Source organism: Myxocyprinus asiaticus, chromosome 50, assembly GCF_019703515.2.
Source record: "Myxocyprinus asiaticus isolate MX2 ecotype Aquarium Trade chromosome 50, UBuf_Myxa_2, whole genome shotgun sequence".
NCBI classification, from domain to species: domain Eukaryota; kingdom Metazoa; phylum Chordata; class Actinopteri; order Cypriniformes; family Catostomidae; genus Myxocyprinus; species Myxocyprinus asiaticus.
Window position 1 is genome coordinate 23,423,865 of NC_059393.1, and position 116,138 is coordinate 23,540,002.

The 116,138-nt window shown below is 39.7% G+C and overlaps 9 protein-coding genes and 1 pseudogene across 19 annotated transcripts; 2 read left to right on the forward strand and 8 right to left on the reverse strand.

The window, feature by feature from the left end:
- Window positions 1-9,964: 9,964 nt before the first annotated feature.
- LOC127438820 (kelch-like protein 23) lies at window positions 9,965-14,049 on the reverse strand. Its single transcript, XM_051694697.1, has 3 exons — window positions 12,121-14,049; window positions 10,733-11,141; window positions 9,965-10,606 (listed from the first exon to the last, which is right to left on the reverse strand). Exons 1-3 carry the CDS (start codon window positions 13,088-13,090, stop codon window positions 10,300-10,302), a joined length of 1,686 nt encoding a protein of 561 aa, XP_051550657.1. The 5' UTR covers window positions 13,091-14,049; the 3' UTR covers window positions 9,965-10,299.
- A 477-nt stretch (window positions 14,050-14,526) lies between these two features.
- rad23ab (RAD23 homolog A, nucleotide excision repair protein b) lies at window positions 14,527-24,275 on the reverse strand. The gene is made up of 10 exons (XM_051694704.1): window positions 24,080-24,275; window positions 23,127-23,208; window positions 22,849-22,928; window positions 22,342-22,664; window positions 21,533-21,579; window positions 21,317-21,444; window positions 21,048-21,162; window positions 17,925-18,082; window positions 17,288-17,434; window positions 14,527-16,875 (listed from the first exon to the last, which is right to left on the reverse strand). Exons 1-10 carry the CDS (start codon window positions 24,146-24,148, stop codon window positions 16,762-16,764), a joined length of 1,263 nt encoding a protein of 420 aa, XP_051550664.1. The 5' UTR covers window positions 24,149-24,275; the 3' UTR covers window positions 14,527-16,761.
- A 1,160-nt stretch (window positions 24,276-25,435) lies between these two features.
- calr3a (calreticulin 3a) lies at window positions 25,436-31,623 on the reverse strand. The gene is made up of 9 exons (XM_051694705.1): window positions 31,432-31,623; window positions 30,753-30,854; window positions 30,390-30,593; window positions 29,277-29,371; window positions 28,941-29,150; window positions 27,745-27,858; window positions 26,966-27,109; window positions 26,676-26,768; window positions 25,436-25,951 (listed from the first exon to the last, which is right to left on the reverse strand). The coding sequence occupies exons 1-9, from the start codon at window positions 31,520-31,522 to the stop codon at window positions 25,754-25,756; spliced, it is 1,251 nt and encodes a 416-aa protein (XP_051550665.1). The 5' UTR covers window positions 31,523-31,623; the 3' UTR covers window positions 25,436-25,753.
- Window positions 31,624-34,085: 2,462 nt separating this feature from the next.
- Window positions 34,086-36,517, forward strand: LOC127438852 (zinc finger and SCAN domain-containing protein 16-like). The gene is made up of 2 exons (XM_051694764.1): window positions 34,086-35,059; window positions 35,280-36,517. The coding sequence occupies exons 1-2, from the start codon at window positions 34,781-34,783 to the stop codon at window positions 35,439-35,441; spliced, it is 441 nt and encodes a 146-aa protein (XP_051550724.1). The 5' UTR covers window positions 34,086-34,780; the 3' UTR covers window positions 35,442-36,517.
- A 143-nt stretch (window positions 36,518-36,660) lies between these two features.
- Window positions 36,661-75,087, reverse strand: LOC127438918 (uncharacterized; annotated as a pseudogene).
- On the reverse strand, window positions 41,480-44,381 carry LOC127438845 (uncharacterized). Its single transcript, XM_051694755.1, has 4 exons — window positions 44,225-44,381; window positions 43,488-43,817; window positions 42,299-42,595; window positions 41,480-42,135 (listed from the first exon to the last, which is right to left on the reverse strand). Exons 1-4 carry the CDS (start codon window positions 44,268-44,270, stop codon window positions 42,077-42,079), a joined length of 732 nt encoding a protein of 243 aa, XP_051550715.1. The 5' UTR covers window positions 44,271-44,381; the 3' UTR covers window positions 41,480-42,076.
- On the reverse strand, window positions 55,323-62,105 carry LOC127438840 (uncharacterized). Its single transcript, XM_051694750.1, has 4 exons — window positions 61,964-62,105; window positions 57,397-57,726; window positions 56,200-56,505; window positions 55,323-56,062 (listed from the first exon to the last, which is right to left on the reverse strand). The coding sequence occupies exons 1-4, from the start codon at window positions 62,088-62,090 to the stop codon at window positions 55,935-55,937; spliced, it is 891 nt and encodes a 296-aa protein (XP_051550710.1). The 5' UTR covers window positions 62,091-62,105; the 3' UTR covers window positions 55,323-55,934.
- A 2,236-nt stretch (window positions 75,088-77,323) lies between the features above and the next one.
- Window positions 77,324-82,591, forward strand: c50h19orf44 (chromosome 50 C19orf44 homolog). 3 transcript variants are annotated; one of them, XM_051694693.1, is made up of 9 exons: window positions 77,324-77,398; window positions 77,663-77,770; window positions 79,197-79,802; window positions 79,895-80,174; window positions 80,752-80,828; window positions 80,905-81,322; window positions 81,473-81,565; window positions 81,768-81,934; window positions 82,167-82,591. In XM_051694693.1, the coding sequence occupies exons 2-9, from the start codon at window positions 77,663-77,665 to the stop codon at window positions 82,254-82,256; spliced, it is 1,839 nt and encodes a 612-aa protein (XP_051550653.1). In that variant the 5' UTR covers window positions 77,324-77,398; the 3' UTR covers window positions 82,257-82,591. The 3 variants fall into 3 exon arrangements, with proteins under 3 accessions (XP_051550653.1, XP_051550655.1, XP_051550654.1); XM_051694695.1 differs by having other exon boundaries at window positions 81,476-81,565; XM_051694694.1 differs by having other exon boundaries at window positions 77,343-77,384.
- LOC127438814 (calcium homeostasis endoplasmic reticulum protein-like) lies at window positions 82,442-97,082 on the reverse strand. 9 transcript variants are annotated; one of them, XM_051694683.1, is made up of 19 exons: window positions 96,914-97,082; window positions 96,156-96,329; window positions 95,892-95,927; window positions 93,690-93,856; window positions 92,111-92,248; window positions 91,857-92,008; window positions 91,489-91,600; window positions 88,166-88,255; window positions 87,843-88,056; window positions 86,799-86,956; window positions 86,268-86,703; window positions 85,005-85,246; window positions 84,690-84,823; window positions 84,511-84,597; window positions 84,071-84,205; window positions 83,653-83,769; window positions 83,458-83,552; window positions 82,908-83,093; window positions 82,442-82,699 (listed from the first exon to the last, which is right to left on the reverse strand). In XM_051694683.1, the coding sequence occupies exons 1-19, from the start codon at window positions 96,936-96,938 to the stop codon at window positions 82,662-82,664; spliced, it is 2,736 nt and encodes a 911-aa protein (XP_051550643.1). In that variant the 5' UTR covers window positions 96,939-97,082; the 3' UTR covers window positions 82,442-82,661. The 9 variants fall into 9 exon arrangements, with proteins under 9 accessions (XP_051550643.1, XP_051550642.1, XP_051550645.1 ...); XM_051694682.1 differs by having other exon boundaries at window positions 93,690-93,859; XM_051694685.1 differs by lacking the exon at window positions 95,892-95,927.
- An 8,854-nt stretch (window positions 97,083-105,936) lies between these two features.
- rx1 (retinal homeobox gene 1) lies at window positions 105,937-113,330 on the reverse strand. Its single transcript, XM_051694723.1, has 4 exons — window positions 113,150-113,330; window positions 111,720-112,091; window positions 109,091-109,338; window positions 105,937-107,679 (listed from the first exon to the last, which is right to left on the reverse strand). Exons 2-4 carry the CDS (start codon window positions 112,012-112,014, stop codon window positions 107,233-107,235), a joined length of 990 nt encoding a protein of 329 aa, XP_051550683.1. The 5' UTR covers window positions 112,015-112,091; window positions 113,150-113,330; the 3' UTR covers window positions 105,937-107,232.
- Between the last annotated feature and the right edge of the window lie 2,808 nt (window positions 113,331-116,138).

Sequence of the window (116,138 nt, forward strand, 5' to 3'; positions counted from 1 at the left end):
CACTTTCAGCTTTGGCCACTGGGGGCAGTGATTCGAATTTCGGTAAGCACAGACCGATTTCAGCTGCAAAAATTTCGGCCTACTGTTGCCAAATTCACAGTGTGATCAGCCTGGCTAACCAACCAAACCCTGACCCCTTGATCAAACCCTTGAGTTGAATTGATGTGAAAGTCTCTTGTGCTTTGTACCATTAATCTAAGTGGTATCAGGGTTAAACAGTTTATTTTTGTAAGCTTGCAAGACATTGTTTCCACAATACACAGAATTGCAGTGTTTCAACACAGAGTTTTACCCTTTGGCTCCGATATAATCAGCCAAATAAAAATGAGAACAAATAAATAACTAAACATTCAAAACCTGTTTTTTGTCAGGAAACAGGTCAATGTAGTCCATTAACACAAGTCATCACTTTCCAGCAGTGTAGATTTAGATGTCAGTTTGGGAGTGGCTATGAACTAAATTTTACTCTCGGGAAAATTTTATGTTGTGTTTATGGCTGTGGTTGAACTCCGCGTTGGCCAATGAGACAGTTATTGGTCCTGAATTTCACTGGAAAGTGAACGCTTATGGTTGAGACAGGGTTTAAAATTTTTGTCTATTATTTATAGTGTTTGTTGACATTATGCCATATCATATAAAGCACTATTGTGATATACAGTACATCTCCACATATTAAAGCGAACATACTTAAAGGCCAACGTATCTGTATAAAAATGGCTTTCAAGATGGAGGGTTTGTTTAAATCAATCAATCAATCAGTCAATCAATCAGTTATTTAATCAGTTAGACATTTTCCAAGAGGCAAAAGAGGGTGGACCAAGCAGTCTCACATTATGATGCCAAATAAGGATGGCATCATAGAAATTCATATACAGTAAATATATTACAGATGACATTACAGCCTCCCTCCACTTTAGTCATGTTTACATTGGCTTTAGGCCACATATATTTTGGATTGAATGCCCTGCAGTTGGGGAAAACCTGCATGCTAAACGCCAAGTCAAACACATGCAGTGCATTTTAAAGGACCGTCATTAGATTGGAACAAGGGTCAGAAATTAACCAGGGCTTGTGGCAAAAATGTCAGAGAAAGTGACAAAAATGCTCCATTTATTTAAAATATTGCACATTTATCTGTTTATGTTATCTAACATTTAATGTTTTATATAGTCTTAAAAGCCATCTGGTCATTGTAAAAACTATTACAAAAATTTACATTCTAAAAATATTGGAAATTTAAAGTTATTTTCTGACACTCAATGGGACATGGACAAGTTGGCAAGTGACCCATGGGGTTAAATGTGTGCTATTCCCAAAATGCTAAAGATACGATGCAGCCATAGCATTTATTTTCAAGAAATGTCCAACAATAATGACAAAATGTTTACTACTAATATAAAAACTACATTGTTGTAGTGTTTTTGTTGCTTTTTGTCCCTGTTTCTGGGGCTACAGACAGTATAGAGTTGGGAAGTCAGAATAATTTTAGCGCATTGGTTCATTCGAATGGTTCGTTCCATTAACTCAGTTCAAAACACGATTCACAACCGTGTCTCAAAAATGAAAGTCCCCGCGCAACATTTTTGAGTTTAATTTCGCTGTTCATCGTAATAATTTTCACTAGGTTAACCCATATAAATCGGTCAAATGTTGTTTATAGTTCCAGCATCATTGAACACGATAACAATAACGTTAATTATTGGGCTAATAATATTGTTCACAACATTGTTCCCATCTCACAGTTTTTTCTCAACAAGTTATCCCTCAGTCTTGGGTAATCTACCAACGGCTTGCGAATCGGTTCGCTCAAGTCATTACAAAGAATCGGTTCAGATTCGTTTGCGAGTCAAACATAATGCATTATGTGAGCCCAATTTCTCTTGCAAGTCATGTATTTCCACGTCTCAAGGATAATTTGATGAATCCAGGAGTGTAGAATCCAGAGGGGATGTGAGGGAGGTAACCCCTCAATAATCAAACAAGCAAGTACAACACCCCCCCCCCCCCCCAGTATTTATACCATGATCAAAGGAAGCATGTAAATGCAACCCCCCCAATGTTCAAGCCAAATCTACGCCCTTGGATGAATGTATGATCTATTTAACTATTGGAAGCCGGAATAAACATATTAAACGGAGACTGTTGTGGTGGATGTGTGTTGATTTCGACATTAACGGAGAGTCGAGCGAATTCTATCAAATTTTAGTCCAGAAGAAACTGCATGAGGGTTTGTTTTTATTTGGATTTAATTCGAGCATGATGTTGGATTCTGTTTATAACGAAGAAGGGAAATAAAAAAGGGAAATATCCCCATAGAAGAGGCCCGTGTCCTGTCGCTATAGATGTCCATCATTGTCTCTCCATCCTTGACGCATGAACTGGTAATTAAATAATAATTTAAATATCAGTGTTTAAATTATCGTTACATATATATTCTTCATAGCAAAGTGATATTATTTAGAGGTGGCCTTGTTCTAATGGGAGATTTAATTGTAATTTTTTCTTACAACTTCACTTATTATTGGACTAACATATAAAAAATTACGCGAATTACAAATAACTAGCGAGTTTGTCGATTATTGGCATTATTTTTATATTATTAAGCCCTATTCACTGACATATTGTTTGATGGATACTGTGTGAGATGTATTGACATTTGAAGAACACTTTACTGAGATTTAGCCTCATTTTATGTAAATAAGCCATGTTAGGTTGATTAATCGCTATGGAGTCACGACGTCACTGAGGGTCGGTTACTTAACTCCAAAACGGGCCTAAACTAACTAAGTAGGTTATAAAGGACAATTACAATGAGACATGGATTTATTATATATTTTCTATTAGTGGTCGACTGATTTGGGTTTTTGAATGGCCTATGCTGAAACCGATATCTAGAGAGCTGATAGCTGATATAAATGCTGATAAACATAATACAATTTAACAACAGAAAATCGGATGAAAACATAAAGTGTTGACAATCCATTGACAAATCTATTGGTAGATTTTGGAACCGACACAAAATAGAGAAATCGGCCAAGCCAACACGGTTATCGGCCGATGCAGATAATCATAAACTGGCCAAATATCGGCAGATTAATTGGCCCGGCCGATATAGCGGTTTATCACTATGTTATATGATTTAACTGAAGCTAAACAAAGAGAAGTGCTGTATTTCTCACACACAGACGTTCTAAAATTGAAAAGTAAAGGAAAGTGTCAACCGTTAATTACAAATCTGCCATTATTTACTCTCATTTATCTGCAACTATTTTATTTTTTTCTAGGGGAATACAAAGGAGAATATATATATATATATATATATCCCCTTCACTCCCCAATTTGGAATGCCCAATTCCCACTACTTAGTAGGTCCTCGTGGTGGCGCGGTTACTCACCTCAATCCGGGTGGCAGAGGACAAATCTCAGTTGCCTCCGCTTCTGAGACCGTCAATCCGTGCATCTTATCACGTGGCTTGTTGTGCATGACACCACGGAGACTCACAGCATGTGGAGGCTCATGCTACTCTCCACAATCCACTCACAACTTACCACACACCACTAATCACGACCACGAGGAGGTTACCCCATGTGACTCTACCCTCCCTAGCAACCGGGCCAATTTGGTTGCTTAGGAGACCTGACTGGAGTCACTCAGCACACCCTGGATTCAAACTCGCGACTCCAGAGGTGGTAGTCATCGTCAATACTCCTGAGCTGCCCAGGCCCCCAAAGGAGAATATTTAAAGAATATTCACACAGCTCTTTCCTGTTGATCACTATGAACAATTATTTTATGATAAAAAGCTTCGGAAAAAAAAAAGCGCAAGAATTCTTCTTTTGTGTGTCAAAGCAAACAACAACAACAAGTAAATAATGACTGAATATGAATTTTTGACTGAACTATTCCTTTAAGATATATATTACATTTACCCAGATGGGTATGTACAATACATAAAGGTTGCAAAAGCTTCGCTAACACACTGTGTTGCTACATCTTGCTACGATGCCAACTTCCAGATACATTGTGAATACAGACACAATTTGTGGCATTGTACCAGCTACAGCTGACCATTAATATTATTTGCATTATTAGTAGATAGTTACCTGGTGCTCTCTGACTATGTTCCTCCTTGTGTCTATAGGGCGGAGAATCTTGTAAATCAGTGGATTTTGTGGCAGGATTTCTGGCTTCCTCCTGGCGTCACATGGCATGACATTGCTGAAGGGATGGCATCCTGCCCCCTGCGACCTGCTCATCTTGCTGCCGTTGGCCCTGGGTTTTATCGCCCTCTGGTTTGTTTTTGAAAAGTCAATGCAGTATTCGAACTCACGACTCCAGGTGTGGTAGCCAGCATCAATACTCGCTGAACTACCCAGGCCCCTTCATTTCCTACTGTATAATTATTAAAGAAGCAGGCTGCCTAAATTAGCAGAAACTCTCAATAGGGACATATGTAAATATAGAAATTGTACTGTACCTTTAATGTTTAATTTATAATGAAAACATGCAAACTTTGCACACTTTTTGCCCTCTTGTCCCAATGAACAAAATATAAAAATTTAGACTTACTGTCTCATAAAGGGCCATTAAGATTTTTTGCAGTTTAATAATATTTTCAAGAAAATTAAGCACATTTTCAACTCAAATTGCCGTAAATGTCATGAAAAAAGTCTAATTTTTCATTACTGTAATAATTATCTTGTCTGGATTTGTTTTATTAAAATAATTGTAAACTAAAGGGATAGTTCACCCAAAAATGAAAATTCTCTAATCATTTACTCACCCTCATGCCATCCCAGATGTGTATGACTTTCTTTCATCTGCAGAACACAACTGAATATTTTTAGAAGAATGCAATCCAAGTGAATGGGTACCAAAACTTTGAAGCGCCAAAAATCACATAAAGTCAGCATAGAATTAATCCATAAGACTCCAGTGGTTTAATCCATGTCTTCTGAAGCGATATGATAGGTGTGGGTGAGATACAGATCATTGGCTACGTTTACGTGCACCCTCATAATGCGATTAAGGTAATACTGCGATTAAACTATTGCTCATGTAAACAGAATACTGCGATTATTTTATTTTTACTTCAGATGGGTGATGCTTAAGCACAGGTTCATAAACATCACGAAACAGAAGAAACTGCAATAACTTACTGCTCGGCTTCACACAAAAAGACAGTTCTTTGCACCATTTTCCACGCTGCAGAATCTACAGTCCCACGGCAAAAGAAAACATATTTTCCCGAGCTGCGAATGTCCGTTTGCAGTTTGAATTGATTATTGCAAGAATGTATTTCTATTAAGTTTGTCCTTGCGGGCGAAACACAGCAAAATCAAGCGCGTGTATTCTGATTCACAATCAAATGACTCTTATGAACCGATTCTTTTTAGTGAATCAAAACAGACAGAACTACGAGTGTAGTCCAACAAGACTCACAAAATGACTGACTAATTTTCCTTAGGTTTGCAATCTTCGTGCATATTGCCACTTACTGGGCTGTTGGGCATTTATGATTTATTTATTCTTTTCCTTTCCTTCATCCCTCCCTTCTTTCTTTATTTTCTCCTTCCTGCCCAGTAGGTGGCGATATGCACGAAGAATGCAAATCGGCAAAAACAAAAGAAGAACTTTTGTGATCGTGCATAGCAGGGCTGGTCGAATGTGCAGATTTACAGTAGAAAAGGACTTAAAAATGTATCCCACACCTATCATATCACTTCTGAAGACATGGATTTAACCACTGGAGTCATATGGATTACTTCTATGCTGCCTTTATGTACTTTTTGGAGCTTCAAAGTTTTGACCACAATTCACTTGCATTGTATGAACCTACAGAGCTGAGATTTTCTGCTAAAAATCTTCATTTGTGTTCTGCAGAAGAAAGAAAGTCATGAGGTGAGTAACTATTCCTTAAATGACACATGCATCTTAATGATACTAAAGTACACTGTGCAAAATAGTATTTCTTATTTTAGTTTAAACAAAATTTAGACATTTTTTGTTTTGTGAGATTCACTTTTACATTACAGGTTGATTTGTTAGTACAGTGGGACTGTAAGTCTTGTATAGGGAGTAAAGTGTAGACCTGCTGGTTAACGGGTTTATGGTGAGATCGCCTCTGGGTTGCAACGACAGCTGTTTCGTACGCTTGCTCTTGAAACTAGATCTCAGCCTTTCCTGACCTTGTGTTACAGAATCATCCACAACACCCTCATTTACATGACCTCAGAATTGAGGATCTTCAGTTACAAACAGCATCAGGTGTCCGTTCAACCATATTAGCTTTGCACCAAACTGTCACAACAAAAGCACATGGAATTTACCTTCGTAAACATTGAAAAATTTTGTTTTCCATACTGTTAAGGAGACCAGTATAAATTATACCATTTAGGTCTTGTTTTACTGATGTCTAAAACAGCTTGTTTTGGACGTGTAGCCTAAACAAAGATTATAAAAATATGACTTGCAGTTGCCCCGCACAAAATAAGTATTTTATTGTAAATTCTATAAACCGAAGTTAGTTGCAATTACAATATCTAGGGAAATAATCGACATATCATAATCGTACAGCCCTAGATGTTAAACTATGAGATGGGGAGCTCTCTGAGCTCAAAAGGTATTGTGCACACATATGGCGAGTGCCAACATGTTGAGTCAAATAATATAAAGCATTGTCTATGTCTCACAGGGTTGTCGTGCTGCCTCTCAGCCGACAGTTGGGAGAGCATTTGAATTCTGGTCACGCCCATCCCAAAGCTGGAGGTGTTTTACCTGCAGAAAAAGAAGCAGCCCTCACCGGCTAGTGAGCCACATGTGCACCTGTGCCAGTCGTGATACACCTGTTTTATTAAATGTGTGCCAAGATGTAAGATATCTAATACTGTATATCAACGATCACACCATTGATCAAAACCTAGAGTGTTTTCTTGCTGTCTAAATAGGTAGCTGCTTTCAAAGCTAGCATCCTAACTGCAATGGAAGGTCGTAAGGGGCTGTTCAGAATGAATGCGTTATTGTGCTAAAAAAATGCTAGAACACAGAAACACGACAATTTAAATAAAAACACATACGTCTCATGGTTTTTAAAAGCTGAAGTTCTTTTAAACTAGACATGGCATCTAAAAAACGAAGGGACAGTGAGACGGACGCAAAAACGCCTTAATTCTGATTCATTCAGAATGCTCTAGTCTACATAGTTAGTAACTCCATGTGCCGCTCTTCGCGTGAAGCGCACAGCAGACACACAACTCCAGTAGAGTTTAATGTTAGCATATTGCTAAGCTAATGATGTCAACTAAGCTTAACAGTACATGGCACACACAAATTCAGGTAAAACAGTCAATTTATTATTAATTCTAATTTGGCTAATTTTATCCATACATTTATCTAGAGTTTATTACGGAAGCCCTGAACCGCATTGTGAAAAAAAAATTCACTAAAAGGGGGTCTGGGGAGCTCAGCGAGTATTGATGCTGACTACTACCCCTGGAGTCGTGAGTTTGAATCCAGGGCGTGCTGAGTGACTCCAGTCAGGCTTCCTAAGCAACCAAATTGGCCCGGTTGCTAGGGAGGGTAGAGTCACATGGGGTAACCTCCTCGTGGTCACTATAAGGTGGTTCTCACTCTCGGTGGGGCGCGCGGTGAGTTTTGCGTGGATGCCGTGGAGAATAGCGTCGGCTCCACACGCGCTATGTCTCCGCGGTAACGCGCTCAACAAGTCATGTGATAAGAATTTTTTTTTTCTCCTCAAGAGGCAACACATGAAAAGTTTTTTTTGTTTGTTTTTTTTTTTTACTTGCTAGCTAACAATTAGCATGCGCTACCAGCCTTGGCCACCAGGTGCCACTATCAATAAGTACGAAATCTTGTGCTTAAGGTGACAGATGACAGCTGTGGTACTTGATCTGTTTATTTTTATTGTTGTAAAATAAAAAAGGAATGTTTTGCCAATCTTAATCAAGGAAAGAAACATACTACATATACTGTTTGAGAGTCTACTAGTACATGAGATCCCACAATTAAATGAATATACCTCAGGTTACTATGTTTCATATGGCATTCATTGTGAAGTGTGACAACGGGAGTTCTTTCTGGTTGTTTGATGACATTAACCACCGGGAATATCAATGCTGCTATTGATATTGTGGTTTTTAAATTTGTTGGCCCATGTAAACATGCCCTACATAGACGTCTTTGACCGTTACAACACCTCTTGCTCTGTTTTCAGTGCTGTGTTTAAAGGGATGACTCGTGTTAGAGTTGCCCAAATCAATGAACTCTTTGGAGCGACGTGCCAGCTTCAACCACAGCACCGTGTCGAGTTAAAGGAAGATGCAGAGCTGCATGAGGAAATGGTGCACACTTCGTGTTCAATCATCGTCTGGCTTTCTGGTTGACCTTGGTCTGTTAAATGTGGGGAAGCACTGAGAACTTTGCGTCTCTTAAATATTGCAACGTAGGCAATCTTTGCAACATAGGCCTGTCCTTTTGTTGTGATGTGTGTACAGCTGGTAATGTTAATCTTGTTGTAAGTAATGTTATCCTTTCTGGACGAATAAAATAATGCATACATTGATGGAACGTTTAACAAAAGTAAAGTCGTGCAGACTCATGTACGCTGGAACTTCATCACAATCGAAGCTCGACAATATGAAATACAGGTGAAAATCCAAAGCCTGCATAGAGTTTTCAAAGCAAATTGTCAGATCTTAACAATCGTATAATAATGTGGGTTGCTTTTGGATATATGCTACAAGGATGGTGTGCCCATTAAAACACTTCCAGCTCACATTCTCATTTTCCATATTGTGTTCCAGCAGTATGAGGTCAAACATCCCATAAAAGAAGCTGTTGATTTAAAACACAACAACTCCAAAAGCCACCTCACGAGAAGCCAGGGGAGGAAAATCACCATAAGCCAAAACAGCAATCACAGGAATACAGAGACTCTTATTTTTGTAAATGGGTGCTTAGCTGTTGACTGTTAGAAAAGACTTACAGTGACGTCTAGTGGTGGAATGTCCACTAGTCTTTGTGATACTGCTACTGAAAGATCTTATTGCAAGAAACTACTGGAGTTTGTTTTTGAGTTTTAATGGGTCTTTAATGGGTGTGCGTTGCCTTACTGAAAGAGAGTTTAGCTGATTACCAAAGCATGTGCCTGGAAATCTAAAAAGGTAGGTTAATGAATTTTAGGGTACCAAAACATTGCACCTAGATTTCAAGGGCTAAAGATAGTGCTCGGAAGTTATTTGTGCTTAGAAAACATTCACACTTCTAGTCTAAATTGTTCTTTGCACAGTAGCCATGAGTTGAGTTTGTCCTACACTGTTCAAAATGAATTCAAATGAATTTAAATTTCTGAATGGTCCAATCTGACTGTGCTATTTTGTATGCAGCATTTGACAGGTACAGTATATTAACAACTTGTAAGAATGAGAATGAAAGAAGATGGATATGTTGTTAATGTGTCATAGGAATATTCTTTATTGCTCACGTTGCATATACTTCTCACTTAAATTCCCGCCATTTTCTTGCTGTGACAACTTAAAAACCAATAAAAGTGTAAAGCATACTAGCCTCATTGTTCCTGTTTTGTGTGTGTGAGTCAGTGTGTGTGAGTGCATGTGTATGCAGTATTTATCACTTTGTGGGGACCAAATGTCCCCATAAGGATGGTAAAACCCAAAATGTTTGACGCTGTGGGGACATTTTGTCGGTCCCCATGAGGAAAACAACTTATAAATCACACAACGATGTTTTTTTTTTAATATAAAAATGCAGAACGTTTTTTTGTGAGGGTTAGGTTTAGGGTTAGGGGATAGAATCTATAGTTTGTACAGTATAAAAACCATTATGTCTATGGAAATTCCCCATAAAACATGGAAACCAGTGTGTGTGTGTGTGTGTGTGCTTTCCACAGAAGAAAGTAAAAGAAACCATGAGGGTGAGTAAATGATGACAGAAGTAAATTTTTTGGATAAAATATTAATTTATAGAAACATTCCTGGTTCAATACAAGATAAGCTTAATCAACAGCGTTTACAGCATTATGTTTATTTAAAAAGTAAAAATTATATATTTTTTTTACTTGTCCCTCGATCCTTTTCTTTACAAAATATAAGGGTAAAAATCTGGGTTACAGTGAGGCTTTAAGAAAAGGGATGTGTCAAAAGGTATTTTGTGGGAATCAGCATTATGCTACAAATGCAATTGATTGAGCTTAAGGCGAAGAGAAAGAACAAAAAGCACAAAAAATATTGATTGACGTTGCAAGTGTTCCTGTTATGGTTTCAGAAAGGATGCACTGGCATGGTGACACACCCTCTTATAGGGACTGGACAGGGTATTGAATCATCGATTTCTAAGCACGTGTCAATGTAAGGGTCCAGTAGAATCATGTTAGGGTACATTTTATTTATCTTCCTCTCGCTCAGTATGTAAATCTGTCCATTCACTGTGGCACAGCCTGTGAAGAATTTATTGTCCAATTTTTCCTCTTGAAGAACGGTCCACTCATCAGTATCAATGTCTAAACGGAGAGTCTGACCTCCCAGCAGATAGAGGGCACCATTGAGCGCAGTTGCAAGAAGATCATAACTGAAAAAGAGGTACACAAGTGTTCACGACACCTTATACTTCAGTAATGGGATGTATTTCCATGTGAAACAGGATATTCAACAAGAAAATTTCGAATGACAACCATTGTTCTGAGTATTTACTCACCGTGGGAATGGAGAATAGGATACCACGTCCCATTGATCAACTTCTGGCCTGTATCTTTGAATCCCGCTGTAAACGTCCCCATTTTCATCCAAACCACAGGCGATGTAGATACAAGTTCCCAAAGTGACTATGGCCGCCCTTTCCACAGCCCGAACCATGGGACTGACGCTGTCCCATTCCTCTACTCCCAAGACCAGCCTTTCCACATCTGCCACAGGTCCCTCATCCATACTACCACCAAACACAAACAACTGGAGCTCCAGTGCTGCTGAGCAGTGGCTGTGCCTGGACTTCTGCATTGCTGGGCCGTCCACCCACCGCTGGTTACTGTATTGATAAATGCTCACCCAGTCCACACTATACCACAACACATCCCGGAAGTAACCTCCAGTCACTACTATATTGTCACCTTGGAGAAAACAAAATAGAATTTTATAGATTGTGTGGATAGTGAGTCAATAGATCTTTTATGGGGTAGAAGGCACATTTCATTTTACGAAAAATAAAACAAGTCTGTGTGGGATAGCAGTACATGTTTCCCACTTTTTTATCCACTGGAGAAATTGTTTTTTTAAGCTGCGTCGGCTGAATGAACGACACCGAGGTATACCACAATACAACCCATTGATCTGACTGTGCTTCTATCCCTCACAGCCCTGTTTTCATTTGCTTAAAATTGAATATGGCATCTCCCGTAGCTAAGGTCCATACAACCATGCAAGTGTAAATTGTATGGGGTCACGGTCAAATGAGTTGACATTGAAAGGCTGAGCGCTTGACTGTGCATGAGATGTAACAGCACACACAAAAACCTAGCCTTAAAGGCAAAAGTAAACTCACTTTTTAGGCGCGTACTGTACTAAAGTGAATCACAAAAAAGTCGTAGTGGGCATGGGTTGAGCGTGTCTGTACGGCTCATGGTTAAAAGAGTATACTTCAACTGTGCACAAGACGTAATGGCATGCAGAAAAATAAAGTAGACCCTTGCATTTAAGGCCAAAGTAAACTTTGCTTCTTCACATGCTGCTACGTCTCATGAACAGTGCACGTCACGCTAATTTCGGTATCAGCACAGTATGCACAGACTGTCCACGCGCTGCCTAGTTTTTCTAGAAACTTGGACAGTCCATGTCTGTGCGCTTCATCTGCAAATGTGCCTGCCGTTGACTGTTCTAAAGAGTACTACAAAGCATTCGTAGTGCGCATGTGTTGAACGCATACATACAGGCTCACGGTCAAAGAAGTATACTTTATAAGGCTGAGCACTCGACTGTGTACAAGAACGTATAGTATACCCTAGCCTTAAGGTATACAGATAATGTAAAAGATTTATTTTGGAAGGGGCATGCATTAAATATTACATTTATTAAATCATATGTGGTTGTTACCTACTGCAGCCATCGAGTACTGCGTGAGACATTTCTTCTGCAGGGGTGGATGGGACTGCCACCTTCCACTACAGGGGTGAAACTGATACAGCAACTGCGTATCTTGCTCATGTGGCCCACCGAGAACAAAGAAAGTTTCCCTTGACCGTGTTCTTGGAACAGACCTGCCCACAGTCCAGCTGCTCGGCAGGTTATCATTGAGTCTACAAATGAGCTTAGCACGTGGGTCTGAACTGTTTATCTTGGTCAGAAGATCAGTAATGTAAGGAAGACTTAAGCACTCAGGCCTAACTAGACCCACCAGTTCCATGAAGTCTTCTTCCCGACTTGGGTCAAATGTTGCCCAGCGAAGGGCCACATCGAGGGCCAGATCTTCTCGTGGAATGCTCAAGTTGTCACTTGCAAGGAGGTCAGCGATGCTCTCCTTCGAAAGGAACATGAAGTCCTGGTCAGAGGCTATGGCAGGTAGATGGGTCAAGACGACATCCCGTGCCGCGGCGTACAGTTCCAGACAGCCAAGTTGCCAAGCATAGGCCATCATGCCCAGGCAGTTGCTAAGATGCAGTTGCCTTTCGAGAAACTTACAACATAGTAGCCGAGCTCTGTCTAACTGTAGAAAGTCTGCAGCTTCCAGAATATCAAGGACATTCTTGGTGTCCAGGGACAGCTTAAAGTTCTTCGTAAACTCCATTAGGGTGTGAAACGGCTGCAGTCCAACACCCTTTATCTCAATGAGCTTCCTGGTGCTCTCCCGACCACCGCCAAAGAACAAGGCTCGGAAATAAGGACTAAGCTTGGCCAAACGTTGGCGATTCACAAAGAACGACTCTCCTTTTACCTGTAGCACTACATCTGGAACTACATCATCTTCATCTACAACATCTTGCACTATCTTCTCCTCAACAAGTGCTTTAATCTCAGTCCCTGGGCTTAGGTCATAGTTACCTACATCTTGCTTTGCACAAGCCATGACTGTGCAACCATCCTCCCACTACTAACTACTCTGTTGAAGTGCTTCATGTGACATTTATATCCTTGCCGAGCCTATCACCTACTCTCCACGGGAATGGGGTCAGTTTGCAATGAAAAACAAGGGCTAAATATATCTAGGGTTATGTGCTGGAGAGAGCCGGTTTATGATCAAAAGCACACTTACTTTTCTAAATATCAGGGTAATATCTTTCTGTGACGGTTAAGTTATTGGTTGGTTAAGTTTGTCTTATACTGCAAAGCTTTAGTAATTTAAATAGCAGTGGAAGTTGCGTCTTTCTGCACTTACTGTACTAGTTATTTTGTCATACATGCAGTACTGTCAACAAACCAAAAGGGGAAGATGTTGGACAACTAAACATCTATAAGTAACCCACATGTAGCCTCAAGATGAGAAATACTATGATGGGAACTGGTTATTAATTTGCATAAGTAGATAGATAGATGCTGTTAGGATCTTGTTAATCACTTTATGAGAGCCCAATGTATGGAGTGGCCATTATTTATCATAAAATGTATCAAAACAACATTAGTCATTTTATTGAGCTCTGGGTACCCTATTCTAAGTTTAGTCAGTTCTACAGTAACAGTTGTCTCTAAAATATAGATAAATCTTTCAAACATCCTTGCAATGTTGGGATGACAGAACATTGCAGTTCATGGTTTGTTTATTGTCGTCTAATATTTTTATTGTCAAATGTTTTCTTACAGAACATGGATGTTACTTAGTATTTGTCAAAGTTTTAATTGTCACATTTAAAAAGTGTCATCTTCCCGTGGGCGAACTGAACCCCGGTCTCGCGCGCCTCTTACCACGATACTAACCTGATAGCACACGAACATCACCTAGATGTCTATTTGATGTGTGTGTTTACATATGGAAGACATTTTTTTTTAGGTTGTTTGCTCATCTTCAATACTTCTATTTTTTGCTCTCGGATGTCAATAAGACGTTCAGCAGATGTCTTTGAGACGTTTATGATTAAGACGGTTTGTAAGTCTGATCTTTTTAAGATGTTCAGCAGATGTTAATTAGATTGTGACGCTTTCCAGATGAAAAGATCTAAAACAGACATCTCGGAGATGTATGTGTGCTATCTGGGTTGAGTAGTGAAATATTCATGTGGTCAACAGAAGGCGCAAAGGCACTATTACTGCACCCATGTGCTTAACTTTTCAGTGTCCTGAACTGGTATTACCATGTTTTTCCCCCTCACATATGGTACTATAGTAGTCTTTAAAGTACCATGATATAAATATGCACTGTCTTTCAATATGCAATATTTCAATACTTATACTGTACCTTTTGTAAGGGTTTACTGTGTTTTAGAACAATCCTGACAGTACAATTATGGATCCGACAACAGTATTTCTGATGTACTTTGGGAAACAAGCAATTGCTGAAGGAGACTTCAATGAAGCTTTGTAAAAGCAATTTATTTCACACACCACTGAAACAATACATTCATAAACCACTCAGCAAACTCTTTTCTGCTGATGCATTTAAGATCAAAACCTTCTATTCTGAATTTATTTCATCACACATCAAATTCTACACAGATGCAAAAAATATATAAAACGCTGAACTGAAAAGCAAAATTGTAACTGCATCTGGTAGTGTAAACAGGACGCTGCCTCTTGCCTGTAGCCAGAACACCCTGTATTACCTTATAGAAATTACCTTGCACTGTGATGTTTGCAACTAGCTAAATCTGTAATTTTGTCCATCTCCTGATTCTCATTTTGTTTGACGTTTGGCAATGCCTTAAGTGTTAACCAAGACAACACTATTCTTCTCCTTCACTTGAATATGTTAAATATTCAAATTACATAAGTGAATGCATATATTATGAGGTTTTATAGACATACTGACACACTAAATCACATTGTGTTGCCTCACTAAATAAAACACCTACGATTGCTGCAGCATTTCGGGCTCCATTCAAAATCACTGTTTATTCCCCAGATGGCACACGTATATCTCTGAGATGTCTGTTTAAGATCTTTTCATCTGGAGAGCATCACATTCTAATAAACATCTGCTAAACATCTTAAAAAGATCAGATTTACAAACATTCAAATTCGTAAACGTCTCAAAGACATCTGCTGAACGTCTTATTGACATCCGAGAGGAAAAGTCTTACAGACGTATTGCAGATGAGCAAACAACCTAAAAAATACGTCTTCCAGATGTAAACACACACATCAAATAGACGTCTAGGTGATGTATGTGTGCTCTCCGGGTCAGATACTACTGTATACTGAACTGGTTTTCACTCACTATGCTGTCTAAGTGAGAACAAGAACTTAAAAATAGATTGAAAAGAACATTTTCAATGACTACTTACTTACTGTAAGTAGTCATCTGGATTGTCACAAAACGTTACCAAAATCTAAGTCTAAAGTTTCCATAGGTAGATGTAATCTACAAGCTTCTACTTTTCCTTTTTTTTTAATTTTTTTTTTTACGTGGGGTTGTTTAAGAGTACCAACATACCCATACAGTGCAAAACATTTGGTTTATTTCTAACATTATTAATTTGTGGGTAGCAGATGGCTTGCAAAGCAAAATCTGCTAGTTCAGCAGCATACACTGCAAAAACATTTATCTACCGAAAATGGAAAATGCATGGCATATGGACCATTTTTAATTAGACACTAACAAAAATAAGGCTGATGAATGATAGACATCCAGTTTGTTCGATGGGTTTTGTACCTGTTGTGTTAATTGTTAAGTTAACCAAACATTGAAAATAAATCTTTCGAAATAGTTTCCAGTTCCCAGACAGCACATGTACATCTCCGAGATGTCTGTTTTAGATTTTTTCATCTGGAAAGCATCGCAATCTAATTAACATCTGCTAAACATCTTAAAAAGATCAGATTTACAATCATACTGAATCATAAACGTCTCAAAGACATCTGCTGAACATCTTATTGACATCCGAGAGGAAACGTCTTATAGATGTATTGCAGATGAGCAAACAACCTAAACAATACATCTTCCAGATGTAAACACACACATCAAATCATCTGGATGATGTACGGGTGCTATCAGGGTTAATAAAAAACTCAGAAAAACATAGGGTGTGAAAATTAGACATGACCTAAGATGACATATTGAATGTAGTGAAATGTGTTTAATTGAGTTGAGAGTACTTCACTCGTATTAGTTGCTGTCAGTATTATCAGATTGGCCAAAAATATTTAATAAAAGAATCCGTGATAACGGCGTTTGAATTCTGCGGCACTTTTTCATAATCATAAAATGTCACATTTCTTTTGAAAAATGTATATGATTCAGAGTAAAGGGTGAGAAATGATAGATTACGTTGTATTTGTTTGGCAGGGTTTTAACGGTGATAAATGAAAACTCGCTCAACGCACACAGCAGTGATAGCAGCAGAAACCAGACAGACAACAGACACCTCATTTTCGAGGATGATCTATATCTATCATCAAAAATAAAAATAAAAAAGAAGCTGTGCTCCGATTTAAACATCACATCATGGCTTCATTTTTAACTCCATGATAATCACCATGGAAGACGTCAACTTTCGAGATTTTTTGAACACACATTCACGCACAAACACGCAACATGCTTGCATCCTCTCCATCGCCTCCAAGCATCATCGTGTCCCATGTTAACATTCACTCATCGTCAAAGTTCTGCTGAAGTAGGAAGTTCGCAGCAAGGTTTTCATTTTTCTCACAGGCAAAATAAGCTTGGATGACAAGTCCCTCAGGAAATCCCAGGGCTTTTAACTGGAAAACAAAATGATTAAAAGGCAGACATGAGACGACCCAACACAGTTACAACAAAATTACCTTAATGTTAAAGACTCCATGAAATCATGCAGTTTTCTATCCTATGTTGAAGTATTGACCAATGACAGTGTTATGGTGAGGGACATTCTCACTCAAGAGAGCATTTGATTGGACAAAAAGTTGTGTACGCCCTTGCGAACAAGATGAGTCATCAATATTTTTGGTCCGTTTTACTGGAAGACAAGCACTGTCAATTATTTTGTCAAAGTTTAGGACACTTAGAATATAAATTACCTCAAAGTAAACGAGTCAAGCACTACAAAAGTTAGATTTTCGAAGCCAATTTCCTTTTGATTTAATGGAGTCTTCAAGCAAAAGTCTGATGCAAATGTTAGCCATGTTAGCATACCCTCTCAATTGCTTCCTTCTCCTGTGCCGTGACCTGGATGTAGTTTGTCTGTGGCGTGGCTAGGACCTCCGCAGCTCCGTCGCCAGCCTCGCCTCCACGTGGTTCGTTCAACATCTGCACAAACTGTTCTTGGTGTCGCGTGATTTGCTGCGAAGAAGCACAAATTCACATTTGTCCATGTAATACATGTCCGATCGGAACAGGTCCTGTTCAAGATACGTTTAAGTCGACTTTGAAATCAAAATAAACCCTAATTACTGTGCTTTTAAGAAATGCTCTTGGTCTACTTGTGCACGAATTATCAGTACACGTTATTCCAAAGGAAGAGAGTTGAAGAAACAAAATGAAAAAAATTTAAGAATTGTTTTCAGAATCTTTTATCAAAATATAATCACTTGCTCCACCTCTGAAACGACTTTTGTTTTAGGCTGATGTCACGAATCTCTTATTTTTCAGCTCCTCCCCTCCAACTACCTGGTATATAATGCCCACTTTTCACTATCCAATCAATTCCTTACGAATAAAGTTAGGTCCCACCCTACATTTTCTTTCTTGTTGAACATTTTCAATTGGAAATATGTGACATTACGGAAGTAAAATGGGTTGCCGTTTCATGTTGATGTTAAGCTCCACCCACCTGCAGCAGTTGTGGGTTGTCTCGTCCCAGCTGCTGCAGCAGTGCGTGCAGGAGCGCTGGGTTCTGCTGGATGATCTGTCGCATTTGCTGGAACTGCGGCTGGGTCCTGAGGAACTCCAGAGGGTTTCCTGATGCCTGTGCTGCTCCAGATTCTGCACCTGCTCACAGTATAGAAAGAGACATACAGGAGTCTGGCCCGAGACACCAGCAGATCAACATCAAGAAAAATTACAAATACATTTTCTCGATTTAATCTGTTTTGTGAAACAGTTAACCTGTTAACTGTCACTCCCCTTTTTGAGCATAGGCCAAAAAATGATATACTCACATTTAAATGGTTATAATTCATGAATGCTTGGGAGTACAGACCTAAACTTGGACTCTTTTTAAAGAAGACATTTGGGAGTTTATTGTGGAAGTTAAAAAAATAAAAAGTTATAGCAGTTAAAGTTTATTTTAATAAAAATACACTGCACTAAATTTGTGTTTCCTTTTATAAAAATATATATTTAAAAAATATGAGTCACCCTAAAAAAGCCATAAAATCAAAGCCAAATGGCTAATATAGTTGTGTGCAACATTTTGAGCTGATATGTTTTGAAATGAGCTGTCTGTTACACTTTGTTTAAATGCAGTACCAAGAAATGGTCACAAGATGACAGCAAAACTCCATTGGTGGAGTGTTCAAAGGACACTTGATCTGAGCAAACAAATATATAAAGTATATTTAGTATTTATTTTTTTGTTTGTTTTTTTAAGTTGACAAATGTGACTTTAATGTACGACAGTCAGAATAAATCAAAATACCATAGTATTTATTCTTTATTACGCTACAAAAAATTAGACAAGCTCAAATATATTGGAAAATAACTAGTGTCTTTTTTGTATGAAAGATTCCAATACAAAAATCTATGGCAGGAAATTACATAAAAAACATTGTGGAGCCAAAGCCACTTCTCTGACCATGTCTTGATATAAATTTGAGAAGGATACTATAAAACTATATACTATATTTGACATTTACGAAGGCAAAAAATATGGCTTTTTTCTTTTCTTTTCTTTCATAAAACGTTGTATGGGGAGATGGAGACAGTAAGATATGCAGTAAGTGTTATAAACAAAACTTAATTCATAAATACCACTCAGACCACATATAAAAGACACTGCATTTAATTGCAAAATATAATATGAGTTTTTACACAGATTATAATTATTATAATTACTTTTATAATGCATGGTAACAATGTTGTTAGCAGTTGAAGCCAGCAACTATTTACATTTCTAACAAACATATAACATTTTTCTTGGCATAAATGATATAATCGTTTGTTTATACCACTAAGTAAAACAATAACATTATCCGATTGGTCCATGCATGCTTGTCGATGAGCACATTGAATGTAGCTGACTCTGTCGCATTTTTACAAATATCCACTCTTTTAGTATTTTAGATTACAATTAACACTGTAATGTTTTGATTGCAAAATAGGCTTCATAGGATTAATGTACAGTGTCTAAGCTTTCATATGATACCGAGTTTATGATTGTACGTTAAGTTTTTTTATATTATTTATTTATCATAAATCAGGCTAAAATGGCCCACCAGTGGAAAGTCTGAAAATTGAAATATGTAAAGCTGAAATATGTCACTTTTTCAGTGTTAAAATACGTCCTTCTATGCCAACTTAATATGCAGAGACAACTATATGTCATTCATTCAGAGGTTCATTTTCTCGAAAACTGTAAACACTGTGTCTCTGTGGCACAATAAAATTCCTATGTTTGTTTAGGGCGACCCGCTTAGACCCTCCCCAACAACATTACTCAACCAATGACATGAGCTGGGGGCGGGACTATCTCTTTGTTTGACTAACAGTAGATTTTTTCATATTGTGATGATGTGTTATTTAGCAGCATAAATCTAGCTTACTTTTCTATATGATCATTTTTTCTAAATGTTGATTGTAAGTTTATAACATTATGCTTTGTGTTATATTACCCTGGAATTAGTTTGAAAAAACGAATTACCACAGCTGCAAGGGGGTTTCGATTACAGCTGCTGAGAGAGTGACAGTAAATCTGTCATCTTCTCCCATCTGACTCTTAATCCACCGCTCTCTATTTTTTTCCTCTTCTGGAAAGTCATTCAAACGTAATAGTGAATGTGTTCTTTTGCACTTGGAGCAAATGACTAAGTGAAAATAAGATTTGCTGTGATCTCCCATTCACTCCCATTCACCGCTGTCGAAGTTTACACTGTAATCGTTTACTTCCACGTTCCAAAACCCGGAGTGTGAAAAAGGTCTATACAAAAAGCTGTTTTGAAAACAAAGTTTATTTTTGCAATTCCGTTCGGTGTCGCTAGTGTCACAGAAATTACATACTTCAGCTTTCAGCACCAAATTCAAATTCTTTATGCTAATAGTAACTTTAATGGCTTAAAATGGTAATACCAGCAAAAAATGGCACCATGATCATGCCTTCTTTTTTTTTTTTTTGGACATGTACCATAGTGATACCTTGTTTTTTGTTTTGCATGTACCATGGAAATACCTTGTTTTTGGACATCTACCATTGAAGTAACATGTGAGTACCATATTATATTAATATGGAAATTATTCAATACCTTGGTATTTTTCAAAGAACCATGGCATTTCCTTCTTATACACTCACTGGACTATAATATCACCATAGTTCTTTTTTGTAAAGGCCATGAGGCCAGATTTGTTGACAGTGATATGAAACCTCTACTTAAAGGGGTAGATCACCCAAAAATGCCTGATAAGTTTTGTGTTTCACAGAAGAAAGAGAGTCAAACAGGTTTAGAACATGAGACATGAGGGTTAGTAAATGACCACAGAACTTTCATTTTTAGATGAACTAGTCCTTTAACACTTACTTGTAGGCCTTATATACAGAATGGTCAATATTCCCAAACTCGGACTCTACCAGTAAGAGAATCAGTGGATGACCAGGAGAAAAAGTTGTCAAGACCTTGCCATGAACTGCGTTACCCAAATTACATTAGATCGGCAAGACTGTGCCAGCTGCTTTTATAAAACCATGTGGTGTTTCAGTGAGAAACAGTCTATTTTCACAGAGAATGAACAAATGGAGTCTCACCAGCTACAGAAGCAGGTGGCGCTTGAGGTTGCTGTGGTGCAGGGGGGCTGGGGTTTGACACGGGGGCAGGTCGCACCACTTCCTGAGGAGGCTGCTCAGATTCCGTGGGAATACCCTTGAGGAAAAGGCATTGCCAGCTCATTTAAAATCTGACAAAGAATTATGCTGGTATTTTACGTCAGTTAAGTTAAAACGACGATAATTAGAACATTAAATAAAAAAAACTTGATTGCAGTTTTATTTATGAAAGAATCAATAGAAACACTCACCATAAGCAGATATTCCACTGCCCTGTCCGGATTGTTGTAACTTGCTCGCAGGGCAGCGATCACCTGTTCTCTCTCGTAACCCATCGACATGATTTCCGTCACTAAATTCTCATACGCTTGACCTGTAACTAATGGATGTATGACAATAGATTGTTAATGTCATGTACAGTTCTTCTCTCCTCTTCCTGGTTTGTACAGAAAAACTCCCAAACATACCTAATATTGATGCGGCTTCTTCTAAAAGACCCAATTCATCCACAACGCTACAAAAATACAGGACACAAATTCAGGAAAACAGATAACAGTGTTTTGAGCATTTCAGTCATTAATATATATATGCACACACACACACACACATATATGTTTTTGTTGTATTTTAAAATATACAGAAAATATTCAGAAAATTGTAAAAATATATTTACATAAATGCATTTAGATTATAATGTAATTATAAATTTTTCCTGATATATTTTTGGGCCATTTCTTTTATATTTGAAAATCAAAATATATGAATATTTTCCAAAATACATTTCAGCAATAATAGAGAGTTGTGCATTGTTACATCGTCACTATGTAGTGTCTATATAAACACATTCGATTTATTTATTTGAAAGACTCTTTAAATTAAAGACTTAATCTTATTTTTATTTTTACAGTGCATTCAAGGTTACATTATGATGTGTGTTCTCTTGTAATCAAATCCATATATATCACCATATATGCTTGTGTACACATTCGCTTTTCCGCGTGCTGTTCCATCTCGCGGGTCTTTTGACTGCTAGTCCATACGGGTACGTTCGACACATGCACACTTTGACCGTTTTGTGATACTCTTTTAGTACAGTTAATGGCAGGCCCATGTCCAGACAGATGCAAACGTGTCTAAATAAAACTGGGTTGCATGTGGATAGTCCGTGCGTTCTGTGCTGATGACGGAATTTACATCACGCAAAACATAGCGGCACGCGGAAAAATAATAAAAAACAAAAAATCTATCTGATTTTCCTGATTGGGCGTGGCTGTACCAAGTATCGAAATGGACGCTGGGTAGCTCCTGCTGGGCTGCCTGGTCCCCCTCCTCTGAATCTGGCGCTGGAGTCGCACTTATGGACTCTGCTCCAACTTCCGATACTGCAGGGGGTGCTGTAACAGGTGCCGCGGGTGGCTCGACTGATGCCGCTGGCTCCACAGGGGCAGAAGCAGGGGTTGATACAGGCACTGCGGAGGCTGACGGTTGCTCTGCGGGAGCTGAGGGTGTATGGACGGGGGTATCGGGGAGGGCAGCAGTAACTGGAGCAGGAGCCGCTGATGGGGGAGCAGGAGCTGGTGGGGGGTCAGCAGTTTTGGGCTGTAGAAAGAGTAATACAACTCCACAGAGAACTATAGAAATAGCAAATTTGAACTTTTAAAATTTTTTTATTTTTTTTTAAACACAGTAGATAGAAATTAACATAAAGGTAAAAATGTAGTTAAAATGCAATGGCCTGACATGGAAGGTAATTACAAAGTAGCGAGAAATAAAACCGCCTTACCTTTGTAGCCATCACCACAACAAAGTTCTTCTCATCTATTTTGTATTCTTTTAGAGGTATATCGTCATTCAAGATTTTGCCTATATTTTATGGAGGAAAATAGTAACATTTCAAAAATTAAGAAAGTATTATAACAAGAGATTTTTCAAATGGCCTACCAAGCACCCAAAAGTGTATATTTATATTTAGCACCCAAACTAACATATATTTTTTAATGTTAAAAAACCTGGTTACTCACACATCAAAGAACTGTGAGAAAAATAGTGCACCACACAAACCTGCATAGATAAGTTTTTGACCGACAGCTGGGAAAGCATCTTTCCCCTTCTCCTCCTCGATCTTCTTTTTAAGAGCCTTAACCTGCAAATACAAAATACAAGAACATGATTTCATATGCAGTATTACAAAATTATAATGGTAATGGAAGCATCAATTACAACAGGTTGAAAATTGTAAATAAATGATAAATTCATAAAATAAAATGTTTTGCACTTTATGCCATCATTTTCCAGTAAAAGTGTGTTTATTAATTCATTGCTGCCTTTGTATAATGTGTATACTGAATGTATAATTCCCAGTTATTATTGCAAACCAAAGACAAATTACTAGTGGGGAAATTCCCCCTTAGCCCACCCTTTGACCCCGCCATGTGTGGGACACATTTGTTTTCCTCAAAAAACAGAGGCATGAGTACAGCGCTCTCCCTCTGGGGACAAAAATGTACATTTCAATTTAATGTCTTTTTATTCAGTATAATTCCTAAAAATGTCAAAAACTTAATTGTGCCCTAAACAATCTGAAAGCACTATAGTTATGGCAAAGTAACCCATGTTTACAGACACTGGCCATTTAAAGGACTATTAATCGCACTAATCGCATTGGACTATCATACAAACACACATGCATGACTATAGATTAAGTCCAAATAATCATACTTTAATTTTTTTATATGTTACAAATACTATACATATCAGTAATGAACGGTCATTCTTAGAGTACAACAAACACAAGACTCAAAAAACCGCGTTAAGTGAACAACATCAGTCGCTACTTTCGAATTAATCGCCGATAGAATCTGCAGCGTTGTGACGTCACCGTGATACAAACATGTAACATTCTACGATCCTAATGGAACGTCACAATAACCGTCCGCACTCCACAGGGGGAGGCCGCGGCGTTTCCCAGAGCGTCATGCCCGCACACCGGCGTGTTTACACGGGCACACACTCACCGTTAACTCCTCATCTATCTGCACTTTAAACGTCTGCTGCTGGAGGGTCTTCAGCGTGATCGTCAGCATTGTGTTCGAGCGTGAGAGCCCTTGAAATACAGCCTGGGAAGTGTTCTCTGTGAGAATATATGGAGATGTGACTCAGCTATCTTCAGGAGAGATGGTGCTGGAGTTCATATGGGAAGACGCCATCTACTTGCTGAATGGGACAAGACACACAGAGACAGGGACATGTGGACATACAGCAGTCCCGAAAAGAATTTGGGCACTGAAGTCACAGTGAATGTCGTCTCATTAGATAATAAAATATCACCCGAAGTGACAATTATTAATAAATAAACAAGATAGCACACTTTTCAGCACTTTCAAAACAAAACTAAGTTGCTTTGTTTTTAAGTTAGGCAAAATATACGAAGACAAAAAAGCATCCCAGATAGCACACGTACATCTCTGAGATGTCTGTTTTAGGTCTTTTCATCTGGAAAGCTTCGCAATCTAATTAACATCTGCTAAACATCTTAAGAAAGACCAGATTTACAACCCTGAAAGCACAGTACATCACCCAGACATCTATTTTATGTGTGCGTTTACATCTGGAAGATGTATTTTTGAGGCTGTTTGCTCATCTGCAATACGTATATAAGATGTTTCCTCTCAGATGTCAATAAGACGTTCAGCAGATGTCTTTGAGACGTTTATGATTTAGAATGTTTCCCAGATAGCACACGCACATCTCTGAGATGTCGGTTTGAGATCTTTTCATCTGGAAAGCATCACAATCTAATTAACATCTGCTGAACATCTTTAAAAGATCAGATTTACAAACATTTTAAACCATAAACATCTCAAATACATTTGCTGAACGTCTTATTGACATCCGAGGATACGTCTTATAGACGTATTGCAGATGAGCAAACAACCTAAAAAATACGTCTTCCAGATGTAAACACACACACACATTAGATGTCTGGGTGATGTACGTGTGATATCGGGGATATTTATGTTTTTCCCAGTAGGTGACTAACCTTGATAACAGGTTTAATCACAGCCTTATAATTAAGATTTATTTATTTTTTATTTTTTTTGTAAAATAGCAAGCACGTTAAAATGGGGTTTATTCCAAATACAATACAGCTATCACTCAATACATGTGATATGTACATATCAAATTGGTTATATACTGTATGTTCTGCTCTTTACCCACTCCAATTTGACAGTAACATTTCATTTTACCCATTAATTTTGACATTTAATTTTGATAACAGCTTAAATTTAGTTTTTTTTTTTTTTTTTTTTACGTCTACTTATGAGAAAAAAAAAAAAAAAAAAAGATGTTAATGGAAAATGAGCCAGACAACCTTTTAAAAATAAATCATTTATTTAAAAAAGTGCAAATCCAACAAATGATACATCAGAATTTTCCCCTAGAGTGACTTGAGATGAAACAGATAACCCAAACATTTATTAGTCTAAAGTTTTTCAGGTCGTATTCCGAATGTGTTGGGGAGCTTGTAGCAGCAAAAAAAACAAACAAACAAACAAAAACACTATTCTCAAAGGGGGACACTCTATGATGCGACATGTGACTGGAAAGGGGGTGGGGCCAAAATTCACACCACATAAAGAAATGAGAAACAACAAATCTGCGCAGAGATATCAGCTCAAAAGTCCTCTTCACAACTCGTCTTTAGTGGGTATATCTTCCTCTCCCTCCTCTTCCTCTTCAGACAGATCTTCTGTGTGCTCTTCCTCCTCCTCTGGCTCATTTTCCTCTTCCTCGTCCTCGTTATCATCCTTCTTGCTCTTTTCCTCTTCCTCCCTCTTTTTCCTTTCTTCCTCTTCCTGTTGATCCTTCATTTTCTTTTCTGGCCCCTAAAATTTGAGAAACAAGGTAGGTAAGACATTACATATCAGTATATTAGGGATTGTGTACAATCAGGTGGTTATTAAATAAAAATATAAACCCCGACAGGATGATCATGATGAAACGCGATCTTGTATCATCCATTCGGGAATCTTATCCCATTTATATACACGAAAATACTAAAGAAACATTCCTGGTTCAGTACTCAAAAGCTCAATCGACAACATTAGTGGCATAAAGTGGATTACCACAAAAATAAAAATTACTTCAAATCATCCCTTCATTCAGGAATTTTTTTTTTATTGTGGTTACAGTGAGGCACTTACAATGGAAGTGAATGGCACCAGTATATAAACACAAAAATACACATTGTTTTAAAAGTATAGCCACAAGTAGGAAACATTATACGTGTTAAAAATATTTTAGTGTGATAAAATTGTTTAATAAACTTGTGTACATCCAATATTACAAATTTGTCGTCATGACAACATAACTTCGGCAAACCTAGATATCTGGTAAACTCAGTAACGCCAATCGGCATTATGCCACAAATGTTGTTGATTGAGCTTAACTTGAATTGAACCTGGAATATTCCTTTAAGACACAAGCACACAAAATAAAATAAAAATGACATGAAATATTGATGTGAGTTGAACATCTTATTGTGTGAGAATAAAGCACTGTTGCCTATGACAATGGTCAATTATTCAGTCGCAAAGATATGTTGTTTACCTTTGTTGCTCCCCAAGTTTCAGTACCAAAATTCTCTGCCTCCTGAACGTCATCAGTGATTAGGAAGTTATCGAAAATAGTACCAGATTTTACCTGTAAGGAGACAGCCGTGTTAGTATAGTCCATGAAAAGTAATAAAATAAAAGTTTAATATCTACTGTACAAACCTAAACTACTAGTCAGAACCCATTTGGCCTAATTTATGTTTCTCATGATCTTCAAAATGGTTTGATCTAAAGGTTTATTCTTAAATTCTTAAACTTTTTTTTTTTTTTTGTAGTTTTACATACCTGCCACAGATCCAGTCCCAGAATGCCAATGCTGTCAAATTTATAAATGGAGTCATCTGAAGTGTATTCAGGGTTGTCAATCTCAGGATGAACCCAGGTTCCTTTGTAGTTTGGATTGTCAATTTGTTTTGGTTTCCACTCGCCCTGCGAACACATGGGAATTGGAATTATTGGACACTTTTATCCAAGATAACTTAAAGCAGACCAATAATGGGCAAAGTTTGCCTGAATGATGAACCTTTTTATTTTTTTAATTTTCTCCCAAAAAAATTCTCCCTTTTCTCCCAAATTTGGAATGCCCAATTCCCACTACTTAGTAGGTTCTCATGGTGGCGCGGTTACTCACCTCAATCCAGGTGGCGGAGGACAAGTCTCAGTTGCCACCGCTTCTGAGACCGTCAATCCATGCATCTTATCACGTGGCTCATTGTGCATGACACCGTAGAGACTCACAGCATGTGGAGGCTCATGCTACTCTCTGTGATACACGTACAACTCACCACGCACCCCACTGAGAGCAAAAACCACTAATCACGACCACGAGGTGGTTACCCCATGTGACTCTACCCTCCCTAGCAAATGGGCCAATTTGGTTGCTTAGGAGACCTGGCTGGAATTACTCAGCACACCCTGGATTCGAACTCGCCACTCCAGGGGTGGTAGTCAGCGCCAATACTCGCCGAGCTACCCAGGCCCCTGAATCATGAACCTTAAAACTTCTGTTAGATCTTCAGACATTAAGCCACCAATGCCCCTAGATGTGGTCGGTTGTTTTGTACCTTGTACTCTGGGTTTGGAATCATTGCAGGTTCCCATTCGCCATCCATGTTTTCATCCCAGTCATCTGGTTTCTTAGCATCAGGGTCGGGAATATTCTCGGGTTTATCCCAGTCCTGAAAAGTGAGGTAATAAAATTAACACGCTGTTGTGTTTCTTCAACTCCACAAAGACTTATACACACTAAAATTTAAAAATCAGGTTAAGCTACATTTATAACCGCAATGCTATTCACATTTAAATTAAAATCAAGTGATTATTGTTAATTGTCACTTTTAACGATTTTACGCTGGTTACAAGATTCACTAAATGTTTGAACTTTTATCAAACGTTAAAGCATAATAAAGTTACGTTGGCGTGATAGCCTAGAAATATATTCTATGCAAGTATGCAAACACAGTCATGAATGTTTGACTAATGCACTGCAAACGCATGGTACCACTGTATGCATTCTTGCATTACTGTGTCGGTAACAATTGCAAATTAATTCTGTTCTGCTGCATTTTGAAATGCAAGTGTTTGCATTCATGTACATGCGTAGACTACATTTAGGGCCTTAAGGCTAGGGTACACTTCGTTTTCTGCGTGGCGTTACGTCTCGTGTACATTCAAGCACACTAGTCTTTCAAAGTACATCCTTGTGACCGCGAGCCCTTGCAGAATCGTTCGCCGCATTTGCACTACGACTGCTTGGTAATTCCATTTAGTTTGGTCAACGGAAGGCGCATATGCAGACGACGCGTACTGATGCGTACTGTCCACACTAAAGACCCAGGTATACTTCTATTTTACGTGTTCTGGATTGCCTCATGCCTGGTCGACCACATCGCATTTGTGAGTATACTTTTCTGATCGCAAACGAATAGGAACGCATTTGATGCATGCACATTACAACTGCTTTGTAACACTCTTTTAGTACAGTCAATGGCAAGCGTATGTGCAGACGAGTCAAGAAAATCTAGGCGGCACACGGTCAAGCCACGCAGCTGTGCCGATGACGCAATTTCCATCACACATACGGTGCGCAGAGCATTCAGCAATGTGCACACCCGAACTATACTTTGTGTGTAAGTGCAAGATGTAGCAACACACAAAAAAACCTTAGTATACTTTGGCTTTCAGACAGAAAGTGTATTGAGACATTTAAGTGGTGCGTTGTCGCTACACTTGATCAAATCATTGAAATCGTAATGCTTGCCTCTGGTTTTGTGTCTTCAGGGTCATCGATTTTAGCACGATCATCCCAGTCTTCTGGCTTCTTGGCTTCAGGATCCTTGATCTTTTTAGGTGGCAGGAAGTCCCAGTCTTCCTCCAGGGAGCCCGACTCCACTTTCTCATTGTCGATTTTGACTTCATATGTCTGATCGGGCCGCAGGATCAGTGTGTACAGGTGTGTGAGCTCATCATCCTGATGAATGAAAGCAGAGCAAATGAATTCTAACGGCTACGATGTAATCTTGAGACATTTTACTAGATAGCTATTTTATGTAATAAGTCAACAGTAGAGTGATTTTACAATGAATGGAAAACCTACTTTGCATTTGATGTCTTTCTTGATTAGGTGGTTTTGGCCTTTGTAGTTGAAGATAACATGAACTTTCTTGGTGCTGTAACCACATATGTCGGGACCTACGAGATAGTCGGGAAGGCGATAATGACATTAGTCAACAAAGTTAAAATGGACCCAATTTACTTTCCAAATACACGTTCCTTTTCTTATTGTAAACAACAATCAATGCATGTTTGTCTTCGTAATCTTGCATCATAATGTGATAATTTGCTCTACCTCTGACTTTCCTTTTCGGCTGATGTCATCAAGCCCTCTTAATTTACAATCTTTTTTTTTTTTTTTTTTTTTCACAATCCAATCAATTCCTAAAGGATAAAATGAAGTTCCACCTGCGGATGTGCACGAATAATCGACTAATCAAGTATTCACTCAGCACAAACTAGTCAAACATAAAAAATAAATGAAAAAACAAAACTACTCAAATAATCGCAAATTTTCCAATGTTTATTTCTTTTTCATTTTTATTAATGCATATTGTTTATTTCACTTTTTCCAAAAGAAAACAATAGATGGTTGAAGCAGGGCCTTTTCTGACCATTTTGACGGCCTATTCGAACGCCTAGCTCGCCTATGCTTAGAAACAGCCCTGGGTTGGCATATTTTGAAACCGTTCTTGGTAACTTTTGTGAATAAAACAAAATACAAACTTCATGTACATGTCATACGGGTTATTTTTAATTTACTCAATCAAGTAATTGATTACTTGTTTTTTGTTGGCAAGAGAACTCAACTACTAAATTGCTCGACAATGGCCATCCACAGTTCCGCCACCCATTTTTTTCTTCTTGTTGAATATCCCATTTCACTCGAAAATGCCACATTATGGAAGGAGAAGGCCAGAGTTTGAGTTAAGTGTCTCAAGCTTGTGCTTAATTACGTAACTGAATAGAAATGCACATAAGAAATTGATATGGTTGGAATCTTTTATTGAAGTGAACATTTTAACATTAGTCCATTTTTTTTTAAATTATTACTTCTATAAGTGTAAAACTTGAAAACAAATACTTGGTGCACCTTTAAACCCCCATATATAGCCTACCCAAACAAGCTTAGTGCTGTTGTGTCAACAAGACTTACCGAACATGATGTAGTATTGTGATTCGCCATGCATTTCGGTCTGATCCAAGTCAGCGGGGAAGATCTTCACGTACCCACCCCCGCAGTCTATTTTCTGTTCGTGTTTCACCGTGAATTGGACCACTAGAGTTTTACCCTCATTACTGAACGAATCAAAGCGGGTGGACAGGGCATAAAACCGGGCGTCCTGACTTGTTTGCAGGCCTAAAGTGGAAAAAAGCCAATGTTTTGAGTCATATCACATTGTCTTTATAAAGCATAAAGTGTCTTGAATCACTTTGCATTTTTTCTTCTGTTAAGTCATTTGCATAAACAACCAAGATTCAAGAAGAGTATATATTGAAAGAGGGTGTGACCTCTCACCTTTATCAAGCTCAGCATCACCGAAGAATTTCCCTGAGGTCAGTTTCCACTGGCCGTAGTCAGATTTGTGTTTGGACTCAACCCATCGACTTTTCCAACCATCTGTAGAGACAAAATGAAACTTAATGTTAGTGAAGATTTAAATAGGCAAGAGCACAAATGGTTCTGGGTAAATGCTTAATTTTATCCTAAATACAACATGCTTTAAAGTAAACTAATAAAGCTGCTGCTGCATGAAAACAATAGTTTTACAGCCTAAATACAGAACTGAAAGCAAAACACAAAGATTCATAAAAACTCTGGGACTTCCTTGACATCTCATTTGTCATAATGCAAGTGTTAAGACCACCAACTACTATTATGAAGAAAACATGGTAATAATTTTCACAAATCTTGTGCATATGCATTCTTGGCATGACATATAAGATGTATATATATAAAATAAAATACATCACAATACAGTAAATGGAAGCATAACAAAGTAAAACGGTTTTGATCACAAAAAAATGCATAATTGTAAACTTGCCAAACGTCCTAAAAAAAAAAAGGAGAGTTACAGACATACACAAATGTTAAATAAATGATGACATCATCATTACAAACACTCTGATCTCAGTTTAAATAGTTGCAATGTAACACTGTAAGTGATGTCACGCATGATCAAAGAAATGCAATTTACCTCCATCCAGAAATTGCTCTTTTAAGTACACGGCTGCGTCCACAGCAAAAGTTACTGCAGAAATAACGCACACCGCCACAGCAATCCGCATCTTTACACTTTTTATGGATCTTTATTATATGAAGGATCCTCTTATAATAATGAATGCGGCTCGTGACGATCGGTGAAATATGGCTTGTGCTCCTGCACAGATGGCTGAGCCTCATTGGACGGGCGCTCAGCCAATCAGAGGGGACCACGAGTTAGGAGTCAGCACTGAGGGCGGGGCCTCGACAGACCATGTGGTTTACAAGGAAATTGTTTCAGCAAATATGTGTAGAACTAAAAACAAGTTTAGTGAGATTCTTTAGTAGTCATAGTAGCCTGAACAGTTAAAATAAATATGATTTCGCATATGAGGTGTGAAGATGTGATCAGGTAAAATATATATATATATATATATATATATATATATATATATATATATACAGTAGATCTGCAGGGAACCAGAAGACTTCGCAAATATAGCCAACTAAAGAGGAAAAAAGAAGAAAAAAAATATTTAGTTTTTATCTTAATATGTGGCTTACAGAACACAAATAATATTTATTACTTCCTTTAAATTTAGAAAAACAGACCTGGACATTGTCTATGTATTTCCACTAGGGGGATCTCCATTAATTGCAGAAGAGTTTTATTGAAGAATTTGCTCTTATGGAAGATATTGGTACTTTTATTCACCAAAGTGGCATTCAACTGATCACCATGTATAGTCAGAACATTAATAACATGAAAAATTACTATTACAATTTGAAAAAAAAAAAAAAAAAAAAACATTCAGTAACTTAAACTACTTCAAAGAGTTCTCATCAAAAAATCCTCCACGTGCAGCAATGACAGCTTTGCAGATTCTTGACATTCTAGCTGTCAGTTTGTCCAGATACTCAGGTGACATTTCACCCCACACTTCCTGTAGCACTTGCCATAGATGTGGCTGTCTTGTTGGGCACTTCTCACGCACCTTACAGTCTAGCTGATCCCACAAAAGCTCAATGGGGTTAAGATCCATAACACTCTTTTCCAATTATCTGTTGTCCAATGTCTGTGTTTCTTTGCCCACTCTAACCTTTTCTTTTTGTTTTTCTGTTTCAAAAGTGGCTTTTTCTTTGCAATTCTTCCCATAAGACCTGCACCCCTGAGTCTTCTCTTTACTGTTGTACATGAAACTGGTGTTGAGCGGGTAGAATTCAATGAAGCTGTCAGCTGAGGACATGTGAGGGGTCTATTTCTCAAACTAGAGACTCTGATGTACTTATCCTCTTGTTTAGTTGTACATCTGGTCTTCCACATCTCTTTCTGTCCTTGTTAGAGTCAGTTGTCCTTTGTCTTTGAAGACTGTAGTGTACACCTTTATATGAAATCTTCAGTTTTTGGCAATTTCAAGCATTGTATAGCCTTCATTCCTCAAAACAATGATTGACTGATGAGTTTCTAGAGAAAGCTGTTTCTTTTTTGCCATTTTTGACCTAATATTGACCTTAAGACCTGCCAGTCTATTCCATACTGTGGCAACTCAAAAACAAACACAAAGACAATGTTAAGCTTCATTTAATGAACCAAATAGCTTTCAGCAGTGATTGATATAATGGCAAGTGATTTTCTAGTACCAAATGATCAATTTAGCATGATTACTCAAGGATAAGGTGTTGGAGTGATGGCTGCTGTCTAGATTTGATCAAAAAAGACTTTTTTTCAAATAGTGATGGTGCTGTTTTTTACATCAGTAATGTCCTGACTATACATTGTGAACAGTTGAATGCCACTTTGGTGAATTCAAGTACCAATTTCCTTCCCAAACAGCAAAATCTGTACCATTATTCCAAACTTTTGGCCAGCAGTGTATATATATATATATATATATATAAAAAGTGTGAGCGTGTACATATTACACAAACTACTGATGTCAACTCTCCTCATGCTCCACCTGTAAAGTGAACAGATTTAAGATATTTAGTTTGGCTACTTCATTTGATTGAACTTAACTTTATTTAGTATTTTTGCTTTAAAGGTGTACTCATTAACTTTTTGGTTTGTGTTATCTTGGACTCACAGTAACGCCTAGCAGCGTGGATACAGCATAATTCAAAATCAATACTATTTAGTTACAGAAGCCATTGTAGAAATTCACTATTTACAGTCAGCCATGATTAATTGAGTTAAAGTGTATGTAGGGATGGGGGTGTGTGTCTGATTGTGGGAAAGAGAGAGTGGTGTGGCTTGTTAAGCTGGTTGGCATAATTTCTAACAGCTGTTTCTCATTACAGTGATGGCAGAGAGAGTCCTTAAAAACATCCAAACACGCCAGAAAAGGGAGAGCTCGCTCTCTCTCTCTCTCTCTCTCTCTCTCTCTCTCTCTCTCTCTCTCTCTCTCTCTCTCTCTCTCTCTCTCTCTCTCTCTCTCTCTCTCTCTCTCTCTCTCTCTCTGTGGGCAGTGAGGGACTTGGGGCTGAAAATGGAGCAGCTGAACACGCAGCGCCATCGGAAGCACGAGTCCTGAAAAGTCTGGGGAGAGAAGGAAAAGAGTCTCTGATGTGTAACCCACAGTAGATGGCGGTAATGCACTTTTTTAGAATGCGAGCAGCCAATAAAAAAGAAGAAGAAGAACAAAAGGGAGAGAGAGAAAGACACGAGTGTGCAGCGTTGGCATCTGTTTTAGCTATTGTGTGTTTTGATTTCCTGAGTGTTATTGAGAAGTTTGTTTATTTTTGAAGTGGCTTGAACTGAACTGAGCAAACAAAAAGTACAGAGAAGAGTGCAATAGCTGTACAGAGAGGCAAAGAAATAAAGAGCCTTACTTGAATATATCACTGCTCCCTGTCTCCTCCTTTTCATCCCCGAACATTGACTGTGTTACACTGGTGCCGAAACCCGAGCGAAGATAGAGGATACATCGTCATGGAGTTGTCACCGCTGGGTGAAGTGATCAAAACCCTCGCTGGTATCCAGCAGAACCAGCACCAAGCCGTCGTCGAGTTGCGGCTGCAGCAGGAACAGCGTTTCCAACTCCTGCTCCAAGCCCAAGCAGAGGACCGACAGGCATTCCGGAGCCTGATCAGACACGTGGTGGTTGCTGCCACGGCCCCGGAGCCCACCTCGCCCGTCCCACCAGTCACCCTAGTCAAAATGGGGCCGGTCGACGATCCCGAAGCCTACCTCGGTCTCTTCGAGAAGACGGCCGAGGTGTGGAAATGGCCGCCTGACCAGTGGGTGGCCTGAATGTTGCCACTACTCTCCGGGGAAGCATGGCTTGCGGCCCCAACAGCTTCCCGCAGCCAATCTCCTCGTCTATGCCGACCTGAAATAAGACATCATGCAGCGGGTTGGCCGGAGCCCCGAACAGAGCTGTCAGCATTTCCGCTCCCTGAAGCTAGAAAAAAATGGCTGCCCGTTTGCGTTCACGCACCAGCTCTGGGACGCCTGCTGGAAGTGGTTACTGGCAGGGGAACCCCGCGGCACCCAGGACATCGTGGACGAGGTGGTACTAGAACAATTCATCTCCCAGCTGCCCCATGGTATGGCCAAGTGGGTCGAGTGCCACCGTCTGGCATCATTGGAGGAAGCGGTCCAGCTGGCCGAAGGTTTCATGAAGGTGTTTCCAGGAAGCAGTGAACCAGTCTCTCTCTCTCTTCTCTCTCTCTCTCTCTCTCTCTCCTACTCCCAAACCCCACCCTTGCCTGTCCTCTTTTCATCCCATTCCTGCCCCTAGGAAACAGGGCGGTCCTAAGCCCAAATTTCTTCCCCGGTTAGGGGGTCTTTCCCCCCTGTCTGTGTCGCCTGCTAAACCTGTCTCTCTCCTCTATCCCTACCAGGTTGGCGAGCCCAGTCCTGTGGTAGCAGGGCCGGTCTGTTGGAGCTGTGGGGAGCCAGGATGTCCAGTAATGGAGGTGGGCACTCTGGTCCGTATCCCAGACTCTCCACAGGCTGCCCCCGATCGAGCTGGGGCGTATCGGATATTTTACCCATGGGGATAAATATCAAGCTTTGGTGGATTCTGACTGTTCCCAAAACTCTATCCACCAATGCTTGGTATAAGACGGGGCACTGGGCACAAATAATCAGGTGAAAGTGCGGTATGTGCACGGGAATATTCACACGTATCCGGTGGTTACCATCGAGATACTATTCAAGGGAAGAAAGCATAGTGTAGAGGCTGCGGTTAATTCCCACCTCACCCATCCACTGATTCTGGGGACAAATTGACCTGATTTTAAGAATTTATTAAGGGAAATATGCTGATCTCCTGGGATTTTCACACACAACAGTCTCTAGAATTTACTCCGTATGGTGGCAAAAACAAAAAACATCCAATGAGTGGCAGTTCTGTGGACGGAAATGCCTTGTTGATGAGAGAGGTCAACAGAGAATTGCCAGACTGGTTCGAACTGACAAAGTCTACGAGCCCCTCAAACACTCGTTATGCCAACCAGCTTGATGAGACACACCACTCTCTCTCTCTCCCACAAACAGACACACGACCACGCCCCCATCCCCACAGTGTACAACAGAGGGTGGTTACTGGTATCAGATGATTCTCCCTATGAGGGGACCCTGTGCATGTAGAATAAAACCGCTTTTATAAGGTTTCTCAAAAATCGAATTTGAGTGCTAATGATTTTGTTTCACAGTTACAATTTATTCATTTAGGAGTAAAACTTCAAAAGCTGTCCCTTTAAAGCTGATGGGTGTAATTTATGTGCCACTTGTGTCACCAAACAGAATTTCAAATATAATCAGTTTTCAAACAGATTCCAGAAAACTCCTTATCTTTTGCTGGTTGTACAAACAGATAGTCATATCCCAAACTAGCAACACTGCTTGAGCCGATGCTGCCCATCCAGCCTGACAAAGCTACAATGTTTTCATAGCACCACAGAGCCACTATTAAAGGAATAGTTCACCCCAAAATGAAAATTCTCTCATCATTTACTCACCCTCATGCCATCCCAGATGTGTATGTCTTTCTCTCATCTGGTGAACACAAATGAAAATTTGGTCTGTAGGTCCATTTAATGCAAGTGAATGGTGACCAAAATTCAAATGAATCAATTTACTGGCATCCTCTTGTATTATTCCAACACACCTGATTTAATTTTATTGATCCAAGAGGTGTGAATTTCTACACATCATTTTAACATTTATCATCAAGAATATGAAGAGAATATAAACCTCTAAAGAGTTCCTTCTCAATAGTAATTAGGGGATCTACTTTAATTAAAAATTAGACTCATGGTAACAAATTTAGATATTTTCTATGTTGTTAAAATTATATTCCATGTTCAGTATAGTAAGCTCAATTGACAGGATTTGTGACAATGTTGATTGCGACAAAAATGTATTTTGACTCGTCCCTTCTTTTCTATGATAAAAAGCAAAAATCTGGGACACTGAAAGGCATTGTAATACTACTGAGAAATGAGCAAAAGACTATGAACATTTGTTGTAATTACATAAAACTAAGACTAACAAAGAGCTGGCAATGAAGTACAAAGAAGAACTAATGCTCTCACATTTATTCTGTGTTCTATGCTGCTTATTTCACACTATCTGAACTTTAATTTCATGTTTTCTACAATGTCTGTTGAGCTTTTTGATGGTGGTTTTTTTTTTTAACAGAAGCAGAAGTGACCAACTAGAATCCTTACAGTCATTTTAAAAGTTAAAATGTTATTTTGGTGATTTTTATTTTGAATGTCAAATTGTTGTCATGAGATCCTGCACTCAGGTCACTTCAGTCTTTGAAAAGCAATAAACTATTCATTCAAAATTACTCATGAGAAGTGTGTCCAGCTGTTCAGTATATCTCCACCTAGTGCCCAGATGTGAGAACATGTGATGTCTGTGATCTCTCCTGTTCAAGTTTTCTGGATCTGATGTCATAAACCAAAACTACAATAGCAGCAACAGCAGCCACACCCATCAGAGCAGAGACGACCAATCGCATTGCAGCTTCAGTAGAATCACAAGAGCGGACCCAGTCTGAGTGAACAGAAACAAAATTGGGATTTTCAACAAATTGTTTTTATACATACTTATACATATTTTATGATGTAAACTACAGTATACAGTATAAAGCAACAACAGATAAATAAACACTAATATCAGCGCTGACGTACCTGAACACGTCTGACAGACTTCAGTAATGTTGAGATGTTTAGTCTGGTTTCTGATGGGATTGGACACCACACAGCTGTAGATGTTGTTCTCCTGATATTCCACCTCCAGAGGTAGAGAGAGACTGCTGTTGAGATCAGACACACTGATGGAGGAGAATAAACTGTTTCCTTTGTACCAGGAGAGAGTCACATTGCCACAGTGTGTCACATTCACCACTGAACACACCAACACACATTTAGATGAACTTTCAGATGATGAAGGGTTTTGAGGACAGTAACTGGTGATGACAGGAATGGGCAGACAAGCTGGAAAACATGAGAGAATAAAGGAAAATGAACTAATGAAGAGGGATTTACAGAAATTAAGATAAAAAATTAAGCATGTTTTATTTGTGACTGAGTTGAGTGACAGTTTATTATGATGTCAGTCAGCGAGTGTCTGTATAATCAAACCCTGCGTCTGAATATGCATACTTCCCTACTTTATAGTATGCCAAAAGCAGCATGCCAATGGATTAGTATGTCCGAATCCTCAGTATTCATAAAACAGTAGGTGAGAAATATCCGGATGACCTACTACACCAGCAAGAGTTGAGATTTGTGCGGATTGACTGTTACTGTCCTAAAATCCCACAGGAGCTGAAGAGACGTGACGTTCAAAATGCTGGATTTAAAAAAGAAACACGGCGGAGAACCGCGAATCGGACTCCTCTTCTCAACTGTAAGTGATATACTGTATATACAAAGAAAGTTGTCCCTTGTGCTTGATTAGCAATACAATCAGAATACATTATTTTAGCATTTGTTGGCGTTACATCATGGATTTGGGTCTTGAAACAATGCCCATGTTCCCGAATGAAGTATGTCTGGAATGTATTCATACTAATCATCTGCATACCTAAAGAACATACTTTATTACAGTAAGAAGTATTCATGAAATGCAGTACATACTCCGACACAGAGATCAGTGCTGATACTGACAGTCCTGTAATTCATTCCTCTTTCAGGATTTATTAGAGATTCTGATTAACAGAATTTCACTGTCAGATAGGCAGATGTGAAAAAGAAAGAACACCAACAAATCTTTGTGCTATCTTAAACATCCAAGTGGTTTAATTGTTTTCTGTATTCATTAAATAATCATCTGGGTAAACAAAATGAGAGTATGAAACTGGCAGCACATAATTATCTACTCACCATAGACAGTAACATTGAATCTGTGTGTGATTTTCTTTCTGAAGGACACTAGTTGATAAAGTCCAGAGTGTTCAGTTGTGATGTTTGTGACGGTGAGAGATCCAGTCTCATTATTCACCTGCAGTCTGTCTTTGAATCTCACATCATCAACATCATATGTAAAGAAGATTCTATCCCTTTTACGAATTGAAGCTATGAGAGTCTCTTCAGGTCCAAACATCCACTCTATCACATCATTTATCTGTACTTCAGTAAGATCAGTGTGTAGAGTAACAGATTTTCCCTCCATCACTGACACTGACTTCATTTTACCAAACACAGCTGGAGGAAATACAGAAATAATAAAAGATAAAGGTGTCTGCATCTCTGTGCTGTTTTTAATCACATGCTGTACAGATCAAAATGAAAATTGTGAAACTTTAATTTACTGATGATGTCTTATATACAAGTCAATTAGATAATTAGAAGATATTAAAAGTTCAAGAATCAGGAATTCAAAGTAGATTTCATAACACTAAAATACAGTAGATCCCATTGATTGTCATTTGAGAAGTAAAGCTAATCCTATTAAAATAAATGACTAAAAGTGTCATCATTTTATGAAGCAATAAAAACACATTTATAACTTACCAACCAGATGCCACAGACACAAACAGAACAAAAACTGCTGAAACATTTTCTTTAGTTATTTTCAGCACAAATCTGAAAAGACAAACTCTTGAAAACTGATCAATGTTTCATCAAGAACAAGCAGAAACACTGATGTGGAAAGAGCTGGACTGAAAGAAAGTGTTGTCAAACTTTATACAGTCAGAAAAAATTAACTTCCCCTATCTGTGTTCATTTATAGTGTGTGTGTGTGTGTGTGTGTGTGGGTGGAGGGGCCTGGGTAGCTCAGCAAGTGCTGACGCTGACTACCACCCCTGGAGTCACAAGTTCGAATCCAAGGCGTGCTGAGTGACTCCAGCCAGGTCTCCAAAGCAACCAAATTGGCCCAGTTGCTAGGGAGGGTAGAGTCACATGGGGTAACCTCCTCATGGTCACTATAATGTGGTTCTCGCTCTCGGTGAGACACGTGGTGAGTTGTGTGTGGATGCTGCGGAGAATAGCATGAAGCCTCCACACGCGCTAGGTCTCCGCAGTAACGTGCTCAACAAGCCACGTGATAAGATGCGAGGACTGACGGTCTCAGACGCGGAGGCAACTGAGATTCGTCTTCCGCCCCCCGGATTGAGGCGAGTCACTACGCCACCAAGAGGACTTAGAGCACATTGGGAATTGGGCATTCCAAATTGGGGAGAAAAAGGGGAGAAAGAAAAAAAAATTGTGTGTGTGTGTGTACGTGTGTGTGTGAAAGCACTTCAACTGGGTTTCTCACATTAAGTGTCACACAGGCGTCATATACCTCATTAACTGTTGCACTGAGGAACAAATGCTCCTCTTTCATGCCCCTTTTTCAATGTTTTATGATAATCATGTTACAGTCTGTCAGACACAAATGACTGAATTTGCTGACATGATTCAAACGATGATTCACACCTGAGATCATTCGCTTCTGCAGCTGTACGGCAATACGCATTGTGCATACCACATGCGCTCCGACTGACCTGAGAATCATTTACTCTCAGAATATTTCATCAGTCATGAAGTGTGTCCGGTATATCTTTTGGCTGTTTAAAAGAACTAGTGGTGCCCAATTTGCGAATGAATCATTCTTTTGAGTCGATACTTTTCAGTGAATTGGCCAAACGGGCTTGCAAAACGGTCTGAATTGATTTGTAATTCAGTCAAATTTGTTCGTTCTCTCACTGAATCATTTGGAGCGGTTAATATTTTCCATGTAAACATTCGCTAGATGGATGTCTTTTGACAACTGCGTCACGTTTCACTGTGCTTTTAACGTCTCTCACAGGAGCGCTGCATTTTTAGATGCCGTGTCAAGTTAAATATAACTTGAGCTGTTAAAAACATGTCTCAAGACACCTGCATTCTACTCTGTTCGCTGTGGAACATTTAGCATTTTTAGCGCGGGAACGCGTTGTTCTGAACGGATACAGGAAGAAATTCTTTAGCCAAAAATTACAAGAATGTTACTCACACTCGAGAAAACAAAAAGTACTGCTTTGGTGTTGTTTTTGCAAAACAAAACTCATGGGGGAGCATGCCCCCGGACCCCCCTAGATATACGGTTGTATTAGGCAGATTTCTGTGCGTACCCTCCGATTAAATCCTGCAGGCGCCCATGCCTGAGACTATTTAATTTAAAGCTAATTTACTGGAAAAGAGTCAGTGAGAGCTTCCATTGGAGGAAAGTTAGTGAATTTTCTGAATTTATAAACATAATGTAAACCTTTATAATCTAGATTATATAAACAACATAACCGAAGGCCAGAGTTGAAGTCAAGACCAGACCACGACTAGGCCCCCTTAGACCTTGAGCAATACAAGATGCCCTCAAACCCAACCTAAAACTGTACCCCTGAAGGGACGGATCCAAACCAATACAATTATGTGGTCTTGAGGCCAAAAAAATTTCAAGACTCTTTAACTCTGTTCTAGGCTAATTACTTCTTAAATGACTACAGAGAGACAAGTCTTGTCAATGAAGTTTCTCCTGTAACTTTCAGTTGGACTTGTTGTTCAAGTATCATATAGGACAGAAACTCACTCTGTTTTCACACTAATACTCACACATTTTATTCTGTGGTAATGTTCATAGCCATTGTCAGGTTTTTTGTTTCAACTTAATTTACACTTAACATTATCTGAACTTTAACTGAGATTTTGAGTTTCAGTGGGCAACAACACTTCCTGTCGAGCTGTTTGACTGTGTCTTTTTCAGAGAACCCATGAAGTGCTTACTGTTGGGAGAATCTTATTCAGAAGACTAAACATATACCCACGAATCATATTGACTTCTATGATATTTAATGGTGCTTTGGCGTCCATTCTGAAGATCAAAAGCTGCACATTTATTGTAGCTGCATGGTAAAGAGTGACCAGTACATTAAAGTAAATTACTCAAAATGTCTTCTTTTGTGTTCCATAGAAGAAAGAGAGTCATATGTGTTTGAAACGACATGAGGGTGAGTCAGTGTCAAAATATTATTTTTGGGTGAACTATGCCTTTGAAAAAATTAATGATAAAAAAAGGAGTCTTATTGTTACTGAGAGTCTGTCTGAGAATAGGTGATGCATAAGTGATGGTGATGTCTGTGATAATCTCTCCTGTTCAGCTCTTCTGGATCTGATGTCAGAAACCAGAACAACAGCAGTAGCCACAGCAGACACGCCCATCAGACAGAGACGACCAATCGGATTACAGCTTCAATAGAATCACAACAGTGGACACCATCTGAGTGAACAGAAATTGAAACAGAATAGAGATTTTCAACAGTTGTTTCATACATGCTTCATTTATTCTACTGGGGTCTATTTCATGATCTAAACTACAGTCTACAGTCAGATCTCTATTTAACAACACAGATAAATAAACTCTAATATCACCACTGATGTACCTGAACACGTCTGACAGACTTCAGTAATGTTGAGATGTTTAGTCTGGTTTCTGATGGGATTATTGATCACACAGCTGTAGATGTTGTTCTCCTGATATTCCACCTCCAGAGGTAGAGAGAGACTGCTGTTGAGATCAGACACACTGATGGAGGAGAATAAACTGTTTCCTTTGTACCAGGAGAGAGTCACCTGTGTCACATTCACCACTGAACACACCAACACACATTTAGATGAACTTTCAGATGATGAAGGGTTTTGAGGACAGTAACTGGTGATGACAGGAATGGGCAGACAAGCTGGAAAACATGAGAGAATAAAGGAAAATGAACTAATGAAGAGTGATTTACAGAAATTAAGATAAAAAATTAAGCATGTTTTATTTGTGACTGAGTTGAGTGACAGTTTATTATGATGTCAGTCAGCGAGTGTCTGTATAATCAAACCCTGCGTCTGAATATGCATACTTCCCTATTTTATAGTATACCAAAAGCAGCATGCCAATGGATTAGTATGTCCGAATCCTCAGTATTCATAAAACAGTAGGTGAGAAATATCCGGATGGCCTACTACACCAGCAAGAGTTGAGATTTGTGCGGATTGACTGTTACTGTCCTAAAATCCCACAGGAGCTGAAGAGACGTGACGTTCAAAATGCTGGATTTAAAAAAAGAAACACGGCGGAGAACCGCGAATCGGACTCCTCTTCTCAACTGTAAGTGATGTACTGTATATACAAAGAAAGTTGTCCCTTGTGCTTGATTAGCAATACAATCAGAATACATTATTTTAGCATTTGTTGGCGTTACATCATGGATTTGGGTCTTGAAACAATGCCCATGTTCCCGAATGAAGTATGTCTGGAATGTATTCATACTAATCATCTGCATACCTAAAGAACATACTTTATTACAGTAAGAAGTATTCATGAAATGCAGTACATACTCCGACACAGAGATCAGTGCTGATACTGACAGTCCTGTAATTCATTCCTCTTTCAGGATTTATTAGAGATTCTGATTAACAGAATTTCACTGTCAGATAGGCAGATGTGAAAAAGAAAGAACACCAACAAATCTTTGTGCTATCTTAAACATCCAAGTGGTTTAATTGTTTTCTATATTCATTAAATAATCATCTGGGTAAACAAAATGAGAGTATGAAACTGGCAGCACATAATTATCTACTCACCATAGACAGTAACATTGAATCTGTGTGTGATTTTCTTTCTGAAGGACACTAGTTGATAAAGTCCAGAGTGTTCAGTTGTGATGTTTGTGACGGTGAGAGATCCAGTCTCATTATTCACCTGCAGTCTGTCTTTGAATCTCACATCATCATAATCAAAATAATCAATATTAATAAAATGTGTATCCCTTTTATTAATTGAAGCTACGATAATCTCTTGAGGTCCAAACATCCACAGTATCTCATAATTTCCCTGTATTTCAGTAATATCAGTGTGTACAGTAACAGATTCTCCCTCCATCACTGACACTGACTTCATTTCACCAAACACAGCTGGAGGAAATACAGGAACAAGTTCTGTCACAGATTGAGGACTCTAAACATCTTCATGATGGTTTAATAGATTGAACTATTAACTGAAAACTGTTTGTATTGTCTAAAACAGCAGCATGAACACAAAAGAAGCCATATGTTGTGTGGACTAATAATAACTCTGTGCTGTTTTTGAGTTACATGCTGAAAGATCAAAATGAACCTTCTGATACTTTCAAAATGTTCATTTACTGATGATACTTCATGTATCATCAGTAAATGTTTTTTTAAAGCTTCAAATTTCAATTTCAAATGTAGATCCCAAAACACAATATACTGTAATTCTTTACATTTGAAAATAAAAATCACCAAAAAGTGAAATAATTTAAGACATAAACTCATTTATACTAATTTATGCAGTAACTTACCAATCAGACGCCATAAGCACAAACAGATCACAAACGCCTGGAACATTTTCTTAAACAGTTTCAATCCACAAATCTGAAAAGACAAACTTTTGAGAACTCTGATCAATGTTTTCTATAATAAAACAGTAGGTACGCTGTTGTGGAGGGAGCTGAACTGAAGGGATGCGACGCTCTACAGTAATTAAAAATGAACTTCTCCTATTTGTGTATTAATAGTGAATGGCGTGATCTTACAGACGTCAGTTTCAGTTTCTCACATTAAGTGTCACACAGGCTACATGTATTTTAGTAATCGTTAGGTCTAAAGATAAAACACTATGATTTATTGCTCCTAAACTTTTATGATTATTTATAAGAATCTTCTTAATATTTGGCTGATTTCATATCAGTGTAATGTTTGTTCTTTAATTCTTGTTTATATCCTTCACTGAATCTCTCCATGCAATGCATCATGTTACAGTGAATGTACATAAGAAACAGAGAGAGCTGCAGTCAGAAGACACGTTTGCAAACACTTTGGAGTTTCCTGGAGTTGTAAATACACATTTTAAACCTTAACAATGTAGATTAGGCATCAAGACCAGACTCTCCAAAACCACAAAGAATTTGAGCAACAATGGATTAATCTTTCACTCTTTACTCTCAGATCATCTTCAAAGATAGATATGGTCTAAGTCAAACATGAAGTATCTACAGGGCCGTAGCAAGGAATTCCGGACCCATGACTGTATATCGGTCTGGGCCCCTTTCATATAAAAGTATGAACATTTGTTGTGGGCCCCCCTGTGCCTGTGGGCCCTAGAATCGTTACCACCTTTCACCCCATTAGCCACGGCCCTGAGCATCTGTACCAACTCTCAGCAAACAAACCAACAACCTTCAGATCAAACTGACTCCATGCAGAATGACAGTCAAATTACACTAGAACAGGCGTGCCCAACCGTTTTATGCAAGATCTACTTTTTCCCCTTCCCTCTCCTCACGCCTCCCCTCATCTCTCCCACAGGTTCACAGTAGACGGGGTGGACCACCGGCTGACAGAACAGCCGGAAGGGCAGCATCTCCCCTCCAGAGATGGGGGGGGTGGTTGTGTGTTAGTGAATCTGAATCGGGTGGGGAGGAGTGTGATGAGGAGGATAGAGTGTGAGGAGGCCGTGATTGTCAGCGGGAGAGTGAGAAAAAGGGGAGACGGAGGACACCTGGAGAACAAACAGGAAGAGGGTTTGTAACCGATTTAAGTTTTCTAAATAACTAAATAAAAATAAAAAGGGATATGAAATACATCCAGAACAGGAGATTAATTTGTGGGATAGTTAGATTGACAGAGAGAAAATCATAACAACCACTTAGTAAACTTAAAAAAAAAAAATGATCACACACCTTTATTCTCACAATATTATGCTTGATTTAAGATATTCTTTTATTTGTAACGGTGTCTACTGATACATCCAGTAGTATATAACCCTGAACTAAAACGGAAAGAACTGAAGCCATAAAAACAGATTTATAACTTACCAACTAGATGCCACAAGCACAGACAGAGCAGAAATGTCTGAAACATTTTCTTCAACATTTTCAGTCTACAAATCTGAAAAGAAAACTCTTGAAAACTCTGATCAGTGTTTCAGAAAGAAACAACAGATAAGCTTATGTGGAGCAGGGGCGGGGCCAGAAGGGTGGCACGGGGTGGCAGCTGCCACACTAAAAATGAGCTTTGCCACCCCAACTCGTGTCCTGGAGATGGTACGCAATGGCTTAACCCGTCCGTGTCACGCATGGTCCATAACAATGTTCCACCCTCCCCCGCCCAAACCAGCCCATCCCCCTCACCCCAAAATTATTCAAAACGAACCTATAGTACACTACAATGTATATGTCTGCATGCAAGTAAACTCAATAGAATAACTTAGTAAAGGAAAGAATTCATAAACTGACTGACCTTTTGCCATTCTGTGTGTATAGGTGTACAGTATAGGCACAACATTAACCAATCACAACCAAGTGTGCTGATAAAATGAAGTGCACGTGACTGCCTGCTGTTGTCCTTGAAGCAGCAATAACCTCAGCTTATTATGACCTTATTAAAGAAAAACTTTGGCGTAGGACCCCATAGATAATTTTATTTTCTGCACAGAGGCACTGCTGTTTCTCGCGGAAGAGACGTGGCCAACGTGAACGTCCAACGCGACCACCCCGCACACGGAGGATGTGTGAAACCATTTTTGTGTAGCGTCCCGTCTGCAGATGTTGCTTAAAGTCCCTATTATTTTGTTTCCATTCCACATCTGTAAACTCCTTTAAGGACAACAAGGACAACTCTCACCCACCTGTCTTTACTTCATAATCGCATCCAGACATGCCTACGGTTAGATTGGAGGAAGAATGGGCATGAATCAAATACATGGTTAAGTCAGACAGGGTATTAGACGCTGCTTTTAATTCTTTGTTTGCTGAGTAGAGTGAGTTACATAAGAAGAAAGCTTTTCTGGCATATTTTTAGATATCTCAACAAAGCAAAAACACCAATTACGGACTTTGGTGCCATTCTCACTTTCTCTGCTTCTTCAGAACACAACGACTGATGCTCTGTGCATCCACAGAATTTTGGTTCGGAATACATGTAATGCACATGTAAACGAATACTTGTATCAGATTTCAAAGTTTAGGGGACAATTAAACAGTACATTCGGAATATGCAATCGGACTGAATTTAGTCGCATTGACGAAAATTATTGCATGTAAACATATATTCGTCACATAGTGCTGCCTTGCGCACAGCTGTCAGACACACACTCCATTTCTCTGTCCTCATCCGAGCAATCTTCCAGTGAAATCAAAAACTAAATACAGCCAAATACAACCCAGTGTCTTTGAGTCAAATGCACTATTTAGGATCATGGACTTTAAGGAAGTCTGAGAATGTGTAAAATAAACAGAATGATATCTTGCCTCAAACGCATCAGTTTTTGCTGTTCGGTTTTCTGCATGGGAATATTATTGTGGTGTGCGCACAGAGACATCAGCGCAGCCGCGTGCAACAACAACATTACCTATTAACATCCTGCACTGCTGATGGAAAAAAGAATAAAAGAAAAAGGTGGGCTATCTAAAGATATATTACAATTGTAATCATACATTAGAAATAAAACATGGAAAACATTTGAATAAAATGTATATATATATATATATATATATATATATATTATTAATGTAAATATTCTTGGTTGTGCTGCATACCACCTGAGGGCAATCCGCGTACCACAGTTTGAGAACCACTGGACTAGAATATAAATCTAAATGTCGCTGGAAAACTAAGACTCTCAGATTTGTGGTGATATAAACTCAGCAAAAAAAGAAATGCCCTCTCAATTTCAACTGCTTTTATTTTCAGCAAACTTGACATGTGTAAATATTTGTATGAACATAAAAAGATTCAACAACTAAGACATAAACTGAACAAGTTTCACAGACAACAAGCTCAGTCCGATGATGCTGTGACACACCGCCCCAGACCATGACAGACCCTCCACCTCCAAATCGATCCCGCTCCAGAGTACAGGCCTCGGTGTAACGCTCATTCCTTCGACGATAAACGCGAGTCCGACCATCACCCCTGGTGAGACAAAACTGCGACTCGTCAGTGAAGAGCACTTTTTGCCAGTCCTGTCTGTTCCAGCGAAGGTGGGTTTGTGCCCATAGGTGACGTTGTTGCCGGTGATGTCTGGTAAGGACCTGCCTTACAGCAGGCCTACAAGCCCTCAGTCCAGTCTCTCTCAGCCTATTGCGGACAGTCTGAGCACTGATGGAGGGATTATGCGTTCTTGGTGGAACTCAGGCAGTTGTTGTTGCCATCCTGTACTTGTCCCGCAGTTGTGATATTCAGATGTACCGATCCTGTGCAGGTATTGTTACATGTGGTCTGCCACTGCGAGGACGATCAGCTGTCCTTCCTGTCTCCCTGTAGCGCTGTCTTAGGCGTCTCACAGTACGGACATTTCAATTTATTGCCCTGGCCACATCTGCAGTCCTCATGCCTCCATGCAGCATGCCTAAGGCACGTTCATGCAAATGAGCAGGGACCCTGGGCATCTTTCTTTTGGTGTTTTTCAGAGTCAGTAGAAAGGTCTCTTTAGTGTCCTAAGTTTTTATAACTGTGACCTTAATTGCCTACCATCTGTAAGCTGTTAGTGTCTTAACGACCATCCCACAGGTGCATGTTCATTAATAGTTTATGGTTCATTGAACAAGCATGGAAAACATTGTTTAAACCCTTTACAATAAAGATCTGAAAAGTTATTTGGATTTTTACAAAATTATCTTTAAAATACAGTGTCCTGAAAAAGGGACGGTTCTTTTTTGCTGTTGATTATATTTCATCATATATACTTGATAACATATTTTTTCGATTATTTGTTTATCATGATTTTTCCACTGGACTGAAATTTTTCTGGACATCTGAGATATATGGGATTATTTAACCAAGCAAGCTCAAAGACAATTAAAAAATTACTCATTTTGAAGAAAGCAGCCTAAAGTAAGAGCTGATATGGAGTTTGATTTACTTGGGGCTTACAGAAGCAGTGATTAAATTTTTTTTATTGAGTCACATATTAAACACAGAAAAACAAAACATACAGTATATACACAAAATCAACAATTAACCCCCACTATTACCCCTCCCCCTCCCAATCCCCAACCCAAACCTGGCCACCAACAACATCCCAGTGGTCATACATGATTATAGACACACACACACACAAAAATAATCACACATATTGACAACTACACCTCTCTCTCCACTGCCCCTCCCCGAGAGCCCTCCAGAAATGCCAGATATCCGCCCCATTTCCCCACAAACAAGTCTAATTTCCCCAGTCTTCTAAATGACCCTTCTTCAAAGGCTGCCACCCTCCCCCTCCCTGGTTTTGTATTGAACAGGAAGTTTTTGCCCCTATTTTGCCATTGCAAAGCCTTTCTATCAAACTAATCAGAGAATAAAGTTACAACCTGTTATCTCGCATTTGCACTCGGTATAGACAAAAGTGTCCAGAGTGTTTATTTCGGACATTTATTTAAATGTTGCCTCAAGCATATGGCTGAACCCTAAATTATGTATAAATAAGTCCCCTTTCTGTTGGTCAGAGTGGATTGTGAGAGGGGTTACTACACTCAATGAACTGTATGAGAGTCTGACCAGTCTCTTTATCCTCTCTGGCCAAATCAACTCCCTGGTTCGAGGCCTCCGGAGGGGTGTCAGCTTGAGCATGTAAGTGTCTTTTAATGTCTCCAGAGCCTGAGGATTTTGAATTCTTTGACATATTGTCTTCCTAGAACAGTTATAGATCAGCGTGTATAAAATCAAAAAGTATCAAAACTAGCAAAGTGCGCAGAGCTCGCCGCTGACATGTCCGACCCTTACATGGCACCACCCCTAAACACATAATTTAAACATTTACACAGTAGATTATCAAATGAATATAACTCTTGGCCAGAGTTGGAGACAAGAACAGAGCCTCTAAGAGTCAGACCAACTACCAGACTACCTAAAAGCCAGACAAAGACTTGACCTCTTAAGACCTTAAAACCCAAAACCAAACCGAGACTTTACCTCTGAAGGGTCAGATCTAGAACAAGAATGGTTGGTCCTAGAGCCAGGCTGTCAATTTAATAAACCAAATCTTTCCCTGCAATTATAAAAAAGTGTTGTTTTTCCCCTCTGATTCAGTATTACTATAATTCACACAACCATAAAGAAATAAATTCAGTGTTGGCATTTGCAGTGTATGTTGGGTATTTTCAGTATCATGAGTCACTCTGTGTTTTCACATTTATGTTGTAGTCATGTTTTAGTCACTCAGCATTTGGCTATTTTTTGCTGCTTATTTCACACTGTCTGAGTTCCAGTGAGCCCAAACTTCCTGTTGAGCTGTTTGACTCCCTTATCTCCAGGCAACCCATGAAGTGCGGCCTGTTTAGAGAATCTGATTTTGGTAACTGAAAGTGTTTCTCTCTGGTCACTCCTTTAATCAAATAACAGACCGGGGAGTTCCATAACTGTTCTTGGAGGACAATATGTCAAAGAATTCAAAATCCTCGGGCTCTGGAGACATTAAAAGGCACTTACTTGCTCAAGCTGACACCCCAGAGAAGGCCCCGAGCCTGGGAATCGATTTGGCTGGAGAATTGCGGAAAATGTGGCGAGAGATGTTGAACATGTCGGTAATGCTGAATAAGGTCATTGCTGACTTGGAGGATCTGGCTGTGATACGTCGATCGATCACTGCCATGGAGGCGAAATTCTGGTTACAAGAGTGGGGGATGTCGAGATTGGATCGATTATCTGGAGTCATCAGAGAGGGAATTATCTGCTAATCCGCTAGCAAACAAGGTGGATCTGGAGCATGTCTGGGAGAAGTTGGAGGACATGGAAAACCGGAGCCAGTGGAATAACATCTGTATTGTCAGAATTCCTGAGGGAGCAGAGGGACAGGATATGTTGAAATTCCTGGGTGGGCTTTTTCCAAATCTGCTCGATATAACAGGCCATAAGCTGGAAATCGAGCGAGCTCACAGGGTTCCAGCATGGAGATCCATGGAAGGAGACAGGCCCCGATCAATTCTGGCCAAATTTCTGAGATCATCCGATAAAGATCTTGTGTTACGCGAGGCGAGGAATAAAGGAAGGCTTTCTTGGAAGAACCACAGCATTTTCTTGTTCCCAGACTTTGCGAACTCGACAAGAGAGAAACGTGATCGATTCAAGGAATGCAAGAAACTTTTACATCAACGGAAGTTCGCTTTTGCACTGATATTCCCGAATTCTAAATTGAGAATAGATGCTAAGGATGCTAATAGATGCTCTTTGTGCTTAGTCTGCCTACCGGCTGGAGTTTATTTTGTGGAGTATTTCTGGCTAAGTCATTGGAGTAAGTCATTTGCTTGCACTCATGTTGCAGCCGAATGGACAAGCTCACTGAACATTCATCTGACTGTCTGAAGAATCTGTGCGCTCTTTATGTGCTGGTTCTGCCTAGCAGCTGGAGTTTATTTTGTGAATAATACACCTTTAGGACAGTTTTATGGATAAAGCTACACGCTCTTTGTGTTTATTCTGCCTATTGGCTGGAGTTTGTTTTATAGATTATCTTTTGCTGTGTAATTCTGTCTCACAAAATATTTATAGAAACACCGGACTTGAGCAATCTGACGGCAAAGTTGTCGAGGGGGTTCTCATAGGCGTACATGGACTGTTTGAGTTAGGAGGGATGGACATCAGTTGGTGCTGTCGTGTGAAGGGTTAATGCACACGTTTTTCTTTTTCCTGTTTGTTTGGTTCTGGGGAATGTTTGGGGTTTGTCTGTTGCACTAATGTTGGAATGTAGTCTTTATAATCCTGTTTTTGACACACAATCTATTTTTTCTTATATATCAAAAAGTCAAATGCTAATTTGAGTGGATTGTCTCTCTCCACGTGAATGGGTTGGAACACCCCATAAAAAGAAGTAAGGTTATTTCTCTTCTTAAGCGTAAAAAATATGATATAGTGTTTCTTCAAGAAATGCACCTTTCTCTGCAGGAAGCTGAAAAATTTTGAAAGATATGGGGTGGGCATTTTTTTTATAGTTCTGGCTCGAGTAAGAGCAGGGGAGTCATCACACTGATAAGTAAACATCTACAATTCAAATATCTCAAAAAGATTAAAGATAAATTAGGAATTATCATTATTGTTTTAGCTAAAATTCAGGGACAAAGTCTTATTTTGGCTAATATTTATGCACCTAACGTCGATGATCAGGGCTTTTTTATATATCTTGAAGGGATGTTGCAAGCTGCTGGCACCCCTCATGATATAATATTGGGAGGAGATTTTAATCTTTTGATGGACTCAGTCCTTGATCATAGTGAAACAAAAGTGTGCAAGCCCCCTAGAGCAACAATGATGCTTCACAGGATGTGTAAAAATCTTGGTCTTACAGATATCTGGAGACTTTTGAACCCATCTGGTAGGGACTATACATTTTTTTTCTTCAGTCCATAAGATTTACTCTAGAATAGATTTTTTTTATATCTAAGTCCCTCATTTCATCTGTTGTTGATTGCTCAATTGGAAACATTTTAGTCTCAGATCACTCCCTGGTGTGTTTAGAGGTGTTGCCACATACGGAGAAAAATAAATCATATAGCTGGTGCTTTAATGTATCCCTTTTGCAAAATCCTGAAATCCAACAAATGCTAAAGGCTGAAATCAATGTCTATATAAAGATCAACTGGTCCTCAGCATCCTTTGTGGGCATGGCTTGGGAGGCACTTAAGGTGGTTCTTAGGGGCCAGATCATACAGTATGCCTCATTCACCAAGAAAACCAAAGCACAAGAACTCGTGGATTTGGAAGGGAATGTTAAAAGTGCCGAGGCAGAGCTGAAGCGTGAATGTCATCTAATGGCCTCAAAGAATTGACCCGATTAAAATACAAATATAATACTATTTTGTTGCGGAAGGTGGAGTTTTGGCTATTCAGGGCAAGACAGTCATACTTTGAGTTGGGGGACATAGCAGGGAAGCTTCTGGCTAGATATGTAAAACAGAGAGTGTCTTTTTCTACCATTTCCTCAATGAAATCTGCTGGTGGTGAAATATTTACCTCAGCCACTGATATTAATAATGCTTTTAAAGAATTCCATCTTGATCTTTATAGTTCCACATCTTCGTCTACTGAAGAGGATATTAGAAACTTGTGGAACCATTAGAACTTCCTAAACTGTTCTCTTGATTCTGAGATAATCTTGGAGCAGCTTGACGAGGTAATTAAGGCCTTGCCATCAAGCAACTCCAGGGCCAGACGGCTTTGCCGCTGAACTTTTTAGATCTTATGTTACAGAACTGGCTTAGAGGTCTTAGGAGCATTGGGAATTACGCATTCCAAATTGGGGAGAAAAAGGGGAGGAAAAAAAAAGATTTTGTATGAACTGTAAGATTAATGACTAACGTCTTTGAAGTCCATTCTGGATTAACTGCAGAAGTTCACATAGATGTACTGTCCTTGTTAGTTGGTTGATGAAGGGTTTTGTTGGCAGTTAATTGATAGTCAATGTATTCCTGTGTATTCCATACCATACGTAAACATGGCCTCCAATTTCATTGATATGCTGATGACATCCAAATTTACCTTACCACCAGCTCTGACTCACCAACTCTTCCTGACTCACTCACTGCATGTATTAGAGACATCAAACACTAGATGTCCCTGAATTTTCTTAAACTCAATTACAACAAAACTGAAATATTATTAATTGGCTCCACTACTCAAGTAAAAAGAATGGACCTGTGCTGTGATATTGATGGGGTTCATGTTACACCCTCCCTTTCTGTCCATAATCTTGGTGTTTTATTTGACTCCTCTCTCTCTTTTGATTTTCATATTTCCTCTGTTGTTAAAAACTCTTTCTTCCACTTACGGAATATTGCACGACTCCGATCTTCATTCACGGCTGATGCTGAAATCTTGGTACGTGCTCTGATCACCTCAGGCCTTGATTATTGTAATGCCCTGTTTATCGGCAACTGCTAGACTACAGTATGTCCAAAATGCAGCTCTGTGGTGCTCTGCCCACATCACCCTTCTTCTGCATGATCTCCACTGGCTACCTGTTGTATCCTGTATTCAATTTAAGATACTCCTCTTAACATTTAAGGCTTTCTCTGCTTTATTTGTCTGATCTACTTCACCTTTATTTGCCTACTCAGTCTCTTAGATCTTCTGAACTTGGCCTTTTGTCTGTTGCTAGAGCTCGATTGTCCACTGTAGGTGGAAGGTCATTCTGTGTTGTTGCTCCTAAGCTATGGAACACATTACCCCTTACTCTTCGTAATATTTCTTCTCTATCCACTTTCAAGACCCAGCTGAAAACGTATCTATTTGCAGTACACTTTTAGTCGTTTTTTTTTTTTTTGTATCATGTTATGAACTGTATCTCTGAAATGTACTTATTGTAAAGCGACCTTGATCTTTGGGAAAGGCGCTATATAAATAAAACTTCTTCATACATTCTGGAAGCTGAAGGGCAAAAGCTGAGAAGGAATACACTCAAAACGAGAGAAGATATAATGTTATAGAATATTATAGCATTAAAAATGGACCTTTAAATCTGACAAAATCTAAAAGTTTATGTTGGTTACTTCAAGTTCAAGTAACAATAATAAATAAATAAATAATCAAATTAATTTACTAAAGGTGTTTGTCCATTAAAATACATTTCTGTTAGAAAAGGGAAGATGTAATGATAATGCAGTGTCATGCCAGTAGATGACAGCACAAGAGTGAAGTCAGAGAGAGTTTTCTCTCTACACACTGATCTTACTGAAATACAGGAAGATGATCTGATACGTGGCTTAAAGAGAAATCTCTCATAGCTCAAATTAGTAAAGTGGACCATATAAGATCTCATTAAATGAAGCGGTTGATGAAAGACTCAGAGGCAGATCACTGATGAACAATTAGACTGGAGATCTCACCATCACAAACATCAGAACCACAGACACTGGACTCTACAAACTTAAGATCATAACTCAACAGAAAACCTGAAATGAGGTCCCCAGATTTTTACAGTAAATGTTTGGCAACCACAGCTGCTGGTATTTTACCATAATTATTCTCTTTCTTTTTTACAGTGTAAAACAACTTACAGTGGTTAAACAATTTAATTCAAATAATGCATGTTTTAACAGAAGAATGAATGCAAGTATTTTTATAAAATTATAAACTTAATGTTTCTGACTTTCAACCCATTAAAAATTGGCCACAATCACTTCCATTGTAAGTGCCTTTGTAAGATTGTTTCCTTTTTTTTAAAGAAAAGTAGGAACAAATCAAATTGAAATTATTTTTTGTTGTAATTGACATTATGCCACAAATGTTGTATATTGAGCCTAACTTGTACTGATCCCCAGAATATTGTTTTAATATGCAACAAAACACTGACCGTGTCAATAGTCTATTCATTACATTTTGGCTACTTTTGGGCCAACTGCTAGGCCATGACTCAAGCTTCTCTTAACATTGAATTAAAAGAAAGAGGCAGTGGACTGAACGCAGCTGATGGTGTTTATTTGGCCAAGTGTAACTTTGTGCCATTTTGTTTATTTGGCCACGTGTTCTCACGTACACAAGGAATTTTTTGGGGGTGATGGGACAAACAAGTGCACACAGAACACAGAGTGAGACCCAGAATATAAACAAGGTAAGTGTATAACTAGACATACAAATAATAGGACGTATAACATAAAATGTAAGGAAGATTGTTTTGAAATAAAAGCATTTCAAAACAAACTTCCTGGTTAAACATTAAAGCACACTAGTGTGATAAATAGTACAGAATGTTTTCATATTTTATTTAATATTGCCAAAATTTTCCACAAATAATGCTTTTTTTTTCACTCAAAAACAGAGGTGCATAAGCTCAATTCAGTGAGGCCTACGATCAATAAGTTCCAAAAAGAAATACAAAACCTGTGCTAATTGAAAGAAAACAAGTTGACAAAAAGATCTAATCCAATATTTGGTGATAATATAGCATAATGAACGATTTATAAGCAATTTTTAATAGACCAGTCATTTTTGACCGGGAACACCAAATTAGGTAAAAAAATTTCAATACAGCACAAGGGTTAACATCGTCATCAGTGATGGTCTGCTGGTAATGTCTGTGACCTTCTATTCAAGTCTTCTGGATCTGATGTCATAAACCAAAACTACAATAGCAGCAACAGCAGCCACACCCATCAGAGCAGAGACGACCAATCGCATTGCAGCTTCAGTAGAATCACAAGAGCGGACCCAGTCTGAGTGAACAGAAACAAAATTGGGATTTTCAACAAATTGTTTTTATACATACTTATACATATTTTATGATGTAAACTACAGTATACAGTATAAAGCAACAACAGATAAATAAACACTAATATCAGCGCTGATGTACCTGAACACGGCTGACAGACTTCAGTAATGTTGAGATGTTTAGTCTGGTTTCTGATGGGATTGGACACCACACAGCTGTAGATGTTGTTCTCCTGATATTCCACCTCCAGAGGTAGAGAGAGACTGCTGTTGAGATCAGACACACTGATGGAGGAGAATAAACTGTTTCCTTTGTACCAGGAGAGAGTCACATTGCCACAGTGTGTCACATTCACCACTGAACACACCAACACACATTTAGATGAACTTTCAGATGATGAAGGGTTTTGAGGACAGTAACTGGTGATGACAGGAATGGGCAGACAAGCTGGAAAACATGAGAGAATAAAGGAAAATGAACTAATGAAGAGGGATTTACAGAAATTAAGATAAAAAATTAAGCATGTTTTATTTGTGACTGAGTTGAGTGACAGTTTATTATGATGTCAGTCAGCGAGTGTCTGTATAATCAAACCCTGCGTCTGAATATGCATACTTCCCTACTTTATAGTATGCCAAAAGCAGCATGCCAATGGATTAGTATGTCCGAATCCTCAGTATTCATAAAACAGTAGGTGAGAAATATCCGGATGACCTACTACACCAGCAAGAGTTGAGATTTGTGCGGATTGACTGTTACTGTCCTAAAATCCCACAGGAGCTGAAGAGACGTGACGTTCAAAATGCTGGATTTAAAAAAGAAACACGGCGGAGAACCGCGAATCGGACTCCTCTTCTCAACTGTAAGTGATATACTGTATATACAAAGAAAGTTGTCCCTTGTGCTTGATTAGCAATACAATCAGAATACATTATTTTAGCATTTGTTGGCGTTACATCATGGATTTGGGTCTTGAAACAATGCCCATGTTCCCGAATGAAGTATGTCTGGAATGTATTCATACTAATCATCTGCATACCTAAAGAACATACTTTATTACAGTAAGAAGTATTCATGAAATGCAGTACATACTCCGACACAGAGATCAGTGCTGATACTGACAGTCCTGTAATTCATTCCTCTTTCAGGATTTATTAGAGATTCTGATTAACAGAATTTCACTGTCAGATAGGCAGATGTGAAAAAGAAAGAACACCAACAAATCTTTGTGCTATCTTAAACATCCAAGTGGTTTAATTGTTTTCTATATTCATTAAATAATCATCTGGGTAAACAAAATGAGAGTATGAAACTGGCAGCACATAATTATCTACTCACCATAGACAGTAACATTGAATCTGTGTGTGATTATTCCCACTCCCCATCTGATGATATCTAGTTGATAAAGTCCAGAGTGTTCAGTTGTGATGTTTGTGACGGTGAGAGATCCAGTCTCATTATTCACCTGCAGTCTGTCTTTGAATCTCACATCATCAACATCATATGTAAAGAAGATTCTATCCCTTTTACGAATTGAAGCTATGAGAGTCTCTTCAGGTCCAAACATCCACTCTATCACATCATTTATCTGTACTTCAGTAAGATCAGTGTGTAGAGTAACAGATTTTCCCTCCATCACTGACACTGACTTCATTTTACCAAACACAGCTGGAGGAAATACAGAAATAATAAAAGATAAAGGTGTCTGCATCTCTGTGCTGTTTTTAATCACATGCTGTACAGATCAAAATCAAAATTTTGAAACTTTAATTTACTGATGATGTCTTATATACATGTGTTTTATATACAATAAAAACACATTTACAGTGTATCCGGAAAGTATTCACAGCGCTTCACTTTTTCCACATTTTGTTATGTTACAGCCTTATTCCAAAATGGATTAAATTCATTATTTTCCTCAAAATTCTACAAACAATACCCCATAATGACAAAGTGAAAGAAGTTTGTTTGAAATATTTGCAAATTTATTAAAAATAAAAAACGAAACAAAAACACATGTACATAAGTATTCACAGCCTTTGCCATGACACTCAGAGTTGAGCTCAGGTGCATCCTGTTTCCACTGATCATCCTTGATGTTTCTACAACTTGATTGGAGTCCATCTGTGGTAAATTCAGTTGATTGGACATGATTTGGAAAGGCACACACCTGTCTATATAAGGTCCCACAGTTAACAGTGCATGTCAGAGCACAAACCAAGCCATCAAGTCCAAGTAATTGTCTGTAGACCTCCGAGACAGGATTGTATCGAGGCACAGATCTGGGGAAGGGTACAGAAAAAATTCTGCAGCACTGAAGGTCCCAATGAGCACAGTGGCCTCCATCATCCATAAATGGAAGAAGTTTGGAACCACCAGGACTCTTCCGAGAGCTGGCCGCCCGGCCAAAATGAGCGATCAGGGGAGAAGGGCCTTAGTCAGGGAGGTGACCAAGAACCCGATGGTCACTCTGACAGAGCTCCAGCGTTTCTCTGTGGAGAGAGGAGAACCTTCCAGAAGAACAACCATCTCTGTGAAGCATCATCAGTGAAGCATGGTGGCGGCAGCATCATGCTGTGGGGATGTTTTTCAGCGGCAGGAACTGGGAGACTAGTCAGGATCGAGGGAAAGATGAATGCAGCAATGTACAGAGACATCCTTGATGAAAACCTGCACTCTGGACCTCAGACTGGGGCGAAGGTTCATCTTCCAACAGAACAACGACCCTAAGCACACAGCCAAGATAACAAAGGAGTGGCTACGGGACAACTCTGTGAATGTCCATGAGTGGCTCAGCCAGAGCCCAGACTTGAACCCGATTGAACATCTCTGGAGAGATCTGAAAATGGCTGTGCACCAATGCTCCCCATCCAACCTGATGGAGCTTGAGAGGTCCTGCAAAGAAGGTAGTGCCAAGCTTGTAGCATCATACACAAAAGATTTGAGGCTGTAATTGGTGCCAAAGGTGCTTCAACAAAGTATTGAGCAAAGGCTGTGAATACTTATGTACATGTGATTTTTTTTGTTTTTTTTTTTTTGTTGTTTTTTTAATAAATTTGCAAAAATTTCAAAAACTTCTTTCACGTTGTCATTATGGGGTATTGTTTGTAGAATTGAGGAAAATAATGAATTTAATCCATTTTGGAAAAAGGCTGTAACATAACAAAATGTGGAAAAAGTGAAGCACTGTGAATACTTTCCGGATGCACTTTATAACTTACCAACCAGACGCCACAAACACAACAAAAACGGCTGAAACATTTTCTTTAGTTATTTTCAGCACAAATCTGAAAAGACAAACTCTTGAAAACTGATCAATGTTTCATCAAGAACAAGCAGAAACACTGATGTGGAAAGAGCTGGACTGTAAGAAAGTGTTGTCAAACTTTATATAGTCAGTAAAAATGTACTTCCCCTATCTGTGTTCATCAATAATGTGTGTGTGTGTTGCAAAATGAGGGAGATGACGAGAGCAGGATCTAAGAGCAGCTACTTAAAGATATAAAGATAAAACAATACACAAAACAGGATGTAAACAAAAGGGACGGAATCCGGAGCATGAACAGGTGACAAACATTTAACAACTGACAAAGGAAAAAGAGACATCAGGGCAATATATACACAAAGATAATGAGGTAAATGAAACACAGGTGAGAACCAATGGGGAACAGCTGGAAGTGATCAGAGCAGGGGATTATGGGAAGTGTAGGCCACGGGGAACAGATGACAGAGGAAAAACACAGGGCAGACAACAGTGAATCGTAACATACGATTAGGGGCAGACCAGGCAGACGACCAGGGGACCAAGGAAACCAGGGAAGATCAGGCAGACGACCAGGGGACCAAGGAAACCAGGGCAGATCAGGCAAACAGCCAGGAGACCAAAGGAGCCAGAGCAGATCAGACGGATGGCCATGAGACCAGGGATACCACAGCAGATCAGGTGGATGATCTGGAGACCCAGAAGATCAGAGCAGATCAAGCAGATGGTCAGGAGACCCAGAAGACCAGAGCAGATCAGGCAGATGTTCAGGAGACCAGGGAGACCAGAGCAGATCAGGCGGACGGCCAGGAGACCCAGGAGACCAGAGCAGATCAGGCAGACGGCCAGGAGACCCAGGAGACCAGAGCAGATCAGGTGGATGGCCAGGGGACCCAGGAGACCAGAGTAGATCAGGCAGACGGCCATGAGACCAGGGAGACCACCTCACGGTAGGGACTGGATCAGGAGGCCTGGTTGACGGCCACAGAGCTGAAACCGGTCAGGAGGTCTGAGTGGTGACCACAGACTAGAGGCTGGAGCCGTGGAAGACTCTGAGGGTGGAGCCGTGGAAGGCAGAGCCGTAGGAGGCTCGAGGGGTGAAGCCATGGAAGGTGGAGCCAGAGAAGGCTCGAGGGACGAAGTTTTGGAGGGCAGAGCCGTGGGAGGTGGAGCCATAGGTGGCTTGAGGGGCAAAGCCTTGGAAGGCAGAACCATGGTAGGCTCGAGATTAAGAGTCCAGGATGACTAGGAAAATAACTCAGTGGTCGCAAACATGAGCAGAGTCTCGGGAGTGACCTCTGTGGTCGTGGGCATGGACAGAGATTCGGGAATGATCTCTGTGGTCGTGGGCATGGACAGAGACTCGGGAACGACCTCTGTGGTCGTGGGCATGGGCAGAGTCTCAGGAGTGACCTCTGTGGTCATGGGCATGGACAGAGATTCGGGAACAATCTCTGTGGTCGTGGGCATGGACAGAGACTCGGGAACGACCTCTGTGATCGTGAACATGGGCAGAGACTCGGAGATGACCTCTGTTGTCGTGAACATGGGCAGAGACTCGGAAACAACCTCCATGGTCGAGTAGATGGGCAGAGACTCAGAGACGACCTCTGTGGTCGTGAACATGGGCAGAGACTCGGAGACGACCTCTGTGGTCGTGGGCATGGACAGAGACTCGGAGACGACCTCCGTGGTCGTGTACATGGGCAGAGACTTGGAGACGACCTCTGTGGTCATGAACATGGGCAAAGACTCGGAGATGACCTCCGTGGTCAAGTAGATGGGCAGAGACTTGGAGACGACCTCTGTGGTTGTGTAAATGGACAGAGACTTGGGAACAGAAGCCTTTCTCCTTCTCCTCCTCCAGGAGGCCGAAGTTGGCAGCGCAGGCTCTGGGACGGACAAATCTGGCAACGCAGGCTCTGGGACATGCGAGGCTGGCAACGCAGGCTCTGGGACGGGTGAGGCTGGCAACGCAGGCTCTGGGATGGGCGAGGCTGGCAATGCAGGCTCTGGGACAGATGAAGCTTCCAGCTTGTTGGCTGTGGCAGGCATGGAGGTTGGCTTGTTGGCCATGGCAGGCGTGGGCTTGTTGGCCGTGGCAGGCGTGGGCTCATTGGACGTGGCAGGTGTGGGCTTGCTGGCCGTGGCAGGCGGGGACGTTGGCTCGCTGGCTGTGGCATGTGGAGGCATCAGCTCACTGGTCGTGGCAGATGTGGGCACTGAAAATTTGTTAGGAATGGTCTTCGTGGCCCTACGCACTGACATCAGTGGCAGATCATTCAACTTGGAGACATGGGTCATAAAGGACTTAGAGATAGGGGCCGCGGGAAGCTTGGAGCAAGGAGCCGTGGAAGGCGTGGCTGTGACATGGCATGGAGCAGGCTCAGGCGTGGCTGTGACATGGCGTGGAGCAGACTCAGGCGTGGCTGTGACATGATGTGGAGCAGACTCAGGCGTGGCTGTGACATGGCATGGAGCAGACTCAGGCATGGCTGTGACATGGCGTGGAGCAGACTCATGCGTGGCTGTGACATGGCAACTCTTTTAATGTGTTCAATCAGAGAACAGAATAATATTTAAATATTTTATAAACAAAATAGGAGATGGAGAAGGCAAAGTACAAAGTATTTCTCTACTCACCATAAATGGTAACATTGAAAGTTTTTGAAGGTGACTTCCTTCCACTGATCTTGAGTTGGTAAAGTCCAGTGTCTGTGATGGTGAGAGATCCAGTCTGATGAAACTCTGAATGTCCCATCAGCACCATCAGAAGTAAAGAAAACTTTATCCTCTTTACAGATTCAAGCTATTGGAATTTTTGGTTAGCACAACTCCACAGTACATCATCATCTGTCTGTATTTCACTAACATCAGTGTGTAAAGTGACAGAATCTCCCTCCATCACTAACACTGTCTGATCACCAAACACAACTGTAGAACAAACAGGAAGAGGGTTTGTCACTGTATTAGACTCCTAGAAAACTATATTGTTTAATGAAGCCTAAACTGAAATTAGTTTTGGATTTGATATTTCAATGTGAAAGAACATCTGGAACACCAGCAGTGTTACAAAAGAAGTACAATGAAAGGAGAAATTGATCAACAGACCAATAACTGATGTCAATTTATATGCTGTAGACCAAAGAAACTTTGTTAAGTATACAGTATATAGCCTGTTAAAATATTTAGATTTTTTTAAAACCTTTATATAATTTGTTAAATGTCATTATCAAATATTATTTATTGCTTGCATTTTAAATGAATCTGTCCCTATGCATTACAGTAAGCATTGATTGCACACAAACCAGATTTCAAAGTAAATATCACAAAATATGTTGTTTTAAAATCTTGTAATCCTTGAATCTACTAATAACAGGAAATACAAATCCTCAGATTACTTTATGGTGTGTTGCTCTGTGCCAAAACTGAATGAACTGATGCAATAAAAATATATTTATAACTTACTAACAAGACACCACGATTAGAAACAGAATAAAACAAAAGTGCAGAACATTTTCTTTAACAGTTCTTCAGATGTTCTAAGTAGTAACATGAAATGTCTGAAATGCTCAAATGTAACAGAAATGTCAAATTAATCTGTTGTTGTGTGAATCCTCCCCCAACAGGATCTGACCATATTCACAGTGGAGCCGAGCTGTTCTCACGTACCGTTGAAGTTAGTTATGTTCGTCTAATCCTTAACACTTCAAATGTTCTCATTGACAGAAACCATTCTTAACATCTCAACTTTAACATAGGAAGTCATGGTTCACTACATCACACTGTTTAAAAAATTAAGACTTAAAGGAGAACAGCGAAATATTGAACATTGCAGAGTACTGGAATTTGTTTCATGTTAAATAATTTAGTTGCAAAAAAACTAAAAGCTAAAAGTTAAACTGGTCTACTAACTCACATTACCAGTTACTAGTGTCACACAAGATTACATGTGATCACAGTGTTTTAATATGTCTGTGTCACACACCGCTTCAGATCATGGTTTAATTTGTCGGTAGGTTAAATATAGTCACTGTTTAGTATTTAGAGTTTTATGATTTCATGATTTTTTTTGAGCATCATTGTTTGGATATTTTGCTTGTTTTGTTTTTTGTCAGTCTGTTCCACACACAAAGCTATCGTTGGACTTCATTAGACTCTGAATATAGCACACAAGTCATATGGCAAGTTGTATGTATGGACTACTTTTATAATACTTTAATGGTGCTTTGCTGTCCATTTTGATAGCTCCCAGTTCATTGCAATTGCATGGAAAGTGGTGACCAGTCGAGCTAATTTATTCAACAACAACAACAAAAAAAAAACATTTCTAATTTAATCAAAATCAGATATGTGATTCATCAGTGAAGAACTAATGATGGTGTCTTTGATCTTCTCTTTTATTTAATTCTTCTGAATCTGATGTCATCAACCAGTATGACAGCAGCAGCAACAGTAGCCACGCCCATCAGAGCAGAGACGACCAATCGCATTACAGCTTCAGTAGAATCACAACAGAGAACACAGTCTGAGGGAAATGAAGCCGAAACTGAAACAGAATAGAGATTTTCAACAGCTGTTTCATACATGCTTCATTTGATCTACTGGGGTCTATTTCATGATCTAAACTACAGTCTACAGTCAGATCTCTATTTAACAACACAGATAAATAAACTCTAATATCACCACTGATGTACCTGAACATGTCTGACAGACTTCAGTAATGTTGAGATGTTTAGTCTGGTTTCTGATGGGATTGTTGATCACACAGCTGTAGATGTTGTTCTCCTGATATTCCACCTCCAGAGGTAGAGAGAGACTGCTGTTGAGATCAGACACACTGATGGAGGAGAATAAACTGTTTCCTTTGTACCAGGAGAGAGTCACCTGTGTCACATTCACCACTGAACACACCAACACACATTTAGATGAACTTTCAGATGAAGAAGAACATTGAGAAGAGTCTCTGGTGATGACTGGAACGGGCAGACGAGCTGGAACACATGAGAAATCAGAATAAATTAAATCATCTTGCTGTAAAAGAGTTTATTGTGATGTCAATAAAAACATGTCTAAATCTTAAGATACGTCTTCTTAAAGCCAAAACAGTTTAATAATATTTAACTCACCATAGACAGTAAGACTGAAGCTCTTGCTCGAATTGATGATAGTCTTTAGTTGATAAAGTCCAGAGTGTGTGATTGTGGTGTTTGTGATGGTGAGATCTGCAGTCTGATTATTCACCTTCAGTCTGTTTCTGAATCTCTCATCAACACCATCATATACAGTGATGCTGTTGGCCAGTATATTGATTTCAACTAATGAAGTGTTTTCAGTTGCAAACATCCACAGAATCAGTTCATCATCACTAATTTCAGTCATATAAGTGTGTAGAGTGACAGAATCTCCCTCCATCACTGACACGGACTTCATTTCACCAAACACACCTGCAGAACAAACAGGAAGAGGGTTTGTCAGAGATCAAGGGTTCAAAATAACGATTTTATGCTGGTCTACTAAAGCCTAAACTAAAATTAGTTTCTAACCACATAAATGGAGAAATGAAGAGCTTTCACAAAAAGTAGTTTAATAAATGTTAAGTAGTAAAATGTTAAGTTGATGTTCAGTTATCTTCTAATCTAGACCAAAATACAAATGCAAAATTGTACATAACCTATATATTCATATATTTAAAAAAAAAAAATCAAATTGAATGAATCCGTCCCTTATGCATCTTACAGAGAGCACATGAATTCAAACTAGATATCAACGTAAATATTTAAAAGATTTGAGAGCATCTTTATCTGGTAGTAACAGCTAACGAAATTCCCACTTACACTAAAACACAATAAACTGATTAAAAATAATTTACTTAAACTTACCAATCAGATGCCACAAGCACAAAAAGTGTAAAACAAACGATTGGAACATGTTCTTCAACAGCTCTTTGAGCAGTCTTTGAAACTATCATTGGAAATGTTTTAAAACACTCTTGACAGACTCACAGAAGTGTGAGATTAACAGAAGAGTAGTGTGAGTCTTTCATCGACAGGTCTCAACCACTTTCACAGTGCACACGCACTACTGTAGCTGTTTGCATGCATTTTAAGTGTTATATAGTATGTTCTTCTTGCCCTTAGAAGTAGCCTCCCAAGCAGGGGCGGAGCGGTGGGGTTTGGGGCCAAGTTTTACACAGGATAAAATATGCTGTTGTATTTTGTCACATCTCTCCCCCTCTTGTTGTTGGATTCACTGCTTTATATCACTTTAAAGATGTGTTGTGTAGAATGAAAATCACACAAGATGATAAGAAACTCTTCACCCTCTAACTACTAATAGATAAACAAAATGCATACATCCAGGAATAGACAAGCCATCATCAAACTATTTCTGTAGATGTCAAAGAATCAGACCACAGCGGGTTTCACCATGACTCACTGAACTGCTCTCAGTAGCCTGTTCAGTGGAATGACATAAATTATATTTGTCTGCTAATATATAACTTAAGATAATCAGTGAATATTAATAAGAACATACCATATAAATGTAAATATATTCAGCTGTTGAGAAATTCGAATTTTGTACATCTGCTGTAAATTAGTTTATTGACGCATGTGGCAGGGCGGGGCCGGGACGTGATCCGTTCACCCGGCCCCTAATAAGGCTGATTAGCCCGAGAGGGATAAGGCCGGAGACGGCAGTGTGTCAGAGAGATAGTTACGGACAGCTGTCCGACACCTGTGTGTGTGTGTTTGTCTTTTTGATTTTGTTTATTATTAAATGATCATTTATATTGTCAAGCCGGTTCTCGCCTCCTCCTTTCCCTCAATTCCTTTACACTGGTGCCGAAACCCGGGAAGGAGGAGGGATGGGCCTTAGTAGAGTCCTCACCGCCATCCACCCCAACGGAGCAGCCGCGGCCATTCGCCGGGGGACGGAGAAGCCCGGCCGCCTGATAGCGGAGGAACGGCCGCCGACCGCGAGGGGAGGAGGGGCTCCTAACCGACCACCTGGTGTGGTCAGGTCCGCTGCCAGGGGTAGAGGAGACCCCTACCAGCCGCTGAAACGCGGCAAGGTCTGAGACCGCCGACCGCGAGCGGGGAGGGCTCCTGGCCGACCTCCTGTTGCGGGAGTACCGCTTCCAGGGGCGGGGGAGATCCCTTTCGTCCACCGAAAACGCGGCAGTGCGTTCCATCCGCCAGGGGACGGAGGACTGCCTCCGATCCGCCCGGGGAGGCGCGGCTGTCATCCACCAGAGGGTGGAGGAGTGGCCGAGGACCAAGTTACGGCGTATCAGAGAACCTGTGAGGTGTTTTTTTTTTTTTATCTCTCCCGCTGCCGCTCCGCATTGGCCTTTACCTCTCTTTTTAAATATTATTTATATTATCTTAAGTTGGTGCCGGCACCGTTTCGGTGTGTATGTACCATTTTTATTTTTTTTTTCCTCCTCTTGTCCCCTCCCTCATCCAGGTAGGCGGGGATAACCTGCCGGCAGACGGGGCAGAAAGTTGTGTATTTTGGGGGGAATTTTGATATTTCAACCTCAGTTCCTATAATACACTGTGTACACAAAATAGTTACACTCAGGACAAAAATGTCCCCATTGAAACTGCAGTATTTGATCCCAGTGCCATTAAAGCATAAAATCAAGAATTCTATGATATTATGCTTTCAGCCCTGGCTTCAAATTTGACTTTTTAATATTTTCCACCAGCTGGCGCCATTTTTCTCATGTTTAGCCTATGGAGCAAATACATGCTTTTTTTGTTTTTCTGTTGGCTGTATTATAGAGTACTGCAGGCCAATTAAATAAATGATGCAGCTAAAATTGTGTGGGTGTGTTGGTATGGATGTCAGAGTCTTGTCGGGCACTTCTCATGCACCTTACAGTCTAGCTGACCCCACAAAACTCAATGGGGTTAAGATCCATAACACTCTTTTCCAATTATCTGTTGTCCAGTGTCTGTGTTCCTTTGCCCACTCTAACCTTTTTTTGTTTCAAAAGTGGCTTTTTCTTTGCAATTCTTCCCATAAGGCCTGCACCCCTGAGTCTTCTCTTTACTGTTGTACATGAAACTGGTGTTGAGCGGGTAGAATTCAATGAAGCTGTCAGCTGAGGACATGTGAGGCATCTATTTCTCAAACTAGAGACTCTGATGTACTTATCCTCTTGTTTAGTTGTACATCTGGTCTTCCACATCTCTTTCTGTCCTTGTTAGAGACAGTTTGAAGACTGTAGTGTACACCTTTGTATGAAATCTTCAGTTTTTTGGCAATTTCAAGCATTGTATAGCCTTCATTCCTCAAAGCAATGATTGACTGGTCTCTTTTTTTGCCATTTTTGACCTAATATTGACCTTAAGACATGCCAGTTTATAATTTTTATTTTATTTATTATTTCATTTTTTTATTTATCACACATTATACATTTGCACATACACAGTGAAATTCTTTTTTTTCACATATCCCAGCTAAGCTGGGGTCAGAGTGCAGGGCCAGCCATGATATGGTGCCCCTGGAGCAGATAGGGTCAAGGGCCTTGCTCAAGGGCCCAACAGTAGCATCTTGGCAGTCTTAACTGCTGAGCCACCACTGCCCCCAGTCTATTGCATACTGTGGCAACTCAAAAACAAACACAATGTTAAGCTTCATTTAACAAACCAAATAGCTTTCAGCTGTGTTTGATATAATAGCAAGTGATTTTCTAGTACTAAATTAGCAATTTAGCATGATTACTCAAGGATAAGATGTTGGAGTGATGGCTGCTGTCTAGATTTGATCAAAAATGACTTTTTTCAAATAGTGATGGTGCTGTTTTTTACATCAGTAATGTCCTGACTATACTTTGTGATCAGTTGAATGCCACTTTGGTGAATTAAAGTACCAATTTCCTTCCCAAACAGCAAAACATATACATAATTCCAAACTTTTGGCCCCAGTGTATATTGTTTCAAAGCAGCTTTACATAAAAGAGTGCCTTACAAATGCCCCCAGTGAGCAAGCCAAACGGACCAAACGGACCAACACATGCTTGCCCCGGATCAATGGCAATAGCCTCCGCAGGGCGAGCAGTACAGCCAGCAACTCTAGACAGTTGATGTGCCAACCCAGTCGCGGTCCTGTCCATGAACCAGCGTCTGCGTGCCCATTGCACACGGCGCCCCAGCCCAACTTGGAAGCATCTGTGGTGACCACGACGCGTCTGGACACTGCTGTAGGGGAACTCCTGCCCGCAAAACATGAGGTCTGTCCAAGGGCTGAATAAGAGAGCCCTTGGACAGAGTGATAGCTACTCGATGTGTGCCGCGGCGCCATGCCAATCTCAGGACTCGAGTCTGAAGCCAGTGCTGAAGTGGTCTCATTTGCATCAACCCGAGCGGCGTGACCGCCGCAAAGGAAGCCAGGCAGTTCAGCACTGACTGCGCACGCTCGTTTGTGAGGCGTGCTATCATTGAGACCGAGTCTAACTCCATGCCGAGAAAAGAGATGCTCTGAACCAGGGAAAGCTTGCTCTTTTCCCAGTTGACCCGAAGCCCTAGACGGCTGAGGTGCCTGAGCACCAAGTCCCTGTGCACGCACAGCAACTTTCGAGAGTGAGCTAGGATCAGCCAGTCGTCGAGGTAGTTGAGCATGCGGATGCCCACTTCCCTTAACGGGGCAAGAGCTGCCTCTGCGACTTTCGTGAAGACGCGAGGGGACAGGGAGAGGCCGAAGGGGAGGACCTTGTACTGATACGCCCGGCCGTCTGTGGAAGGGTCTGTGTCGAGGTAAAACCGAGATGTGAAAGTACGCATCCTTCAGGTCTACCGCCACGAACCAATCGCATGTCAAAATGTGTTTCTGCATTAGCATCTTGAATGGGAGTCTGTGTAAAGCCCGGTTCAGAACTCGCAGGTCCAAGATTGGCCGCAACCCACAGCCTTTCTTTGGTACGATGAAGTAAGGGCTGTAGAACCCTTCCCCCATTTCGGCTGGAGGGACAGGCTCTATCAAGCCCTTGTGAAGAAGGGTCGCGATTTCCGCACGCAAGGTGGCGGCGTTCTTGCCCTGCACTGAAGTGAAGCAGACACCGCTGAACCGGGGCGGGCGCCTGGTGAACTGAATCGCATAGCCGAGTCGGATGGTCCTGGCCAGCCACCGCAACGGGTTGGAAAGCGTTAGCCACGCGTCCAAGCTCTGGGCGAGGGGCACTAAAGGGTGAGATGGGGGGCGTCAGCTTCCTGCGGGGGGCTCTACACCCTGGCCGAGGTGGACATCGCCTGCTCGAGTGCTCGCATTGTGACCTTCATCGCCCAGAGGACGAAGTCGGTCACCGAGCGCAGCTCCTGCAGCACATCGGGATCAGGACTACCCACGTGCAGTTATTTTAGTGCCTTGGCCTGGTGTACCTGCAGGAGGGCCATGGCATGCAGGGCGGAGGTGGCCTGTCCAGCGGCACTGTAGGCTTTGGTCGCTAGAGACGACGTAATCGTACAGGCTCTGGAGGGGAGCGCCGGACGATCCCTCCAGGTGGCGGTGTTTTGCGGGCACAGGTGCATCGCAACCGCCTTATCCACCCGAGAGACCTCCGTGGACCGCCCCGCCGTTGAGGGTAGTGAGAGTGAACGAACCCGGAAGTCTGTTTTGGGCAGTGAGAGGTGCCCTCCATGACCTCGATAGTTCATCGTGCACTTCCGAGAAGAAAGGAACCGGGGGGCGTGGCCATGAACGGCGCCACGAACCCAGGAACCAATCATCAAGCTGCGAGCACTCAGGGGAGGGTGGAGGGTTCCATTCCAACCCGATACTCACGGTGGCCCGGGCAAGCATGGCGGTCAGCTCTGCGTCAGCCTCAGACTGGGCGGGCACACCCAAAGGTGACACCGCCAGTGCGCTCTCCGATGCAGCAATCGAAGACTCATCCTGCTCGCAGGCCCCGAAAAAGACGTCAAGCTGGCCATGAGGCGGGCTGGTCTCATTTCGGAACCGGACGGGAGCAAACGAGCATGCTGGGGAACAGGAGGTCCATGGGGAATTACCCAGCGAGACCGCGCCCATTGAACTCCCCAAATCGCCTCTAGCGCCAGCCGGGCCGGCCTCATACCTGTGGGTAAAAGGCGCAGCGCGGGGGGGCGGCTAGAGTGGCTTTCCCGCTTCGGAAGAAGGAAAGCCGTGACCGCAACGTTGCCATGGTCATATTCTCACAATGAGAACATGAACCATCCACAAACGCTGCCACGTGAGGCAGCGCCCGTGACCATCAGAGGCGGAGAGTTAATGACCGCATCCAGGAATCACACAAAGACGGAAAGGCATCTTTATAAAGACGCGTCTTTAAAAAGACCTTCAACGTCAGTGTGTGTGCTCTAATAGAGAAAATATACTCTTTAGCAGGAATATACACTATTTTAGCGCTGTCGAAGCGCCCACGGGTGAAATCTGCACTCGTCGTGCAGAAGGAGAGAAAGCCGCTGGAAATGCGCCGTATATCCAACAGCATACGCTTCTTAAGAGGTGAATGGAACAGCAGTAGTATTCAGCTCGCTGATAGCACAACCGCTTGGCTCTGAAGAAAAAATCTGAATGAGAGTGGGCATTCCTTCTCCTTTTATACCCGTATGTCCGGGGGAGTGCCATGCAAATTCCACTCGCCAATTCTCATTGGCCTTTTCTCAAAAAAATAGAGGTGTTCGGGGCTCTCAAGAGCGACCCCTAGTGTCACTACATTGACACAACGTCGAGTGAGTGACAGAAGGGGAACTATTCTTAACATCTCAAATTCAACATAGGAAGTCATGGTTTCGCTACATCACACTGTTTAAAAAATTAAGACTTAAAGGAGAACAGTGAAATATTGAACATTGCAGAGTACTGGAATTTGTTTCATGTTAAATACTTTAGTTGCAAAAAAACTAAAAGCTAAAAGTTAAACTGGTCTACTAACTCACATTACCAGTTACTAGTGTCACACAAGATTACATGTGATCACAGTGCTTTAATATGTCTGTGTCACACACCGCTTCAGATCATGGTTTAATTTGTCGGTAGGTTAAATATGGTCACTGTTTAGTATTTAGAGTTTTATGATTTCATGATGCAGAATCATATTTGACCATTTTTCTAACATCATTTATGATGGATTCATATTAGCAGAAGAGGCAAAGAAATTCTTCACCCACAATCTAATGATGAATATAGCATCTGCACACACCTAATAATAAACACACTGCAATAAACAAGCTGTTTGTCCACCCAACAGATCAAACCACATTATCTGAACAGATGCCATTGAATCATTGTGTCGTTATTTTGAACATTGTTCATTGGTCATTGTGTAGACCACAGCAAGTTTCACTTTGACTCAAACTGAGCTGCTCACAGTAGACCATTGGAGGTTATAGCTTGTATGGCACCCCCAAGGGGTGGGGTTGCTGAAGGGGGGGCTCCGTGCCGCCCCCCGCAAGTGCCCCGAGCCGCCCCCAGTAAGATGCCGCCCTGGGCGACTGCCCATGTTACCCATGCCTAAATCCGCCACCGCAGTAGACTATTCAGTAGAATGACATTCATTATATTTGTCTTTGTTGCCAATATATAAATGAATCAGTGAATGTTTATGAGAACATACAGTATAAATGCAATTTACATATTCAACTTTTGAGAAATAAGCACTTTTGGATCCTGTGAGATTTACGCTCTAATTAGTTTTCACACCGAGTATAAAGCTGCAAAAGCTTTCTTGTTTTTGACAAATAAAATTAAAAGATAGATTAACTAAAAAGGCTATCTGGAAAAGTGTTGGATCTTTAAATAGGGGTGTGCACGGTAACAGTTTGTAATATTCGGTAAACCGCAAGGGTTCACAAACTTTTCGGTTTTTCGTAGGGAGATGGGACTTGGGAATAAAGAACGTTTATTGTAATGGATATGCACCAAACACTACTCAAAATAGCATGGAATAGTGAGATATGAGCCTAAATAGCACAATACATAAATCTACAAATGATAATATCAGTCACAGTGGCTTTCCATTTATCAAGCCCTGAAACTTTACCAAGTGAAAAACAATCTGCAATCATGCATAACAGTCACATGAAGTCCTCTCTGCAACCTAAACTTCTTAGAATGTCAAATTGTTGTGACACCTGCGCTAAAAAAGCTAGATGGAGTGCAACAAATGAAACAACGCAAAACGTGTCTCGAGATGCATTTATAATACTGAAGTTCTTTCTAACTTGGAAAAAACACGGCAATCCTGTGCAATAAAATAAAGTGAGATCGTCAACGGTCAAAGACATCCGTCCGGCATGTGTTTAGATAGAAAAACAGCACAGATGAATGCAAAAACACATATAAACACCCCTAACTCGCCCTACTCTACACTTTAAAGTAAAGCCCTGATGGTTTTTCAGGTACTGCTCGGATCAAGTTGAAGACCTCTACTGTGTGTAGAATAATCGAATAGTGATTTTGGTATTTGAATACAAGCGTGTCAAACAGTTAACCGATTAATGACTATCTGCGCTCATCCCTGTTTTAAACCACTCAATTTCGTTGGATGAATATAACATTTTGCTAATAACAGAAAAAAAAACAAAAAACAATATGTAATGTACACATTTTAAATAGCAATATTTTCTTAATCTGACCGATTCCAGTGATGTCAGAACGCTCGCAATAATGGTGTCATGGTGAACAAAACGCTCACACGTCACATCTGCAGCCGGGAAATATTTCGATGCAAACAATATGAGTGAGTGTGCTTTCCTTTCTGCATACTGAATCCTTCTGCAACAGTGTAGCATTTTTATTTTTTGAGCATCATTGTTTGGATATTTTGCTTGTTTTGTTTTTTGTCAGTCTGTTCCATACACAAAGCTATCGTTGGACTTCATTAGACTCTGAATATAGCACACAAGTCATATGGCAAGTTGTATGTATGGACTACTTTTATAATACTTTAATGGTGCTTTGCTGTCCATTTTGATAGCTCCCAGTTCATTGCAATTGCATGGAAAATAGTGACTAGTCGAGCTAATTTATTCAACAACAACAAAAAATAACATTTCTAATTTAATCAAAATCAGATATGTGATTCATCAGTGAAGAACTAAAGATGATGTCTGTGATCTTCTCTTTTATTTAATTCTTCTGAATCTGATGTCATCAACCAGTATGACAGCAGCAGCAACAGTAGCCACGCCCATCAGAGCAGAGACGACCAATCGCATTACAGCTTCAGTAGAATCACAACAGAGAACACAGTCTGAGGGAAATGAAGCCGAAACTGAAACAGAATAGAGATTTTCAACAGCTGTTTCATACATGCTTCATTTGATCTACTGGGGTCTATTTCATGATCTAAACTACAGTCTACAGTCAGATCTCTATTTAACAACACAGATAAATAAACTCTAATATCACCACTGATGTACCTGAACACGTCTGACAGACTTCAGTAATGTTGAGATGTTTAGTCTGGTTTCTGATGGGATTGTTGATCACACAGCTGTAGATGTTGTTCTCCTGATATTCCACCTCCAGAGGTAGAGAGAGACTGCTGTTGAGATCAGACACACTGATGGAGGAGAATAAACTGTTTCCTTTGTACCAGGAGAGAGTCACCTGTGTCACATTCACCACTGAACACACCAACACACATTTAGAGCTTGAAGAACATTGAGAAGAGTCTCTGGTGATGACTGGAACGGGCAGACGAGCTGGAACACATGAGAAATCAGAATAAATTAAATCATCTTGCTGTAAAAGAGTTTATTGTGATGTCAATAAAAACATGTCTAAATCTTAAGATACATCTTCTTAAAGCCAAAACAGTTTAATAATATTTAACTCACCATAGACAGTAAGACTGAAGCTCTTGCTCGAATTGATGATAGTCTTTAGTTGATAAAGTCCAGAGTGTGTGATTGTGGTGTTTGTGATGGTGAGATCTGCAGTCTGATGATTCACCTTCAGTCTGTTTCTGAATCTCTCATCAACACCATCATATACAGTGATGCTGTTGTCCACTATATTGATTTCAACTAATGAAGTGTTTTCAGTTACAAACGTCCACAGAATCAGTTCATCATCACTAATTTCAGTCATATAAGTGTGTAGAGTGACAGAATCTCCCTCCATCACTGACACGGACTTCATTTCACCAAACACACCTGCAGAACAAACAGGAAGAGGGTTTGTCAGAGATCAAGGGTTCAAAATAACGATTTTATGCTGGTCTACTAAAGCCTAAACTAAAATTAGTTTCTAACCACATAAATGGAGAAATGAAGAGCTTTCACAAAAAGTAGTTTAATAAATGTTAAGTAGTAAAATGTTAAGTTGATGTTCAGTTATCTTCTAATCTAGACCAAAATACACATGCAAAATTGTACATAGCCTATATATTCATATATTTAAAAAGAAATCAAATTGAATGAATCCGTCCCTTATGCATCTTACAGAGAGCACATGAATTCAAACTAGATATCAACGTAAATATTTAAAAGATTTGAGAGCATCTTTATCTGGTAGTAACAGCTAACGAAATTCCCACTTACACTAAAACACAATAAACTGATTAAAAATAATTTACTTAAACTTACCAATCAGATGCCACAAGCACAAAAAGTGTAAAACAAACGATTGGAACATGTTCTTCAACAGCTCTTTGAGCAGTCTTTGAAACTATCATTGGAAATGTTTTAAAACACTCTTGACAGACTCACAGAAGTGTGAGATTAACAGAAGAGTAGTGTGAGTCTTTCATCGACAGGTCTCAACCACTTTCACAGTGCACACGCACTACTGTAGCTGTTTGCATGCATTTTAAGTGTTATATAGTATGTTCTTCTTGCCCTTAGAAGTAGCCTCCCAAGCAGGGGCGGAGCGGTGGGGTTTGGGGCCAAGTTTTACACAGGATAAAATATGCTGTTGTATTTTGTCACATCTCTCCCCCTCTTGTTGTTGGATTCACTGCTTTATATCACTTTAAAGATGTGTTGTGTAGAATGAAAATCACACAAGATGATAAGAAACTCTTCACCCTCTAACTACTAATAGATAAACAAAATGCATACATCCAGGAATAGACAAGCCATCATCAAACTATTTCTGTAGATGTCAAAGAATCAGACCACAGCGGGTTTCACCATGACTCACTGAACTGCTCTCAGTAGCCTGTTCAGTGGAATGACATAAATTATATTTGTCTGCTAATATATAACTTAAGATAATCAGTGAATATTAATAAGAACATACCATATAAATGTAAATATATTCAGCTGTTGAGAAATTCGAATTTTGTACATCTGCTGTAAATTAGTTTGTGGCAGGGCAGGGCCGGGACGTGATCCGTTCACCCGGCCCCTAATAAGGCTGATTAGCCCGAGAGGGATAAGGCCGGAGACGGCAGTGTGTCAGAGAGATAGTTACGGACAGCTGTCCGACACCTGTGTGTGTGTGTTTGTCTTTTTGGTTTTGTTTATTATTAAATGATCATTTATATTGTCAAGCCGGTTCTCGCCTCCTCCTTTCCCTCAATTCCTTTACACTGGTGCCGAAACCCGGGAAGGAGGAGGGATGCGCCTTAGTAGAGTCCTCACTACCATCCACCCCAAATTTGACTTTTTAATATTTTCCACCAGCTGGCGCCATTTTTCTCATGTTTAGCCTATGGAGCAAATACATGCTTTTTTTGTTTTTCTGTTTGCTGTATTATAGAGTACTGCAGGCCAATTAAATAAATGGTGCAGCTAAAATTGTGTGGGTGTGTTGGTATGGATGTCAGAGTCTTGTCGGGCACTTCTCACGCACCTTACAGTCTAGCTGACCCCACAAAACTCAATGGGGTTAAGATCCAATCATCTGTTGTCCAATGTCTGTGTTTCTTTGCCCACTCTAACCTTTTCTTTTTGTTTTTCTGTTTCAAAAGTGTCTTTTTCTTTGCAATTCTTCCCATAAGACCTGCACCCCTGAGTCTTCTCTTTACTGTTGTACATGAAACTGGTGTTGAGCGGGTAGAATTCAATGAAGCTGTCAGCGGAGGACATGTGAGGCGTCTATTTCTCAAACTAGAGACTCTGATGTACTTATCCTCTTGTTTAGTTGTACATCTGGTCTTCCACATCTCTTTCTGTCCTTGTTAGAGTCAGTTGTCCTTTGTCTTTGAAGACTGTAGTGTACACCTTTGTATGAAATCTTCAGTTTTTTGGCAATTTCAAGCATTGTATAGCCTTCATTCCACAAAACAATGATTTACTGACGAGTTTCTAAAGAAAGCTGTTTCTTTTTTGCCATTTTTGACCTAATATTGACCTTAAGACATGCCAGTCTATTGCATACTGTGGCAACTCAAAAACAAACACAAAGACAATGTTAAGCTTCATTTAATGACCCAAATAGCTTTCAGTTGTGTTTGATATAATGGCAAGTGATTTTCTAGTACCGAATTATCAATTTAGCATGATTACTCAAGGATAGGATGTTGGAGTGATGGCTGCTGTCTAGATTTGATCAAAAATGACTTTTTTCAAATAGGGATGGTGCTGTTTTTTACATCAGTAATGTCCTGACTATACTTTATGATCAGTTGAATGCCACTTTGGTGAATTAAAGAACCAATTTCCTTCTGAAACAGCAAAATCTGCACATTATTCCAAACTTTTGGCCGCCAGTGTGTGTGTATATGTGTGTGTGTGTGTAAAAAACAACAGTGTCATTATGTAAACAAACTGGCATTTAAAGGGTTAAAATCCTGAAAATGAATGAATATTTGGTAGTTATGATCAGGACTGATGTTGGTTAAAAAATCCAAGTCAGTGAAAGTGCAAAATAATATTAATATATTATGACAGTTTTTTGACGCTGACATTTTTGTCCTCTAAGGACCTCTGAGTAACTTTTTTAAATTGAGGCACAAGGTTTAAGTATACAGCGTTATTTCACTCTGACTTATAAAAGAAAACCCCACCACATCTATTTTGTCCTAAAATTCGAGCTTTTCTTTATCCGATTCCTTCCGGTTACGTCATAAGGCTTGCGACGTTGTCAGGGTGAACGACAAGCTCGCGCGTGGCGTCTGCGGAAGGTAAACATTGCAAAGTGAGTGTGGACACTTTCTGTATAATGCTGTTACAAAGGTGTAGCTTCTTTGGTTCGTAGTGAATAATGCTGTTTGTGAGTTATGTCGTATGAGTTTGCTATGCATGTGAAAAACAAGCATTGAGATCGTTCAATGACCTTTATGTCAATTATTTGACGCATACTTTGAGTTTTTGCGGTGACTCTTGTAAATGTAAAGATTCTCAACTATATTTGACTGTGTCCCTAGCTTAACAAAGAGGTCATGTTGACTGTCTATTGCAGATGTGGACTCGTGGAGGACCGAGGAGTTCCGTTTTGGACCGGGCGAATGCCCTGCTGTCCGGACAGAGAATTTCAAACACTGGGATCTCGAAGGACAAAATAGATGTGGTGGGGTTTTCTTTTATAAGTCAGAGTGAAATAACGCTGTATACTTAAACCTTGTGCCTCAATTTAAAAAATTTACTCAGAGGTCCTTAGAGGACAAAAATGTCACCGTCAAAAAACTGCTATAATAATAGTATATATTAATATTATTTTCCACTTTAAATGAGTTAATTTTTTTAACCAACATCAGTCCTGATCATAACTACCAAATATTCATTTATTTTCAGGATTTTAACTCTTTAAATGCCAGTTTGTTTATATAATGCCACTGTTGTTTTTTTACACACACACACACACACACTTCTCAATACACACATATAAAACACTCTGACATACATACCAACACACACAATTTTATCTGCATTATTTATTCAATTGTCCTGCAGTGCTCTATAATACAGCAAACAGAAAATAGGGGAAAAGCATGTATTTGCTCCATAGGCTAAACATGAGAAAAATAGCGCCATCTGGTGGAAAATATTAACAATGTAAATTTTGAAGCCAGGGCTCCGGAATGAAAGCATAATATCATATAATTCTTGATTTTATGCTTTAACAGCACTGGGATCAAATATTGCAGTTTTAATGGGTTTCAATGGGGACATTTTTGTCCTGAAGGTCCCGAGTGTAACTATCTTGTGTGCACAGTGTATTATAGATGTATTATAGGAACTGACATTGACATATCAAAATTCCCCCCAAAAATACACACCTCTGGCAAAATTTATGCCGTTGGCATCAACACAGCCAAAATTATAGAAAAAACAAAAATGTCCCGAAGGTCACACAAGGGTTAAACTTTCCCGTTCTCAGTGTGAACGATTGATTAGTGCAAGTTATTCGAAAGAAAATACATGTATTGTCTGCGCAGTCTTTCATAAAAACAAAAAAACGACTTTCCTGCTGACATCAACTAGCCCGCGTGGTTAATGTAAGGAGCGCCATCTTTGATTTTTAACGGGAATTAAAACGAGGCTGAGAGGGATAGACTTACCATCTCTTTAATGGCACGAACGGTATAAAGCTCCTAGATCACATCTGATTCTCCACGTTGTCTCGAGTTTTATGTCTTCTGAAATTTCTTGTAAATATATTTTTTTCAATGTTTTTTTCCCCCCGTCATTTTCATGCCCGTCAAAAATCAAAGATGCCGCTGCTGTGAATAAGGTCATTATGTTAGGCTGCCGTTGTATGTAATGTCCCCTTTCTAAAATATTGGCGATAGTTAATTCAGTAATTTAATATTAAAATATGCTCCAATAATAGCAAACATCTGTTTATCTATCTATCTTACAAGGTTTTTAAAAAAAATTTTAAACTTTCAACACCAATGATTATCTTGACAGAATTTGCTTGTCTAGTTCATACTGCGTATGGTGTGTTGAAGGCATGAACGCTGTTCTCATAGGAAATGCTCTTGTTTATCCAGGGAAACTCCGGAAAATTCATACCACAGGCCAGACAGACCCAATTCCTGGAACTGAGAAATGTCTCACCCTCGACAAGCGAAAACCTGCTTGATCCTACAAAGACGACTTTGGAGAGTTTCAGCATGGGTGGCGGGAGCCGATTTCTGAAGAAGACCTCGAAAGACGCCACAGGAGATAAATTGTTGTCCGCTCCTAGTGAAACTCCTGCTAAAAAAGACGAATTTAAGTTAATACCTCAACGCAATTCGCAGAGCACGGCTTTGAGCAGACTCGCACTCATCGAGAACCGCATTAAGAATCAAAAAAGCAAAGGCGATGCCCCTGCAACTGAAACAAATTTCTCAGAACCTCTAGAGACGCCTTTATCCGTCCAGTCCAACAGCGATCTGATCACGACAGGAAGCCGTTTCCTGAAGATGACGACAGTGCCCATTCCTCAAGAGCAGAAGGTTCCTGAGAGAGCGCCATTGGACACAGTACCAGGTCTGATTGAACGTAAAGGAAGGAGAGTAAGTCTAGACAGCGATGAGCAGGACATGAAGAGACTGTTAGGAGATTCTTTGAGTTTATCAGAGAGTTCACTGCAAAATACAGCAAGGCAGAGGGTGAGTAAATAATTACAGAATTTTCATTTTGGAGGGAACTATCCCTTGAAATCATAAGTCGCTTGAAAAATCTCTTCTTATTCTCTCTCTAGTCATACAGGAAGAATAGTGAACAATCTACTGTACCTTCACCAGCTCTTGAAAGACATAAACAGCAGCATCAAGTACTTCGCAGTCTCTCTCCATCCCCGCCAACTTCACCTAAACCTCCATCCCCCAGCAGACCCGACTCCCGCAGGGTCAGATTCACCGAACGATCGGTATCATCTGAATCGAGTCACAGTGAGATCCGGTCGCTGGACGATCTTTTTCCTGTTCCTGCCGTGTCTGACGCTGATGACACTCTGAGCGAGAGGAGTTCAGCATCTGATGGTACATTACCTGTCAGGAATCAGTTATAATAATTTTACGTTTTACGCGATTTAAAACTGATATACAGTATATTGCAATCTTTTACTTGTTTCTAATTCATCTTTATTGGACTTCGGTGCTTTGCGCAACAAGCAGTGAACTTGCTGATTTAGCAATAAAAGTAGCGTAAATCATGGGCACGTTAATGTCTGTATAAAAAGAAAATTGACACAAGGGAATAGCTTACCTTGGTTCCAGCTTATCAATGTATAAAATCTCTTACAGTCTAGTACTTGACTGTAAGAGATTATTTTTTGTTAGCCTAATGAACCAATATTTTGCGTAGTATTTGCCAAATTGCATCATTAATTTACATAAATGACTGCTAGATGAATCCTCAACCCAACCCCATTGTAGAGGTGGGGGGGTGTTGGGTTGAGGATTCATCTAGCAGTCATTAACGTAATGATGCAATTTGGCAAATACTACGCAAAATATTGGTTCATTAGGCTAACGAAAAATAATTTTGTAGCTAACGAAATATAATTTTGAAGAGTTTCTCTGAACAAATACTTGTTTCTTTACATTTTCTCCACAGATTTCAAACTTAACGTAATGACACTGGACGATCTTGCTCCTATACCATTAAAAACAGCTGAAATCTTACAAGAAAAGGTGCGTTTAACCAGTGGCAGATATGTATATTCTTTTTTTTATTTGATTAAGCTAACATAAAGTTATTTTCCCACAGAAAGAAACAGAAGCCAGACAGGAAGTCAGGAACAGGAAGTCTTCCACAGACATCGCTCAGGTCTATTCGCCACCCTCACCAGAGGAGGCGTCAGCAGACTATGAAAGTGATTTTGAAAGTGAGATCCCATCCGAGACACCAAAAAGCGCCAGTGAGATCTCCGAACATCTCACAGATGATGACAAAGATGCCTCATTGGTCAGCGAGGCCCAGGACAGCTTGTACAAAGCCAAGGAAGATGATGTGGACCACACTTTATCAGAAACATCACGGTCAACCAAGGATTCTTACTCAGATTCTTCTACAAGATCCAGTTTTTCCAACGCAACAATCACACGCGGTCGCAGTCCAGACCGTCACGTGAAGGAGGCTGCGGTACAAACACAACCAGATGGACTGACGTACACATGGTCCTCGGGTAGGTTTTCGTTATTTGTTAGCTAAGCACTGCTAAGTTAAATTTCCAAGGGGGTGTCCCGCAAGGCTATAGTTTAGGACCTTTTTTGTTCTGAGAGACGTTTGTTTAGATGAATCTCATTAAATCCACCCAATTATATCTGACATTTAGCAGGTATGGCTGCTGTTGGTCCATCAGTGGGGATGACATATGTGGATCCCACACCAATAGCCACTCACACAGTCAGTGCTGAAGCCATTGAGAGTAAGTATATGAAGTACACACTTCACCTTTACGCAAAATACAAAGCTCAAGTTGCAATGTTATTCAACTTGCATGTCATCGATTTTGCTGTTTTAACAACACCTGCTAAATCTATCATCACAACACACCTGAAAAACATCTCTGTTGATTGGACAAGATTTCTCTCTTAAGTGAAATAGCTCATTATCTTTAATGTGGACAGGTTTGACTTCGTACAGTCCTGCTGTGGTTGCGCTCAATGACATGTTACGGCAGCAGTTAGCGCTCACCAGAGCCTTCATCGAGTCCACTAGACATCATTATACGTCAGTGCTGGAGTCATTGGGGCCTGCAGACTACAAATACACCACACTAGAGGACACTAAAGAGGTAAGAAGTACTGATTGTACTGCACAAATATTTTGTATTGTCGCTTGTTGCGACACAGTGTGCGTTTTTATAAAGTAAATGATTAAATGCCAAAATGTGATGGATACTTGCCTGAATTCTTTCCAGATAATCAGTGAAGTATGCTAATTTATTTTCAGTCGTGCATTAACGTTTTCCTTTTTCAATGATTTCTTTCATGCTTTGCTAACAGGATCTTTGTTTCTTTCTCTAGTTCATCCGTGCTCACAGACCGCCTAAACTAAGCATTGAAGATGCCCTAGAGGAAGTCCTACAGGAAATGAGGGACTATCATTACATTTGAATGAACAGTCTATGAGTTATAAATGAACTGTCCAGAGATCTCATTCAGCCAAAACTTACTGAAGAAATTTTCATGCCATAACGTGCCAAAATAAAATAGTATTTTTCTATTACTGTTCGTTGATGCAGTCCTTACACAAGACAAGAAACAATTACATAAACACAGTTCCAGTTTTTAAAATGTCTTTATTTTGCTTGTACAGAGTCTCAGATTGAGGGCAAATCAAATGCACCTCAACTGTTGTGGTTATTCTGACATTTTCATTGATTCTACAATGTGATCTTTGATACCTTTACTTTAAAAAAAAAAAAAAAAAAAAAAAGGGCAAAATAAAACATCCAAACAAATGTGAAAAACAGCTTTATGACATCTACAGTAAAAACAGAGCTGTTTGATGGATGACGATCATTCTGTGCTTGGCGGCTCCTGAGGGTCTTTGCCTACTGGGGATGAAAGAGAGAGAGAAAAAAAATTCCAGGAAATTAGGACTATCAACTTCAAAGTATAGTTCACTCAAAAATGAATTATTTTTTTTTCTTTCTACTTTCAGCAGAAGCAATATTAATTGTGATGGTTGCCTTAGAAACTTAATGAAAGCATACAATATAGGCATACCCTATAGGCATACATGTATCCCAATACTACAAATACCTTTCTCTCGCGCTTTCATTCTTGCGACAAAATTGTAGCTTTTGTTTCGTCTGTAATTAACGTATGGGTCATCCAGTGCCACTCCCACTCCTTTGTACTGGTCCCACTTATCCCGTATGTCTCCTCCTTTGATGGGGTCTTGAATGCCCTGTTCTTTAGCTCCAAGCCCTCCTAAACCACTCCAACCTACAGGAATAACAGAGAAGACAAACAGTTTTCCTTAGACACTTGACTTCCACAACTTTGTCAGAACTGATATGGATAAAAGCTCCTTTAAAAAGCACAAACCAATAGTTCCAGTCCGCCAAGGAGCATTCTAAATATAGCAGTAGCAAATATAGATGCACAAACTCCGAAACAAATGGAAGTGCACAAGAATGATTCGTTTATTTTAAAAGAATACATTCAAAACACTGATTTGTTCACAAACAGAAAAAACTGAGTTTCAAAGCAGTGTAGGAAACGGATTTGTGCTTGATGCTTTGGCTTCTTTTTGAGAAAGGTAGAGAGAAAAAATTCACGAACTACAGAAATATACAGGATCACCTACCCATTTTCATGAGCATCTGATGACCCTTGTTCTCCTCTCCCAACCTGAGGTCAGCAGGTACCGTCACCGGGCCTGAACCCAAACCAGAGGTGGAGCTGCAGACAGACAGTTTCTCGTGTCAAGGGTATGTTAAATTGTTTTTTTAAATGCTTCTCAAAGTTGGACTGGACTAGAGAGGCGACAGAAGACACTTACGGTGGTGTAGGACTGCGGGATTTTGTGGCTTGGCACCTCTTTTCTGGAGATTGTGATCTAGAGCGAGATTGGGAGCGGGAACGGCTTCGGGATCTGGATCGGGAGTGACTCCGGCTCCTATAGGAGAAAGTAAAATACGAAGACCCAACTACTTCCAATAGCTACACAAAAACTGGTAGGGTTTAAATGTTACGGTCAACGTGAAATGCTGCTATCCCATTTTACTTCCATAATTTAGAGTGGGTCTTGACATTATTGCTCAGGAATTGATCAGATGGTAAACAGTCATTCCATTACATACCCTTTTTTATTAAAATACCGTTAATGACGTGCACAGATGTACTGTTCACAATAACACATTGTGTATTAAGATGTAAATGGAGTCAATTCCGATTTCATTATGTTCTAAGTCGTTTACCTTGAGCGAGATCTGGAGTAAGAGCGGGATCTGGATCGGGACCTGGAGCGGGAGGATTTCGAAGATCTGGAACTGGAGCGTGATGAGGATTGCCCTTGACTGTGTGACCGACTGCGAGAGTGACTCCCTCGAGTGCTTCCGGATAAAACGGTGATCAAACCAATAAATATAACAACAACAATGGGAAAACTATGATAATCTGGTTTGATTACAAACAGTGGTCGACAACGGCCATTAATAATACTGATATCTAGAGAGCAATTTACATGAACATTTCATTTACAAATTATTTCCCAAAAAGTAAATATCCGAAAACAAGGACTTGGCACAGTTATCTAAAATGGTCAAATATCGGCCGATTAATCAGCTTGACCTATATATCGTCTACCACAAATTTCTATTACAATTAAACAAACTGAAACAGGTTTTATATTCCCTACCTGTTGCGTTTGTCTTGTTCTTTTTTTCGTCTCGCTCTCATTTTGGCTCTGAAGAATTCATACAGTCCGTTCTGTTCCCAACCCTCACTGAAAAAGAGGAAAAATATAATTAATGAAAGTACTTGAAGAAATTTGAGAGAAAACCCCCTAAAACTACAACAAAAGTGCAGCTGTGTCACCTGTTTCTGGGTCTGTCGTGAGATGGTGGGCTGTAAAACGCCTTTACAGCAGCCAGAAGACGGTCACTAGGCGGCATTGGGGGAGGCAGACGAATGTCCTTGGGGTCCAGAGGCTTGTAGTCATGATCTTCAAGCTGTTATCAAAAACGAGAATGTCAACATTAGGACAAAACCTGAAGACAATACTTGTCTGGGAAGCCATTAGTTGTCAATAATGTTCATTATGCTTCGAGTATAATATCCTACACTTAATTTCCTGAATAATTTATATATCATCTTCCTTTCAATCTTTTGTAACATGAAATGAAAAATAACCTTCACAAGTGGTGCCATGAGTCCTGCGGGAAGATCGAAGTAGGGAACGTTTGGGACAAGACTGGGGTCATCCTGACTGACATGAGCCGGGTTCTGTCGTCTCATGTGAGGAGCCTGACCGTTAAACCCATGTGGAGGGGGGCCGAAATCAGGGTGCTGGTTACCGCCCCATGGAGGAGGTTCAGACAATCCTGGAGGAGGAATCCTTTGATTGGGGTGATGATGAGGAGGTGGACCGAGCTCTGACAGAAGAGCAACATTTTAATATATAACATGAAAACAGCAAATATGTCACCTGACCTATCTTTTCGAGATTATTATCAAGTACACATTTTTTGCATGAAAAACACTGATTCAAACAAAATATGAAAAATATTGTACTGCGATGATCTATTTTTATTATCCAATTAATTTTTTCCGTTTTACACGGAGTTAGAACCTTTAGTGCTAAAAACATGCGCAAAATTTATCGTACATAATGTATATGCTGAAATACCGTACTACGATGATCAATCTTTATTTATTTACTTTTTTCATTCAACATTTTTACATCAAGAATTTTACTCAATGTTTTTGTTCATTTTTGAGGATAGGTCTACTTTTTATTTTTCTAAATGTCAAAAAATTCTGATTACACAAATATATTTCCAGTGACGAAAATTACACTTTGGTAAAATAGTGTGCATGTTTTGGTGCGAAAAATTGTTTGCGAACTATTACTACTTTTGTGTCATTTAATTGCATCAGACTTCATGTGAACAGGCCTCAGTCACGAAACATGAGCGGAACGAATTTTGGTTTAAACTGTTCGTAAAGCTATCCACCTTTTTCCTGAACGTGGAAGTATTCCACGATTCGCCTGCTTTCAATTTCCGGTCTCCAGTGTTTTCACTCGCAGCGGCGTATATTCTTAGCGGGTAATGTAATGTTTGAAGTATTACATTTGTAAAAATTGTCGAGATGATGAGTTTTATTGACAGTGCCTGTCAGTGTATTGAGTGTGTAGATGTCATGAAGTGATGGTCCTACTTTTGAGTTTCGTTTAATCTGAAATTAATTTTTACTACAAATAACACTTAAATGGTTGTTGTTCTCCATCTGGATCGCTCGATTCGGTAGTTTTTACATTGCTTTTTCATCATGGCGCCACCCAGTGGTTGCTCGGGAAAACTGTGGATTCTTACATGAATTTCATGACAATTTTCACACGATCGGTTTTACAAACAATTTATGCATAAATTTGTTTTACGAATAAGTCCTCACCTGCTGGGAAGTCTCCTTGTGGGTAGTCAAATTGGTGTGGAGGATACGGGGGATGGTCAAAGTGATGTCGGGGTGGAAACTCGTCCTGCATGAATCGCGGCGGGAAGCGGCCGAAGTTATGAGGGGGCGGGTGCTGGTTAAACGGTGGCTGTTGATGAGGAGGAAACGGCCCGCGGAAGTGTGGCGGATGCTGCATGCGGAATGGAGGTTCTCTCTGGCCCCACGGCGGGGGTTGATCTGGCTGGTTGCTCCATGGTGGTTGATCGAACTGGGTGCTCCAGGAGGGTGGAGGCTCGATCTGGCCGCTCCAGGGGCCTCCGGGGCCACCGTCACGAGGGCTGCTCCAGCTTGGGTCCCTCTGCTCGTTCCACATGCCCTCATGGCTGTTCCAGGGTGGACACGGAGGTGGTGGGGCTTGAGTGGGGTCAAATGGCGGCTAGAAGCGGACAAACAATTCAGTCAATGTGTTAATATGTAATAATGGGTCTCTATTGATCTGCAGTATTTCCAAAAAATCACTTTCCCACTCACAGGCTGTTGTGGGTTCCATGGCATGTTGTGCTGCGGGTCGAACCAACCCGGTTTAGTGGATGAAATTTCAGAGGGGGCTGAAGGGCTTGAGTCTAGTGGTCTGTTCTGAGCACTATCATATTCACCAGGAGGACCAGCCATTGGAGGATTCAAGTCTCCTGATGACATCATAAGTCAAAAATGACATTGCATCAAGTATTGAATTAGATCACAAAGTCAAAAATGGCAAGAAGTACAACATCACAGCCAAGAATGACTTGTCTGAAAGTTTAAAAATGTTTTAAAAATGCTTTTAAAGTTAGAAAGAGCAGACAGAAGCTTAAAGGTCTCAAAATAATATTTGTGGTTCAGTTTAGCTCCGTCAGCAGCATTTGTGGCATAATATTATCACAAAAAATAATTACAACCTGTTCCATTATTTTCTTAAAAAAGAAGCAAAAATTTATGTTATAGACACCATTATAAAGGTGAATGGGCCAATTTTTGGAGGGTTTAAAGGCAGAAATGTGAAGCTTATAATTTTATAAAAGCACTTACATTAATTCTTCTGTTAAAACTTGTGTATCATTTGAGTAAATTAGTAAAAGTAAAGTAGTTTAAATCATCATTTTGCGTGATTACAGGGTTTACCGCGCTAAGTCGCATGGCAACGAAGTTGTAAAAGTGGATATAACTTTACACAGAAAATGTTAGTAAGTGATTTTATCACACTAAAATCATGTTAACACACATATTGTTTATGTCTTGTGTCTATACTTGTGAAACAGTGAGTATTTTAATGTTTACAGATTGGCCCCCATTCACTTCCATTGTAAGTGCCTCAATGTAGCCCAGATTTTTGCTTTTTTGTTAAAGAAAAGTTTAATTTTTGTGGTAATCAACATTTTACCACAAATGCTGTTGATTGAGCTTAACTCAAATTAAACCCAGAATATTCCTTTAAGGGTATATGTTTACATTTGAACATTTTGACAATCTGAAATACCACTGTTAACATGATTCATAAGTGACCATGTTTGTGTGTAGAATCTAACAGGTGTTTACCAGTCTGAGAGGTCATGGGCGTTTGGGACTTCACTTCAGTGTCTGGAGGAGCTAACTGTCCAACGGCAGCCGCGGCTGCTGCAGCCGTCACATTCTGCTGTTGCTTCAGATTGGCTACAAACTCCACATGCTGCGTCTTAAGTGCCTGAATCTGCTGCTGGAACGCCATCTGGACGGGATGCACTACTGGAGCGTACTCTGTAATGAGTGACGCCTGGTGGAAAACCAAAGACATACAACAACACATCAACAATACATGCAAAATGCTTGCGTGTTCGGCTGAGGGATTTAACATGGTAAAAACATCGATATATCAGATGTACCTGATACTGTCCGAGACCCAGAGCTGGACTTTGAAGCTGCTGAATGGTGACGTCATCGAAGTAGCTGTTCTTCTCCCACAACTGCAGTAACTGAAAATGTCAATGTACCAGAAAAGTTGAAGATATTGTAGAACACCACATACACGTGAAATACCATCAGATCAGCCAAAAGTCAACTGAGTAAACAAACCCTCACAAGGCCTTTTATCTGTACCAGTAAACTGCTCTCTTTCATGGTTTGTATCTATCACTCTTTCTTTTCTATCTATCTATCTATATACAGTTGAAGTCAGAAGTTTACATACACCTTAGCCAAATACATTTAAACTCAGTTTTTCACAATTCCTGACATTTAATCGTAGAAAACATTCCCTGTCTCAGGTCAGTTAGGATCACTACTTTATTTTAAGAATGTGAAATGTCAGAATTATAGTAGAGAGAACGATTTATTTCAGCTTTTATTTCTTTCATCACATTCCCAGTGGGTCAGAAGTTTACATACACTTTGTTAGTATTTGGTAGCATTGCCTTTAAATTGTTTAATTTGGGTCAAATGTTTTGGGTAGCCTTCCACAAGCTTCTCACAATAAGTTACTGGAATTTTATCCCATTCCTCCAGACAGAACTGGTGTAACTGAGTCAGGTTTGTAGGCCTCCTTGCTCACACAAGCTTTTTCAGTTCTGCCCACAAATTTTCTATGGGATTGAGGTCAGGGCTTTGTGATGGCCACTCCAATACCTTGACTTTGTTGTCCTTAAGCCATTTTGCCACAACTTTGGAGGTATTCTTGGGGTCATTGTCCATTTGGAAGACCCATTTGCGACCGAGCTTTAACTTCATGGCTGATGTATTCAGATGTTGCTTCAATATATCCACATATTTTTCCTTCCTCATGATGCCATCTATTTTGTGAAGTGCATCAGTCCCTCCTGCAGCAAAGCACCCCCACAACATGATGCTGCCACCCCCATGCTTTACGGTTGGGATGGTGTTCTTCAGCTTGCAAGTCTCACCCTTTTTCCGCCAAACATAACAATGGTCATTCTGGCCAAAAAGTTCCATTTTTGTTTAATCAGACCAGAGGAAACTTCTCCAAAAAGTAAGATCTTTGCCCCCATGTGCACTTGCATATTGTGTCTGGCTTTTTTATGGTGGTTTTGGAGAAGTGGCTTCTTCCTTGCTGAGCAACCTTTCAGGTTATGTCGATATAGGACTCGTTTTACTGTGGATATAGATACTTGTCTACCGGTTTCCTCCAGCATCTTCACAAGGTCCTTTGCTGTTGTTCTGGGATTGATTTGCACTTTTCGCACCAATCTACATTCATCTCTAGGAGACACAATGCGTCTCCTTCCTGAGCGATATGATGACTTTGTGGTCCCATGGTGTTTATACTTGAGTACTACTGTTTGTACAGATCAACGTGGTACTTTCAGGTGTTTGGAAATTTGTTTTAATGACTTCAACTTAAGTCTCTGTAAACTTCTGACTTCAACTGTATCTATCAATCGAGTTTGATTTTATTTATTTATACAGGAAAAAGAAACAAATTTTAAAAGGCAAAAACGTTTTCCTAGCCCAATTCAGCAGATCTGGTTCCTGTTCTACAGGCTTAAAGAGAGAGGGTAAAAATAAAATGAAAAAAGAAAAGTAACAAGAAATAAGAATAAATAATAAAAAGTTTAAAAAAGTAATTAATAATTTTTTTGTGATGAAAAAAGTAACAAAGAAACAAAGCAAATCATAAAAAGAAAACTAAAGATTAAAAACAAAGAATTAATGAGTACATGATTGATTATTCGACAGATGTGTGTGTATAAGTTTATGTTTGAATGTATGCAAAGATGACAATGACTTTATGGACTGAGAAATAGAGTTCCAGATTATTGTGAAATTATGAAAAAATTCATATTTTTAATTATTAAAATTTACAGGATTTAATTTGTTACTGATTGATCTTGTGATTCTTGATTGTCTTGAGTATTTGTAGGCAATAAAGTACACATTTCAGGTGGTAAGTAGTCCATTTTGAATTTAATATAATTTCACTGCAAATAAGTTACAATAATTTTCAAAATTTTGTGAATTTGAGTTTTGAAGCGCCAAACAATGATGGGTATATAGAGGTAGTTCAAATAGTATTTTTTTGAGCTTTATTATAAATTTGTATAATGGGATCTAGAGCATCTTGGGTAGTAAGAGACCATATAGGTAAACAGTACGAAATAGTTGACAACATAATTGAATTCAAGTATAAATGAGCTACAGTTTGAGAAAGATAAGGATGTATTTTTTTTAAAGACAAATCATTTTTGATTTAATTGTTTCAATAGTTTGTTTATATGTGGTTTGTATGTTAGGAGAGTATCAAGAGTAAGACCAAGGTATTTATATTGTTGTGTGATAGTTAGTGGTTGATTAGCTATATTAACGTGACTTTGAACTGAAATATGTTTAGATGTATAAAAAAAACATAGCTTCGGGGGCCTGGGAATGTCAGCGAGTATTGACGCTGACTATCACCCCTGGAGTCGCAAGTTCGAATACAGGGCGTGCTGAGTGACTCCAGCCAGGTCTCCTAAGCAACCAAATTAGCCTGGTTGCTAGGGTGGGTAGAGTCACATGGGGTAAAATGTATTATTACTATGTGATAATAAATGGCTTCATATGATCACTATCCTTAAATAAAAGACATGCATGATCAGTCATATTTTCAAAATCAATGCCAAAATTTCACAATTTCTGCCAGGGTATGCAAACTTTTGAGCACAACTGTATACTCTGAGAGATTGTTTCACCCGTTTTAACTAAATGTATACGATTTCTTAGATATGATGATATAATAGCAATACTATTTATTGATAAATTGAAATTGTGTAGTGATTAAAAAAAGTGTGTGATTAACTGTATCAAAAGCTTTACGGAAATCTATAAATACTGCACCAGTAATTTTTATTGAGAGTTGTGTGAATATGTTTGCCTACAAAAACCAAATTGATGTTCATTTAACAGGTTCTCTCGTTCAAGATTTGTGAGAATTTTTTCAAATAATATATCTATTTTTTCTCATCCATCCTCCCACCCAGCCATCCATCTATCTCTCTCTTTCATTTCTTATATATCCATCCATCCATCCTTATCTATCCAGTTACAATATAAATTGCATATTGTTTTTCACATCAGCCAAAAAAAAAAAAAAAAAAAAAGTTTGTACACAGTTTGGAAGCAGCAGGACAATTTAAAGCACTAACTTATAATTGATAAAAAAGAGCAAGTACACTGGTCAAAAATCATAATGTCTAACAGTGATGGATGAACTCACCCGTGTGATTTTCTGCTGTTTGTCCTCTTCCACAGCCAGAAAACTGGTGCAGTAAATGGGAACCACGACCTTCTGTAGAGCCGCCAAAAGATCTTTCTGATTCTTCCTCTGACTGTGGAAAAAAAGCAAATGTTTGGTTATTAAATACCACCACAAATTACACCCGAGACACCCTGCCACATAAAACTAAAACAGACTTTGTGTAACCCTTTAATCTTTTCTAATACAATTTTTAGCCACTAAGGACCGCAAACATAATTGTGAAAATAAACTGTTTGCATAATTGTGAAAATGTTTTCGAACTGCTTTCCTGAATATTTCCACCATCTGAAATTGGTCGAGAGACATAGTGTCAGACTGTGTCTCACCAGTGATGCAGGACGTCATTGGTTAGATAAATTAGATGTAGGCGCAGCTCAAAGTGTGCGTCGTCTGCAGTGATGCGGTTTCTGAGGTGAGATGCCATCAGCTCACAGTGCTGTGGTGTCTTAGCATTATTAAACATCCAGTTCTTTCCGGCCTACAACAGAGACAAACAAATCAACTTTACAAATAAAATAAATATTCTGCTAAATTACTAAATGGACACATATCTAACACATTTAAATGTTTTGTCTCATACCGAGATAGCATCTTTCGTGCAGGTGTCTATGATCGGCTGAAGCAGGTTGTCAAATTCATTTGTGTCCAGTTGTGTTTCTACCAACAGTTTTTGCATCTGTTGCTCCATCGCCAGAGAGATCGCAGCCGTCACCTGCTCCTAAAAGCACGAAACATATTTCATTAACACAATAGTTTTAGAATTAAAGGGATAGTTCACACATGTGCATTCATGAGCGCTATGAGAGAAACTCATTCCCAGTGCTGCAAACAAACTTCTCCCATAGCGCTCACAAATGCACAACGACTGTCAAGATCTTCGGTTGTAGGGCTGGGTATTGATACATACTTCCCGATTCGATTCCGATTCACAAGCTCTCGATTCGTTTAGATTTAGATTCAAATGTATATACTGCATTTCAGTTATAATGTCTACTCGTTTACATTTTAAGTAAATCCTCTCCCAGCAAATGCTGTTCATTTTACTGGGGACCTTCCTAAAAAAAACAAATTTGACTAATTATATTTTATTCGTTTTCATCAATTTTGGTCACATTTTAGCTTTTTACATCAATAAATATTATATTATGTTGCACATATCATATTCTGAAACATTGTTATTGTTTAATTGCATAACTTGTACTATTTACAACTATTTACACTGATTTGTTGAACACATGCTAAAAACAGGTACTGTCTCTTTAAGAAATCCAGCAGTTCTGTAAAGAGTGCATATTAATGAGAGAGACTTGAATGGATTTATCTCATCCATGTTATGTGTGATTATAATTAAATGTTTATTTTTTGTCGCTTTTGATCAACATCTGACTATAAAGAACAGAAAGGATATTAAGAGAGACAAATGGATTGCGTGGATCTCTTCTTTGGACACACGGAACGAGTCAAAAAAACTTTTACTTTCAACAAGATGCTCAAAACTTCTTCACCACTATATTAGACAAACACTGGTGAAATCTATTCAGATTACCAGCTAGTGGCGAATCATAGATATTTTAGTCTCATAGCGCAAAATTGTTGCAAATGCGAGTGATTTCCTCTCATTGTAGTAGAGTGTTGCCCATAGAGTCAAAGACTGATCTTGAGATTTAAGAATCGATATAGAGATCCTTCATATCAAGACCACAATGCATTGAAAAATCCATATTTTAAAAAGTCATATTCGGTAGTAATTTTAAGAAACAAATGCAAAGTATATGAAAAACGCAAATGCTCCTAATTAAAACAAGCCCAAATACAATGTGAAGACCTTGAATCGACAATCAATTAATCATTAACAACCCCTCTGCCTCAAAATTGTTCGTACATGGGTTTAGACCTGGCCTCGTTTACACCTTGTATTAAGATGACGTTTTAGACGATCCACATGAAACGGGACAACGCTATAGATGCACAGGGGTGCAAAAAGTTAAGATCTGTCACCATGAAATCAGAGACCCTCCTCTTGAAATCTAAACATAAGTGGCATGTTTCGGCCAGGTGTAAACGGCGATGTGTCTCATCTGTCCATGCATCAAAATACCAGGTGTAAACGCTGCCTTGATGTTGTAACAGATGTTACTGACTGTATAAGGTGAAAGTACCTGTCTAAGGCTCAGCAGATGTTGTTCCTGCTGCTGCAGGTTCCACTGGCTCTGCTGGATCAGTTCCTCCATGGAAGGGGTGCTAGGGGGGATCGGTGGAGGAGGAATAATCGACATCGCTGGGGGAACATCTGGAACATCTGTATCTGCTGATGACCCGCACAGCACTGCTAGAGACGACAAAAAACACATGTAGACGATGAGCCAAGACTACAAGCATGAAATAAACAAAGGTCTGCCTGTCGGTATGAACAAGTGTATGTCAAATCTGGAGCATGGGACTCTTTTAAATGGACATTTTTAGAGCAATCATGCATGCTGGTTTGTTCTCCCTGTTTTTCCTTGTATGCAAAGATTCTAATGAAAAACTAGAGCAAATATACAGTATTTGACATACAAACTGAAATTAAAATAAAGGAACCAAGCAAAGAACCCAAAAGTGAAAGAAAAAATTGTTTCCTGCTTTGTAATACTTTAAAACTTCTAAATGAAGATTAATCCAGCAGCTTTACATTTGCATAAAAAAAGAGATTGACCGATATTCTTTTTTAATGACCAATATCATACTGACTATTTTTGCGTATAGGTATCCGATAACCGATATGAATAACCGTTTTTTTTTTATTCTTGTTTTAGTTCTGCTTTTAGGCACATTAACAATTTCACTTACCAAAAACTTTTTCTACAAATAATTAATTTGACTAGTTTTAATTGCAATGTACACAAAGCCCCTCATTTAGTCTAATTAATATTTAAAATGTATAGTCTTTTGCATCCAACTTTATCAGTAAACCTGATATTAAAGAACTGGTAAACAATTTAGTGGAAAAGTGTAAATATCGGTTAAAAATATCGGTCAAACCGATTATCGGTCTATCTCTAAAAATTAACCAAACATGTGCAGAAATTCCCTAATCTTAAGCTTGAAAAATTCATGCTGGCTTTAGCGAACACCAGTTAAAAAAACTGCCAAGTGTTTTGCAACTGGTTTTTAACATTTCAACCAATCACACAGGCTGAAGTATGTCCATTTCTATGACTGAAAAGACATATGCATATGATGCTCAGACCGAATTTAAAGGGATAGTTCACCCAAAAATGAAAATTCTCTCATGATTTACTAACCCTCATGGCATCCCAGATGTGTATGACTTTCTTTCTTCTGCAGAACAGAAATTAAGATTTTTAGAGGAATATTTCAGCTCTCTTGGTCCTCACAATGCAAGTGAATGGGTGCCAAAATTTTGAAGCTCCAAAATCCACATATAGGGAGGATAAAAGTAATCCATATGACTCCAGCGGTTTAATCCATGTCTTCAGGCACTATATGATAGATGTGGGTGAGAAACAGATCAATTTTAAGTCATTTTTTATCTTAAATTCTCCTCCCTGACCAGTAGGGGGCAATATGAATGAAGAATGTGAGTCACCAAAAACAGAAGAAGAATGTGAAACTAAAGTGGAGATTGACCGAGCAGTGAGGAGAAATTATAGCAAAAAAAGACTAACTATTGATCTGATACTCACCCACACCTATCATATCGCTTCTGAAAATATTGATTTAACCACGAGGGTCGTCTGGAGTACTTTTATTTTGCCCTAATGTGGATTTAGGTGCTTCAAAATGCTGGCACCCATTCACTTGCATTATATGGACCTACAGAGCTGAGAAATTGTTCTGTTCTGCAGAAGAGAGTAAGTCATACACAGGGGTGGACTGGGAAGAGAAATTGGCCCGGGATTTTACATAGAAACTGGCCCAAAAGTTGTTGAATGGGGGGGGTTGTCGCTGTCCTTTTCTGCATATCGCTGCCCCCTTCAGCATATCGTGGCACCATTTTGTGGCCCGTTCTGCATAACGCAGCAGCTCATTTCAGCTTATCGCAGCCCATTCGCCCCATTTCGCGGCCAGCCCGGTTCTCCCGATTGCCAGTCCGTCCCTGATCGGCCCCAGAGTGCGTCGGCCCACTGGGAAAATGCCAGGTATGCCAGATTACCAATCCAGCCCTGGTCATACACATCTGGGATGGCATGAGTGTGAGTAAATTATGAGAGAATTTTCATTTGAGGGCAAACTATCCCTTTAAATTTAACTAAAGTTTCAAGCACTGATGATGCAGAAGAACTCCATGAATACCAGGCAAAATGAAACGGTTACTCTTTGAAAATGTTTCTGATCATCGGTCTGATAAAAATAAATACCTTCCATTTTATATTCATCATCATGACTTGAAGAATCTATAAAGAAGACAAGCATACCTTATAATACAAGTAACATTTCTACATATATAGCTGTCAATTTGGCATAACTTGATGGTTGCAAATGTAGTCATACACATTTCCATTGCATATTAAAAAAGCCCTGTGTAAGCAGAAAATATTAAAGGGATAGTTGACTTTTTTGGGTGACCTGCAACTGAATTGTACTCATTACGGTTCATGTGTTTTGCTTGTTGATTCTCGTACGTTGTTGCTGTTCAATTGCCAACTTGTACTTGTAATAGCTGAAATATTCCCCTCCGAAGAGGAATGAGAACTTAGGGTTGTCCTTCTGCTTGTCCATGGTCATCTTCTCAAACTCGGGTCCATTTCGAGCGACAAACTGGGCAAGCTTGTCGATGACATTACGCAGCTCTTGATCTGATGGCAAACAACAGATGGCAGAAAGAAAATATCAAAGGTGAATTTGTGTATTACACTCTGCAACACTGAACATCTTAGAAGTGACCCCAAATCTTCACTTACAATAAATAATGTCTGAGGAATCTCAGTTAATACACAAAACAAAGCTATAACCCTTATTAACTTTTACTAAAAACTGTTTGTCTCTCAAAAGTCTACATAACTAACATGAACAATTAATCAGTGACCAATTATAAACATAGTTCAAATGTCTATCTTTCATCAGCGTCTGAACATTTAACAAATATCAGTTTAAACTGAATTAATGTACATCCCTTTATATGGACAAACACCTTTATTACATAGATATAAGTCTGTTCATACTGTTTATAAGCGTAGTCTATAGGCTAAGCACAACACACAGTTTATCCAGCAATGTAGCTGCTACATTGGACACTCTATTCAAATTAAACAGACAATATAAAGTTAAGAGTGTGTAAAATGTTCTTTTATGTGTTAACTGTGTGTTTACTGTTGTTGTTTTTATTGTTATTAAATGAAATTGCGCAACACACAGCAGCCTCACGCGAGCCGATTCTCACCTTCTGGCGGTGTCGAAACATCCATTATTTCGAGATTACACGTTAATAAAACACCAGAAATTCATTAATAGCACACGGGAATGGCATTAGAAGACAAGAAAAACGAAAAACATGATTCTTTTTTTTTTTTTTTTTTTTTTTTTTTTCCAGTTTCGAAGATGGAGCGACCGGAAACACACCCCTGACGACTTCCGGCGACGAGAGGGATGCACGCATGCGCCGTTGACGACTTTAGTAGAGCTGTAACGTCACCACGGCGCCTGTTGGCGGGAGGCTGGCGATGAAGCGCGCCAATTCAGAGTCGTGATGTGTTTTCATTCTGAAGATGTTGTCGACAGGTCTGCAGTGGCACATTACCCATACTATTACAACTTCTGCCATATGTGTCTCTATGGCAGAAACAGTATGAGTAGTGTGGTAGTATGCAATTCCGAACTCAGCATGGACCCTGTGTCACTGATTAATTTGCTCTGAGATACCCTCAATCAGTGGCGGACTCAGGCCGTCGGTGGGGCAGGGGCGAAAATAATAAAAAGGGCACCAGCTGCATGTGGTGGTACACCAGCGCAGCCATTAGAGCACTGCATTACATCTCCACTGGAAGGGCACCATGAGGGCAATGCATCACAATTTTTCCATTGGAAGGGGCCCATTAGAGCACAGCATCACGTTTTCTTGCACGTTGGGGCAGCCTAGAGGGCATTTTATCACGTTTTCTTGCATATTGGGCCACCATAGAGGGCACTTTGTCATGTTTTATCTACCATAAGGGCATACAAGAGGGCACTTTTACCAGACCTTATGTTAGAGTCCACCAGTGCCCTCAATATTGGTCTTGTGTGTTGAAAGTAGATGTGAAATGAATAAAAGGAAAAAGAAAAGTTTTCTCAACTTAAATCATCAAGTTAACTCAACATAATCCTTTTTGTCATCTTAACTCATAATTTTAAGGTAGTGGGGTAACAAATTCACTAAAGTTTTAAAAATCTTTATGTTGAAATAAAAAATAGTAGACATTGTTGCCCTTGTTGTTACAACAAAACTTTTGTTGTTGACTGGACTAGGAAATATTATTTGAATCCATTTAAGTAAATACATAATTTGAATCTTTTTCTGAAGGTTGCCTCCACTTTAAGGGTATGTAAATTCAACATGATTTTTTATTTTAAGACAGCAGGGTAAAAAAGTATTTAATATGACTATTTGATGTGTGTTTACATCTGGAAGACATATTCTTTAGGTTGTTTGCTCATCTGCAATACATCTATAAGACGTTTCCTCACGGATGGCAATAAGACGTTCAGCGATGTCTTTGAGATGACCTTTGAGGGTCATGTCATGAGGAATCAAATTTTCCTTGATATTTTAACATATAAGAGGTCATTCTACTATCAAAACATACTGTAAATTCCAGAACTCAAAACTTAATCCCCAATGCAATAAAAGCATTTATTGAAACCAAGCTGCCAATACGCCCCATTCTCTACTTCAGTGACATCTTTACGTCACTTGGGGTACTTATCCATTCAAGACGGCCTCTACAGCAACCACATCAATGCCTATCTTAAAATCATCGCACCCATGGCCCCGCCCACTGGTGCTCACTTGGCTCGTAAACAGAGACAGAGAGAAGGACAAACTACTTTTGAACATGAAATGGGACCCATCTGAACAAACTGTTCTTTCACCTATCAGCGCTATTTTTAATTGTTGGTGTATGTAAACACACACTAGATGGACGTCTTTGACTGTTTTGATTTGTTTCCGGCGATGTGCACCTTAGTGCAGGATGATAAACTGGATGTGTGCGTCTTGTGAAGCAGTCATAAAACGAGTCTTTGCCAAGGAATTGTCACTCATGGATATGGGACAGTTAAAAACACGATTGGACCAGATCAAAAATTTAAGTAAACAGCTCCATTCATTAATATTTCAAATGTCATGATTGTTTATGATGCTGACACGCTGTCTACACTGGACATGACATAAACTTTCTGAAACTTTTCATTGTGTGGTTGGCAGTAGTAGCGCCAGCGCAAAATGGAACGGGATATCTGTTTGTTTACTGTTGACGTGACACGCCGCAACGGACGCTTCCATGGTAGACAGCATCACTGATTATAGCGTCCCGTGTAGGCTGGGTGTGTGTTAACTGTTGTCCTTGAGATGAATAGTGTAATATATTCAGATGCAATGTGCTGGATGTGCATTATGTGTAAACCATGAAATGTATATTTCTAATGTTTTGGTGCTTGTTTATTCTCTTCCGACTGAGTTTCAAAAATGACTGAATTTGAGTGAATGCACACTGTTATCCAATCAAAACAGAGGGCAATTTCATTGAAATTTAAAGGATAAGCTGAGGCAAAAATCGAGCTTTTCAGAAAGATGGTCAGAGATGGAGTCAAAAATTATGATATATTACAAAATTATGACTGTTTTGGTGGGGAAAAAAAACATTACTAACATTATCATTGGACCTCAGGGAAGATAATGAAACTATAAAAAATAGCATTTCGTGACCCCTTTAATTAGATTGTGATGCTTTCCAGATGAAACGCTCTTAAACAGATATCTCAGAGATGTACGTGTGCTATCTGGGTTAAGTAGGCATTATTTACTGTACATCAAGTTGTTTTTATTTTATTTCACTTACAGGTTCCTGATCACTGGACATCGAAATTCTTATGAGGAGGCTCAGACTGCACCACAGGTTGACAGAACATTGTGCAAATAAAACACAGACACAATGCAAGCACAAAAGTAAACAAAAATAACATTTTTATAAAGTATACATAGATAATAAAATGGCATAATCCAGGAGTTGTATTATAGTATTTTATTTTATTGAATTATATTATAGTCACAGGTGGCTCTGTCCAACTTGGTAAACCTGTAAACAAACTGTCCCTTCATCTTTGTGATTAATTAGCTTGTAATCTTGTTATATATGATGACATCTGAAAAAAGGTGACAATTTTATTTTTATTTTTAGATGCAAGATATTTCAGTGGTGTCTGGGTCAGAGGACGAGCCCTCCTCTGAGATTATACTGTAACTAGATTACAAACACTCAGGCGTGGATTGATTCAGCCAGATGTGTTTTGGTGAGCTATAAATGTGGGCAAAACCTTCATCTTTCATCTATACATCAAATCAGGGAGCCAATTGATAGTGAACAGCTCTGTTTGAGCAATGTGCCGGGGCATGTTGTCACACTTTTTACTCCAGTGAATATTTTTCAGGGTAAGGTTTATTTTTGAAAATGAATTTCTGTATAGACACTTACCTAAAAGTCCTAAAAGTTATTGGCCAGGAAAGAAGATACAGTTCATTGAACAGATGTTGACCGCTTTAGCGGGCTAAGTTGTCAGATTGGAAACCTACTTTTAATTGACACTGATTTGAGAGAAACCTTTTTGTAAAATTATGAAATGCTCTCTTAAGTAAAATAATACTAATAATAATTTTCAACAACATATCTGTATTTACTATGGTGAATCTAAGAAGTGGAAGAAGACTAAACTGTGTATTGCACATAATTATTGCTCAATGGGGCAATTTAACTGTTCATGAGATGGATAGCCTGAGGGAAAAAACTGTTCCTGTGCCTGACGGTTCTGGTGCTCAGAGCTCTGAAGCGTCGGCCAGAAGGCAACAGTTCAAAAAGGTAGTGGGCTGGGTGAGTGGGGTCCAGAGTGATTTTTACAGCCTTCTTCCTCATTCTGGAAGTGTATAGTTCTTGAAGGGGGGGCAGGGGGCAACCAGTAATCCTCTTAGCAGTCCAAACTGTCCTTTGTAGTCTTCTGATATCTGATTTCATAGCTGAACCAAACCAGACAGTTATTGAAGTGCAGAGGACAGACTCAATGACTGCTGAGTAAAACTGTATCAGCAGTGCCTGTGGCAGGTTGAATTTCCTCAGCTGGAGAAGGAAGTACAACCTCTGCTGGGCCTTTTTCACAATGGAGTCAATGTGGGTCTCCCACTTCAGGTCCTGTGAGATGGTAGTGCCCAGGAACCTGAATGACTCCACTGCTGCCACAGTACTGTTTAGAATGGTGAGGGGGGTCAGTGTTGGGGTATTTCTCCTAAAGTCCACAATGATCTCCACCGTTTTGAGCGTGTTCAGCTCAAGGTTGTTTTGACTGCACCAGACAGCCAGCTGTTCAACCTCCATTCTGTATGCAGACTCATCGTCATCTCGGATGAGGCTGATGACAGTGGGGTCATCTGCAAACTTCAGGAGCTTGACAGAGGGGTCCTTGGCGATGCAGTCATTGGTGTAGAGGGAGAAGAGTAGTGGGGAGAGCACACATCCCTGGGGGGCTAGAAGTGAGTTTCCCCTGTCTCACAAGCTGCTGCCTGTCCGTCAGAAAGCTGGTAATCCACTGACAGATAGACATGGGAACAGAGAGTTGGTGTAATTTATTCTGGAGTATAGCTGGGATGATGGTGCTGAAAGCTGAACTGAAGTCCACAAAAAGGATCCTTGCATATGTCCCTGGTCTGTCCAGATGTTGCAGGATATGATGCAATCCTATGTTGACTGCATCATCCACAGACCTGTTTGCTCGATAAGCAAACTGAAGGGATCTAGAAAGGGTCCAGTGATGTCCTTCAGGTGGGCCAACACCAGTCATTCAAATGATTTCATGACCACAGACGTCAGGGCGACAGGTCTGTTGTCATTAAGTCCTGTGATTTTTGGTTTCTTTGGGACAGGAATAATGATTGAGCATTTGAAGCAGCATGAGACTTCACACTGCTCCAGTGATCTATTGAAGATCTCTGTGAAGATGGGGGCCAGCTTGTTAACACAAGATCGAAGACACGCTAGTGAGACGCCATCTGGGCCTGAAGCCTTCCTCGTCGTTTGTTTCTGAAAGACGTGGTTCACATCATCTTCACAGATCTTAAGTGCAGGTTGAGTAGCAGGAGGGGGGAGGAGGGGGGGTTGCAGGAGGTGTTGGTGTTTGTGTGAAGTGAAGGTCAGAGTGGGTGTGGGGTGTGAGATTGGGCCTTTCAAATCTGCAGTAGAACACATTCAGGTCGTCAGCCAGTTGTTGGTTCCCTACAGGGTTGGGGGTAGGAGTCCTGTAATTTGTGAGTTGTTTCATGCCACTCCACACTGATGCAGGGTCGTTAGCTGAAAACTTGTTTTTCAGCTTCTCAGAGTATCTCCTTTTAGCCACTCTGATTTCCCTGTTCAGTGTGTTCCTGGCCTGATTGTACAAGACTTTATCCCCACCCCTGTAAGCATCCTCTTTGGCCTGACGAAGCTGCCTGAGCTCTGCTGTAAACCACGGTTTGTCATTGTTGAACTTTAATTAAGTCCTAGTAGGAATGCACATATCCTCACAGAAACTGATATATGATGTAACAGTATCTGTGAGCTCGTCCAGGTCTGTGGCTGCAGCCTCAAAAATACTCCAATCCGTGCAATCGAAGCAGGCTTGTAGTTCCCTCTCTGCTTCATTGGTCCATCTCTTTACAGTCCTTACTACTGGCTTGGTTGATTTTAATTTCTGCCTGTAGGTTGGAAGAAGATGAACCAGACAGTGATCAGAGAGTCCCAAAGCTGCTCTAGGGACAGAACGATATGCATCCTTTATTGTTGTGTAACAATGATCCAGTATGTTCCTGTCTCTGGTGGGGCATGTAATGTGCTGTTTGTATTTGGGCAGTTCACATGTGAGATTTGCTTTGTTAAAATCCCCAAGAATAATAATAACTGAGTCCAGGTATTGTTGTTCTGTGTCTGTGATCTGATCAGCCAGCTGTTGCAGCAGTTTATGACTGTTGTAGACGATAATATGTATAATATAGGCTACTTTCGTTTCCAGCTGTCTTACTAATCATCAGCTCCCAATGTTTACAAAGGATGACAACAAACTCTTTGCACTTCTACTGAAGGGAAGAACGCTGGCGCCAGCTCACAAATCCCCCCCACCTTGCGGCCTTTCTCTGTGACCTCTAATAATGTCATGCGAACAGAGCTGTGGCCCATTGAAAACCTCTCTTAATCAAACCCAATTAATTCCGCTCCATTCCCGCATTATCCTCTTCGAGGGAACGCGTCAACCCAATCAGCCTGTTAACTTCAACCTCTGCCGTGTCGAGGGAACAAAATAATAGATTATGCAATTAATTAGTCGTTAGAGACTTAGTTGTTCTTAATGAATACAGTAACTCTGTGGGGGATACAGTGATTCAGAGCGTCAGAATTTCCATCCCATTCTTACTCAACCAACTTTATGATCACTCAGCAAAATCATTTTCACCTAGTTTAATATTGTTTATTTATTGTATGACTCATAGGGATCAGAATTAGGGATGCAACCATCTAGAAAAAAAATTTGGCCAGTACCGAAATGCAATCTTTTTCTTAACGATATAACCGATATGATGGGTAAAATTATACATCTATACTGTTTGAGAATGCCCCCCCCCCCCCCACACACACACACACACATTTTAGTAATGAGAATTTGTTGTGGGGGAATTATGCTCATATGCTTCATGAAAATAATCTTAATGATTTTAAAGCTTAATATACACCCCAGGCATGTTCTTGACAGGTTTTGTGAGATTCAAATTTAGTTAGACAACACTGTACAATAAACAATCAAAAAGATGGATGACTCTTTACATAATTACATACACTAATTACATACAGTAGATACCACTAATTTAAAAACTCTTATATCGGCAGATACCGATATTTTGACCGATATATTGCACATTGCTAATCCCAAACTTTGTGTATTTATGTCCTCATGTCAACATTCAAATTATTACAGAATCTATTACAGATTATAAGGTAAATATGATATTATACAGCTGTATTCTGGCACAAAAAATGATAAAGCTGTGCTGTACTCTTACAGTATATCGCCTTAGTAACTGAGGTCTTGGATTAACCCTCGGTTTATTTAGCTTGCTACCAGATGTGTGGCTAAAGGAAATTGTGCGATGACAAGGCATTTTTAGCATGCAATAACTAATGTCTCCTCATTGTAAGAGAGCAGGAAAGTTATGTTTTGTAAAAGTTAACATTTCTGAATTAGAATTTCTGGCGTGTTTGCAAAGGCACACTTAAAGGGATAGTTCATATAAAAATGAAAATGTTTTGTTAGAGGGGCTGCTGGAGTAATAAATGTGTGAACCAAACGTGAGATTATAAAATCGACCCTAAACACAACAGACTGACCCACATTCTGAACATGAGAGTGGAAAACCAGCACAATTCCCTCAGCTTGACAAACAAAGCTTTTCACAGTGGATGAACTGCTGCTTTCCCATGATTCCTTTGTGCCAGTCCAGCTAAACGCATTCCTACCCTCAACCCAGCAGCCCCTGTGCCAAGATGTGCAGCGGTCAGTGGCAGTTCGGTCTCGGCGCGGGCACTAATCCTCATGCTGAACTCATCCTGGCCAGCTGGAAAAAGCTCTAATTGGGGGATTTTCTCCATCATTAACTTCGATGAGCGGCCTTCCTACTCTTTGCACCCACCTGCACAATTGTTAATACTTCCTACCTTGAGCAGTGAAAAGTTCAGCCACAATACTGCTCACATAAGATTAAAGAATAAAAAAACGTCATTGACCCAAATTTGAAGTTGTATAACTGATCCTATCTTTAACGAAAATACTGCTGTATATATGAAAAAACAACACTGCATGCAAAATTGTGAATATTTACAGTTTTTTATTGCAGATAAAAAATCTGCATCTCGAGATTTACTTTTTTTTAATCCCCTTTTCTCCCCAATTTGGCATGCCCAATTCCCACTACTTACTAGGTCCTCATGGTGGCGTGGCTACTCACCTCAATCCGGGTGGTGGAAGACAAGACTCAGATGCCTCCGCTTCTGAGACAGTCAATCCGTGCAATTTATCACGTGGCTCATTGTGCATGACACCACAGAGACTCACAGCATGTGGAGGCTCATGCTACTCTCTGCGATCCACGCACAAATTAGCAGGTGCCCCATTGAGAGTGAGAACCACTAATCTTGACCACGAGGAGGTTACCCCATGTGACTCTACCCTACCTAGCAACCGGGTCTATTTGGTTGTTTAGGAGACCTCGCTGGAGTCATTCAGCACACCCTGGATGCGACTCCAGGGGTGGTAGTCAGCGTCAATACTTGCTGAGCTACCCAAGTCCCCTTGAGATTTACCTTTTGAAGAAAATGTAAAGGGTCTCTTATAAAAGATTAATACTTAGGGTTAGAGGTTTGTTAAAATCCCTAACCCTAAGTTTGAGCAATAATAAGAGTGAAGCTTGCCTTTTACAATGTATGCCAAAAAGTATACAAAAGTAAAAAAATCTAAAATCTGTACCAGAGCAACTGAAGTCCAGTGGCTCTGCATTGAGGTAAACACAGTACATATGCAGACCCCTTTGCCCATTTCTCAACATTTGTTTTTTTGGGGCCCATATGGCCCCTGTAGTAACCCATCTGTCCGAGAGCATTGCACACACTTGATAAATACAGCCGAGCACCAGGCACCACGAACAAGTGCCCGAGCAGCAGCATCAGGAGGCAATTAGAGAAACCACGGACGCTGGGGCCAGTACCCCCTCCCAGGCTGGCCTGATTGACTGGAACTTTATCTGCCTAACGGGCTGGCTTGATGCCACCGGTCAGGAGAAACACAGAGAAGGGAGGGCAGAGAATGGACTGTCTTTTCAGTGTTGTTGAAAATACTCTTAAACTTTTGAAAAAGTAATTCGATACACTACAAGGCACTAGTAGAAACACTTCATGTTGTTTCGCTACACCCTACTTGTTGGGAAAAAAAATATTGGAAAAGCTACATTATTTCGAAAACAACTGAGCTACTGCAACACTACTGAAAAATGTAGTTATGATAGTAGCTAGTCATTATGGTAGAAAACTAGTCATTTCTACAGTTTTACGTACAGGTCGACCAAACTTGATAGACTAGCAAACAACCTTTCCAAAAAAAGATGAGTCGAAAAAGGCCAAAGTTCTATCAAACTAGATTATTTTATTTAAAGAACATTTGTTGACATCAGTTGTTCCGTAAAAACGTCTAGGACACATTACCACATACGTATTTTTGGACAAAAATAACATCGCACACACATACACGTATTAATTTACCCATTATTTTCATATTGCTATTTAACTTTGGCTTTTCAATTATTTAAATTGTGCAAGTCATGTAAACATGATGGATTCGGTTTGTAAACTAATGTTTGGGCTGAATGGTCCTGTAACAATTGTGGGGGGAGTAAAAGTAAACTTTTAAAACTATTAGTAAGCATAGATCCTTCAAGGAAATAATTCAGTCATCCCCTACATTCCTAAACATTTAGTGGAAAACACAAATACACATTTTTTGCTACAAAATGTCTGGCAACATGAACTGAGTGAGTTTCTGTAGGAAAATAATTAGCAAGTCCCACTTGCAGGTTTGTGGGGCATAAATAGATGAAGATGCATTTGATTTGACCACTTTTAAAATGATCATTGGTGACTGTCTTTCCCTCTAAATAAATTCAAACAAAAAGATCGGACTTGGGTCAATGGGCTCAGAGGGAGTAATGGCGGGGTGAGGTACTGCATGTCCAGGAAATGATTATGCCTACAGATTAAACACCACAAGCTAATCATTTCTGCCCTGTCTCGTTTTTATTAGATGCACCTTTGTGATTGAAATGGGAGTTTGCTAATTGCTTAGCTGCCTGTGGAAATACTTGAAGAAGACTTTTCGAAACATGAACTGTATTTATGGCTCATCTCACCCTGAAAGATCTTCTGTCAACCCAAAACATCTATAGCAGTCCATTAGAGGAAAGTGTGAATTTGCAGACAGAGGTCATGTGATACAAAGCATGCCCTCTGAATTCACATTTCAGTAACTCTTCATCCAGAAACTCTGTAACTGACTAATCATGATAGGACTCCTAGATGCAAAGCTGTTTGAACTGTAAAGACAACGAACTGAAACCAAACTTGTTTATAAGCGTGCCAATGTGTGCCTTGCAACTAAGTAAACAGTGAGACTTCTCTGAACAAAATTGCAGAGTGAAATGTCTTACAAATTTTCATATGTCCTAGCATAGAGGTCTTAACCCAAACGATGCTGGTTTTCTTGGAGAAGTGTTAACATCCAGTTGCAAAAATGTCAATAATCGTGGAATAAAATGAACATGACTCTACACACAACGTTCCTGACCAGGAGAACAAGTCATCCAAGACAAGCAAAACGGTTCTTCATTAGCCTTTAAGTCACCAAGAAACTTGAAGGCCCTCAGTCAACGAACTAGAGTTATACTCTGTCTTAGCACATTGGTTGCCAAGTTTTGTCCATGGACTGGATGTGTTCCTTGGCTTTCATCCTGAGAGCGGCGATGCTTGAACTGCGCTGATCTACGTCCTCCAGGGGGTATTTGTCAGTGAAGGGAGGGGGACACTGGTATGGTGGTGGTGCCATGGGCTGCATGCTCTGGGTCATGGGTTGGGGTGAGCTGAGGAAGCTGTGACTGGGGTAGCCTGTCTGAAGGCCTTGTGTGGGACCCATGAACCCTGGGATGCTGTGCATTGGAGTTGCACTGGACAGAGAGGAGGTCAGCCAAGGGTCAAGGGGCAGTGTGTTGTTCATGGGGCCCATAGTGTGGTGCATGGGCGGCCGGTTGAAGGACAGCATAGGGGAGTCGTGGAGCTTCATGGTGCTCATGTCCATTTTCTCCTGTCGCCTCCATTTGGCTCTTCGATTCTGGAACCAAACCTGTACAAACACATAGACTTCAATTTATAATTTTGTACTGTCGAGTGCTCGTGCTCACCAGTGAGACGTGGCACAACATCCAAAAACATTCATCTAGTGCATGTTTGCATAGAAAAACAATTAAGCTTTGCATTTTCAGTGTATACAAACACAAAAATGCATTCTGTGTAAAAGACCTCTTAGCTGGTAAACTGGCATGATCTTTCTGGTGTAGCTGGTTGACAGAGTTTGGCCTGGACAAACCAGTGAAGCACCAGGTTCTTGTTGGTTAAGGTTAGTCATCGAAAGTCTTGCTGGTCAAGAAGTTTAAGCAGCCACTTGAGGTGAGGACAAACTAGCACAGGGTTCCTCAATAGGCAGCCCGTGGGCAACATCCGGCCCGCGAGAGATCAATGTTTGGCCTGCGCTAAAGCCCAAAGTATACTTTGGTCAGATGCTGAGCGTCCGCGTACAGGGCCCATGATGCAAATTTTGTCACCAGCAGAGTGCACGAGCACTGAACGCGTGCAGCCCGATTTTTCTAACAACGCGCCTTTGAACGCGCAGAATGGGTTTGCGTCTGGAATTATTTGCACTAAATAGGGGGTTCACAAGGTGGTAACACTCACTGTTGAGCTGTTGCTTTCATTAAGATGTGCTAGAAGATGTAATCGCCGGTAAAACAACAGGAGACGAAGTTGGAAACAACAACAGTGGATGTGCACATCACGAACACGTGTGTAAGCAGGTCAGGACATACTTGCATTTGTATAATGAGTCTGAAGGAATATAAAGACATCTTTGTGTCTAAACTCCTGAAGAGAAACAGTCCAGTATCTCAGTCGTAGCGCGCACGCATCAAATGCCTGTCTATGCGCACAGTCAGATGAAGTTGTAGGCTACTTTGAAACTTGAGCATTCATCTGTACGCAGACACTCAGTGTTCGCATCAGAACTGGAGTATACTTTGGGCTTTAAGCCGTAGCAAATGCTAATAGGTATAATAATTTAATCTGCAATTAGGGAAAGTGCAGGTAGGAGATCCCGTTTGGAGATGAGTAGGAACATTTGATTCACATGGAGGACATAGCGATCCAGATTGTTCATTAACGTGAATATTTATGTTGTCACTCTTTTATCAACAACAACAACAACAACAATAATAATAATAATAGCAGCACAAACACTTTGTCATAACATCGAGAGTGGTGGCCCTTGGTTTTGTGTTGATGACAGAATTTGGCCCTTGGTGAAAATTAATTGGGGAACCCTGAACTAGCACATTCTGGTGACCAGCTTCCAAAACATATAATGGTGACTGATCTTTTCAACAGTGTATTGACTACTCTGATACTGATACTTTTACTTCAAAACACAGTGTAAAATATTTCTAAGCACTAGACAGAAAGACTTCAAGGAGATTTAAACACACCTGTACTCGAACTTCAGGGAGGTTAACTTTCATGGCCAGCTCTTCTCTACTGTAGATGTCAGGGTAGTGGGACTTCTCGAAGGCTCGCTCCAGCTCGTGCAGCTGGTAGGTGGTGAAGGTAGTACGGTTACGCCTGTGCTTTTTCTTGGGCTGCTCACCATCGGAGACTGGAGACTTGCTGTCACTCTCGATTGACTTCTGCAGGTCGCCCAACTCCCCATCACATTTGTTGGAGAATATATCAGCATCTAATGCCACAGATCACGCACAAAAACAGAACTTAGACTGCACTTGAGAGTCGGCATTGGCACACACCTTATGAACAACTCTATGACCATGCTAACCTTAAAATGTTTTTGTTTGAAAATGCATTGATTTTACTGCATTAACACCTCTCATATACATTCGAATGACATTTTCCTCCACCATAAACTGAGACTTTCGAAAATGCTCTGTAGTACCACACGGTTCGCTCCTTGCTAAAATTGAACCAGCTACCTTCTAGCTACAAGCCCTGGTCCCTGACCACTACACCCCACCAATTATTTTGTATTGCAATAAAATTCTGTTGTGACTTACTAGAACTTTCTAGAATGATCTCTATTATTTACACATGGTGACAACATGATTATTGATATGGTATTTCCAAAACTGAGATTCTAATCCTATAATACTCATGGCCATATGCTCTTGTAACATTTGGACTAGCGCACGTCATTGTTGGTAGGGCATGGCTTTCACTGAAGGTTCCCCACCCCATAATCCAAGCAGAAACAGATGTAGCCTGTTAATTCCCCTGATAGTTTCAGTGTAGACTTGGCTATAATCTACCTATAGGCTTCGTTTGATTCTACCCCATGTCCTCAATATAACGTCAACACTTCTAGGAAAAGCTTTACCCAGGTAAACTGGAGAGACACGATGCCAGTTGGAACGCTAATTAAATTAATACCAATAAAATGCTGATCATCAGGGCAGGTGGATTTGTGTACTGCACTGCCTCACAAGATGTAATTTACAGTAAGAGGGAGTAGTATGTGTTGCTTCTGAATTGTACAGCTGCATCTGAAGAGACTGAACAGGTGTATGTGGCCGAATTAAGTAAGCAGTTAACGTTAAATTAAAGTAATAGCTTGGCAAGTTACTCAAAGGCTGCAGGTTCAATCCCTAATAGAATTGATCAATGAACTAGACACTGACAGATATATTTTATCAGCGTTTTGTCCTTGGGCGAAACACTTAACCACAGGTTTAAGGTTCCTGGGGTACTGTCCTTGCAATAAGCACACTAAGTTTGCACTTTGGGACTTTAGTGTCTGCTAATGACAATCTAACTCTGCAAAGCTCGCTATAGTCTTTGTAACATACTACTTTACTTCTCCTTACATGTTCTACAGAAGAAAGCAAGCCATGCGTATTTGCAACAACATGATGATGAGTAAAATGACAGAATTTTCTTTTTGAGTGAACTATTACTTGACAGCATTGGTCACAAGAATATAAATCATGAAGAAATAGCCCAGTTTGGAGGTGGTTTAATGATCAGGCAGGAACAAACGTTCTGGGTTAACAGAGCTACCTTTATTAACAGGCAATAGACTGAACTCACACAATAGTGGAGGTCAATCCCAGTTCAAGGATCACTACACTACCGGTCAGATATAAGACAGCCCAATAACAATGCTCAGATTGTTGAGCAACTCGCATCAAATGAGGACAATCAATTTCAAATCTTGTCACAATAACAGACATGTCAACTCTGGGTCATTCAAGAGACTCTCTCAACTAAGAAGCACGATGGATTATGAGCCCAATGGAAAAAAAAAAAAAATTGGAGCAGAATGGAAAAATGATTATGTCTGCATGCACAGTTGTGCAATCTTGTTTGAGATCGGAGAAGATTATCGGAATTCCACAAGGGGATGAGAACCAGGGATGAGCCCCCTTTGCCAAATGATTTTCAGGTTTGATCAGGCCTTGTAAAGACATGAAAATATGATCGCCTTTTCTTATTTAGACTTCAATTAACCTAGCATATTACCACGGTCAAAAAAAGAAAAATCACGAATGAGATCTTTCAGTATCTCAATCATTTGGCCTAGACAGCAATAAGGTTGCAATAGAGAGCAAATTAAGTCTTCTTGTCCTCAAATATTCCCCCTAAGACTCCAGTAACCTCACATGTATCTCTTCTAGAGTTTCAGAAGAGATCTCAACAAATGTCTCAAACTGTGCTCTGATTTGCCAAGATAAAGTTCTAAGATTCTCATAAAATTCTTCCAAGAGCAAATTATCGGAGCTATACTACACACATTAATATTATAGATTTTAAACCATTGAGTGTCAATACATCCACAGTCTTCACCATCAATGGAAACCATGGTAACAGAAGACATTAGGTAACTGGGCACGTAACTATGTAAGTTACGTCAAACTTTTGTCCAGGTCTCTTAAGGTGACAGTTGACGTTAATTCCCTGGTGAACTGCCAATAGCACGTTACAATCAACGGGGGCAATAGCAACACAACTAGAACATGTGGTTCATGCCAGTCTCTGGGTTTTAGTGTCCCGATTAAATGTATTGGTCAGAAACAACTGGTGTTGAAATTTCACCCACAAAGGACTCACCATGAAACGCAGGCTGTTCTGAGGTGTCCCTCAGGGTTTGCAGGTGTCCGTAGGTTTGTGTCCGCTGGTCTTGGTCCCGTGGATCTCCAAGACTCTCCCCTCCAACATTATGAGATACAACATTACCTCCAGGATTGAGTAAAGGATCCTGGTCCTTGTTGAAGCCCAAGATGACATCTATGCTGTGGACACGGGCACCCACCACCGCACCCCCTACTTTCACCATATCGTGGAAGTTACTGGGCGAAAGACAGCTGTCATCCACCATATTCATAGTGTCCAGTGACAAATGCATTCGAATGTTGGGGTTGAAATGTCCAACGAAGGAAAGCAGTTGCTCTGATGGAGGAACCCAAAACTGAGCAGTTTTACCTGATCAGACATTGATAGAGAAACTAAAATCAACAAGTGTAATAAATTATGCATCTGGGGCCAAGTTCTTCTTTTAAAAAGGTTTTTTAGTGTTCATTAACAAGGTCTTGGGACTACAAATATTTATGTACAGTATGTTGAATTGGTCTATGCATAAAGTATACTTCCATCTTACAATTGTTTGACTATGAGTACACAAAATCAAATCGTTCCCTGTAGTTTGCAGGAGTTTAAAAATCACTGGTGCATCAGAAGACAAAATAATGTACAAATTCAAAGGACTACTATTCTTCATATAGGTTTTAAAATATTAAAAAACTAATGTAGATAATCTGACAATGGTCTAGCATATAATAACAAAAATATAACGTTTGCATTCACAGAAAATATATATTTTTTAATTATATCTAGGGATGACAAACAGACAGTTATATAAAACAGATATGTTTTATGTAAAATATGTTGCGACTCTCACATATGCCAAATAATGAAAAAAATTCTCCAATAAAGCCCATGACATGATTCAGAACAAAATCACTAAAACATTGAAGTATCAAATTACAAAAATCCATCAGTTTACCCATCTTGGTTACAACTGGGTTGTATTTGTTAACATTAGTTTACACAGTAGTTAACATAAACTAACAATGAATAATTCCTTTATCAGTACTTATTAATCTTGGTTAATGTTAATTTCTACATATACTAATGGATTTTTAAATTAAAAGTTCTACAAGTTAACATTAGTTAATGCATTATGAACATAAACTAACATTAATAACTTTTTCAAATGATTAAAAGATATATTAAAAATAAAAAAGTTTGTATTTTCTCTGAATAGACACTTTATTTTGTTAAATATATGCTGCAATTTATATATCCACAGTTAAATATACATATCCACAAGTAATATATCTAAGCCCAGAAAGATCATTTAATTCAAATAAGTAATAGCTGGAAATGCAATTATTTTTTTTATTTTTTTTTTGTAGAAAAGTCTGTTTTCGAAGAAAGTTAACAGTTTCCCCCAATAGTGACAGCAGAATACAGGGTCATACCTCAAAGGCGAGATGCTCCGTGTGCACTCAGTCTCCAGTCTGACCTGCATCCACCTGTTTCTCCCAACACCAGGTCACTTTCGGGTGATGAGCACGCCCCCCTGTGCTACTGTACAACACAACACAACAGAACCCAACCAACCAACCTCAAACTCTCTCACTTTAAACCTGTTTAAATGTACATTCATATATTCACATGCAAAAGTCCTCTCTGGTGGATTCTGCTAGATAGAGAGCTGCCCTGTGTGTGTTTTCCTCTATAGAAGGGAAATAATAGCAGGGGATTACACAAGCTCATTAACTGGGACTCTTCTCCCTTAAGAATGATTGACAGACAGTTTCTGCTCAAGTAATTGTTCTAAATGGAGCTTGAATTCAGCCATAGGAGGAGGGCGCAACTAATGAAGCAGTTTTGTCTTTTGTCTTTTAAACAATAGAATTTGTTCATAAAAATTATGAACTGAAAGTTTTCGCTGATGCCTTTTTAATCGAAGTGAGACCTTTTAATTGAAGGCTGTTATTGAACATAAATAAGTGAAGTTAAAAGAGTTGCAGCCTGCAAGGTATTACTAAAAATAACATGTGTGTAAATACATTTGCAGTCAAAAATGTAGACACACTTGACAGAATTTAAATTGTTTCATGATTGTAGAGACCTTTTGATTTAAAGGTTTATGCTTAAAATGCATGAAATTATCTTTGTAGACAAATTTAAAAAAATGGTGTCTATGTATGTATTTATTTCTTCACAAAACAAAAATGTACATGACTTGTTTTGTTGTTTTTTAAATGGATGAGTTTGCAGCAAATAGTGAACTAAAAGCAGTCAACAAGTGTCCAACGTACATGGAAATTCCTTTAATGCTGTTTCATTTGTTAAGCATATTTTGGTCAGTACGTAATTCCCATACTACCAATTGTGTTATTCCACAGTTTCAATGACTACAATTATTCTAAAAAAAAAAGAGGAAAATATTAATAAGAATGAGTAAATGAGTACATTTGAAGTCCAGTTTCAAAACACTTAATATCTAATGCATGGTTATTTTTCCTCGCTGGACTTCACTTTTATATTATTTTTTAAAAGCAAACCTTTTGTGTCAGTATATAGCACTGACTTTCAGATATTTATACTGATTGTGTCTTTGTGTAAATTAAACTGCACAGACGGCATGCATTACAGTAAACACTCTTTACCATGACCTGCAGAAGGGTTAGTTGAGTAATTAAAGCTAATGGCATGAGCGCAGACTCATTAAAGCCCATTAAAGAGTTAACCCAGGCAAACTCATGACTGATCAGCAATTATTAAGAGAAATAACCCAGTAACAAGATTAATTTGTTCATGTTCAAATGAATCCATGTAAACACTCTCTTATTCCTTTCCACCAATCAGATTATAACCAAGATCAGTAGAACATGTTTTTGTTTTTCACAGTGAAGATATGGAAGATATCTCCTTTTCTCCTAGATACAACTCATGACTTTTTAGATCTAGAATTGGTTCTAAAAGTCAAACAAAGGGTAAAAATGTTTATTTGACCCCAAGTGACCATTCCTGCTAATGCTGACCATTGTCATTAAGTCCAGAAATGTTTTGGTGATCCAGAAAAACCTTCTCTGGTTTATAAACACAAGCCTTTGACATCTTGTCTTTGTGCGCTGGAATCATTGGGAAAAGTTCAAATCCACATTGGCTAATGCAGGAAACTGTCACGGACAACAGCAACACCTCCAAAGAGACTAAAGACTCTGGAGATTTCCTCTGACCTCAATGAAATCTAAATGTAAGTTTAAGAAGCTCCTTTATTTGTTTTGGATTAGTGTTAGTGAGTCTAGTGCTGAGCAGAACTACGAGGAACCGTTAAAGTGAAGATGTCTTAAAGTTTGCTATCTGTATTGAGCACTGTTATTGGCCTCCAGTTTTCATATTAAAGTTTTATAAAGAAACGCATTACTCAATTAAATTTTGTAGTTGTTGAGGTGATCCAAATGTCACCACTATGACAAGTATGAATGCTAACTGATCTAGAAGAAAAAACATTATAGAGTATAAACTGTTGGTTAAACAAGTTCTTGTTAGAATCTGCACTCATCTTTCACCTTTTCTTTTGTTTGTTTGTTTTATTGTTATGAAACATTGGCAGAATTCTATGGAATTGAATTAAATATAGTTTAAATTTTTTTTAAAGAAAGCTGGCAGAACTACTCTCTAATTACTAGCTGATACCATAAAATTAGCCAAAATGAGCATGCAAGAGGCATTTGAATTCTGTAGAAATCTGTGTAGGTTCTACTGAATTTGGAGCTGGCGAACTTCTGACTGACAGAGAATTAACATAGCAATGGTCTGAGGGCCAGTGATCTCATCAAAATTAAACAATCTCGCCACCAATGAGATCATATTGAAATCTATGAAGACTCAGCTTTGCAGTCCTGCCAAATGTAACAGCCAGTGCATCTACTTTTGTGAACTCAATTGACACAAACCACTTAACACAAAGCTTCTAAATAAGACTGACTTTAACCATATGTTTGTGTATACGTGCTGCCAGATAAATATCTAAGTCTCATGAGGTAGTCAATCCTGAAAAGACAATTTACTGCTCTGAGCTTGCAAAGAAGGCCAGAGATACCTGGAAAGCTTGGCATTTCACTGTAGAGGCTAAATAGCTGCTTCTCACGTGCAAAGTCTTTGTTGACTCTGAGCATTGGTAGTGTCTTATTGGATAAAAAAAGTCTAAGGCATCTATCCTCCCATCTAATGTATATATCTAGATGTCCGTCCTTCCATCCCCTCCATCAGAGAAGGCCATGTGTCTAATTAAACTCTATGGTACATTGCAAATTCATCTATCACTTGGCAGAAGACAGATTAGACAGATGCCAACATTGACAGGTTTGTTTGACATGCCCTCTTTCTTGAAAACTATGAACAAATCTACACAAGGTGAAATAAAATATGACTGTTAAATACAGGTTCACTTGC

Bases quoted from the DNA above. Each gene is read 5' to 3' on its own strand.
- LOC127438820 (XM_051694697.1), bottom strand. From the start codon at position 13,090: ATGGCTTGTGCAAAGCAAGATGTAGGTAACTATGACCTAAGCCCAGGG. The intron at 11,142-12,120 runs GTAACAACCACA...GTTTTCTCCAAG, and splicing joins GTACTCGATGGCTGCAGTAG to GTGACAATATAGTAGTGACT. The intron at 10,607-10,732 runs GTGAGTAAATAC...CCTCTTTTTCAG, and splicing joins TCCTATTCTCCATTCCCACG to TTATGATCTTCTTGCAACTG.
- rad23ab (XM_051694704.1), bottom strand. From the start codon at position 24,148: ATGCTGACGATCACGCTGAAGACCCTCCAGCAGCAGACGTTTAAAGTG. The intron at 23,209-24,079 runs GTGAGTGTGTGC...TTGTATTTGCAG, and splicing joins AGATAGATGAGGAGTTAACG to GTTAAGGCTCTTAAAAAGAA. The intron at 22,929-23,126 runs GTTTGTGTGGTG...CATAAAATATAG, and splicing joins TCAAAAACTTATCTATGCAG to GCAAAATCTTGAATGACGAT.
- calr3a (XM_051694705.1), bottom strand. From the start codon at position 31,522: ATGCGGATTGCTGTGGCGGTGTGCGTTATTTCTGCAGTAACTTTTGCT. The intron at 30,594-30,752 runs GTGAGAGGTCAC...TTTCCACTTTAG, and splicing joins TGATGCTGAGCTTGATAAAG to GCCTGCAAACAAGTCAGGAC. The intron at 25,952-26,675 runs GTAAACAACATA...CTCAAATTTTAG, and splicing joins AAACTTGGGGAGCAACAAAG to GGGCCAGAAAAGAAAATGAA.
- LOC127438852 (XM_051694764.1), top strand. From the start codon at position 34,781: ATGCAGCGGGTTGGCCGGAGCCCCGAACAGAGCTGTCAGCATTTCCGC. The intron at 35,060-35,279 runs GTGTTTCCAGGA...TATCCCTACCAG, and splicing joins TGGCCGAAGGTTTCATGAAG to GTTGGCGAGCCCAGTCCTGT.
- LOC127438845 (XM_051694755.1), bottom strand. From the start codon at position 44,270: ATGTTCCAGGCGTTTGTGATCTGTTTGTGCTTATGGCGTCTGATTG. The intron at 43,818-44,224 runs GTAAGTTACTGC...TATTTCCTCCAG, and splicing joins GTGCTTATGGCGTCTGATTG to CTGTGTTTGGTGAAATGAAG. The intron at 42,136-42,298 runs GTACATCAGTGG...CTGTTCACTCAG, and splicing joins AGTCTGTCAGACGTGTTCAG to ATGGTGTCCACTGTTGTGAT.
- LOC127438840 (XM_051694750.1), bottom strand. From the start codon at position 62,090: ATGGTGCTGATGGGACATTCAGAGTTTCATCAGACTGGATCTCTCACC. The intron at 56,506-57,396 runs GTGAGTAGATAA...CATGTTTTCCAG, and splicing joins ATTCAATGTTACTGTCTATG to CTTGTCTGCCCATTCCTGTC. The intron at 56,063-56,199 runs GTACATCAGCGC...CTGTTCACTCAG, and splicing joins AGTCTGTCAGCCGTGTTCAG to ACTGGGTCCGCTCTTGTGAT.
- c50h19orf44 (XM_051694693.1), top strand. From the start codon at position 77,663: ATGTGGACTCGTGGAGGACCGAGGAGTTCCGTTTTGGACCGGGCGAAT. The intron at 81,323-81,472 runs GTAGGTTTTCGT...TCTGACATTTAG, and splicing joins GACGTACACATGGTCCTCGG to CAGGTATGGCTGCTGTTGGT. The intron at 81,566-81,767 runs GTAAGTATATGA...TAATGTGGACAG, and splicing joins CAGTGCTGAAGCCATTGAGA to GTTTGACTTCGTACAGTCCT.
- LOC127438814 (XM_051694682.1), bottom strand. From the start codon at position 96,938: ATGGATGTTTCGACACCGCCAGAAG. The intron at 95,928-96,155 runs GTACGAGAATCA...TCTTCTTTATAG, and splicing joins GGCAATTGAACAGCAACAAC to ATTCTTCAAGTCATGATGAT. The intron at 92,249-93,689 runs GTACTTTCACCT...TCGTGCTTTTAG, and splicing joins ATCTGCTGAGCCTTAGACAG to GAGCAGGTGACGGCTGCGAT.
- rx1 (XM_051694723.1), bottom strand. From the start codon at position 112,014: ATGCATTTGTCACTGGACACTATGAATATGGTGGATGACAGCTGTCTT. The intron at 109,339-111,719 runs GTGAGTCCTTTG...CTGTGGCATTAG, and splicing joins AGAACAGCCTGCGTTTCATG to ATGCTGATATATTCTCCAAC. The intron at 107,680-109,090 runs GTGTGTTTAAAT...GTGTTTGTACAG, and splicing joins TCCCTGAAGTTCGAGTACAG to GTTTGGTTCCAGAATCGAAG.